This window comes from Amblyraja radiata, chromosome 22, assembly GCF_010909765.2.
Source record: "Amblyraja radiata isolate CabotCenter1 chromosome 22, sAmbRad1.1.pri, whole genome shotgun sequence".
Taxonomy (NCBI): Eukaryota; Metazoa; Chordata; class Chondrichthyes; order Rajiformes; family Rajidae; genus Amblyraja; species Amblyraja radiata.
In genome coordinates, this window is record NC_045977.1 from 24,719,485 (window position 1) to 24,863,663 (window position 144,179).

General features: G+C 44.8%; 3 protein-coding genes across 4 annotated transcripts in view; all 3 read right to left on the bottom strand.

The window, feature by feature from the left end:
• Window positions 1-18,911: 18,911 nt before the first annotated feature.
• Window positions 18,912-78,396, bottom strand: LOC116985769 (sodium/myo-inositol cotransporter 2-like). The gene is made up of 15 exons (XM_033040749.1): window positions 78,231-78,396; window positions 74,740-74,811; window positions 74,555-74,659; window positions 70,881-70,940; window positions 69,788-69,892; window positions 61,916-62,021; window positions 51,861-51,941; window positions 47,538-47,743; window positions 44,461-44,596; window positions 38,495-38,602; window positions 34,729-34,879; window positions 34,379-34,547; window positions 31,032-31,247; window positions 25,999-26,146; window positions 18,912-19,151 (listed from the first exon to the last, which is right to left on the bottom strand). Exons 1-15 carry the CDS (start codon window positions 78,387-78,389, stop codon window positions 18,955-18,957), a joined length of 2,019 nt encoding a protein of 672 aa, XP_032896640.1. The 5' UTR covers window positions 78,390-78,396; the 3' UTR covers window positions 18,912-18,954.
• An 8,800-nt stretch (window positions 78,397-87,196) lies between these two features.
• On the bottom strand, window positions 87,197-117,980 carry LOC116985770 (sodium/myo-inositol cotransporter 2-like). 2 transcript variants are annotated; one of them, XM_033040750.1, is made up of 18 exons: window positions 117,870-117,980; window positions 117,544-117,727; window positions 115,129-115,200; window positions 114,941-115,045; window positions 112,762-112,821; window positions 112,472-112,576; window positions 107,665-107,770; window positions 106,311-106,391; window positions 104,619-104,824; window positions 104,224-104,359; window positions 104,030-104,137; window positions 102,903-103,053; window positions 97,820-97,988; window positions 96,828-97,043; window positions 95,050-95,116; window positions 90,619-90,702; window positions 89,094-89,162; window positions 87,197-87,469 (listed from the first exon to the last, which is right to left on the bottom strand). In XM_033040750.1, exons 2-18 carry the CDS (start codon window positions 117,706-117,708, stop codon window positions 87,258-87,260), a joined length of 2,112 nt encoding a protein of 703 aa, XP_032896641.1. In that variant the 5' UTR covers window positions 117,709-117,727; window positions 117,870-117,980; the 3' UTR covers window positions 87,197-87,257. The 2 variants fall into 2 exon arrangements, with proteins under 2 accessions (XP_032896641.1, XP_032896642.1); XM_033040751.1 differs by lacking the exon at window positions 89,094-89,162.
• Window positions 117,981-128,200: 10,220 nt separating this feature from the next.
• LOC116985771 (Grid2 interacting protein) overlaps window positions 128,201-144,179 on the bottom strand; it is a 107,065-nt gene continuing 91,086 nt past the window's right edge. Inside the window, exons 21-23 of the mRNA XM_033040753.1 lie at window positions 139,613-139,731; window positions 138,498-138,662; window positions 128,201-131,498 (exon numbers count right to left, since the gene is read on the bottom strand). Coding sequence (XP_032896644.1) covers window positions 131,427-131,498; window positions 138,498-138,662; window positions 139,613-139,731 — 356 coding nt within the window. The 3' untranslated portion in view covers window positions 128,201-131,426. The remainder of the gene's footprint in view (window positions 131,499-138,497; window positions 138,663-139,612; window positions 139,732-144,179) is intronic.

The following is a 144,179-nucleotide window of genomic DNA, read 5'->3' on the forward strand; positions in this document are numbered from 1 at the left end:
AATCTTTCAGTCATGCCTTATTCAGACTTGGTAGGAGTGTTTTACTGATATGAAAAATGTATAATTGCGCTAACTTTCCTTTGTTCTGTGAGTGGAGCCGGAGATGCACTGAGCAACGTTTGTGCTCATTGTAGATGTTGGCACTCCCGTCTGACCAGTCGATTAAAGATTGCCTTGGTTTACCTTTAACCAGTTTGTTGCTTGCGGCTTTTTAAAAGATGAACTTTGACACCATAGTGTGGTGACTAGAACTGTACACAGTATGAGTACTTCAAGTGTTTGGGTGTTTTATATAGTTGTACCATGTCATCGCCCCCCCCACTCTCCTTCTACTATCCCCTGCCTTGCTAATGAGGACCATGATCCCTTAATGGTTTTAAGGGTGGCACAACTGCTGCCTCACAACACCAGAGACCCAGGTTCGATCCTGACTACGAGTGCTCTCTGTGTGGAGTTTGCAAGTTCCCCTTGTGACCGCATAGATTTTCTCTGGGTGTTTCGGCTTCTTCCCATATTCCAAAGACATGCAAGTTTGTAGGTTAATTGTCTTCTCTAAATTGTCCTTAATGTTTAGGATGCAAAACTGGGATAACATAGTGCATGAAAACTGATGTCTGAAGAAGGGTCTCGACCCGAAACGTCACCCATTCCTTCTCTCTCGAGATGATGCCTGTCCCGCTGAGTCACTCCAGCATTTTGTGTCTATCTCGGATAACATAGAACTAGTTGAAAGGGTGATCAATGGTCGGCGTTGTTTCGGTGGGCAGAAGGCTTGTTTTCACACCGTATCTCAAAACTAAACACCACCTTATCTGCCTGTGCCGCTCCCTTCAGGGATCCTTGGACTTGTACAATTGGGTTCCTCTATTTCTCAATATGCTCTACAACCCTGCCATTCACTGTGTGGACCCTACCCTTCTAATCCTCACAAAATGTAATTTATTGCATTTATTACAATTAAGTTCCAGCTCTGCCCAATTTACCAGCCAATCAAGTAGTGGAGGGCTCTCTCCGCAACAATTTGTATGTCATCTTCAAATTTACTAATCCTTCAAATTACTTTAATTTACAAATTGATATTGCATATATGATAGTCAATAGAGTCCCAGCTCTGATCCTTGTGGTACATACATCACTGGTGACAAATGTCTATTTGCTAAAGAAACCTTCCACCATCAACCTGTGCTTCTTTTTCTCAAGCCACTTTTGGATCCAATTTGGCAACTTGCCTTGGATCCCATAGGACCTAACCATTTGAACCGGTGTTCCCATATGGGACCCTGCCAAAGTCATGTAAACTACGTTGATTACATGAACCTCATTTACACACGTAGCTCCTTTTAAAAATAAATTTAGTCCAATAAGTCAGTCAGGACCTCCCCTTTTAACTATTCATTCTTTGATTAATCCTCACTGATTTTAGACTCATCAGAATATAAATAGCTGTTCTTGTTATAACAAGTGTAGGTAATTCTATGGTGACACACAGCAAAATGCATCAGTGACATCCTTTCACCTTTCACCATAACAAAAGGTTACTGGAATTCGGGAAATGCAGAGTTGCTGCAAACAGATCTGGTGCAATCTTATCAAATGATGGAACTGGCACAGCATATAATACCGCTAATGTGTATGTCGTTGTCTTTTTAAATACTTTCTGCACCTGTCCTGATATCTGTAAGAGTCTATGAATCCTCATTGTCAAGGTCTCTCAGTTCCTTCACATCACCTACATCTTCCCAGTCATTGTCTATTCCCTTGTCTCACTACACCTCCCCACATACAATGCTGCACACTTCTCCAGCTTAAACTTCAGTTGACACATTTCAGCCTAACTGACCAGCTGGCCAATATACTCCCCCAGTCAGAAGCTCTCCTTCTCGCTCTCAATTACATGGCCATTTTTGTGTCATCTGGAATCTTCTTTATCACACCTCTTACATTTCAGTGGTACACAAAAATGCTGGAGAAACTCAGCGGGTGCAGCAGCATCTATGGAGCGAAGGAGATAGGCAACGTTTCGGGCCGAAACCCTTCTTCAGGGTTTCGGCCAGAAACGTTGCCTATCTCCTTCGCTCCATAGATGCTGCTGCACCCGCTGAGTTTCTCCAGCATTTTTGTGTACCTTTGATTTTCCAGCACCTGCAGTTTCTTCTTAAACTCTTACATTTCAGTTTTTGATATTACTACTGTAAGTCCGTAACCATTACTTAAACTTGGCCCTTGGTAGAACATTCTGTGATAGCTCCCTCAATGTCACCCAAATAACTCATTAGTCATCTGTCTAGAAACCTCTGTTGCTACCTCTTCCAGGGATGGTTTCTCACCAGTGACAGAATAACAGGTACTTTAACATAACTTGCCAGACCTGCAATTTGTTTCCGAGTTGTTCTCTCTGGGTCAAATGCACTGATGTAGACTAATCTATGCAGAAGAAATTTCTGTTAAAATGGAAAACTACAAATTAAAATCACATCAAAGCACCTGGAGAGGATCAGCAGCAGATATAGCACACTAGAGAACGCCACAAACATAAATATGTTTTTATGTCAAAATTCTCAGCCTGAAATGGATGTGGCAGAATTTTATCGCAAGGATGTTCGTGATTTATCTGGAGTTCCTTTCTGCCTAATATTTTAGCTCCGACTTTAAGCCAAGTCGTCTTAAACTGCGCAGACACCAATTTCAGGCCAACATATTGAGGGATTAAAGCAGAAAATGTTGAAAAGGCTCAGCAGGTCAGGCAGTGTCAGTAAAGAGAGAAGTAAGAGTTAACCTTACTGGCTAATGACTCTTCATAGGAACTGACAAGTGAGAAAAGAACCATGCTTTAAGCTACAGCGAGGGTGATGGGAAGAGGGAGCAGGGAGGATGCCTGCAGCAAGGTGGGTACCAGGTGAATGAACCCAGGTGACACAAATGCTGTTGCATGAAGTGGCATCATTACCAGCACAAATGTAGCAGCCATGCCTTCACAATACAATACAACAATACAATACCTTTTATTTGTCATTTGAACCTCACACGAGGTTCAAACGAAATTTGGTTTCTGCAGCCATACAAAAAAAGAACCAAGACACACACCAACACAATTCAATTCACATAAACATCCATCACAGTGAGTCCTCCTCACTGTGATGGAAGGCAAAACTTGTCTCTCCCCTGCTCTCCATTCCTCTCCCGAAGTCGAGGTCAAAGCCCCCGGCGGGCGCTAGCAAGTCCGCGGCCACTCAAAGCCACGCCGGGCGATGTAGGGTCCTGCCCCGGGTCTTGGTGTTGGAGCCCCCGGCGGGCGCTAGCAAGCCCGCGGCAATTTACAGCCGCGCCGGGCGTTGTAAGGCCCCCCCTCCAGGTCACTCTCAACCCCGTAATTCGGGCGGGAGAAGTCGCCGTTGCCGGTGCCCCGCAAAGCAGTCTCCCACCGGGGACCCGCGATCTCCCAGTGTCACCATCCACCGGAGTCGGGTCGCAGCAGCTCGCCGCCGCAGCTCTCCACGCTCCGAAGCTGGCTAGCTACACGGAGGTAGGTCCGTAGTTCCACAGCTCCACAGCTCCATAGCTCCACAGCGGTAGGTCCGCAGCTCCACAGCTCCACAGCTCCACAGCTCCACAGGTCCGCAGCTCCACAGCTCCACAGGCTCCGTGACTTCAGCCCCCAGGTCGCTCCGGTTCGAGGCCGCTCCACGGCGCTAGGCCCCAACGGCAACGGAGACCCGACAGGGAAAAGGTCGGGTCTCCATGCAGGGAAGAGATTTAAAAGTTTCCCCCACCCACCCCCCACCCCCCACACATACACATTTAAAAACCCACTACAAACTAAACCCTCAACAGAGCACCCCATCTCAGGGAACTGTTTTTGTCTCTCCCACTGTCCAGTGGTCCAAACATTCTTCCCAGATGAAGCCCCTTTGTGGACACTTGACAGGAGACACCACAGGTGATTCTTTTGCAGACCTCCACTGTTCAGTAAATCAGGGTGATCCTAAGTTGCTCACTCTCATTCTCCATCCCATTATCATTCTCAGTTCCGTACTTTTACTCCAAACTGTTCTGACAGAGTCCAACAAGGAACATCTGCTGTCAGTACATTGCTTCCATGGAATTCCATATTGACCAACAGCTTTAGATAGCCAGTCTTTCCTGATCCAAGCAGAACTGGCTGGTTCTGATGTAAGGTCATGCACTGATACCAGGAGCTTTTCTTTCTCCGTTGATTCTCCCGGCATTCCAGGTAATTTCAGATTTCCAGAAATAGCAGTGATCGGCATCTCACAGTTCCAGAGCTGTTTAAAAATAAAATTAAACAAAAGCTGCAAATGCTGGAAATCTAAAATAAAAGCTAAATATGCTGGAAATGCTCAGCAAATCAAACAGCATCTGTGGAAAGAGAATACCCTTCATCGGCTCGCAAATAATCTGTACACATATTGATCTGCCAACAAAATTTGTGGGGTAATTTTGTTATAGGTCATAGTTATAGAATTATCGAGAGGTACAGCATGAAAACAGGCCCTTTGGATCACAAATGTTCACACCAACCATAAAGCACCACAATTCTTACAAATCCTATCCATATCCTCCCCACATTCCCATCAATACCCCCAGATTATTCTACTCACCTACACACTGGAGGCAATTTACAGTGGCCAGTTAACCCACCAGCCTGCATGTTGGAGGAAAAGGGAGCAGGGAGGAAACGCACAGAGTTGTAGAGAGAGCATGCAAACTCCAGACCAACAGCAACCAAGGTCAGGATTGAATCCAGATCTCTGCAGCTGGGTGATAGTAACTCCACCAGTTGTGCCACTGTGCTGTCCTTGTTAACTTATTAGCAACATTAAATGTATAAGTTGGAGGCCTCCCTCCTAAAATTATTCCTTAAATGGTATGTGTGGCCAGTCTGGGGTAGGAATTACAATCTGCACTCTGTCTTCTGCAAGCTCCTGCAATATGCAACCTGAGGGCCTCTGCTGAGAAGTCAAGAAGCGCATTACCGATCTCTGCCAGCAGGTGACCTGCCTATGAAGAGCAGCCAGAACTGCTGGCTTGCCCTTTGTGTAAGTAAATCCATGGAAGCATTTCCTTCTGTGATCCAGCCTTCTGCAGGATGCATTTGCTTGTGCACCAACATCAAAAGTCATCTCCCCCATAGAGGTTTAAGAAACAGACATTTGAAGCACTCCTATTTGCAATGTCAGGGTCGTGTAACCCAGAGGCGTCACACAGTGTTCTGTGACATAATTCAGTTGACCTTCTCCCTGTGGCCCGACTCATGTTCCCTGATATTATTCTACAGCTTTTCTCTGCTTTGTTCTGAAGCAAAGAACAAAACAAAAGCAAATGAGTGTTCTGAAAGGTGAAGGTGCCTTTCTGGCAGCTTCTCCACACCCATGACTGTGCATCATTCACATTGAACAGAAACATCAAGTCTTACTGTAAAATAAGTGATGGACTGGGCATCACTTCCCATTGGAGTTCCCCTAAACCCTTGTCTTGTCCCAGGTAGGAACCTTCTTTTCTGACTGCTGGGACCATAACAGAAGGAGCTGACAGGGTGCTGGCCATGTCTACCTTGTTGAGGAAGCACTGCAAGTCATGCAGGGTCAGATACAGCGAGTTCCTCTCCATAGTTGCCAACTTCTCAGTCTGCCCCAGGATGGTGGATAGATGGCTGACAGTAAACACCATTGAAGCCATTCTGCTGCCCAATGGATTTCCAATATTCAATCTCAGAGAGACGTATTTGTTACTAGTAACCTGCTAATCTTTAGACGGTGCAGAGAGAGAAAGAGACACTGCAGTAAGGGGCACTGAACCACACTTCAGAATTCTATAACTGCTACATTCAAAAGTGAACTGCAGCAATTCATCACAATGAAAAGTCCCAGTGTGCACTCTGCCCAACGTTTGAAGCAAAGATACTCTTTGGTTTGAAGTTTCTGTTGAGTTTTAGTCACTCAATTTATCAACATCATTTACTGCATTAATTCATTTTCATTCTTCTAGGAATAGTTTCTCCCGCTCTCTATAATAACACATTTTAAGATTCCACTATTAATTTAGCACATCATTTGTTACCTGTTTTGCTCTGTTCTGTTGCCTGGCTGAAATATATATATATAAGGTCTGCATGAACAAGTCAGGGAATTGGTGAACCTAACATGAGTAGTGGGTAAGTAACGGGAGGGGATTCTGAGAGACAAAATCTGTTTGCAGGGCCAATTAAGGACAGTCAGCATGGACTCATGCTTGGGAAATCATGTCAAGAATGTAATTGATTTTTTGATAAAATGACCAAAAGGATGGATTAATTAATTAATTAATTAATTAACACACACACACACACACACACACACACACACACACACACACACACACACACACACACACACACACACACACACACACACACACACACACATACACACACACACACATATATATATATATACTAGACCAAGTGCAGACCCGTTGGATCTGTTTCCCCAACGGCGTTTGTGTGGGGGGGGGGGGGGGGGTGAGAAGAGGGGAGGGAGGGGAGAGGAGGAGGAGGAAACGTGATAGATTTGGGAGGGAAAGGAGAGCGGGGTAGGGGGTGAGAGATGGGGAGAGAGATGTGGGGGAGGGGGGGATGGGGAGGGAGGGGAGGAGGGAGGGATGGGGAGAGGGGTGGGGGGAGAGAGGGGAAAGAGTGGGGAGGGAGAATGGAGGGGAAGGAGGTGAGAAGTGGAAGAGTGGGGAGGGAGGAGTAGAGGGGTAGCGGGAGTGATGGAAGAGGGACAGAGGGATAGGGGAAGGGGGTGGGGGGAGAGAGGGAAGGGGGTGGGGTAGAGAGGGAAGGGGGGTGGGGGGAGAGGGATGGGAGAGGGGTGAGGAGAGGGGGAGGAGAGAGTGGGAGAGAAGTGGAAGAGTGGGGAGGGAGGGAGGGGTAGAGGGGTAGCGGGAGTGGTAGAAGAGAGACGGGGGAGTGGTGGAAGAGGGACAGACGGGTAGGGGAAGGGGTGAGGGAGAGAGGGGAAGGGAGCGGAAGAGAGAGGGGTGGGGGAGGGAGAGGCGTCGGGTAAGGGGATAGAAGTGGAAGAGTGGGGAGGGAGGGGTAGGGGGAGTGGTGAAAGAGGGACAGAGGGGTAGGGGTAAGGGGGTGGTGGTAGAGAGGGAAGGGGGGTGGGGGAGAGAGGGATGGGTGGGAGAGGGAGAGGGGTGAAGAGAGGGAAACATAGAAGCATGGAAATTAAGTGCAAGAGTAGGCCATTCGGCCCTTCGAGCCTGCACCACCATTCAATATGATCATGGCTGATCATCCAACTCAGTATCCTGTACCTGCCTTCTCTCCGTACCCCCTGATCCCTTTAGCCACAAGGGCCACACCTAACTCCCTCTTAAATATAGCCAATGAACTGACCTCAACTACCTTCTGTGGCAGAGAGTTCCAGAGACTCACCACTATCTGTGTGAAAAATGTTTTCCTCATCTCAGTACTAAAGGATTTCCCCTTTATCCTTAAACTGTGACCCGCTTGTCCTGGACTTCTCCAACACCGGGAACAATCTTCCTGCATCAGACAAATGCAATTCAGGACTTTTCACTTCACAAGCAAAGTCAGAATGACGGTTAGTGAAGAATTCGAATATTCGCTGAGCGTTCAGATGCTGCGCGCGCCTCCTGCACCAAAGGGGGTGGGGGAGCGTGTGTCATCACACACAAAGATCTTGTAGCGGAGAGCTCCGCTATAAGATCTTTGGTCACTTACTAAGCACGCGCCTCCACAAACAGATGAGCGTCTTCTTGAATGGAGAGCGCGTGGCCGCCTCCACAAACAGTCACACACACTGAGGTCCCGCCCCACAAAAAATATTTTGTGAGGAAGGGGAGGAGGAGGGTGGAGAGGGAGAGGGGGAGGGGGGGGGGGGAGAAGAGGATGGGGGAGAGAGGTGAAGGGGGGGGAGGGGTTGGAGCGGGCGTGCATGAGTCGAGAGAAGAGAAAAGGGCAGAGAGAGAGAGGCTGGTACAACAACAAAAAAGCTGGATAAACTCAGCGGGTGCAGCAGCATCTATGGACCGAAGGAAAAGGGCAACGTTTTTGGCCGAAACCCTTCTTCCGGGTTTCGGCCAAAAACGTTGACCATTCAATTCGCTCCATAGATGCTGCCGCACCCGCTGAGTTTATCCAGTTTTTTTTATGTCTACCTTCGATTTTCCAGCATCTGTAGTTCCTTCTTAAAGACAGAGACTGTGCACGGTAAGGGAATGAGGAGGGAGAGGGGGAAGAGTTTGGAGGGAGGGGGAGAGTGGAATTGGAGGGGGAGAGGGGTGGGGGGAGAGAGAAGTGGAAGAGAGGGGAGGGAGGGAGGGAGGGGGAGAGGGGTAGCAGGAGTGGTGGAAGAGGGACAGGGGGAGTGGTGGAAGAGGGACAGAGGGGAAGGGGGCGGGGGAGAGAAGGAAGGGGGTGGGGTAGAGAGGGAAGGGGTGGGGGAGAGAGGGATGGAAGAGGGGTGAGGAGAGGGAGAGGGGGAGGAGAGAAGGGGGAGAGAAGTGGATGAGTGGGGAGGGAGGGAGGGGTAGCGGGAGTGGTGGAAGAGGGTCGGGGGAGTGGTGGAAGAGGGACAGAGGGGTAGGGGAAGGGGTGGGACAGGGAGGTGAAGAGAGAGGGGTGAGGGAGGGAGAGGGGTGGGGTAAGGGGAGAGAAGTGGAAGAGTGGGGAGGGAGGGGTAGAGGGACTGGTGGAAGAGGGACAGAGGGGTAGGGGAAGGGGGCGGGGGGAGAGAGGGAAGGGGGTGGTGTAGAGAGGGAAGGGGGTGGGGGAGAGAGTGATGGGTGAGAGAGGGAGAGGGTTGAGGAGAGGGAAACATAGAAATTAAGTGCAGGAGTAGGCCATTCGGCCCTTCTAGCCTGCACCACCATTCAATATGATCATGGCTGATCATCCAACTCAGTATCCTGTACCTGCCTTCTCTCCATACACAAGGGCCACATCTAACTCCCTCTTAAATATAGCCAATGAACTGACCTCAACTACCTTCTGTGGCAGAGAATTCCAGAGATTCACCACTCTCTGTGTGAAAAATGTTTTTCTCATCTCTGTCTTAAAGGATTTCCCCCTTATCCTTAAAGTGTGACCCCTTGTTCTGGTCTTCCCCAACATCCGGAACAATCTTCCTGCATCTAGCCTGTCCAACCCCTTAAGAATGTTATACGTTTCTATAAGATACCCCCTCAATCTTCTAAAATCTAGCGAGTACAAGGCGAGTCTATCCAGTTTTTCTTCATATGAAAGTTCTGACATCCCAGGAATCAGTCTGGTGAACCTTCTCTGTACTCCCTCTATGGCAACGATGTCTTTGAGCATTGGGCATTGTGACATCACACGATGGAACGTTCACCATTGGCTGGGGCTCCTGCATAGGCATATGTAAATGAATCCATTCCGATTGGACATATGTGAACATTGGGCATTGTGACATCACACGATGGAACGTTCACCAGGGGCTGGGGCTGTTGAAGCTTCTGTGGGTGCGAAGCCAGTTTAGTTTTGAAATATTGGGGGGGGGGGGGGGGGGGGGGGTAAGGATTTGATTAAAAACGTGTACTTAAACACGACGAAATGTAATGAGGAGCAGATACTTAGAAAGAATAGTGAAATCTCTACCGAAATGGAAAAGACGTCGGCGATTCTGCGTCCGATTTCGGAGGTGCAGGGAATCAAAGGAAGAAATGCGGCCGGAAGCCATACATGTAAATTGATCCATTCCGATTAGACGTCTGCGAGCGTCGGGCATTGCGATTGGACGTCTGCGAGCATCAGGCATTGTGACATTGCACGGCGGGAACGAATCGAAAGGCAGGAAGGGATTCGGACGCCAGCCGGACGGATGGGGCGAGAGTTTTATATAATAACTAGACCAAGTGCAGACCCGTTGGGTCTGTTTCCCTCACGGCGTTTGCGGGGGGGGGGGGGGGTGGGTGTGAGAAGAGGGGAGGGAGGGGAGAGGAGGAGGAGGAAACGGGATAGATTTGGGAGGGAAAGGAGAGCGGGGTAGGGGTGAGAGATGGGGAGAGAGATGTGGGGGAGGGGGGATGGGGAAGATGAGGAGGAGGGAGGGAGAGGGAGAGGGGTGGGGGAGAGAGGGGAAGGAGTGGGTAGGGGAAGGGGGAGAGAAGTGGAAGAGTGGGGAGGGAGGAGGAGAGGGGTAGGGGGAGTGATGTACCTGCCTTCTCTCCATACCCCCTGATCCCTTTAGCCAACGCAGCCGTTCCCTACCCGTAGCCCCCACTGGGGGGGGGGGGGCAGCATCACACACACTAACCACCCCGACACACAGAGTTGGAAAAGTGTATAAAGACCGTTCCCTACCTGTAGCCCCCAGGGGAGACGTGGTCGTCGAAGTCGGGTCCCGGCCGTCTTAAAATAGCGTATCTTGAAGTCGTCAAAGTCGGGTCCGTCTCGGCAACGCGGGTGGCGGGGCGGCATCACACACACGAAACATCCCCACACACAGAGCCTTAAAAGTGTAATGCCCCAACGCAGCCGTTGCCTACCCGTAGCCCCCACGGGAGACGTGGTCCTCGAAGTAGAGCCGTTCCCGAAAGGCCGTTTTTAAATGGCGTCGCTTGAAGTTGTGCTGCGGGCGCCAGCAGCCGTTATGGTCGCTGGCCAGCAGGAGGCGACAAAATGAGTGAGTGGGGGGGGGGGGGGAGAAGGTTTTAATGAAAAAAATGGACATAAACATAACGAAATGTAATGAGGAGTGGATAGCTGGAAGGGAAAGTGAAATGTCTACCGAAATGGCTGCTTGTATGGGTGAGAAGCCAGTTTATTTTTGAAAAACGGGGGGGAGAAGGATTTGATTAAAAACGTGTACTTAAACACGACGAAATGTAATGAGGAGCGGATACTTTGAAAGAAAAGTGAAATCTCTACCGAAATGGAAAAGATGTCGGCGATTCTGCTTTCTCACTTATCCTTAAACTTTGACCCCTTGTTCTGGTCTTCCCCAACATCCGGAACAATCTTTCTGCATCTAGCCCGTCCAACCCCTTAAGAATTTTATACGTTTATATAAGATTATATAAGATACCCCCTTAATCTTCTAAAATCTAGCGAGTACAAGGCGAGTCTATCCAGTTTTTCTTCATATGAAAGTTCTGACACCCCAGGAATCAGTCCGGTGAACCTTCTCTGTACTCCCTCTATGGCAACGATGTCTTTGAGCATTGGGCATTGTGACATCACACGATGGAACGTTCACCATTGGCTGGGGCTCCTGCATAGGCATATGTAAATGAATCCATTCCGATTGGACATATGTGAACATTGGGCATTGTGACATCACACGATGGAACGTTCACCATGGGCTGGGGCTGGTGCTGGTGCTGCTTCTGTGGGTGCGAAGCCAGTTTAGTTTTGAAATATTGGGGGGGGGGGGGGGGTAAGGATTTGATTAAAAACGTGTACTTAAACACGACGAAATGTAATGAGGAGCGGATACCTAGAAAGAAAAGTGAAATCTCTACCGAAATGGAAAAGACGTCGGCGATTCTGCGTCTGGTTTCGGAGTTGCAGGGAATCAAAGGAAGAAATGCGGCCGGAAGCCGTACATGTAAATGGAACCATTCCGATTGGACGTCTGCGAGCGTCGGGCATCGCGATTGGACGTCTGCGAGCATCGGGCATTGTGACATCGCACGGCGGGAACGAATCGAAAGGCAGGAAGGGATCCGGACGCCAGCCGGGCGGATGGGGCGAGAGATAGACAGATAGATAGACAGATAGATAGACAGACAGACAGACAGACAGACAGACAGACAGACAGACAGACAGACAGACAGACAGACAGACAGACAGACAGACAGACAGACAGACAGACTCAGATCTCCCGTGGATTTTGAAGAAACAGCAACAAAGGGAAGCAGGAAAAAGCACTGTTTGGCTCTGGCCCGAGTGGGAGGAGAGTTAGAAGTGAGTCAGAGGGGGAAAACAGTTTAAAACTGAGGAATTTGGTTTGTAAATTGGTAAATTAAGCAATTTATCAGTCAATATAAGCAGGACGGCTCTTAGGGAGCGGCAGTGAGGGAGCGGCCTTGTGAGGGAAGTGCGAGTCTTTGGCGAGGAGGCTGAGGAGAGGAGGCTACGCAAAATGCTGGAGAGGGAGAGACGAAAGAAGGAGATGTCAAGCAAGCTGATTCAGTGTGTTGTTTGCAATATGTGGGAGGTCATCCGAGAAACTGAGTCGTTCCTCGACAAGTCCTACAGTAAGATTGTTACACCTAAGATACTGGAAGAGAGAAGGTGGATGACGGTGAGAAAGGGAGGGAAACATGGAATGCAAGCGTCCCCGGGTGTTGTACGTCTTGTGAACAGGTTCACCCACTTAGAAGCTGTCGGGACAGAAAACGTTATCACACTGAGCGGCGGACTGGCTTGCGAAGCAGAAAGGGCTGTTGAACCAAAACCAAAGAGGCCAATGTCAGGCAACGCCATTGTAGTTGGAGACTCCATTGTGAGAGGTACGGACAGGGGTTTCTGCAGGAACAAATGGGATTCGAGGATGGTGTGCTGCCTTCCTGGTGCCAGGATCCAGGATGTCACGGACAGAGTGCAGAAAATCCTCAAGGGCGAAGGTGAACAGCCGGAAGTGGTAGTGCATGTTGGCACAAACGATATCGGAAAGAAGGGGATGAATATTCTGCAGCGTGACTTTAGATAGCTCGGAAAAATGCTGAAAAGCAGGACCTCCAGGGTGGTTATTTCCGGTTTGCTTCCAGTTCCTCGAGCTGGCGAGAGCAGGAACAAGGAGATACGGGATCTGAATGTGTGGCTGATGAACTGGTGCAGGGGGCAGGGATTTAGATTCTTAGATCACTGGGATCTGTTTTGGAGTAAGGGGGAACTGTACAAAAGGGACGGATTGCATCTTAACCAGTGTGGGACCAGCATTCTGGCAGGCAGGTTTGCCACTGCTACACAGGTGGTTTTAAACTGAATAAGGGCGGTGGGGTGCCAAATGGGATAGTCGAGGATGGAGTTAAAGGGAAAGAGAATAAAGGGATAGTTAATGACCCCAGAATTAACAGAAAAGGAAGCTCACAAAGGGATAGGAGAGTATGGCCAAGTGTAATAGGGATCGATGTGAAAGGTGAGATGCGTAAGGAATTAAAAGTATTGTATATGAATGCACGTAGTATAAGAAGTAAAGTAGATGAGCTTGAGACTCAGTTAGAGGTTGGTAGATATGACATTGTGGGGATTACAGAGAAGTGGCTGCAGGAGGATCTGGGAACTTAATATTCAGGGTTATACATCCTATAGAAAGGACAGGCAGGTGGGCAGAGGAGGGGGGGTAGCTCTCCTGGTGAGGGATGGAATTCAGTCCCTTGCGAGGGAAGACATAGGGACTGACGAGGTAGAGTCACTGTGGATTGAGTTGAGGAATTGTAAAGGCAAGAAGACACTAATTGGTGTTATCTCCAGACCCCCAAATAGTAGCCCGGATGTAGGGTGTAAGTTGCAGCAGGAGTTAAAACTGGCATGTAACAAAGGCAATGCCACTGTGGTGATGGGGGATTTCAATATGCAGGTAGACTGAGAAAATCAGGTTGGTTCAGGACCCCAAGAAAGAGAGTTTGTAGAATGCCTCCAAGATGCATTCTTAGAGCAACTTGTAATGGAGCTGACCAGAGAAAAGGCAATTCTGGATTTAGTGTTGTCCAATGAACCAGATATGATAAGAGAACTCAAGGTAAAGGATCCACTTGGAGGTAGTGATCATAATATGATTAGTTTTAATCTGCAATTTGAGAAGGAGAACGTTAAATCGGAAGTGTCAGTGATGCAGTTGAACAAAGGGGACTATGAAAGCATGAGAGGGGAGCTGGCCAAGGAAGACTGGAAAGGGATCCTGGCAGGAATGACGGTGGAACAGCAATGGCAGGAATTTCTGGGCATAATCCGGAAGACGCAGGAACATTTCATTCCAAAAAGGAAGAAAGATTCTAAGGGGAGTAGGAGGCAACCGTGGCTGACAAGAGAAGTTAGGGATAGAATAAAACTAAAAGAAAAGGTGTATAACACAGCAAAGAGTAGCCAGAAGCCAGAGGATTGGGAAACTTTCATAGGACAACTAATTTTTTGAAGGAAACGAAACGGGCAATACGGGCTGAAAAGATGACGTACGAAGGGAAGCTGGCCAGGAATATAAAGATGGACAGTAAAAGCTTCTTTAGATATGTTAAGGGAAAAAGAGTAGCAAATCAAATGTGGGTCCCTTGAAGCAGACACGGGTGAAATTATTATGGGCAACAAGGAAATGGCAGAAGAGTTGAATAGGTACTTCGGATCTGCCTTCACTAAGGAAGACACAAACAATCTCCCAGATGTACTGGAGGACAGAGGAGCTAAGGAGGTAGAGAAACTGAAAGAAATTTGCATTAGGCGAGAAATAGTATTGGGTAGGCTAATGGGACTGAAGGATGATAAATCCCCTGGATCGGATGGTCTGCATCCCAGGGTCCTCAGGGAGCTGGCTCTAGAAATAGTTGACATATTGGTGATCATTTTCCAATGTTCAATAGATTCAGGATCTGTTCCTGTGGATTGGAGGATAGCTAATGTTATCCCACTTTTCAAGAAAGGAGCGAGAGAGAAAACGGGGAATTAAAGACCAGTTAGCCTGACTTCGGTGATGGGAAAGATGCTGGAGTCAATTATTAAAGTGGTAATAATGAGGCATTTGGATAGCAGTAAAAGGATTAGTCCAAGTCAACATGGATTTATGAAAGGGATATCATGCTTGGCTAATCTTCTGGAATTTTTTGAGGATGTGACAAGTAAAATGGATGAAGGGGTGCCAATGGATGTAGTGTATCTAGAATTTCAGAAAGCCTTTGATAAGGTCCCGCACGGGAGACTGGTGACTAAAATTAGAGCACATGGTATTGGAGGTAGGGTGTTGACATGGATAGAAAATTGGTTGGCAGACCGGAAGCAAAGAGTAGGAGTGAACGGGTCCTTTTCAGAATGGCAGGCAGTCGGCGAGTGGAGTGCCGCAAGGCTCGGTGTTGGGGCCGCAACTGTTTACCATGTATATTAATGATTTGGAAGAGGGAATTAGGAGCAACACCAGCAAGTTTGCGGATGACACAAAGCTGGGTGGCAGTGTGAACTGTGAAGAGGATGTTAGGAGGTTGCAGGGTGACCTGGATAGGTTGAGTGAGTGGGCAGATGCGTGGCAGATGCAGTATAATATAGATAAATGTAAGGTTATCCACTTTGGCGGCAAAAACAAGGGGGCAGATTATTATCTCAATGGGGTTAGATTAGGTAAGGGGGAGGTGCAGCGAGACCTGGGCGTCCTTGTACACCGGTCACTGAAAGTTGGCTTACAGGTACAGCAGGCAGTGAAGAAAGCTAATGGAATGTTGGCCTTCATAACAAGAGTATAGGAGTTTCAGTATAGGAGTAAATAGGTTCTTCTGCAGTTGTATAGGGCTCTGGTGAGACCACATCTGGAGTATTGTGTACAGTTTTGGTCTCCTAATTTGAGGAAGGACATCCTTGTGATTGAGGCAGTGCAGCGTAGGTTCAGGAGATTGATCCCAGGGATGGCCGGACTGTCATATGAGGAAAGATTGAAAAGACTAGGCTTGTATTCACTGGAGTTTAGAAGGATGAGGGGCTATCTTATAGAAACATATAAAATTATAAAAGGATTGGACAAGATAGATGCAGGAAAAATGTTCCCAATGTTGGGCGAGCCCAGAACCAGGGGCCACAGTCTTAACATAAAGGGGAGGCCATTTAAGACTGAGGTGAGAAAAAACTTTTTCACCCAGAGAGTTGTGAATTTATGGAATTCCCTGCCACAGAGGGCAGTGGAGGCCAAGTCACTGGGTGGATTTAAGAGAGAGTTAGATGGAGCTCTAGAGGCTAGTGGAGTCAAGGGATTTGGGGAGAAGGCAGGCACGGTTTATTGATAGGGGACGATCAGCAAATAAGAAAAACTCCAGATGCATGACTGACACTTCCGATTTAACGTTCTCCTTCTCAAATTGCAGGTTAAAACTAATCATATTATGATCTCTACCTCCAAGCGGTTCCTTTACCTAGAGTTCTCTATCATATCTGGTTCATTGGACAACACTAAATCCAGAATTGCCTTTTCTCTGGTCGGCTCCATTACAAGCTGCTCTAAGAATCCATCTATTTTGGCAGCATTTTGGAGGCAGCATTTTGGAAGAGAAAAACAGTCTCATCAAAAGTGAAGGGTGTTTGACCTGAAATGTTAAATCTATTTCTCCCTCCAAAGACATGCTGAGTGTTTCCAGCAATTTCAGTTTTTAAGTCATCTGAATGGTCTGCTGTATATTTCCCTTGTGGGCTTGTCCCACTTAGGCAAATTTTTAAGCGACTGCAGGATACTATGCAGTCGCCACATGGTCGCCTCATGTTCGTGGGTGGTAGCCGGGGAGTCGCCTTCATGGTCGTGAGGAGCTCCCGCATTCTGGGAACTAGCCGCGACCTCATTATGGTCGCCGCAAATTTTTCAACATCTTGAAAAATTAGTGGCGACTAGAATGAAGCCGCCATGGAGAGTAGCGAGAATTCTCGTGCTGGAGATGGTTGCCAAGAGGTCCCAGTGGGTTGCCAGGAGGTCGAAGGTTCTCGTAGGTTGTAGATGGCACTGACTGGTGAATTTCATTGGCTCATTGGGAAAAAAAACGTAAGCAGTAGTTTTCAGAACCAAGGATAACCGACCGGTAATGTTAATGTCCGCCGAGCTTCACAGCCGTGTATCTCTAGCTTCTTAAAAGTTGTCTCCACTCCTTCTCCTTCTTTCTCCCCCCCCCCTTTTAAAGGACTTACCGTACACTGTGCTTTAGCCGTCTTAATTACAGCACTAACCTTCCTATTCATCGTGGTATCACCTTGGAGGAGGAGGCGCTGTCCTGAACGGCTGCCTGTCCTGCAGCTGTCCGTTTTTTTTCCCTTCTTTTTTATTATTTTTAGTATGTTGAGTGTGTAGTCAGGGGGCCTAATCTTTTTATGTGTGGGGGGTGGTGGGGGGGGAAGGGGGAAACTGCTTTTCAAGTCCCTATCTGGTCGGAGGGGTTGCTTTCCTCCGAGCAGCGACTTCGACCTGTCCTTGCGGCCTACCAGCGGGTCCTGGAGCGACGTTTCCCTGAGGGGACCTGGCCAGAACATCGGCTTTGGCGGCGGCGCAGAACATCGGCTTTGGCGGCGGCGCAGCGCTGGAGCGCTATTGCGGAGCGGGCGATGCCTTTCCTGGGTCGCCGCGCCGGGACTCCAGTATGCTGGGACCGCCGATAAGAACATTGTGGAGCCGCGGTTCTGTGGAGCGGCCAGCTGCGACGCTGAACGTTACATCCCGGAGCCTGGGATCTCTTGCTGAGATCGCCAGTGTGTGGAGCTCCGTCCGGCGCGGTCTGTTGGCTTGGAAGCCGCGGTCTCCGGTGGGAAGGCGGCCGTTCCTAGCACCCCAAGCCGCTGGGGGTTCTCCCGACGCCGAAGCACCATCACCCGGCGAGAACATCAGGCGCCGTGGCGGCGACTGTGGAGGCCTCAATAGGCCCGACTTTGGGTGGACAAGAGGATGGGGACTGGACTTTGTGCCTTCCCCCACAGTGGGAATCACTGTGGGGGGATGTTTTTGTGTTGAACTTCTTTTTGAATCTATGTTGTATTTTTATTAGTGTGCTGCAAGGACATCAGAATTTACCGTGAATAAGGGGATTAATAAAGTTTAATCTAATCTAACCTTGGCTTTGCACCGTGTGAATTTCACTCAGACAGTGCTCCCCCCGCTTGCGTGTGTGTGTGTGTGTGTGTGCGTGTGTGTGTGTGTGTGTGTGTGTGTTTGTTCCTCTCTAACAGTCGCCGTTCCAGTTGCCGGCCTAAGTGGGACAGGCCCATTAGGATTTTAAATGACAGAGGCATCTTCAGAGTTAAATATTCCAAACTAAGGGACGCATTGGAGATTTCTACATTGATTTCTCATGGATGCAGGGTGATGTTTCTGCTCCAGTTTTCTGGGTTCTGAGATGGGCGCCCAGGCTGATGTTGTAACTGGAGACTATTCTAGAGATGGGTGGGAGAGTGGGTTGTTTATGAGGTGGTGCACTGCTTATGCAGGGATTCTGTGTGCTCCCCAGTCACAGCTTCAAGGTTGCATTATTCATGATAGGAAGTTTGTGGAGGCTTTAGAGAGGGTGCAGAAGAGGTTTGCCAGAATGTTGCCTGGTTTAGGGAGTATTAGCTACAAGGAAAGGTTAGACAAACTTGGATTGTTTTTTCCAGAATGCCGGAGGTTGAGGGGAGACCTGATAGGCATATATAAAACTAGGAAATGCAAATATAGGAGAGGCAGTCAGAAGTTTTATCCCTGGGTGAAAATGTCATAGGCTAGAGGGCATAGCTTTAAGGCGAGAGGGACAAAGTTTAAACTAGATGTGTGGGCCGTTTTTAACACAGAGGGTGGTCGGTGCCTGGAACCAGAGGTTGGGTAGAGGCAGATATGATAATGGCATTTAAGAGGCTTTTAGATAGGCACATAGATATGCAGGGAATGGAAGGGTATGGATCAAGTGTAGGTAATTTAATTGGTTTATCTTGGCATTATGTTCGGCACAAGCATTGTGGGCCAAAGGGCCTGTTCCTGTGCTGTACTTTTCTATGTTCTACAGTAAATATTCTAAATTCATGAAGGCTCTTTGTTAAATCTTTATTTAACTTTGGCTGACAAGAGAAAAAAATTACACCCATTTGGAAGAAACTATTAAACTTTACTAAACACTGTATTATAATTCATCCTTCATTCATAACCTCAAGATAAGATAATATTTTTGGTATTACCTTTCTCCCTATAATACCCAACATGAGATCAGTTGTATTGAGAGTTTCAAGGATATATTACTTTGTAAACATACATTTATTTTATTGTCTCAAGCAAAATAAACATAAAGGAAGATTGTCGAACACATACAAATTACCAAATTAATATTTACAACGTAGCGCATGCGGCGACTCTCGTACAGTGTGAGAGTATTTTTTTCTTCATCCATAATAAAAGCAGCGTCCACACGTTTCGTGTTCATCCCACAGAACCACATGGGAAAGCGTATTAGCTTTGACGTCACACCTAATAGAGAGAAAAATATTATTGCATTTCTTGTGAAATTCTATCATTAGTGTGCTATTCTGCCTATCAACATTCATTCCCTTCTCCACACCCCTCAGTTGGGTCGCTGAGAATATGCCAAGGCATTGGTGACAGGAACGTTTGTGTCGCCTTCCCCAGCTCTTGGCTGGAACAGATTTGCGTATCCAAGTGAACCACCACCACCTTCCCCTCACATTGTCATTAGATTACAGTGCCTACAGATCTTGAATTCCACTTGCTCAGCACAACATAGCCACTTCAGCCATGTTCATGTAATCCTATCAGCCCCAATCACCCCCTCCTTATTTCCTTGTACCTCTGCAGTTTACTCTCATCCACACACACCCACCCACTTCCCTTTGATTCTTTCTGACACTTACCTAAAGAGGAATTAACAACTGGTAATTTACAGTGGCTAACTAACCTATCTGCACATCTTTAGGATGTGGGAGAAAACCAGCATGTAAATTCTATATAGACAGCCACTCAGAGCCTCTCAGGCTTGCCCCACCATTCAAAATTATAGTATCCAATCTGCCCCAGGCCTTATTTTCTCTTTAATTTAATTTATTTTAGAAATACAACGCGGAAACAGGCCCTTCGTCCCATCGGGTCCGCGCCAACCAGCGATCCCTGCACACTAACACTGTCCTACATACACTGGGATAATTTACAATTTTACCAAGCCAATTAACATACAAACCTGAGATAGACACAAAATGCTGGAGTAACTCAGCGGGAACAGGCAGCATCTCTGGAGAGCATGGGAGATCTCTGGAAAGGAATGAGAGAAGGAATAAACCCATTCCTTCTCTCCATAGATGCTGCCTGTCCCGCTGAGTTACTCTAGCATTTTGTGTCTATCCTCGGTTTAAACCAGCATCTGCAGTTCCTTCATACAGCATACAAACCTGTAAGTGTTTGGAGTGTGGGAGGAAACCGGAGCACCGGGAGAAAACCTTTGCAGGTCACATGGAGAATGTACAAACTCCGTACAGACAGCATAATAGTCAGGATTGAACCTGGGTCTCTCATGCTGTAAGGCAGCAGTTCTACCGCAGCACCACCATTCCATCCATTCTACCATTTTATTCATTCTTCATCTCAATTCCCCAGTCTTTCAAAAATGTAACTACACCTTCCTTAAAAGTAATGGATGATGTATATAACAGTGATGTAATCCTGAGGCTTTATAAGGCACTGGTCAGAGAGACTGCATTGGGAGTACTGTGAGCAGTTTTGGGCCTCATTTGGGCTTCATTTATCTGGGCTCCAAACCCTAGGGCAGAAAATTCCAAAGATTCACACCCTCTACAACAAGAAATTCCTGTGCACTTCATTCTGAAATGACCACACTCCCCATTATCCTGTAACTGACTCCTCATTCCAGATTAATCCATTGATAGAAACTGGTCAACCCCACCCCTCCGAATCTTCTACGTTTCAATAAGATCAACCCTTATTCTTCCAAAGAATATAAAACTAAGTTCTTAAACTTTCATAAGATAATTTGACTTTACTTTAGACTTCAGACATACAGCATGGAAACAGGCCCTTTGGACCACCGCTTTGGAGCACATGCCGACCAGCGATCACCCTATACACTAACATTAACTGTGGACAGTTTTACAATTTTACCAAAGTCAATCAACCTACAAACCTGTACATCTTTGGAGTGCGGGAGAAAACCGGAGCACCCAGAGAAAACCTATGCGGTCACAGGGAGAATGCGCAAACTCTATGCGGACAGCTCCCATAGTCAGGAAAGAACCCAGGTCTCTGGCGCTGTAAGGCAGCAGCTCTACGGCTGCACCACTGTGCTGGACTGAATGATGGAGTTGTTGCCAATGTTGGGAGAAGTCTCAGGCTACAGGGTGATACTTGCAGAATCTCTTGGAATTCTCTGTTCATGACCCCTTTTCGAATCATAAAGTCATATAGCATCGAAACAGGCTCTTCAGCCCAAATTGTCCATGCCAACCAAAAGGCCACATCTAAGATAGACCTATTTGTCTGCATTTGTCAATACTTCCCTCCAAAACTTCTCACACATGTATCTTTCCAATTGCTTTTTAAATGTTATTGTACCTGCCTCAACTTGGTCGGAGGAGGCGCTGTCCTAAACGGCTGCCTGTCCTGCAGCTGTCCGTTTTTTTCCCCTTCTTTTTTATTATTTTTAGTACGTTGAGTGTGTAGTCAGGGGGCCTAATCTTTTTATGTGTGGGGGGTGGTGGGGGGGAAGGGGGAAACTGCTTTTCGAGTCCCTACCTGGTCGGAGGGGTTGCCTTCCTCCGAGCAGCGACTTCGACCTGTCCTTGCGGCCTACCAGCGGGTCCTGGAGCGACGTTTCCCTGAGGGGACCTGGCCAGAACATCGGCTTTGGCGGCGGCGCAGAACATCGGCTTTGGCGGCGGCGCAGCGCTGGAGCGCTATTGCGGAGCGGGCGATGCCTTTCCTGGGTCGCCGCGCTGGAACTCCAGTATGCTGGGACCGCCGATAAGAACATTGTGGAGCCGCGGTTCTGTGGAGCGGCCAGCTGCGACGCTGAACGTTACATCCCGGAGCCTGGGATCTCTTGCTGAGATCGCCAGTGTGCGGAGCTCCGTCCGGCGCGGTCTGTTGGCTTGGAAGCCGCGGTCTCCGGTGGGAAGGCGGCCGTTCCTGGCACCCCAAGCCGCTGGGGGTTCTCCCGACGCCGGAGCACCATCACCCGGCGAGAACATCGGGCGCCGTGGCGGCGACTGTGGAGGCCTCAATAGGCCCGACTTTGGGTGGACAAGAGGATGGGGACTGGACTTTATGCCTTCCCCCACAGTGGGAATCACTGTGGGGGGATGTTTTTGTGTTGAACTTCTTTTTGAATGCTATGTTGTATTTTTATTAGTGTGCTGCAAGGACATCAGAATTTCCCCTGAATAAGGGGATTAATAAAGTTTAATCTAATCTAATCTAAGTTTAATCTAACTACATCCTTCGGCAGCACGTTCCATATACAACATTCCCAAGGCCCTTATTAAAGGTTCAAAGGTACAAAGGTTCTTTATTAGTCACATACACTAAATGGTGTAGTGAAATACTTATTGCCAATGCAGCACATAAAAAAAGAATACAGACATGACCATAATAAAGAAATTTAAACATAAAAAATATCCCCCCACCAATGGTTTCCATTATGAGGGAAGGCACAAAGTCCAGTTTCCATCCCCATGTCCACCCATAGTCAGACATATTTTGGCCTCCGCTGTCGCCTTTACGGAGGCCCGATGTTCCAGGCCGTTCTCGCCGGATGATGGTGCTCCGGCGTCAAGAGAAACCTCACAGCGGCTTGGGAAACCTGGAACGGCCGCCTCCTTACTCGAGACCGCGGCTTCTGAAGCTGACAGGTCGCGCTGGATGGAGCTCCACTACTGGCGATCTCGGCGAGAGATCCCAGGCTCCCGATGTAAAGTTCAGCGCCGCCGCCCGCGGCTGGCCGTTCCACAGACCGTAGCTCCGCGATGTTTTTCTCGGCAGTCTCAGCTCACCGGAGTTCCAGCGAGGCGACCCGACCCGAGGTGACCCGGGCCCCCTCCGCGATAACGCTCCAGTGCTGTGCCGCCGCCGAAGCTGAGGATCTATCCGGTCCCGACAGGAGACGCCGCTCCAGGCCCGCTGGTAGGCCGCGAGGACGGGTCGGAGGTGCTGCCCGGAGAAAAGCAGCCTCCCCGACCAGGTGGGGACCCTGAAAAGCAGTTTCCCCCTACCCCTCCCCCCCCACCCCCACATTAAAAAAGACTAGAGCTCCAGAACAAAACACTTTAACTAACAAAAATTTAAAAAAGAGGTGAAAAAACGGACAGCTGCAGGCTGGGCAGCCATACCCGTACAGGACGGCGCCCCCTACTCTGAAGGTCCTGCTGACCTTCCCCTTACATTTGACCTCCCAAAGTACAATACCTCACAGTTTAATGCTCGGATTAAACTCCATCTCCCATTTCTCTGCCCATTTCTGTAACTAACCCATATCACGCTGTATACTCTTGCCCTTCCCAACTTCCTAAGCGTAGATCAAGTTTTGCCTTCTCTCATGTAGGAGCCTCTACATATTGCCTGATGAAACTTTCCTGAACACATTTGACAAATTCCACCGCATTTAAACCCTGTCTACATTGGGAAAGTACACTCCCTAACAAAGTAACTTTCAGCTTTTTATTTCTCAGCTCCACCCATATAGCTTCACTGGACAAACCATCAGTAATGTCATCTCTGACTACTGCCATGACATTCTCCTTAATCAATAAAGCCCCCTCTTCTTTTTCCTGCTCTTCTATCTCTTTTTATAGCACCTGTACCCTGGAGGAGTGAGCTGCCAGCCCCATCCATCTCTTAAGTCAGACTTCTGTAATGTCTACAACATCTAGTCGCAAGTACCTATCCCTGAGTTCAACCATCTTACCAATCAGGCATCTCACATGAAAATAAATGCAATTCAATCCAACAGGCTTCCCTCACTGCATATCACACCCCTGCCTATCCTGTCCACCAAACGTTTTTTCATCGTCATCCATACCGCCTTCCAGTCTCTCACCTGCCTCAGTCCTGTAGTGGATACCAAACAAAACCATGCTGACTGGTCAAATTATCCCATTCTCTTCCAAATATGAGTAAATTTTATCCCAAAGAATCCTCTCCAATAATTTCCCTACCACTGATGCGAGATATCACCTATGAATCCCTGTATTCTCAATATCTCCCCATAAATAAAAGAACATTAGCTACTTTCCAGTTTTCCGCACCTGTGACTAGAGGTCACATGCAAACATCCAGAAATAAAAGCAGAAAATGCCGGAAAATACTGAGATACGTAAAGTTTGATTGAAAAGTTGGTATTCCTGGAAGATATCTCTCCATTTATTTCTGTTTGTGACAGAACTGGCCATTTCTACCTGTCATCATACTGGCTCAGTATTTCTGTAATTATTGCCTTCCATGCTGGTAATATCCTACAGCTACGGCATTCACTTGCATTGTCATAGAGTCATAGAAGGCCCTATGGCATAACTTGCCCACGCCGATCAACATGCCCATCTACACTAGAACCACCTGCCTGCATTTGGCTCATATCCCTCTAAACCTATCCTATCCATGTACCTGTCTAAATTATGCGATAGTATCTGCCTCAACTACCTGCTCCATCAACTCATTCCGTACACCCACCACCTTTATATTAAAAAGTTACCCCTTAGGTTCCTATTAACTCTTTCCCTCCACACCTTTAACCTATGTCCTCTGGTTTTCGATTCTCCTACCCTGGGTGGGCAAAAGTCTCTGTGCATTTACCTAATTTATTCCTCTCATGATTTTGTACATCTCTATAAGATTACCCCTCATCCTCCTGCGCTCCAATGAATAAAGTCCTACCTGCTCAACCTCTCCCTATAGCTCAGGACCTCAAGTCCTGGCAACATGCTCGTAAAACCTCTCTGCACCCTTTCTAACTTGACAACATCTTTCCTATAACATGGTGAGTAAAACTGAACACAATACTCTAAGTGTGGCCTTATCAACGTCTTATATAACTGCAGCATGACCTCCCAATTTCTATTCTCAATACTCAACTATTGAAGGCCAACGTGCCTAAAACCTTTTGACACCCTTTCTACCCGTGACCCCACTTTCAAGGGACTATGCACCTGCACTCCTGGATCCCCCAGCTCTACAACACTCCCCAGAGCCCCACCATTAATTGTGTAGCTCCAGTCCATGTTAGACGTTCCAAAAAGCAACACCTCACAATCTCTGTATTCCTTTAACCATTTGTCAGCCCTCCAGCCCAACCAATCAAGATCCAGCTGCTATGTATGACAACCATCTTCATTATCTACAACACCACCCACTTTTGTGTTATCTGCAAACTTGCTAATCATGCCATGTATGTTCTCATCCATATCATTGATATAGATGATAAACAGCAATGGGTCCAGTACCGAACCCCGAGGCACACCACTTATCACAGGCCTCCAGTTCAAAAAGCAACCTTCCACTATCACCCTGTTTCCTTTCATTGTTCCATGAAATAGCATAATAATCTTATATTAACAATTTATTCTCACCCTATCTTATCAACTACCGAAAACTAATTTGTTTTCTCTCTCTTTTCATATTCCGACTAAGGTTCCTGAACATGAAAAATAACCGTTTTTCTCTCTCCTCAGATGCTGCCTGACCTCCTAGGTGTTCTCAGTATTTTTGTTCCATCAGTGTTTTAATGTGAAGGTTTCCTGTTGCTATGTGGGAAGCCTTGGATATTCCAACAAGTGTCTGTGTGAAATTTATTTCGTTACTCAGAAGCCATTTTGCTTCTTATAATTCTGCAACTTGATGAAATATAGTTACCCCATTCACTCTCACAAAACCTTGCAAAATGTTCTAGCCTTGTCCAAGAGCTTTTAGGTGATATTGTTATGGGATGTGTTTACTATTGGGTTTACTTTCAGATGTACTATCAATACCAGTCAGCTCATGGATTGCCATTCTTTATTCTTCTGAAGATTAGTTATTTGTAGATATGTACGTTGTGTATGTAGATATTTGTACGATGGAGTCAATGAGTCAATTAGTTATTTGTAGATATGTACGATGGAGTCAATGAGATTATTGGTCCTGCTCGCTCGCCGCGGGCCAAGAACTCGCTCACCGTGGACTGAGGACAGAGAACCCACCCGGTACTCAAGGCTCACCCACCGAGGACCGAGAATGGAGGGCCTGCCTGGACTGAGGCTGTGTGGCCACATGACAAAATACCATAGTTATGTGAGTAAGGTGGTGAATTCAGTATGCGGATTACCTTGCACAATGTCGCCTTCTTCTTTGGTGATCTGATGTGTTGTGTGTTCATCTGGTCGTTGATGTGTGTCTTCAGTCATCGCAACATTTACTTCTGAATCTTTCTCTGGTGATTTGTCAAAGCGTGTGTACCAGGTCAACTGACTGATCTGGGAAAGAAGAAGAAACATAGAAACATAGAAATTAGGTGCAGGAGTAGGCCATTCGGCCCTTCGAGCCTGCAGCGCCATTCAATATGATCATGGCTGATCATCCAACTCAGTATCCTGTACCTGCCTTCTCTCCATACCCCCTGATCCCTTTAGCCACAAGGGCCACATCTAACTCCCTCTTAAATATAGCCAAAGAACTGGCCTCAACTACCTTCTGTGGCAGAGAATTCCAGAGATTCACCACTCTCTGTGTGAAAAAAGTTTTTCTCATCTCGGTCCTAAAAGATTTCCCCCTTATAAACTGTGACCCCTTGCTCTGGACTTCCCCAACATTGGGAACAATCTTCCTGCATCTAGCCTGTCCAACCCCTTAAGAATTTTGTAAGTTTCTATAAGATCCCCCCTCAGTCTTCTAAATTCTAGCGAGTACAAGCCGAGTCTATCCAGTCTTTCTTCATATGAAAGTCCTGACATCCCAGGAATCAGTCTGGTGAACCTTCTCTGTACTCCCTCTATGGCAAGAATGTATTTTCTTAGATTAGGAGACCAAAACTGTACACAATACTCCAGGTGTGGTCTCACCAAGACCCTGTACCACTGCAGTAGAACCTCCCTGCTCCTATACTCAAATCCTTTTGCTATGAGTGCTAACATACCATTCGCATTCTTCACTGCCTGCTGCACCTGCATGCCTACTTTCAATGACTGGTGTACCATGACACCCAGGTCTCGTTGCATCTCCCCTTATCCTAATCGGACACCATTCAGATAAAGTCTGCTTTCCTGTTTTTGCCACCAAAATGGATAACCTCACATTTATCCACATTATACTGCATCTGCCATGCATTTTCCCACTCACCCAGCCTATCCAAGTCACCTTGCAGCCTCCTAGCATCCTCCTCACAGCTAATGCTGCCCCCCAGCTTCGTGTCATCCGCAAACTTGGAGATGTTGCATTCAATTCCCTCGTCCAAATCATTAATATATATTGTAAATAGCTGGGGTCCCAGCACTGAGCCTTGTGGTACCCCACTAGTCACTGCCTGCCATTGTGAAAAGGACCCATTTACTCCTACTCTTTGCTTCCTGTCTGCCAGCCAGTTTTCTATCCACATCAATACTGAACCCCCAATACCGTGTGCTTTAAGTTTGTATACTAATCTCTTATGTGGGACCTTGTCGAAAGCCTTCTGGAAGTCCAGATATAACACATCCACTGGTTCTCCCTCATCCACTCTATTAGTTACATCCTCGAAAAATTCTATAAGATTCGTCAGACATGATTTACCTTTCATAAATCCATGCTGACTTTGCCCTATGATTTCACCACTTTCCAAATGTGCTGCTATCCCATCTTTAATAACTGACTCTAGCAGTTTCCCCACTACCGATGTTAGACTAACTGGTCTGTAAGTCCCCGTTTTCTCTCTCCCTCCCTTTTTAAAAAGTGGGGTTACATGAGCTACCCTCCAGTCCTCAGGAACTACTCCAGAATCGAAAGAATTTTGAAAAATTATCACTAATGCATCCACTATTTCTGCGGCTACTTCCTTAAGTACTCTGGGATGCAGCCTATCTGGCCCTGGGGATTTATCGGCCTTTAATCCATTCAATTTACCTAACATAACTTCCCGGCTAACCTGGATTTCACTCAGTTCCTCCATCTCATTTGACCCCCGGTCCCCTGCTATTTCCGGCAGATTATTTATGTCTTCCTTAGTGAAGGCAGAACCAAAGTAGTTATTCAATTGGTCTGCCATGTCTTTGTTCCCCATGATCAATTCACCTGCGTCTGACTGCAAGGGACCTACATTTGTTTTAACTAATTTTTTTCTCTTCACATATCTATAAAAACTTTTGCAGTCAGTTTTTATGTTCCCTGCCAGTTTTCTTTCATAATCTATTTTCCCTTTCCTAATTAAGCCCTTTGTCCTCCTCTGCTGGACTCTGAATTTCTCCCAGTCCTTTGGTAGGCTGCTTTTTCTGGCTAATTTGTATGCTTCATCTTTTGCTTTGATACTATCCCTGATTTCCCTTGTTATCCATGGATGCACTACCTTCCCTGATTTATTCTTTTGCCAACTGGGATGAACAATTGTTATAGTTCATCCATGCAGTCTTTAAATGCCTTCCATTGCATATCCACCGTCAACCCTTTAAGAATCAATTGCCAGTCTATCTTGGCCAATTCACGTCTCATACCTTTCTTTAAATTCAAGACCCTTGTTTCTGAATTAACAATGTCACTCTCCATCCTAATGAAGAACTCAACCATATTATGGTCACTCTTGCCCAAGGGGCCACGCACAACAAGACTGCTAACTAACCCTTCCTCATTACTCAATACCAATCTAGAATAGCCTGCTCTCTCGTTGGTTCCTCTACATGTTGGTTTAGAAAACTATCCCACATACATTCCAAGAAATCTTCCTCAGCACCCCTTGCCAATTTGATTCACCCAATCTATATGTAGATTGAAGTCACCCATTATAACTGTTTTACCTTTGTTGCACGCATTTCTAATTTCCTGTTTGATGCCATCCCCAACTCCACTACTACTGTTAGGTGGCCTGTACACAACTCCCACTAGCGCTTTCTGCCCCTTAGTGTTTCGCAGCTCTACCCATATCGATTCCACATCCTCCAAGCTAATGTCCTTCCTTTCTATTGCGTTAATCTCCTAACCAGCAACGCTACCCCACCTCCTTTTCCTTTCTGTCTATCCCTCTTGAATATTGAATATCCCTGGATGTTCAGCTCCCAGCCTTGGTCACCCTGGAGCCATGTCTCCGTGATCCCAACTATATCATAGTCATTAATAGCTATCTGCACATTCAACTCATCCACCTTATTACGAATGCTCCTTGCATTGAGACACAGAGCCTTCAGGCTTGTTTTTACAACACCCTTACCCCTTATACAATTATGTTGAAAAGTGGCCCTTTTTGATTTTTGCCCTGGATGTGTCTGCCTGCCACTTTTACTTTTCACCTTGCTACCTAATGCTTCTACCCTCATTTTACACCCCTCTGTCTCTCTGCTCACATATTTAAGAAACCCTTTCCCTTTAACTCCATCCTCGACTATCCCATTTGACACCCCACCCCCCTTATTCAGTTTAAAACCACCCGTGCAGCAGTGGTAAACCTGCCTGCCAGAATGCTGGTCCCCAACCTGTTAAGATGCAATCCGTCCCTTTTGTACAGTTCCCCCTTACTCCAAAACAGATCCCAGTGATCTAAGAATCTAAATCCCTGCCCCGTGCACCAGTTCCTCAGCCACACATTCAGGTCCCGTATCTCCATGTTCCTGCTCTCGTCAGCACGAGGAACTGGAAGCAAACCGGAGATAACAACCCTGGAGGTCCTGCTTTTCAAGATTTTTCTGAGCTCTCTAAAATCACGCTGCAAAATATTCATCCCCTTCTTTCGGACATTGTTTGTGCCAACATGCACTACCACTTCCGGCTGTTCACCTTCGCCCTTGAGGATTTTCTGCACTCTGTCCGTGACATCCTGGATCCTGGCACCAGGAAGGCAGCACACCATCCTCGAATCCCGTCTGTTGCTGCAGAAACCCCTGTCCGTACCTCTCACAATGGAGTCTCCCACTACAATGGCTTTGCCTGACGTTGGCCTCTTTGGTTTTGGCTCAACAGCCCTATTTGCTTCGCAAGCCAGTCCGCCGCTCAGTGTAATAACGTCTTCTGTCCCGACAGCTTCTAAGTGGGTGAACCTGTTCACAAGAGGTACAACACCCGGGGACTTTTGCATTCCATGCTTCCCTCCCTTTCTCACCATCACCCACCTTCTCTCTTCCAGTACCTTAGGTGTAACAATCTTACTGTAGGACTTGTCGAGGAACGACTCAGTTTCTCGGACGAAACTGAGGTCATCCACTTGCTTCTCCAGTTCCCCAACACGGTCCTTCAGGAGCTGTACCTGGATGCACTTCTCACATTTGTAGCAGTCAGAGGCACCAGCAGTGTCCTTGACCTCCCACATACTGCAAGCATCACACTGAATCAGCTTGCCTGACATCTCCTGCTTTCGTCTCTCCCTCTCCAGCGTTTTGCGTAGCCTCCTCTCTGAAGTCTCTCGAGCCAAAGACTCACAGGGCACTTCACTCACAAGGCCGCTCACTCACTGCCGCTCCCTAAGAGCAGTCTTGCTTATATTGACTGATAAATTGCCTAATTTACCAATTTACAAACCAAATTCCTCAGTTTTCAACTGTTTTCCCCCTCAGACTCACTTCAAACTCTCCTCCCACTTGGGCTAGAGCCAAACAGTGTTTTCTCGTGCTTATCTTTCTTGCTGTTGCTTCCAAATCAACAGGAGCTCTGAGTAAAGTCTGCCTGTGCTTTGCCTCTCCTTTTCAACTGCTTTCCCCCTCTGACTCACTTCTAACTCCCCTCCCACTTGGGCTAGAGCCAATCAGTGTTTTATCTTGCTTATCTTTCTTGCTGTTGCTTCCAAATCAATAGGAGCTCTGAGTAAAACAAGGAGGAGTAGAAGAAAGCAGAGCTGCTTGCGTGGAGCAGTGAGTGCTGGGCCGAAAGCCCCAAGGACCTTCTCAGCAGGCTGCCCATGAAACCAGCCAGGGCAAACATTCTGCTTCCACAATGTGTAATTCTGGACTTGCACTCCCTGTTACACGCAATTTCCTCTCTCATGATCTTGCATATTCACAAATTCTGATTGTTATTAATGATTGAAATTTTCCAAAAATGTTTATCAAGGACTCAAATCAAGATCCTTCTCCTCAATGCTTCAGATTTTGCAAAAGGGATGCATGTTTGTAATGCTTGAATGTAAATACTGTGTGTAATAACTGGAACTCTTCAAATTGGGAGACTCAGCAATCTGCACTGTTCCCTCACCTGTTCTGGTTGCGGGGCTGGACTGCAGAAAGTCATGACCACCATCACAATCAGAGAGACGAGAGTGAGGAGGAGCGCAAAATGCAAGAAATGAACTTTGCTAGTAACTAATGGCCGTGTGTCTGCTGCTCCACATGGCGGTGCACTGTAGACAAAATCCAAAATCAGTCGAGTAAACCCAACGATAAATCCGGCAGCAAGGCTCCAAAATGCACCCTGTACACACAAACAGTCATGTTACATAGTCAATGTTACATTGAATTCATAATCACATGTAAACTAGTTCAGGTGATTGAAATGTGTTGAACAAGCAACCTCGTCAGACCTCTTGCTCAAGCCAGGAGTGTGCAGCTGTGATCCTTCCTGAATAAGCATCGTTCTCCATCATCAAGAATATATTTCCATTGGCAGGGACAAAATTGGCCCATTGCACTAATTTAACAGGAAAATTGCTTACTTTGTACTTGTTGTTAGGGATAAGAGATGAAAAGTAGTCAAAAGGGTGTCATGCGTATAAGGAGAGAAAGCACTACTCTTCTCTCCTTATCTGACACCCTTTTGACTTTACGTTTCACTCCTTACTTCTCTTAATCTGACACCCATTGCCTCCTTTTAAACTCTAACATTTGTCCATCCATCTGCCAATTAACATCCCCATTCACCTGTATCCATCTATCACTTGCTTGGCTTTGTCCCACCTGCACCTCATTTCTAGTTTACTCCCCCTATTACTACAATCAGTCTGAGGAACAGTCCCAACCCGAAACATAAATTATCCATTTCCTCCAGAGATGCTGCCTGATCCGTTGAGTTACTCCAGCACCATGTTTTACTGAAAATATTCCAGATTGTGCAGATTGTCAATAGACAATGGGTGCAGGAGTAGGCCATTTGGCCCTTCGAGCCAGCACCGCCATTCAATGTGATCATGGCTGATCATCCACAATCAGTACCCCGTTCCTGCCTTCTCCCCATATCCCCTGACTCTGCTAACTTTAAGAGCCCTATCTAGCTCTCTCTTGAAAGTATCCAGAGAACCTCCCTCCATCACCCTCTGGGGCAGAGAATTCCACAGACTCACAACTCTCTGTGTGAAAAAGTGTTTCCTCTTCTCCGTTCTAATGGCTTACGTCTTATTCTTAAACTGTGGCCTCTGGTTCTGAACTCCCCCAACATCGGGAACATGTTTCCCTGCTTCTAGCGCGTCCAAATCCTTAATAATCGTTTCAATAAGATACCCTCTCATCCTTCTAAATTCCAGAGTATACAAGCCCAACCGCTCCATTCTCTCAGCATATGACAGTCCCGTCATCCCAGGAATTAACCTTGTGAACCTATGCAGCACTTCCTCAATAGCAAGAATGTGCTTCCTCAAATTTGGAGACCAAAACTGCACACAATACTCCACGTGTGGTCTCACTTGGGCCCTGTACAACTGCAGGAGGACCTCTTTGCTCATATACTCAACTCCTCTTGTTATAAAGGCCAACATGCCATTCACTTTCTTCACTGCCTGCTGTACCTGCATGCTTACTTTCATTGACTGATGAACAAGGACCCCCGGATCCCGTTGTTCTTCCCTTTTCCCAACTTGGCGCCATTTAGATAATAATCTGCATTCCTGTTTTTGCTACCAAAGTGGATTACCTCACATTTATCCACATTAAACTGCATCTGCCATGCATCTGCCCACTCATGCAACCTGTCCAAGTCACCCTGCATTCTCATAGCATCCTCCTCATAGTTCACACTGCCACCCAGTTTTGGGTCATCTGCAAATTTGCTAATGTTACTTTGATTCTCTTCATCTAAATAATTGATGTATATTGAAAATAGCTGCGGTCCCAGCACCTTGCGGTACCCCACTAGTCACTGCCTACCATTCTGAAAGAGAAACGTTAATCCCTACTCTTTGGTTCCTGTCTGCCAACCAATTTTCTATCCATTTCAGCACTCTACCCCCAATACCATGTGCCCTAATTTTGCCCACTAATCTCCAATGTGGGACCTTATCAAATGCTTTCTGAAAGTCCAGGTACACTACATCTACTGGCTCCCCCTTGGCCATTTTCCTAGTTACATCCTCAAAAAATTCCAGAAGATTAGTCAAGCATGATTTCTCATTAGTAAATCCATGCTGACTCGGACCGATCCTGTTACTGCTATCCAAATGTGCCGCTATTTCATCTTTTATAATTGACACCAGCATCTTCCCCATCACTAATGTCAGGCTAACTGGTCTATACACTTTGTGTAAATGCCTTGTGTAAATGCCTTGATCTCATCATTGGAACTCTAAGGGGTGCCCACTTAGGCGATTTTTTCGGCGACTGTCACAGTCGTAGCAGGTCACCAGAAAAGTGGCGGCTGGACCCCCCCTATAACAATGTCTACAACAAGCTACTACAACCTACCATCTAGTCGACGTCAAGCTACTGACAACAGGCGACCCATTAGGACATCCACCTACGACCACACCTACGACAACCTACAACCACACAGACGACAACCTTCAACAAACAAAATCAAGCTACCGACAACCGGCGACCCATTAGGACATCCACCCGTGACAAACTACGACAAGCAACAACCCTGTCGGTGACAACTGAAGACAATTCAGTCGCCGATACCTGTCGCCGATACTTGTCGCCGGTTGAGTTAGGTTGACATAGGTAGTTGACAACGGAATTCACCAAAGTCAGCACCCAGCGACAACCAACCTGGTGATAACCTGCGTCATCCTGGCGACAACCTACGACTGCACCTATGACAGGAGAAGACAAGCTACGTCAAGCCCACAGTCGCCAAAAAGTTTTGAACATTTCAAAATCCAGCGGTGACCAGAAAAACGTTATGACTCTCTAGGAGACTTGAGACTACTCACGACCATACAGGCATCATCCCGCGACCATGTGGCAACAGCCTAGTCGCCGAAAAAATTGCCTAAGTGGGACAGGGGCTAAAGTGAGGAACAAATCCAGTGGACCTTAATCCAAAGATGTATAAATGCCAATCTAAGTATTGATTTAAAATAAGGTAAATTTAAATCCAGCTGCAGAACTGAAAGTTATAACCCAGAATATAATGTAAAATGAAACATAATTAAAATTCAACGAGCAGTTAACAGTGGAATTTATCAATCCTCTTACTTAGTTCCAATGCAAAGATAACAGGGTTATAGTACTTGAATTGGCATCTCCACCAATCCACTTTTATTGGGCTCAGCTAACTCACAATACACTAGACTAGAGTTACTGAGGCAACATACTAGGCACTCTAATTCATCTCCATGTTGAATTTAGCAATATAAAATAAAATGTAGAAGTAATCTTAAGGAAATCACTCACACTCTCATTAGCTCGTTTCCAAAAGCAGCCAGACACAAAGACCACTGCGATTGGTGGGGTTATGTAGGAGGTAATGGATTGGATGTATATAAAGAGTTGGCCACCTTGGCTTGCTTGCACCAGAGGAATCCACAAAACAGATACCACCACTAGGATCAACACAAATATCCTGAAACAAAGAGAGATCGTGTTTAACAGCATCAGTGTTCATTTTGAGTCTTATCATTCTGCTGATTCCTCCCATGAGCACGGGGAACCCTGTTTTACATGAATAATTGACTGTTCTCATAATTGCAGTTTTCAATAGAAAGGCACCATTGAGCAAAATAGCCAATGCCGCATTTTCTTACCTGCCAACAATCATGAGCTCCCACTCAGAGCAGCGGGGCCGGACGTGATGCCAGATGTCCATCGTAAATAATGTACTTGCACTATTGAAGATTGAAGTGAGGGAGGACATGAGAGCAGCAATCATGACTGCAACTATTAGGCCCCGTGCTCCTGCAGTGGGAGAATGAGAACAGGAATGGGTTCAAGCATTGTACTAAAGCCAGCATCCTGTGCAATCCTTACGTGTGATTAATGGGATACATTTAAATCCTCTAAACTAAATGAATCAGGGACAAATACTTCCTGTCCCTTCCTCCATATTATTACAAACTTCCATCCTCTAAAATATAAAAATAGAACCAGAGGTAGATAATTTAGCCCTTTGCATCTGCTTCACCATTTAACACGATTGTTGTTGATTATTTATTAAAACACTACTTTCCTGCATGAACAGCCACATCCCTAAATTATCTTAACATCTAAAAATCTATCAATTTCTGTGTTGAATATTCTTAGTTACTGACACCCCACATCTCTTGGGTAGAGGTTTCCAAAGATCAGTGAAGAAAGCTAATGGAATATTGGCCTTCATAACAAGAGGATTTCAGTTTAGGAGTAAAGATGTTCTTCTGTAGTTGTATAGGGCTCTGTTGAGACCACATCCGGAGTATTGTGTCCAGTTTTGTTCTCCTAATTTGAGGAAGGACATCCTTGTGATTGAGGCAGTGCAGCGTAGATTCACGAGATTGGTCCCTGGGATGGCGGGACTGTCTTATGAGGAAAGATTGAAAAGACTAGGCTTATACTCACTGGAGTTTAGAAGGATGAGGAGGATCTTATAGAAACATATAAAATTATAAAAGGACTGGACAAGCTAGATGCAGGAAAAATGTTCCCAATGTTGGGCGAGTTCAGAACCAGGGGGCCACAGTCTTAGAATAAAGGGGAAGCCATTTAAGACTGAGGTGAGAAAAAACTTTTTCACCCAGAGAGTTGTAAATTTGTGGAATTCCCTGCCACAGAGGGCAGTGGAGGCCAAGTCACTGGATGGATTTAAGAAAGAGTTAGATTGAGCTCAAGGGGCTAGTGGAACCAAGGGATATGGGGAGAAGGCAGGTACAGGTTATTCATTGCGGACGATCAGCCATGATCGCAATGAATTGCTGTGCTGGCTCGAAGGGCCGAATGGCCTCCTCCTGCACCCATTTTCTATGTTTCTAACCACCTCTGGTTGAAGGATGTGTCTTATATGGCTGTCTCTTTATTTGGACACCTGATTCTACACACTTCAGCCAGGGAAAACATCCTCTCATAGCAAAGGTAAGCAAGTGAGTGTGCAAAATATGATAAATGGTATATTAATTGGGGAAATAGTCAAAAAGCATATTATCTAAATAATGAGAGATGACAAAACTCTGAGATATTGAGAGATATGACTTTCCTGATGAATGATTTGCAAGCAGGTGGTCTCAGATTACAACAGGATCAACTGGGAAACTGAGAAAAGGAATGGTACATGGAATGTGAAATGCTTTATTTTGGAAAGATAAACAAGGGCAGGGCATACACAGCAAATGACAGGCTTTTGGGGATGTTGTAGAACAGAGAGACTAAGGGGTACAAGTACAGAGTTTCTTAAAAGTGACAAGGTGATGAAGGAAATGTATGGCTCACTTGTCTTCATTGCTCAGGGTCTTGAGGACAATTGTTGGGACAATATGTTATATCTGTAAAATACATTGGATGTTGAGATGATGTTTTAACTTGTGAGTGAATCTTGAACCAGGGGTCCCCATTTAACAATAAGTCACTCATCTGATAAATCAAGTGACTTTTTTTTAATCTCAGGGAACCTTTGGAATGCTCTTCTTCAGAGGACAATTGTGGCAGAAATGGTGAAAATCAAAATATTTTATGGCAAATGTAGATGAATAGTTAATATGCAAAAGTTACTGCTGGTACCTGTAAGTAGGAACGCCAAGACAATGTTATAAATATATCAGTCAGAATTCAATCAAAGAATGGAGTTGGCTTAAAAAGCCAAGTAGCCTCCTTCTCCATGTTGGTAAACCTATATATAACTACTTACCCAGTTAAGCGCCATTGAAATTTTGCATGCCTCAATAAAATAATATCCCATTCATCTGAACTCTACAGAGTTATCTTCAATAATTTCTCATATGATAAAGTGCCATCCCAGCAATCAAACCTGCACTCCCTCTGCTGCAAATACACCCATGTTGGAGGTTTGCTGCTCCCAGAACCAGTAAAATGACAGTAACCTGAAGATGCCTAACCAGTAACCTGAAGAAGGGTTTCGGCCCGAAACGTCGCCTATTTCCTTCGCTCCATAGATGCTGCTGCACCCGCTGAGTTTCCCCAGCAATTTTGTGTACCTCCAGTAAAATGACAGGTCTTTCCCAATTACAGAATCATTTTGGTAAATAAGAAGATCAAATATCATTAAAGGAAACACACCATAACCATGGGTTTCAAGTGTTTCTGGAAAATTTCTGTCTCGTTAACTGATACACAGGACTTCCAGGTTTGTGACCTTTGAATAGATCTGTGATTTCTCCCCCAGTTCTGCCCCGGGACATTCTAAACAAGATCTCGATGCAAGAGGCATTTGATGTCTATTGCTGTGGAGAACATCACAAGCTGAGAAAAGAAACTTATGAACTTATGAAGCGCATTTAGGTCACTTTTTATATTCTATTTTATATGGATTAATGTTAGCCGAGGTTTGATCTGATATACAGTAATCCCTTGTTATTACAGACCTTTTTATAATGGATTTTGGTTATAGTGAATAAAGTGGCAGCTTTTTAAAGCATCCCAAAGTTCGTTAAGCCACTAATATGTCGGAGACCATTAGTAAAGTAATCTCACGCATGTCATGACACTATTAAGATAGCAATGATGAATCTTCCAGACGTAGTTCGTTGATTAATTGCTTCTTTATTGTAGAAATACAGAACAATGAAATAAGTCTTAGCTTCCGTTCTTAATCGTCGTCCCAATCATGCTTGTGGTCATGATGATAATGTGTCGTAGACATGGTAGAAAACTGTATCATCTCATGGCTCCGACATCAAACTGAAAGTAATCTATCTGAGCGTCTGTGCTAGACTCTTCTGGCTAAAAACAACTGGCCCACACAGGTTTTTCAGCCATTTCCAGACTGCGCCTGCCAATGCTGCCATCACCACTGCCACTGCACTCCAGCCACCTGCAGGCTGTGAGCAAAGACTCCATCGAACCTCGCCTCTCCTACAGCCGTCCAGTTGCAGTACGAGGGTCTGAAGAAGGGTCTTGACCTGATGCATCACCTATCCACGTTCTCCAGTGATGCTACCTGACCTGCTGAATTACTCCAGCACTTTATGTCCTTTTGTGTATTAAGCAGCACCTGCAGTTTTTTGTTTCTACTACTGAAACAATGATACTTTATTACTCAGTAATCCCTTACTTGGTTTTAGTGGGCTATTGGCAACACAGACACCATTCCCCCTCTTTACTTATAACCTACTATTTTGTAACAAATACGGAAATAGCTGCCGGAGAGTGGGGAAAACATATCTGACACATTGACTGAAGTTATGGAGGCACACAGCACAGTGGCAGGCATTTTGACAAGTCACTTCTCTCCACAGTTGGATCCAGCCAATCAGAAAGTTGAAGCAGTGGATGGCAGTGTCATTCCAACTCATTTCCAGCAGCAACTTAGCATGGGCAGTAATTTTTTATGCCTAATTTTATTCTTTTCCTACTTTAACAATGTACCTCCAGGGAGCAGCTGCATTACAAGCAGTGGATAAGCGATATCAGTGCACCCAATTGGATTGCCACAAACTCTACGACAGGTATGTTCATCTGCACAAGCCACAAGATCTAAGAACAAGAATCATAACCTTTATGAATATCATAAATTGAATTTCTCAAAATTACCCACATGTCATTCAAATGCTCAAAAATATTTTCAATATCACCTTATTTCACTACTTCCACAGTTAATACAATGTAGAGACATTTACTGACTTTTACTGATTAATATCGAAGAACTCTCCCACTCTCCCTACCCCTCTCTCCTTCTCTCTCCCCTTATGCCCCTCCCTCCCCTCCCCACTCTTCTTCCTCTTCCTTTCTTCCTCTCACTTTCCCTTTCCCGCTCCTTTCCAATCTCAGTCCTCCTGTCCTTCCCCTCCCTTCCCCTTTCTCTCTATTTTTTCCTCTCCTTTTCCCTCTCCCTTTTCCTCTCACTTTCTCTTAGCTTCTCCCAATCCCTCTTTCTCTTGCTCACTCCTCCCCCTTCCACGGTATCTTTATTTTTACTTTTCATTTTCTAACGGCCAGTTGTTAGGTGTTAAGGTGAAAACATCATTTCCACCCTATCCTAGACTTTCTCTCTACACTTGCCACGATACACCAGTTCTGAAGCACAAAATGTGCTTGTTTTCTCACATTCCCAGTTCTGGAAAAGGCTCCTTGACCTGAAACATGAATTTTGTTTCTCTCCCCATGGATGCTGTTTTGCCGGTTGAATGATTCTGACATTTGCGATGGTTTACTTCTGACAGATATGTCTGGGTTGAACCATAGTTTGCAAAATTCCTTCTTCATGAAAGGAGTTGTCCTTTTACACAGGCATTCTTCACACCTCACTGTTCATTTGTTCACTTGGAACAAATGCTGTCCATAGACATAATTCTGAACTGCTTCTTTTTCACTTAAAACTGTGCTTCATTCCCACTCTGACCTCACTATTCCAGGCTTTCGACAACATTCTACCTACAGATCCATGGAAGCTTGAAAGACGAGGCCTCATTTGGTCACAAGGGCCTTTCCACCTGACAGTACTAAGTTCAGCAATTTCAATGATGATTCTGTTCTTCCCAATTAAACCTTGAGTAGCCCCATTTTTCGTTTCTTCACTTGTTCTCCTACCACATTTTTCTGCATTGCACAAGCAAACCATTTCTCAATATTGGAAGCAAAATATTGCAAATGCTGGAAGTAATGTTGAGCCCGGTAGTCTATCTTGTGACTGTGGAAAGAGTCATTTTATTTGTATTTTACCGTAACAATGCAGGAGCCTGAAGGTGAAAGGTCAGTGTGCAAAAGAAGTGGGGAGCCTGTAAACTTGAATGAAGGAGATCCACAAAACTAGGCTAATCCATGGGATTAGACGGGTTGTGCTATCATCAGTGGTGTGTCCTTTAGAGTTCAAAAGAATGTGGGGCGATCTTAGTGAAATATATAAAATCCTAAGGGAGCATAGCAGAGTCAATGTTGAGATATTGTCAGTATGGGAATTGTCAAATGAGGGAATACATATAATATTAGGGAGCAGATATTTAAAACTAGAAATAGCTATCAGGTGTGTGGGAACGTCCTCTCAGTAGCTAATCCGTAATTCTCTATCCTGAAGGTTTGGGAGGCAGGATCATTGGAGATAGTTAAAGAAGTGGATCCATTTTTTAAATGTTAGAGAATTGAGGGCCAAGGGTAACTGGGAACAGAAAAGTTGTTGAGGTCTGGTGCATGTCAGCCTTGGTCATATTGAATGGCAAGACAGGCTAGAGAGGCCGAGTGGCCTATCGGAAGGGAGAGTGTACGCTGGCGCGGTTTAGCTGCCGCTGCTCTCTCTTCACATTGTGTTTTTGATTTTTTGTCTTTGGATCGAATTCTGTCTTTAATTTGTGTATTGGTGATGCCTTTATTATTTATTTTACTCCGATTATATGTTTTTTTTAGGTAAGGTGTCCTTGAGACTTTGAAAGGCGCCCACAAATAAAATGTATTATTATTATTATTATTATTATTATTATTATTCGTATACCTGTGTCAGAGGGCACTTTCAAACAGATGTACAGTGCTTTCAGAAAGTATTCAGACCCCTTCACTTTTTCCACATTTTGTTACGTTACAGTCTTATTCTAATTGGAATAAATTCTTTTTTTTAATGATCAATCTATACACAATACCCCATAATAAAAAAGCAAAAACAGGTGTTTAGAAATATTTTCAATGTAATTAAAAATAAATAACTGAAATATCACATTTACATAAGTATTTAGACCCTTTGCTCAGTACTTTATTGAGGCACCATTGGCAGCGATTACAGCCTCAAGTCTTCTTGGGTATGATGCTACAAGCTTGGCACACCTGTATTTGAGTAATTTCTTCCATTCTTCTCTGCAGATCCTCTCAAGCTCTGTTAGGTTGGATGGGGAGTGTCGATGCACAGCTATTTTCAGGTCCCTCCAGAGATATTCGATCGGGTTCAAGTCCGGGCTCTGGCTGGGCCACTCAAGGACATTCATATACTTGTCACAAAGCCTGCGTTGTCTTGACTGTGTGCTTAGGGTTGTTGACCTGTTGGAAGGTGAACCTCCACCTCATGCTTCACCGTAGGTATGGCATTGGCCAGATGATGAGCGGTCCCTGGTTACTTCCTACGTGACACTTGGCATTCAGGCAAAAGAGTTCAATCTTGGTTTCATCAGACCAAAGAATCTTGTTTAAGTGCCCTTTGGCAAACTCCAAGCGGGCTGTCATGTGCCTTTTACTGAAGAATGGCTTCCGTCTGGCCACTCTACCATAAAGGCCTGATTTGTGGAGTGCTGCAGATACAGTTGTCCTTCTGGAAGTTTCTCCCATCTCCACAGAGGAACTCTGGAGCTCAGTCAGAGTGATCAACGGGTTCAACACCTCCCTGACCAAGGCCCTTCTCCCCCGATTACTCAGTTTGGCCGGGCAGCCATCTCTATGAAGAGTCCTGGTGGTTTCAAAGTTCTTCCATTTAAGAATGATGAAGGCCCCTGTGCTCTTTGGAACCTGCAATGCTGCAGAAATTGTTTTATACCGTTCCCCAGATCTGTGCCTCGACAGAATCCTGTCTAGGAGGTCTACGGACAATTCTTTTGTCTTCATGGCTTGGTTTTTGGTCTGACCTGCACTGTCAACTGCGGGACCTTATATAGACAGGTGTGTGCCTTTCCAAATCACGTACAATCAATTTAATTTACCACTGGTGGAATCCAATCAAGTCGTAGAAACATCTCAAGGATAATCAATGGAAACAGGATGCACCAAAGCTCAATTTTGAGTTTCATAGCAAAGGGTCTGAATACTTATGTAAATGTGCTGTTTCAGTTATTCCTTTTTAATTACTTTGCAAAAATTTCTAAATACCTGTTTTCCCTTTTTTATTATGAGGTATTTTGTGTAGAATGTTGATAAAAAAATAAATGTAATCAATTTTAGAGTAAGGCTGTAACGTAACAAAATGTGGAAAAAGTGAAGGGGTCTGAATACTTTCTGTATATTTATACTTTGCTTGAGAAACTTTCATGTACACACATAACAAATTCTGCTTCACCTAATCCCTTCACACTACAGCAATCCCAGTCAATATCAGGAAAGATAAAATCACCTACTATTGCAACCCTATTATTCCTACACCAGCCTGCGATTTCATTACATAATTGCGCCGCTAATTCCTGCTACTATTGTTGCATGCAGATGACTTTGCTGAATAGACATGAGAAGTATTAATTTAAGATTAAAAAGTTTGTCACGGCTACAGTCCGAGATGTCATTTCTGATGGTTCGTTTAGTGAGGCTATATAGGTGGAGCTGAGAAATAAAAAGGAGATGATCACATTGTTGGGAGTGTACTACCTGCCCCCAAATAGTCCACGGGAATTAGAAGACCAAATATACCAGGAGATTGCAGGCAGATGCAAGACTAATAGGGTTGTAGTAGTAGGGATTTTTAACTTTCCCAATATAGTCATAGTGTCAAAGGCTTAGCCAGGGTGGAATTTGTTCAGAAAGTTTCCTCAGATAATATGTAATGCGCACTAAACAGGAGAAGGCAAAGCTTGATGTACTCTTAGGAAATTGGGAAGGGCAGTGACTGCAGTGTCTGTGGGTGAGCTTTTTAGGACCACCTACCACAGTTCTATTAGCTTTAAGATAGTTATGAATAAAGACAGGCCGGGCGCTCAAGTTAAAATTCTGAATAGGGGCAGAATTTATTACTTCTACCTTGGTACAAGTAATAATAAAGAAACTATTGAACCTTTCAACCTGCATTTGGCCCATATCCCTCTAAACCTATCCTATCCATGTAATTGTCCAAATGCTTTTTGAACATTGCGATAGTACCTGCCTCAACTATCTCCTCTGGTGGCTCGTTCCATATACCTACGACCCTTTGTGTTAAAAAAGTTGACCCTCGGGTTCCTAATACATTTCCCCCCCCCCTCACTTTAAAACTATGTCCTCTGGTTTTTAATTCCCCTACTCTGGGTAAAAGACTCTATGCATTTACTCTATCTATTCCAGTGAGAGACAGTGCCCCCATGTGGTCCTGGACTTTCTTCCCACTGTATATAAAATATATCATGTGAGTTCACCCTTCTGCGAGTGTCAGTGTGGTCATTGCTGAACACAACATCACCCCTGACGCCACAGTACTTATAAAATCACTTGGGATTAATCTTAATATTATCTGCCAGAGCTATCCACTGTCCCATTTTTTCCCTCCTGATTTCCTCTTTAGTGTGCTCCTTGGTCCCTGAAACTCCTCCAGTGATACACTTGATTCCAGCTGCCTATGCATGCCCCATGCCTCCTGTTTATTATTGTACAGAGCCTCGATTTCTCTCATCATCCAAGTTTCCTACCTTTTGTTGGTGGTGTTTGTACTAGCCATGGAATGGGAGGAAGCGTTTTCCGCCGTATTAGAGAAGCCTATATTACTGGAGTATAATCTTATTATATTACTAAATCTCTGATCTTGACCGCTTTTGGCCGACTGTGCTGCGATTTCCGAGAGAACGCCGCCACCTACAGCCGTCATTTTTGGCCACCTCGCTCAGAGCCCCCCTCCGCCGTATGAGTACGGAGGATTTTTTCCGTCGATTAAAAATTAGAGAGATATTAATGTTTTTACAAAATTCCCCATTCTCTCTGCTGCCCCTGCTGGCGGAAGGGGGAGGGACTATAAAACCAGGAAGTGTCGTGCCTCACTCTGTCTCTGCCAGACCAGGAAGTGAGAGGGTCATGGCTCTCTGAGCTGCGAATAACTCTGAACGCACGTCTAATCCATGGTGAGTCCCCTCCATGCGGCTGTAAAGTGGCTGCAGCCCTTTTTTAAAAGTTTGTGTTCACAAAATGAATTTTGTTTGTCGGGTGGCTGCAGCCCAATTGTTTGCCTCGCCTTTTTGACAAGTTTGTGTTCACAAAATGAATTTTGGTTGTCGGGTGGCTGCAGCCCAATTGTTTGCCTTGGCTTGGCTTTTAAAATTGTTGCAACAGTTGGATGCCTGCCCAAGCATCCATACGGCCCACAATGTCTATACTAGCCCTCTGGAAACCAGTAGTTTCAGCCCGCAACACCCATACTAGCGCAACAGACAGCCCCCCCCCACTGGTTAGCAGTATTGGAATTTGTGGAGAAGTGGAATATTGCGTTGGGGACCAGCCCTCCCGTGTGATGCTGGGACCCAACGGGTCCCACTTAGTCTAGTATACTATTAGATGTTAAACTCCTGCCTGAAGTCAGTCTTGTTTCTACAAGTTTTATGATTGACAATGGGAGTTGATAATGGCACATACAAAAGGTGAAGCCATCAAGCTAATTATCCTGCCCAGATTTATGAAAGGTAGTTCGAAGGAAGTGTATATTGCTTATCATCCTAGATTTAATTGATAACAATTGTTATGTAAAATAGGCTTACCGGGATAAAGCACTCGACTGATCATGCCTGGAAACACCATTATGAAAATTGGGAAGATCTTCAAATAGGCTGCAAACAAGCTTCCACCTTTGGCATGGAGAATTGATTTAGCAGAAAGCGATCGCTGGACAATGACCTGAAATCAATACAAGGCACCAGATAATTACATTAGATTCAATAAATCCTTGTTCAGCACATTTTCAGAGAATTGCACAGAATTTTCAACACAAAACATTTCACAAAGCATTCAATGTGCAGCAGGATGTGTGCTCCACATGCCTACCTCTGCACACCTTTATTTCCCCTTATAACATTTCCTGCCATCCCTCTCACATGCACATATCTAGTTGCCTTTTAAATACAATCTATTCCACTTGCCACAGCTACTCTATAGTTATAATTATCTGCTGCTACACAAATACTTCTTCCAAATTACTTGTCGGATTGAAGTTTGGGTTAGTAGTATGCATTCTCTGGATGCCAGGAACGTCCTTGATGTCCAAAATGGTAGCTGGAGTTCATGGTCAGGTGAAGTGCCAACTTGTAGTGGACCCCTGAATGTTGTGTCAGTGGCTTGCATTAACAATCCACATGTGCTGATTTCACAACTGCCTTGCTATTTTGGAGTTTGCAGCTGAGTCAATACTCTGTCTTAACTTTGTATTTCTGATGACACATTACGCAACAGGAAGGATCCCTCCAGTGCAAGACTTAATCCATCTATGGAACTTAAAAGGATCGTTAGTTAATTACAGGGCTGTTGATATTTTTTTCCAACGGTGTGCATACAATAGGCGGTATATTGGGAAAGTTAAAATTCCCTACTACTACAACCCTATTAGTCTTGCATCTGCCTGCAATCTCCTGGTATATTTGGTCTTCTAATTCCTGTGGACTATTTGGGGGCAGGTAGTACACTCCCAACAATGTGATCATCTCCTTTTTATTTCTCAGCTCCACCTATATAGCCTCACTAGACGAACCATCAGAAATGACATCTCGGACTGTAGCCGTGACAAACTTTTAAATCTTAAATTAATACTTCTCATGTCTATTCAGCAAAGTCATCTGCATGCAACAATAGTAGCACGAATTAGTGGCACAATTATGTAATGAAATCGCAGGCTGGTGTAGGAATAATAGGGTTGCAATAGTAGGTGATTTTATCTTTCCTGATATTGGCTGGGATTGCTGTGGTGTGAAGGGATTAGATGAAGCAGAATTCGTTACGTGTGTACATGAAAGTTTCTCAAGCAAAGTATAAATATACAGAAAGTATTCAGACCCCTTCACTTTTTCCACATTTTGTTACATTACAGCCTTACTCTAAAATTGATTACATTTATTTATTTTATCAACAATCTACACAAAACACTTCATAATAAAAAAGGGAAAACAGGTATTTAGAAATGTACAGCAAGCATTTAAGAAGGTAAATTGTCTGTGAGCTTTATTGCAAAAAGATTTGTGTATTAGAACATAAAGTATAGATGAAATCAAATGGGGCTCTGAGAAGGCAGCTTCTGGAATATTACATACAGGGTTGGTGCCCCTATCTAATATATCTTATCCATGATAGCGGGAGTACAATGAAAGTTCACCAGATTGATTCCCGGGGTGGATAGTTTGTCCTATGAGGAGCAATAAACCACATTAGGTCTGTTCACTCTAGAATTTAAAAGAACAGGATTTCAGTGAAACACACACCACCCCTACAGGGCCTGGCATGATAAATGCAAGAAGGGGGCTCCACGTGATGGGACTGGGAGACCAAAAATGTTTGGATAGTGCTGATTTTGTGGATGCTGGAGATATTGGAAGACTAACAATGGTTGCATAGTTGTAGACGCGTTGCAGCGGAGTTGGGTCGATTTAGTTGGGTCACTGTAAAACTGACAATGTTGAGAGAGCAGGCTGTGCCTATACTGGGAGATTGATAATACTTGTTGGATATTGTGGTTGGGGAATTGGGAGACCATCTTTGTTTGGAAGACGTGAAATTCCATGAAACAGCAACTTGTCGAACTGATGCTATTTACAATGGTGGATTGAAGGGATAGTAATGGAATTGATGACTGGCAATGTTTGGATGGTTTAGAGTTGGCTATTAGCAATCAACTATTTAGATGTTGGGGATCGGGTGGTAGTGGTGATTTGGGGGCTGCCTCACAGCTCCAGCAGCACAAGGTTCACCCTGACCTTGCATGTTGTCTGTGTGGACGTTCTCACTGTGACTACATAGATTTTTCTCATGTGCTCCAATTTCCTCCTACATCACTAATGTAGTTGAGGCTACCTGCTGTACCACCGTGTCACTGTCCACATTGCTGTTGGGTTTTCCATGCTTTAACTGGAAAGTTTATTAGTGAGGTCCTGTCACCAGTCACCACTTACAACACTGAAAGATACACTTTCTGTGAGCTTCAGTGCACTGAGCTTTGGAAGGTGTGTGAGCAGCAAGCTGTAAGTTCTGAAGCTACCCATTCAGCTCTCCCAATGTATGCAGAGTGTCCCTGTAAATAAACACAATGCATTCAAATGATCATTTGGTGCATGACCAATGTCCAAATTACATGGGAGAACCAAAGTGAAATATGTGCAGAAGTGCCCAGCCAATTCATCCAGAGTCAGGATTTCTGGATTTCCCCTCGGAACCATATACCCTGAATCAAATCACATCTGCATGTTATTCATACATAAAAAGCAGGTACAAATACAGTAGATCCAATTTTAGGCTTTTTTTAAACTTTAGTACGTTCCAACATGCCAGAATCTCATTTAAAGTAATGTTTAGGGTTGAACTTACTACATAAGCTACAATAAACTTCCCAATCTTATGCTACACGTGTTTACCATGTTAAACCTCAACATTATCAATTTATACAAGTTGTCAGCATTTGCGTAAGTAAAGGGGATCTATGGAAGAAGAGACCGTGTATTTGATTGGTTAAGTAGCATCATAATCTCCACGTAACTCTTGATAACAAATTGAAGTCTTCCAATTACAGTAATAATTGATCAGAAAAAAATATGCCAATGATTGATCTTTATGTTTACTGTCTATAGGATAGTGTTACCTGATCTGTACACCAATACCAAGTGTTAATTACAGTTGCTCCAAATATTACACCTGACCATGGATATTCAGAGTTAATTGGATCTTGGAAGACGTGAAAGGCATCATGCCTTGGCATGCCACAGGATGAATTTGTTACATGCAGTTTGGGGATGGCCTGGAAGTATTTCTTTTTGAGGCCTGAGTAACCATCAACTTCAATAAAAGCTATAAAACAAAAAAAAACTAAGTGTTTGTAATAAACAGTAAAATGGGTAGTAATCTGTACAATTTGTCATTAACTATTAGATACTTGATGGACGTTTTAAAATTTATATTTCTTTGAAATGATTTCCAAGATACAACGTTCTTCACCAAAGTACTAAAGGGCCTGTCCCACTTGCATGCGATTGCATGAGGCGTACGGGCACCGTATGGCCGCGCGGGGCCGGTCCCACTTAGAAGTGCGGAGTTGTGCGGGGCTGATCCCGACATCGCGTGGGGCTCCGAAAATCTGACAGTGTCTGAAATCTTCGTGCGCCAACGGCCTGTCAGCACGCAGGTGCATTGCGGTCGTACGCAGTGTCTTGACGGCGTACGCCTAGAGCGTGGCGTTGCGCGATGACGTCACTGCCCGGCGTGGCGTTGCGTGATGACGTCACCGTCCGTCGCCCAAATTCAGTCGGCCCGCCTCCTGCCCAGCTGATTGGTAGGTTTGACGCAAATGACGTCACGTGCGACCTTCGCGTGAACTCCGCTTCTATTTGGTCACGCCAAACGCATGCCTCATTTGATACCTCATTCTATGACTCTTTCTTTCACACATCACCATTTATGTTCCATTTCCAAACCCAAAAGTTGAGTGTATTCATTCTCATTGGTTCCAATTCTGCACTGGAATTCTGCACTGGTCAATGGGTAGTAGCATTCCTGTTGGTTTCCCTGGCCATTATGTGATCAAAACTTTCCTTTAAGGGCTTGTCCCATTTACACAACTTTTTTGGCGAGTGCAGGCGACTGTTACAGTCTTGCTGAATCGCCAAAAGGTGAATGGATCAAACGCATCCTACGACTATGTAGCAGACATCCCACGACTATGTAGAAGACAAGCTACGACTATCTACGACTTAATCACCTATACACTCATGACAATTGGCAACCCAATAGTGGGGACTGAAGACGACCACCTTCGACTTACAGTCAACTACACCCACGATCACAGAAAGCAAGTCGCCCAAAGAGTCGTAGCGTCTTTCTGGTCGTCGCTGGATTTTCAACATGTTGAACAATTTTCGGGGACAATCGGCAACAGTGGGTTTGACGCTAATGAGCGTAGCTTGACGCCAGGTGACGTAGGTTGTCGCCGGTGCTGACTTAGTTTTTCTTTTGTTGTTAACGTGATGATTCTTTATAGATTTATTATAGACAATTTCAAATTTTATGTGATTATAATATTTTTTTAAGCACTGTTGTACGTTCTTTATAATTTAATAATAAATCACTTTTCTGTTGTTAAAGTTATGATTCTTTATAGATTTATTACAGATAATGTCAAATTTTATGTGATTATCAACCTTTTTTTGTTGTTAAAACTTGTTTCAATATCAATAAAGGAAATACTTGACATTTTGATGGCAAATTGATGTATGAAGATATTATATTTCAGAGCAGTGTCTCATGGCATCATTTTCAAATATTTAAATTTCATATATTTTGTTCAATAAAACAAACACAAACACAAGCATTGTACTGTATTGAAAATTAAACTCTTTTGGGAGGATGTGGGTGGCCCTCAAAAGAGCCTTTTCTTGTTGTCTATTGTGGGCTCTCTTCTCGAGTGGTGGAATTCTGTTTGTGGTGTGGGATATTTGCTGCTGGTCTTCAGATCATGTCGTTCTGCCATGATACACTGCCTAGTTCGGAGTTGTAATAAGTGCAAAGATGGTCTCTCTGGTCCTTGGCTCTCTTGTTGTAGGTGTTTCCTGGCAATCTCTCCAGTGCCATCATCGGTGCAGCATGTCCTCCAGTTCTCCATGAGCCTGGTGTGATATTGCCTGTCTGTTTGTCCACTCGGTCACCCTCCACCATGGCTGGTGCTGCTGCACTTCTGGTATGGATCAGGTTGTGGAGGACACATGCTGCGTAGACAATGGTCTCCACATTCTTGGGCTCCTGCTCTATCGTAGTCAGCAAGCATCTGAATCTGCTGATGAGGATGCCGAAGGCATTTTCCATGATCCTCCTAGCCCTGGATAGCCTGTAGTTGAAGAGCCTCTGCTCCCTTGACATCTGCCTGTGAGGTTATGGCTTCATCATCCATGACATGAGTGGGAAGGCATCATCAGCAACCAGTGTGTGAGGGATGTCAGGGTTGTCTTCTCCTTGAAGAGGTTCTGGATCAGGAAAGCCTGCTCTTCCTTCTTCCAGTGCTTGCCCAAGGGAGGTCTCTCTCCAGATCCTACCATCTGCGACACTGCCAGGTGTGCCCACATCCACAAACAGGAAGTTGTAGTTTGCATCCACCACAGCTATGAGTATGATGGAATATAACTTCTTGTAATTGAAGTACATTGAACCTCCCTTGGGTGGACACCTGATAGCCAAATGCTTGCCGTCCACTGCCCCACATGTGTGCTGGAAGTTCCATCTGGTATCAAAGCCCTGCGCCACTCTCTTCCACTCATCTGGTGTACTAGGGCAGTCCATGACTTCATCTTCATAAGCATTGATGATGGTCTCACAGGTCTCTCGGACAACCTTGCTGATGGTGTTGTGGGCCACGAGAAAGCTGTAGGAGAGGTTCTTCTAGGAGTCTCCTGAAGCCAGGTAGCGGAGGGTGATGGCTAGGCACAGGCGTTGTTCCAGTGGCTTCCTCATGAAGGTCTTTTTCTCCAGGAGAGAGCCCACCCATGTCTTCAGCTCCTGAAACAGCTCAGGGGAGAGCCTAGTGAAGTTTCTGAAGGTAGTCTCATCTTCTTGCTGGAGCACAGTCATCAGGTTGTCATACTGGCCCAACCTGGGTCTCTTCAGGGACAAGGGCTTCAACCACACAAACCTCTTCATGGGCTTCTTCCCCGTTCTTCTTGTCTTGCTGATCTGCAAGCAGCAGGGCTTCTTCTTCTTGTGAAAGCAATGCCCTCTGATGTTGCTCCATGGTAGTCATGATGCAGAATGATTGGAAACCCCACCCTACAACCCCTTTTATAAGAAAACTGGGTGATTCCATTGTTTTGGAGGCCAAAATGACGTGATTTGTCTTCAGTTGTCACCGACAGAGTCGTTGCTTGTCGTAGGTGTAGGTTGTCATAGGTGTGGTCGTAGGTGGACGTCCTAAGTCGCGACGGTTGTCGGGAGCTTGTCGTAGCTTGACGTCGACTAGGTGGTAAGTTGTTGTAGCTTGTCATAGACATTGTCCTAGGGGGGTCCAGTCGCCGGCTTTTCGGCGACCTGCTACGACTATAACAGTCGCCATTAGTCGCCTAAATAATCGCCTAAGTGAGACAGGCCCATCAGTTACCCAAAAGCAACTTAAGAATGAAGATGGGAAGTGAAAACCATTCAATGAGTTGTGAAAATGTATAGGAAGGAAATGTCCAAGTATAAGTGCAAATACAGAACAATTAGGTACTGAATATTATTCTTTTCTTTGGTAATATTTTGGGGGTGAACAGTTGTGGGTAACGCAACAGAGAATTACAAAATGACAGTGACTTAAATATAACAAAGTAACTATGTTAGCAGCTTGATTGAATAGACATTTAGCCTTTTAAACCAAACGTAACGTGAATGGAGAGCAACTCCCAAGATACAAGGGAAAACTAAAAACTAGAGCAGTGGCAGAAAATTAAAGGCATGTAAAAACTGAGTTGCATATTGTCCTCAATGGTGCAGATGAGAACAAGACTCAAGTATTGTGGAAACAAATGGAAGAATTAGGGTTTAATGAATGAATGATGATTTAATTCAATCAAATGTGTTACTTAAAGAAAAAAAAGAAAATTCAGTGTGTCAGTTGAACAGAAATTGAGATTGCATACAACTGGATGTCACCCCCATGGCTTTAATGGAATACATTTGAACTTCGCCTTTTCAGGAGCTTTTCAGACAACTTTGAAGATACCTTCGAATATTTTTTACAAAAGCATTAAAGTGCTATTGTTATTGTTGGTTTTGAAGTTAAATGACAGCATTCAGCAGAACCAAAGCCCTGTCTGCCTTCTATGTAAACCTAGAAGTTGCCTTGGCACTAAACAGACTTCAAAGCACTCAAAGCAGAATACCAATTCAAGAATATTCCTCCTAAGTTACAATGTCAGAAATATAACAATAATTTAGGTACACATACCATATATCATAAGAACCAGAGCTCCTAGCAGCATGATCCCTGTTTGCAGTGTGTCCGTGTATATTACTGCAGCCAGCCCACCTATAAAAGACATAGCACAAATCAATCTTCAAACATAAATCAAAAGAATATATTAGAAAGCATGAGACAATCCAATCCAGCTTCATGCCTACAAGTCTTCATAACTGAGTCTGATTGCAGTTGTTTATCAGCATGACACATGAATATCAAGCACTCACAACTGTGTATATTTTTGTTTTAATAAATACTTGTGACATAGACAATAGACAATAGACAATAGGTGCAGGAGTAGGCCATTTGGCCCTTCGAGCCAGCACCGCCATTCAATGTGATTGTGGCTGATCATCCACAATCAGTACCCCGTTCCTGCCTTCTCCTCATATCCCCTGACTCCGCTCGTTAAGAGTCCTATCTAGCTCTCTCTTGAAAGTATCCAGAGAACCAGCCTCCGCCGCCCTCTGAGACAGAAAATTCCACAGACTCACAACTCTCTGTGAGAAAAGTGTTTCCTCGTCTCCGTTCTAAATGGCTTACGTCTTATTCTTAAACTGTGGCCTCGGGTTCTGGATTCCCCCAACATCGGGAACATGTTTCCTGCCTCTAGCGTGTCCAAACCCTTAATAATTTTTTCTGTTTCAAAAAGATCACCTCTCATCCTTCTAAACTCCAGGGTATACAAGCCCAGACGCTCCATTCTCTCAGCATATGACAGTCCCGCAATCCTGGAATTAACCTTGTAAACCTAAGCTGCACTCCCTCAATAGCAAGAATGTCCTTCCTCAAATTAGCGGATCAAAACTGCACACAATAATCCAGGTGTGGTCTCACTAGGGCCTTATACTACTGCAGAAGGATCTCTTTGCTCTGATACTTAACTTCTCTTGTTATAAAGGCCAACATGCCATTCGCTTTCTTCACGGTCTGCTGTACCTGCATGCTTACTTTCATTGTCTGATGAACAAGGACCCCCCAGATCCGGTTGTACTTCCCCTTTTCCCAATTTGACACCATTTAGATAGTAATCTGCCTTCCTGGTTTTGCTACCAAAGTGGATAACCTCTTATTTATCCACACTAAATTGCATCTGCCATGCATCTTCGCACTCACCCAACCTGTCCAAGTCACCTTGCATTCTCATAGCATCCTCCTCACTGTTCACACTGCCACCCAGCTTTGTGTCATCTGCAAATTTGCTAATGTTACTTTGAATCCCTTCATCTAAATCAAACGTGTTTTTACACCTGATTATTTAGGCGCTTGTTTATAAAGCTGTGCTTCTGACAATATGTTGTGTGTATGCTGGTGTGTGTTGAAGATATGTATTTAAATTGTGTGTTTGGGATTTAATTTAGGCGTATGTATATGTTATGTAACTATATTGTAATTTATAAATTAATCTATTTGATCAGAGAATTCCAAAGGCTTCCCGCCTTCTGGAGTGAAGTTTTCTTCAGTCCTCAGTAGCCTTGATTAGTGATTGCAATACATAGTTCCAGATACCCCTGCCAAGGAATCATCTCTCCACCTGTCCCATCAAGCTTTATTTAAGAAGAGAAGTTGAGATAATCCAGGAAATTAATAGGGAAATGAGCTTCTCATCAGTGGTTGGCAAGGTATTGGAGAGGATTCTATATGATAGGATATACTCCCATTTGGAAGAGAATGGGCCACTAATGGATAGTGAGCATGGTATTGTCAGCGACAGGACATGTCGTACAAATTTTTTTTTTTTGTGGTGACGAGGGTAGGGCAGATCTTTAATTTTGTTTAGTTTAGACATATAGTGCAGAAACAGGCCCTTCGGCCCATGGATTCCACGCCGACCAGCGATCCCCGCACACTTACGCTATCCTATACACACTAGGGACAACTGCTGCGGCCCGACCTCCGGAGGTTCGGTGGCTGCAACTGCGGGTCTGGCGGACGGCGGCACCGGGAGCCCGCGGGTCCCTGGAGGGAGACCCCTTTTCGGGGCTTCCGCAACGGCGACTTCTCCTGCCCGAGTTGCGGGGTTGAAGAGCTCCTGGAGCGGGGCCTTACACCATCGCCCCGCGCGGCTTGGAATGGCCGCGGGACTGCGAGCGCACGCCGGGGGCTCTAACAACAAGACCCGGTGTGCGACCTTGCATCACCCAGCGTGGCTTTAATGGCCACGGGACAATCGCCATCGCCCGCCGGGGGCTTTGACTTTGACTCTGACATCGGGGGGGGGGGGAGTGCAGTGGAGAGATAAGTTTTTTTGGCCTTCCATCACAGCAATGTGATGGATGTTTATGTAAATTATGTTGTGTCTTGGGTCTATTTGTTTGTAATGTATGGCTGCAGAAACGACATTTCGTTTGGACCTCAAGGGGTCCAAATGACAATAAATTGAATTGTATTGTATTGTATTGTATTGTATTGTATTGTATTGTATTTACAATTATACTAAGCCAATTAACCTACAAACCTGCGGTACACAAAATTGCTGGGGAAACTCAGCGGGTGCAGCAGCATCTATGGAGCGAAGGAAATAGGCGACGTTTCGGGCCGAAACCCTTCTTCAGACTCCCTTTCCTTCGCTCCATAGATGCTGCTGCACCCGCTGAGTTTCCCCAGCAATTTTGTGTACCTTCGATATTCCAGCATCTGCAGTTCCCTTTTGAACAACCTACAAACCTGTACGCCTTTGGAGTGTGGGAGGAAACTGGAGATCCCAGAGAAAACCCACACAGGTCATGGGGAGAATGTAGACAAGCACCCGTAAGCAGGATCAAACCGGAGTCTCTGGCGCTGTAAGGCAGCAACCTAATTGCTGCGCCACCGTGCCGCCCAATATTGTCCATATGAATTTTTATGAAGCAACTTGATAAAGTTCCGCATAATAGGCTGATCCAGAAGCTGAAGATGCAGAAGATCCATGGTGACTTAGTTATTTGGATTTGGGACAGTTTTTGGGCCAGGGATCTTACTCATAGAATACAGAACATTGAAGTGGAAGGGTGTTATTCTGGCTGGAGGTCTGTGCCCAGTAGAGTTTCACTGGGATTTCTGTTGTTTGTGATCTATATAAATGATTTGGATGTAAATGTATTTGGGATGGTTGGTAAATTTGCAGATCAGACCAAAATTGGTGGTGTTGCCGACAATGGGGAAGGTTGTAAAAATATATCGCGGGATACAGATCACGTGCAAAACTATGGGGCAGATGGAGTTTAATCTGAGCAAGTGTGAGATTGAATATAAGGGGAAAGTTTATAGTTAACAGCAAGACCCTTAACAGCATTGATGTACAGAGGGTTCTCAAAGTCCAAGTCCACAGCTCCCTGAAAGTGGCAGTGCAAGTAGATGAAGTAGTAAAGAAGACATGTGGTATATATGCCTTCACTGCTCAACATTGAATATAAGAGTTAGGAAGTCATGTTGCAGCTTTATAGAACTTGCGTTAGGTTGTATTTGGAGCGTTCCATGTGGTTCTGGTTGCTCCATTACAGAGATGATGTGGAAATTTTGCAGAAAGTACAGAAGAGGTACCTTCTGGAAGAAGCTGCCTGGATTAGTGGAAATTAACTATAAGGAGAGGTTGGACAAACCTGGATTATTTTGTTATGGAGCATCAAAGGTTGAGGGGAGGCCTGATAAAAGTATATAAAATTAAAGGACGCATAAATAAGGTAGACAGTTGGGACCTTTTTCTCAGGGTGGAAATATCAAAGGCAGAGGGATAACGTTTAAGGGAGATGTGAGGAGCAAGTTTATTATACAGTGAGTGCACTACTAGATGTGATAGTGGTGGCAAATTACTAATAGCATTTAAGAGGCTTTTGGATATGCACATCGATATGCAGGGAATGGAGGGATGTGGATCACATGCAGGCAGAGGAGATTAATTTAATTTAGCGTTCTATTCAGTACCATCATTGTGGGCCAAGAGACCTGTTCCGGAGCTATACTGTTTTATGTTCTATATTCTAAACTCTTTAAGTACATTGTATGCTTCAATTAGGTCACCTCTCACTCTGCTGAGCTCAAGAGAGTACCAGATCTAATTTTTCTTTATGGTGCATCCTAGGAACCACCTTTGAGATCCTTCAAAGAATTCACTCATTCTTTGGGTTGGGAGATCAGACCTGTGCGTGGCATTCCAGGATTTAGTATTTAAATTTTAATATGGATGGCAGGTTTTAATAGAGATGGCGGGGTGTGGAAGGTTTGCAGCTGCAACATGTGTAAGTTAATAAACTCAACATTGTCCAGTGTCCATGTCATGAGAAAATTTGGCTATGGGTTCTTTGGCCAATACTCTCAGAAAAGTGAGAGGTGATCTCTTTGGAACACATCAGATTCTAAGAGGATTTGACAGACCCGATGCTATGAAAACATTTTCCTTTGTAGGTGGGCATTAATTCATGAAGGTTGAGGTCGACAGGTTTTTGTACAACAAAGGAATGAAGGATTATGTGGAGGACAAAGGTTAAATCAGTCAATTCTAGTTTTTCATGTTTTTATAACAATCTCTGGGGATATACAATCCCTACTGCACAAGGGAAATATTTATAAATCCACCAACCATAGGAGATGTTCCAGTGGAGAAAACTGGTTATAGTTGCAGGTAAACAATGAGCCCTAATCCCTAAGGCTGGCATAGTTGTGCAGTTTGCTGAGAACTACTGCCTCTCAGCATCACTTTCATTCTGTTGATGCTGTTCCGGTGGAGTCCTCCCTAAAACGGCAAGATTTTCCTCTGAGCACTCCAGATTCCCTCCCACATCCTAAAAATGTTGGCAACTGGCCAGTGTAAACTGTCTCCACTGGATGGAGTTGATGGGAATGTGGGGAGAATTAAATTAGTTAATGTAAGATGGGTATAAATGGGTGGTTGATGGCTAATGTGGACTCGGTGAGTCACATAGCAGATTCTAGAGGCCCATCAGCTTCAGGGAGTGGTCGGGCTGAGGGTGGTGGGTGGCAGACTGTAGGTAAGGAAAAGGGGGGCTCTAAGAGAGAGGCATCGAGCGAAAGACCCGAAATGTCAGGAGACGAAGGAAGTAAAGTTAGGAGAACTAGAATTATTGAAGAATTCGTCGTGCTGTTTAAAGTTAAAGGAACAAATCAAGGAGATGCAGGATTTAGAGCAGTGAATCCATTAAAAATTACCACCACTTTGGAGAGCCAGATAGGCTGGGATTTTCAGGCCAAGATTCTGTATAATGGGATGTTAAGAGTTTGTTGCAAAGACAGAAAACAGTTTAATGATGCTAGGGGTGTGGGGAAATTGGTGGTCAAGGTGGAGAGTTTGGTCCCTAGAGGAAGACAGCAGGGAATAAAGCGAGTGGTGTATGGGATGTATGATGGCTTGTCTGAGAAGGAGATCTTAGAAAACGTTAAGGGGGCCCAGGTAATTGATGTTGTGAGATTTAAGAGTAGGAATGGAGTCAGGGACCCGCCGGTCCTGCTTATGTTCAAAGATGGAGTACTGCCACAGAGAGTGTTTCTTGGGAGTATGGCGTATCAAGTGAGGGAGTTCATTAAACCACCGTTGCGCTGTTATAACTGTCAGAGGTTTGGACATGTTGCTGGGTCTTGTCGGGGTAAAAGAAAGTGCGCAAAGTGCGGTGGAGATCATGCAATACAAAATTGCAAGGCAGAGGCTCCTAAGTGCCCTAACTGTGATGGGGATCATGCAGCAGGGTTTCATGGTTGTGAGCGCTTTGTTCAGGCGAAGCGAGTACAGGAAGTGAAGGATCAGAACAACGTGTCATATGCAGAGGCAGCTCAAAGGGTGGCTAGAGAACGCGGAGATGTGAGCGCTGGGACTAGAGTGGTGCTAGGAAGCCAGATCACTGTGCCAAACTTGCCGTCGGCTTTTCCATCTGACATGTTGATTTTTAATAAGGAGTCATTTCTGTCTTTTGTTTCTGATGTGCTGGTAGGAGCTAAGAAAGCAGCTAACCGGTCAGATATCATCAGGTTAGTGGTGGGGGCAGCTGAAAGGTTCCTCAGTGTAAAGCAGTTGCCAGAAAAGTTGCATCAATACATGACGGAGAGTCAGTGTATGGAGAGGTCACAGTTGTCGAGAGCTAGCAGTATGGAGTATGTCAGTGAGGTGGATGATGGTGATCCTCATTAACACCATAATGTTTTATATACTTCAATGGAACGCCCAGAGTCTGATTGGAAATGGTCAAGAGTTAAAGAGATTTGTTGATGAATTTAAAGAAGCACCAGAATTAATATGTATCCAAGAGACATGGTTAAAGCCCTGTTTAGATTTTGTAATCCCAGGTTATGAATGTGTGCGATTAGATAGGTCTGATAGATCAGGTGGGGGTTGTGCAACTTTTGTTAAGACTGGGTTGCAGTATAGGAAAGTTGACATTAATTCTAATCTTGAGGTTTTGGCTGCGGAGGTTTGGTGCAGCCAGAATTCTATCACTGTGATAAATTATTATAACCCCTGTCAACCCGTGATATTGTCAGATTTTGATGAGATAATGGAGAAGGTAAGGTGTCCTGTTATATGGATTGGAGATTTTAATGCGCATAATCCTTTATGGGGTAGTGATCACAGGGATAAAAATGGTGTTATTGTTGAAGAATTTCTAGACAAGTATGAGTTGGTATTGTTAAATGATGGAAGGCCGTCTAGGTATAATATTGTGAGAAACACCTGCAGCCACATAGATTTATCAATTGCTTCATCAAATTTAGCAAGAATTGGTGAATGGGATGTAATGGACAGATATACACTGGGTAGTGATCATTATCCAATTTTATGTAGGTTTGGTAGGGATTTGAGGAGAGGTGGAAAAGAAAGTCCCTAGATATAATTTTTCTCAGGCCAAATGGGATAAATTCCAAGAGAAGGCTCAAAGCTTAGTTGGAGAGGTTAATAGTGAGGGTTCTGTAGATAGTTGGAATACTTCATTAGTCTCATGATTATTGAGGCAGCTTGTTGTACTATTCCTGTGAAGCAGGAACCTAGTATGTCTGTTCCTTGGTGGAATAAAGAATGTGATGAAGCTGTAAGGAATAGGAATATAGCCTATCGAAAATTAAGAAAGTATCCAATTTTGGTCAATGCAATGGAGTACAAGCGGCTAAGGGCAGTAGCAAGACGAGTTGTAAAGGATGCAAAGAGGAATAGTTGGAGGAAGTTTTGTGGTACTCTAGGCCCAGAAACTCCAGTAAGGCATTTGTGGTCAGCTGTGCGTAGAATGTCAGGAGTATATAAAATAAGTTTGTTACCAGTGTTGCAGAAGGGTGAGGTGGTAGCAGTCTACAATAAGGAAAAAGCAGACATGTGTGTTGACAGTTTTCAAGCAGTGCATAGATCAGAGAGCATGGGAGTGGAGAGGTGTAGAAAGAGAACTGAGCTGATGGCAGTTAATCAGTGGAAGCTGGAGAGGAGTTTAGTAAATAATAATACCTTTAATCTGTTTTTTACCATAAAAGAGTTGAAGGATGCAATTATGTCTGGGGCAAATACCACCCCGGGGAGAGATAGGTTGTCGTATGAGTTATTTAAACATCTGGATGATACTGTACTTGATGAAATCTTAGCTTTGTTTAATACTGTGGGCAGAGGGTTATTTACCAAAGGAATGGAAACATGCAGTCGTGGTCCCTATTTTAAAACCGGGCAAAGAGGTATCTGACCCTAGTTCATATCGCCCTATAGCGCTCACAGCAGTGCTCTGTAAAATTATGGAGAGGATGGTAACCAACAGACTAGTTTCTTTTTTAGAAACCAGAGGGCTATTTGTTGATGTACAGAATGGCTTTAGGAATGGAAGGTCTACAATGGAGTCTGTATCAGTTTTGGATCAGGATATTAAAAGGGCATTTAGAAGCAAGGAAACAGTAGTGAGTGCATTCCTTGATATTGAGAAGGCATATGATTCTTTGTGGAAGGAGGGATTAATGATTAAAATTTTTGACTTGGGAGTCAGGGGACGAATGTTCAACTGGATTAATGATTTTTTATTGAATAGAACAATACAAGTAATGGTTGGTAGTGTCAGCTCAGAGACTGTAGAAATAGAGAATGGAACCCCGCAGGGAAGTGTTATCAGTCCAGTTTTATTTAATATCATGATAAACGACATATTTTGTAAATTAGAGAGAGGATTTGGTCTGTCTGTTTGCAGATGATGGGGCCATCTGGAAAAGAGGTCGTAATGTAGAGTTTGTTTTAAAACAGATTCAAAGAGTGTTAGTGTCTGTAGAGGAATGGGGGAACACATGGGGCTTTAAAATCTCTGCCTCTAAGACTAAATATATGGTAAAATATGGTAAAATATATTTTTTAAGAAAGTTACCTAAGTTAGGGCTGTATATGTATGGGTCTCTATTGGATAAGGTAAAGGTTTTTAAGTTTTTGGGTGTTTGGTTTGAAGAGCGTATGACTTGGGCTGTGCATGTAGGTAAAATTGTGTTGAAGTGTGAAAAAGTTCTGAATGTTATGAGAAGTCTGGTTGGGTGTGAGTGGGGGGCCAACAGGGAGACAATGCTGCTAATTTATCAGGCCATGATCAGATCTTCTCTTGACTATGGGTGTTTTGTGTATGGGTCTGCGTCTAAAACTGTTCTGGCTAGGCTAGATGTGTTGCAGGCAAAGGCTTTGAGGCTTTGCTGTGGAGCCTTCAGGACTTCTCCAGTCCCTGCCCTGATTGTTGAAATGGGAGAAATGCCCTTATGGTTAAGGCGCATTAAGCTAGGGTTACATTACTGGGCTAAACTTTGTGGGTGTAATGATACCTTCCCAGCAAGGTGTTTGTTGCAAGAGGTTGATGATGGTAACAAATATAACACATTTTTTGTCATTATAAATCAGTGGGCTAGGAAGCTGGGTTTGGAACAAGGGGGTATTATAGAGCATACAATAAGGCTACCTGTGCCCTATTGGGTTCTTCCTGAACTGTTTATTGAGCTTGCTTTTCTTCAGGAAAAAGATAAGCGCGAGGTGACTCCAAGAATAGTGGAATATCTTAATTCAATCAGTGAGAGCACTTTGATTGTTTTTACAGATGGATCTAAAGATCCAGTTAGTGGGAGAGCTGGGTTTGGAGTGTATGTGGAGCAGCTTGGGTTGAAGATTGGCCGGCGCATTTCTGATGGAAGCTCTGTTCTCACGATTGAATTAATGGCAATTCAATGGGCTCTATGGTGGATTGAGGAAGCCAGTTTTAGAGAAGTCATTATCTGTTCTGATTCTGCAGCTGCTCTTGAAACTTTAAGAGTAGGGAAATCTAAAGCTCGTCCTGACATTCTAAATGAAATCTTGAGTGTGTTTTCTAGAAATGGGTTTGCGTGTAACATCACTTTTTGCTGGGTTCCCGGGCATGCTGGGGTGAGGGGGAATGAGCAGGTGGACCTCATAGCAAAGGAGAGTTTAAGAAGAGAAATAGATATCCATGTATCATTGGGGAGAGTGGAACTGAGAGAAATAATTAAAGAGGGCTTAACAAAAGAATGGCAGAGAGAATGGAAAATGGAAGTCAGGGGGAGACACTACTTTTCTATACAATCTGAAGTTAGGAAAATATGTTTCTGTACATCTCTGTCCCGTAAGGACTCAGTTAAACTGTGTAGATTGAGGTTGGGACACTGTGGGTTAAATTACTATTTGTGCATTGTAGGGAAACATGTTTCTGGCTTGTGTGAATGTGGGAGTAATGAGACAGTTAAGCATGTTTTCCTAGAATGTAAAAAGTATAGGGTAGAAAGAAAAGTATTGTTTGTTAGACTGACAGGACTTGGAGTTGAGGCTTTTTCTGTTTCATCTTTGTTTGGACACAGTGAGAAACATCAACTGATATCCAGGGCTGTTCTTCAATTCCTGCAAGTATGTAAGAATTTAGTTCAAACTTTGACCTGTGGAGGGCAGTAATACGCTTAGCAGCGTCTACACTGCCGGAATCCTACAAGAAGAAGAATGTGGACTCGGTGGACATGCTGAGTGATTATGACTACAGTACTAATATAAATAGTGGCACTAATAATGATCAATTTGTGTAAAGCTACTTAATGTCAGAAGACATGACAAGACCTACCTCCCACTGTGTAGATTGCAGTTAAGATGAGTAGGCCAATCACAGCAATATACAGGTCCCATTGTAAAGCAAGTTGAATAAAGATAGCTCCGGCATAGATATCAACCTGGGCGAAACACATCCATGCATAAAATATAGGACAGCAGCATTACCACATCACTACAAATCATCACAATCAGAATAAAAAGTATTTCATTCATTCCAATGGTCAATTTCTTTGAAGGACATGGTAGAGTCTTGGAGAGTGTTGCAGAAGAGAGAGACCTGGAAGCGCAAGTGCATGGTTCCTTGAAAATGGCAAGTCAGGTGGATAGTCTGGTGAAATATGAAACAGGGCCTTCTCTGATTGAGCAGATGTCACAAACAACAAGCCAAGCTGGTAGAAGAGGGAAAAGCAGAAACCAAATTAGATTTCTCAGTCTTCATGGTCGATAGGGAGAAAGTCTATTGGAAAATGTGTTGCTGTAATGCGAAATGTGTTCAGTCTGATAACAGCAATCTGCATCAGTTCAACGTTTGGTAAATAATGATTGTGCTGTAATGGGTTGCTAGAGTTTAGTTCTGGGACACTGCTTCATCGTAGCAAACAGAGGGAGAGAGCCAGCTCAACTTTAGATACACTGAGCCCAGGCACTCAGCAAAGCTTTAGAGATACTGTGCAGAAACAGGCGCTTCAGTCCACTGAGTCCGTGTCGACCAGCGATTTACAACTTACCAAAGCCAATTAAGTTTGGAAAGTTAATTGGTTTTGGTAAGCCAATTAACCTCCACTTCTTTTGGAGTGTGGGAGGAAACTCGAGCACCCGGAGAAAACCCATGTGATCACAGGAAGAACGTACAAACTCCGTACAGACAGCACCGGTGGTCAGGATTGAACCCAGGTCTCTGGCGCTGTAAGGCAGCAACTCTGCAGCTGTGTCACTGTGTACCGCCCATATCAAGTTGGTATTCGACTTCTTTATGCTCCTTCACCTTGAGCAGAGGCTTTTGCAGCCTGGCACGATCTTCATGTAAGGCTTCAGCAGAAAAATAAGTATGCAATGTGAGCTGGTACTGCTTGTGCATGGATCTCACCTCCCTCCTCAATTAATTAATGTCCATATCTAAACTGGTGATGTCAACTGTTGATTCCACTTCCTGCACTGCTTGGCAAGGTGGCAGTTTGTGAGGAACTAAAATGGGAAAAGGCTAGAGGCAGTAAAGATAGAGTTGGATGGGAGAAGTAGGTTGTACCATTGGGGGGGGGGGTGGGGGTGGGTGGGTGGGTGGGCGGGGGGAGGGGTTGTGGGGGGGATAGTTGTATGGGGGGCTTGTGGGAGGGGGTTGTGGGGGGAGGGGCAGTTGTAGGGGGAGGAGGGATGTGGGCGGGGGAGGGTTGTGGGGGTTGGGAGTTGTGTGGGCGGAGGGAACAGGAAACGGTGAGTGAGCTGGCGAAAAATCGTAGCGATACCGCATATTGTTTTTGCGTAAATAAAAAGACCGCGCACACCAGAAGATAACAAGTTTAGAGTTTTAGTTATGTATAGATACTGCCTGCGATCCACTGAGTGGGCAAGTGTTAACTGAGTGTCATAATCTTTACGCCATCTTGGATCCACCAATTTAACAAATGATCATCGAATCTTTGCGTTGCAATGTAGCATTGGAATGTGGTTGATTGAGGCTACGATAAAGTGGGGGTAAAATGCATTGAGTACTTGTATAGTTATGATAGATTGCATTTAGACTGTAGTCAATGAACTGTAGACGCCATATATGTTCCAGATGCAGCATATATGTGATGTCCAGGTGGTCCAAAGCAGAGTGGAGAGCCAGTGAGATATCATCTGCTGTTAACCTGTTGTGGTGAAAAGCAAATTGAAGTGGATCCACATCATTTCTGAAGTAGGAAATAATGTATGCCATTACCAACTCTGGGAACACTTCATTATGATGGATATAAGTCCTACCGATGGTAGTCATTGAGCCAGGCTATCATGCTGTTATTGGGCACTGATATTATAGATGCCCTAATCCTGGACGTTAACACCTCAGATGACCTGCACTCGGCACATCACATAGATGTAATGACGAAGAAGGTGCACTTGCCCCTCTACTTTCTTAGAAGTTTAAGCAATTTCAACAAATTACCTGCTATGGCAATTTCAATGCAAAGGAACACTTCGAGTGGGAGTCAAAGTGTGGTCTTTATTAAGCACTGCTCCCCTTGCCATCAAAAGCATCGAAATGAGACAATGCCTCAAGAATGCAGTATAGGTCATCCAAGGATCAAGGAACTTGGATTAACCGTCGTATGTTAAGGAGTACAAGCTGTCCTGGGTTACAGTTTCCATTTTTACAGATAAGTACACACAGAATCACACAATACCATAACCATACCTCCCGAATATTGTAATCAATGGTCTTGATGAGGGCCAATTAAAAAGAATATTTATTTATTGTCTTTGCCTGCTTGGTTATAATAGGACAGAATCAGGACATCCCATGTGCAATGTTTAGGTTCAATGGCTTTGAAGTTTAATGCTAAATGTTTTAATAGGACTTCTAAAGAGCTTCTCTTAAGTGGTCTCCTGTGGTGAAAGTGGAAGCCTGTTCTTAAGAGACAATGTCATGATCACAGTGGGAAGTTACATGGAAACAGAAAAAGACACAAAGTGCTGGAGTAACTCTACTGTTCAGGCAACATCTTTGGAGAAACAAGGAACTACAGATGCTGGTTTATTTAAAAAAACACAAATCTTTGTAGGTCATGGATAGGTGACGTTTATCGTCGGGATCCTACTTTCGACTGATCGTGTTCGGGATGAAAACGTTGGAAAAGTGGTACGAGCAGGTGATAGGTGGATACAGGTGAGGTGAGTTTTTGATAGTCAGATAGTTGGACAAACAGAGATGAATAGACATAAAGTGTAAGATAAGGATAGAACAGGTAAAATTGTCAGGCTAGAGGAAGGTGGAACCTTCCACATAGGTGGAAAAGGACAAGGAGATGAGAAAGGGGAGAAATTAGTCAAATCCAGCTGGGGCCCAGGAAAGAGAGGGGATGGGGTGGAAGGGATGGCAAGTTAATATCACAAGCTTACATGGTAGCAGTTTTTTTCGGAAAGCCATTTAAACAGGCTTAACCAATAAGAATGAACAATTACTAAAAATGAAGAGAGACAGCCAAACCTGTCCTGTCATTTGTAGAAATAAATGTATGTACATACTTTGGACTTTTGAATTTAATTAAGTGTTCATATGTGATAGAAGCAGAATTAGGCCATTTGGCCCATCGTCTACTCCGCCATTCAATCATGGCTGATCTATCTTTCCTTCTTAACCCCATTCTCCTGCCTTCTCCCCATAACCCCTGAGACCCTTACTAATCAAGAATATATCTATCTCTGCCTTAAAAATATCCATTGACGGCCTCCACAGCCTTCTGGGGCAACGAATTCCACAGATTCGCCACACTCTGACTAAAGAAATTCCTCATCTCCTTCCTAAAGGAATATCCTTTAATTCTGAGGCTATGACCTCTGGTCCTTGACTCTCCCACCAGTGGAAACATTCTCTCCGCATCCACTCTATCTAAGCCTTTCACTATTCGGTAATTTTCAATGAGGTCTCCCCTTATCTTTCTATACTCCAGTTAATAGAGGCCCGGTGCCGTCAAACGCTCATCATATGTTAACCCATTAATTCATGGGATCATTCTCGTAAACCTCCTCTGGACCCTCTCCACGCCAGCACACCCTTCCTCAGATATAGGACCCAAAACTGCTCGCAATACTCCAAATGCCATCTGACCAGTGCCTTATAAAGCCTTAGCATTACATATCTGTGTTATATTCTAGTCACCTCGAAATAAATGCTGGCATTGCACTTGCCTTCCTTACTACCAATTCAACTTGCAAATTAAAACTTTTTGGGATCCTGCAACAACATTCCCATGTCCCTTTGCACAGATTTCTGAATTCTCTCCCCATTTAAAAAATAGTCTTTACCTTTATTCATACTACCAAAATGCATGACTTCACACTTTGCTATGCTGTATTCCATCTGCCACTTCTTTGACCACTCTCCCAACCTGTTCAGAGTCCCTGCTATCATTTGCAAGGTGTCTTATTTTGTAAGCCAGCATCTGCAATTCCTTGTTTCTTCATGGACACATATGGTCACTGTTGATGCCTGATTGACATATTGAGTGACTGAGTAGAAAATCAATGAAGCAAAACTTAATCAACCTTGGAAACAAGATCCAATTGTACTTAGATAATGCCTTTAACTGGTAAAATGTCTCAACCACCAAAGCATGAGAGCTAATTTCTGGAGACAGTTGGCCTGCTGAATAGCTGCAAAGGCACGAGGAGAAGTTAACTTCCTTGATGGATTTCACAAAGCGAAGCATTACACATACATGCGTATGCATTGATGGCGCTGAAGTAGAGATGATTGAAAGCTTCAAGTTCCTAGGAGTAAATATCGGCAGCAACTTGGCCTTGACCATCAATATTGAAGTAATTGCCAAGAAAGCACACAAATTTCTCTACTTTCTTCGAAGTAATAGGAAGTTTGGCATACCCAACAAATCTCACCAACTTCTACAGATGCGCCATAGAAAGACTTTTATAGGGATGCCAAACACTTTCATTCAGTCCACCAAGGCTTGTTGAATCTCCCAGTTGTAACCATTTTAACTCCTCTTTCCATTCCCATTCTGTCCTTTCTGTCCTAGGCCTTCTCCATGAGGCCACACACAAACTGGAGGAACAACACATCATATTGCTTGGGTAGCTTACAACCCAACAGACTTGGGCAGTGGTCACTGCAAACAAGGACGAGCCCAGGACTGAAGTGAGCATCGATAACAAGAGACATGGACAGGCCTGGTGGCTGAGCGAGGAGTGACATCAGTGAGTGAGGAGGGACGTGGTGAGCAAGGCAGTACTCAGTTAAGTTTATGGTCACGTGTACCATGGTACAATGAAAAGCTTATGTTGCGTGATAACCAGGCAGCAGAAAGACAATATATGAATTAAATTGATCCATTTACAGTGTATAGATACATAATAAGAGAATAATGTTTAGTCCAATCAAGGATAGTCCGAGGGTCACCAAAAAGGTAATTAGTAGTTCAGCTCTCTGGTTGGGGTAGGATGATTCAGTTGCCCGATAACATCTGGGAAGAAACTGTCCTTGAATCTGGTGGTATGTGTTTTTACACTACTTTCCCATTTGCCTGAAGGTAGAGGGGAGTAGAGGGAGTGGCCAGGGTGCGACCTGTCCTTGATTATGCTGCTGGCCTTGCCAAGGCAGCGCAAGGTATAAATGGAGTCCATAGAAGGGAGATTGGTTTGTGTGCTGGTCTGGGTGAACACCTGGGTATTTCTTACCCAGGTGTTCTGATGAGTGTAGGACCAGAGCGATGGCATCGGCTGTGGACCTGTTGTGGCAGTAGGTGAACTGCAGTCAAGACCATTAGGTAGACTGTATTTAATGCTTTCCATAACTAGCCTCTCAAAACAATTACTGATGGTGGATGTTAAGATCACTGGATCGTGGTTGTTCAGGCATGAGGTCTTGCTTTTCTTCGGCACTGGGATGGTTGGTTTTCTTGAAGCAGGAGGTTCCCTCAGAACAGAGTAGGCAGAGATTAAAGATGTCCGCGAATATTTCCACCAGCTGGTCCGCACAGCTACCAAGGACACAGCCAGGAACTCCATCTGGGCCAATTGCTTTTCATGGGTTTACCCTCATGAAGGCCGATCTAACCTCTGCTACAGTCACCCTGTGGAGAATCTGAAGGACCAGGTGTCACCGCCCTGATGGCCTTCTGCACGAAGCGAGCAAAGAAAGCATTCAGTTTATCAGGTAGGGTTACACTATCACCAATGATGTTGCCTGACATTGCCTTGCAGCCAGTTATTCAAACCTTGCCACATTCTCTGTGTACATGAGTGATTATACTGGGACTCAAGTTTGTTTCTTGGCATCCTTGATGGCTTTACGGAGATCATTTAACTTGCATGCAGAAAACCTGGCCTTAACATGTGAATGTACCTCGCGGTTTAACCATGGATTTTGGTTGGGGAACAGTCGGATTGACTTTGTTGGCACAGTCTTCCATGCACTTGCAGATCAAGTTAGCTGTTGAATCCCTGAATTATGGACTAGTGAACTGACTCAAGGCAATTGTAAAAAGTGTCCTTTGACCAGCATTTCACAACTCTCTGTACCGGATCTTCCTGCGCCAATATTTGTTTGTAGGCAGGGCCAGTGTAGAGCAAGGAGGGGAGTTGGTGAGAGTGGGGAGCTGTTAGAGAACTGTCGCCCGTGTGAGTGCCGGTGGTCAGTCGAGGACAGGCCGCGTGAGTCCCGGCGGTTGGACGAGGATGGTCCGCTGAGAACAAAGAGGGATCCAGCCTGAACAAGGGTCCCGATCTGAAACATTACCTCTCCATGTTCTCCAGAGATGCGACCTGATGTGCTAAGTTACTCTAGCAATTTGTGTCTTCCATCTGTCACTATACTCATAGTACTCATGAATGAAACCTTTCTGCCATTGTTCCTATTGGACTAGGCAGTAAATATATTTTTTAACAGTTCCAATTCTCCTATAAGAGGAAAAGCCTTCACTGTATCTTCCCATTCAAGCCTCCTCAGGGCCTTATACATTTAATCAAGATCCCTCTCATTCTAAACTCCAGTGGACTCAAGCCCATGCTGTTCATTCTTTCACCATAAGATATCCCACCCATTCATGTAAACCTCTGAACTGCATCCAATGCATTGACATTCTTCCTTATATAAAGAATACTAGCTCAGTATTTCTTGCATACTTGTACACTAGCTTTTTAGCCAAACATGCACCCGGACACCCAGATCTCCCTGCTTCTCAAATCTTTCACCATTTAGATAATATGCTCCAGACCGCAGCCTTGGCCTCTCCTTCCCCCTCCTACAGCTCCGGACCTCTCGGCCCGTCCCCCCCGCCCCCCCCAACAGCCCCCACCTCAACTACAACTTAATCGCCGACGTGGTTGAGAAAACGGGGCTGGCGATGGTTTACATTGAAATCCTGGGGAGGTGAGGAAGGGGATGGGAGGATTGAGGGAGAGGATGGTTTAGGGAGAGAGAGGAGGGGGGGGGGGGGGGGGGGTGAGGGGGGGGGGTGGAATAGGTGGGAGGTGAGCAGTGGGGAGAATGAGGATAGAGAGGAGGGGGGTAGGGAGGGGATAGGGGTTATGGAGGGAGGGAGGGAGTGATAGAGTAGGGAAAAGGAGAGGGAGGGAGAGGTGAGGGAGGGAGTGGGGGAGGAGAGGAGAAGGGAAAGAAGGAGGGTGGAGAGGGGAAGGGAGTGCTGGTGGATGAGGGGGAATGGAGGAGGATAGGGGTAGGAAGAGGGATGGCAAGGTAATGGAGGAGGGGAGGGGGACTGAAGAGGGAGAGTGATATGCATTCACATTTATCTTATTTTTTACAATTTATTGCCACGTCAGCACACTTGGGGGCTATGGGTGAGTGCTGGAATATTGCATTCGGGGACCAGGCGTCCCCTGTAACAGGGACCCAACGGGTTCCACTTGGTCGAGTTTCATTTAAAACTCTCAGATGAAGTCCATCAAAACCGATTGCTGCCTCACCATTGCACTTTGTTCATTAAGCAAGGACTAGTTTTATTATCAGTGTACTGAATAGTTATGAAGAGGGAAATATTATATTGGGATTAGATGCTGAGCATTTCAGTCCATCTATATTCTCGTTATTACAGTGTGGCATACACTAGAAACCTGTATTTTCTAAGTCGTTCAATTCATATTTCAATGGAAATTATTTTAAATACAGACAATAAGCTTCTCTGTATATGGAAATGAAACAGAAACCTACCGATATTTTTGTAAATATATATGCAAATAATGAAAGCATAGCGATGATGAAATGAATTCTTTGGCCCCCAAATCGTTTTAGTAAATATTCTGGCATAGTGGTGACCTGCGGGAAGAGAATATTAGAGAAAGACAAAGAAAGGTAGTAACTCATTAATCACAATCTTCAAGAGAAATACATTGATTCTCCCAGCAATTAAGAGAAGGTCCTTTTCGGATGCTAAGGCATGGGCCCATGACTTTTGGATTGGACTAGGGAGTCGGGGGGAGACCGTATTGGTGGCTCGTTTGAAGCTGGCCCATTTGGACCTGAGCAGGCCAGTCCAGGTGGCCCAGCCTTGCCGTTGAGGGCGTCCGCCATCTCGGGTCCCACCTAGTTCATCCTTAACAGAAAATAAACCTTTGCGTGTGGATGTACGTACGAGGTCCGGCCGCCTCCTTCGGCTGTCCGTCCGTTTTTGTGCCTCCGGTTCTAGGGGGGGGGGGGGGAGGGGGTAATGTGGAGGCACCGGGTGGTGGGCCACGCACTGTACATAACCTTCGGCTCTTGGGGGGGATCACGTGCACCGGTGACGAGAGGTAGGAGTCACGGTGTGGTCACAGGTGCCCCTGGGGAGTATTTAAGGGTTAATCGTGCGTGCACGGGGTTGGTGAATGAGGAGAATTAGTGTAACAATAAAGAACAAGAATTTTGGACAAACTTCATGTCTACCTCGTTGTTTAACAGACAACTCCGCGTCCGCTACAGTTTTGTAATTTTCTATGTCCTGTGGAGATTTTCTATGAGGAGTGAAACCGTCCTCTGGTAAAAGCAAGAAGCAGTTAATAACAAGCAGAGCTGCTGTTTTGAAAGTGCAATTTTGAGTTTAACCAAAGGCCTTCACACTTCTCACCATTATCACACCCACCAAATAAACCAAACAGATTTAGTGAAGATTACATTGAGTCTAATTCTCTACAATGGGCCTGATCAAGAAATCTGCATGGATGTTGCTAATTCGCTCCCACATTCAACTTAAAGAAACGTTTAATTCCAGAAAACACATCAGTGATCACTATGAAAATATAAACTGTAAAAAGAACAAATGTCTTACTCCAGCTGCAATGTATATGGGAAGAAAGAGCCAGGCGAGCATCATCAAGGCATACATTCCCTGGAGAGTAAATGATAGAAAGATATATCAGAAATCTGGTCGTTGTGCTATCGTCTTAACCGCTGGAAAAAGAGCTGCCCTTCACTAGATACAAAATTTCCACCAAATTGAAGCGGATCTGCACCCTTCCCTTAGATTCTTCTGCTGCATACTTATGCTAAGGGTCATTTACAGTAGCCAATCAACCACAGTAGCCTCTTGCATTCCCCATTGTACTTTGTGTCCCAAAGAATTGTTCCCTTTCGACTCCAGAGACACTCCCCTCTCCAGTCCTCCTGACACATCAGCCCCACCAGAGTTTCCACTGCACCTGAAAATCACCCTCCTCTTGCCTTCCCCATTGTACTTTGTGGCCTTTAAGTTCAGTGGGTGCCATGTAAATGCAAGTTTTTTTTTGTTGTTGTTTTCTTCATTGGACTGAGAAGCTCAAAAGCACTTTGGCATGGTATTTGGGCAAATACCACGATTTAGTTGCACAGGATTGTTCCCTTCACACAGATCACTATAAAAATCACAGCACATAGGAATTATTAAATATAATGGGGTTAAATAAGCCCAAGAATTTATGGTAAATTATCTGTGTCAAAGTCATAGAGTCGTAGAGCTATATTGCTGTTCACCCCACCTTATCCATGCCAACGCATAGAATTGTTAAAAGGATTGATCACAGCAGTCCAGAGACTCGGGATAATATGTTGAAATAATGCAAAGTCATATTGGTAAGAAGGCAAAATTACAGGGATGGTGAATGAAAAATTTGAAAGGTTGATTTTAATCTTTGTAAATCTTTCCTGCACCTTTTCCAGCTTAATATCTTTCCTACAAGAGGGTGACCAAAACTGAACACAATTTTCTAAGTGTGGCCTCGCCAATGTCTTATACAACTGTAACATGAACTCCCAATTATTGCAGCACTTTGTGTCTATCTATGGTATAAACCAGCATCTGCAGTTCTTTGTTTCTATGTTAAGGGAGAGGTTGTTGTCTTGACACCATGTTGCTAAGTTCTCTATCTCCTTCCTGTATTCCATCAAGTCATGGTTTGTGATCCGGCCCACTGTGGTGGTGTCTTCTGCAAACTTGTAAATGGAGTTAGAGCAGAAAGTGGTTGCACAATTGTGAGTGTATAGGGAGTAGAATAGGGGTTGGAAAACGCAACACCACCAGGAGTGGAATAACCCCGGCCATAGCGGAGGGTCAGGCCTTAACACTGAGCACTCAGGAGGTACAGTGTGCTCTGTGTAGAATCAATCCACGCAAGGCTGCAGGCCCGGGTGGAGTCCAGGGAAGGGTACTAAAGGACTGTGCTGTACAGCTGGCGGAGGTATTCACGAGAATCTTCAATCTGTCTCTATCTCTGGCAATGGTCCCCAAGTGCCTGAAAACGGCCACCATAGTGCCGGTGCCGAAAAAGTCTAAAGTGACCAACCTGAACGACTACCGCCCGGTTGCCCTAACTCCAATCCCAATGAAGTGCTTCGAAAGGCTGGTCCTCTCCCACATCAAATCCAGCATCCCTGCCTCACTGGACTCTCATCAATTTGCATACAGGGCAAATAAATCAACAGAGGATGCCATCTCTCTGGCTCTTCACACTGTCCTGACTCACCTGGACAGACAGGGCACGTACACGAGGATGCTCTTCATTGACTATAGCTCTGCATTCAATACGGTCATCCCCACCAAGCTCACCACCAAACTCCACCAGCTAGGCCTCAGCTCGCCGATATGCGATTGGATCCCGAACTTTCTGACGGAGTGACCGCAGGCAGTGAGACTGGGCCCGCACCTGTCCTCCACTATCACCCTGAGCACCGGCACACCACAGGGCTGTGTACTAAGCCCCATGCTCTACTCCCTCTGCACTCACGACTGTGTTCCTGCATTCGACACCAACACCATCGTGAAGTTTGCAGACGACACAACAGTGATTGGGCTGATCACCAACGGTGATGAAACAAAATACAGAGCGGAGGTGCAGAACCTGGCGGACTGGTGTACACGCAACAACTTGTCACTAAACACCTCCAAGACCAAGGAGCTGATTATTGACTTCAGGAGGTCCCATAATGGAGAATACGCCCCAATCTCCATTTACGGGGAAAGTGTAGAGAGAGTGTCCAGTTTTAGGTTTCTAGGCACTCACATTTCTGAGGACCTCACATGGTCCACCAACACCGCTGCACTGGTCAAGAAGGCATAGCAACGACTGTTCTTCCTGAGGACATTAAAAAAGACTGGTCTGCCCCAACAGCTGCTGACAATGTTCTACCGCTGCACCACAGAGAGCATACTAACGTATGGCATCTCTGTGTGGTATCTCAGCTGCATGGAGGCGGAGAGGAGAGCTCTTCAGTGCGTCGTCCATAGAGCGCAGAGGATCATTGGGACACAGCTACCAGCCTTGGAGGGCATCTACCACACACGGTGCCTCAGGAAGGCCGTCAGCATCCATAAAGACTCCTCACACCCTTGTAACGGACTGTTCGAACTACTTCCCTCCGGCAGACATTACAAGGCCTTCTACGCCCGAACCTCCAGACTCAGAAACAGCTTTATTCCCAGAGCTATAGCAGCTCTGAACCGGCCCAGCTGAGTGCCCCCCATCCCCCCTGGACTGTCTCCCTTGGATGGTCACGTCACACAGCTTATTTATTTATTTTACTCTTCTTTTACATCGGTTGGAAGTTGCATACTAAATCTCGTTGCACTGACGTGCTATGACAATAAAATATATTATTATTATTATTATTATTATTATTATTGAGCCTGTCAGGGAGAGATGTATTGATGCCATTGCTACTGCCTAACTTCACTTTATAGCCCATTGTAGCATGTGAGCTGTTCCGAACTAGTCCAGAATGTTAGAGCCCATGGGATGCACAGTAAGTTGGCATATTGAATCCAGAATTGGCTTGGTAATAGGAGGCAGAGGATGATGGTGGAGGATATTTTTTATGATGGGAAGCTTGTGAGTGATGTACCACAGGGATCGGTGCTGGAACATTTATTATCACATGTAATACCAATTTAGATTAAAAAGTGATTAATATGTTTCCAGACCACACAACAAAATTGATGCTGTTGACTGTGAAGAGTGCAATGGTAAGCTACAGTATGATATCAATCATTAGATGGGCAAAGCAATGGGCGATGGAATTTAATTCTGATAAAATTGAGGTGATGCACTTTGTTAAGCCTAATAAGGGATAATGCACACAATAAATATTAAGTACTTCAGTGTACACATCTAAGGATCCCTAAAGATGGCTACAAACGTAGATAAGATGGTGAAGAAGGCATATGGGATACATACTGGGCAGTAGAATATAAGGCCAAGAAGCTTTTTGTGCAACATTGATAATGACACAGCTGGAGTACTTCGTATAGTTCTGAAGGCCATACTCTACTAAAGACATGATTGGACAGGAGAGGGTGTCGGTGAGATTTGCCAGGATGTTACCTGGGATGGTGTATCTCAGTGATAAGGTGATCGGCTCAGTTTTAATTTGAGTGAATGGCAAAACAGGTTTAAGTGACTAATGCCTATTCCAGTACATCTGCATCCGTGGCTGAATTCTATGGTTTGATTTTTTGACGAATAAATAACTTACACACCACTCGTAGGCGCTGACAGCAATGCCCGATGAAGCAGCACTCCCAGCCAGACCAATGAAATGGCCACTTCCAACATTGCTGGCAAACAGCGATGCTCCAATCTAAAACAAAAGGGAAGGGACTATGATCAAAAAGTGTCAAATCCTGGGAACCCAACAAAGTCATAAGCCAAAATACTCACGGGGCACCAAGTCATGTTCCTGCCAGCCAGGAAGTAACCTTTGACAGTGTTCCTCTTCGTCTTATACATAGCCTAACAGAGAAAATGTAAAAAAATGGTCATTGGTATCTGAGTCTGAGACCTTATTCTGGACAGTGGAGTGCTGCAGACTTGCACTATTTGAAGGGAAGGGAAGATATGAAAAAAACTAAAAATATTTGATGTGGAATAGCTATGTCACTCATGAATGCCAAGTTCTTATTCCCACTAAATGATAAGATCAGATCCAATGTGATATTCAACCAGGCCCACATCTGGTCTCCAGGTATGTAAAAAATTGCATAGCTCTTTTCAAAGAACAATAATATTTATCTCTCAATCAGGGCTCCCACAAACAATCTGCCTATTTCTTGCAATCTTTTTGTGGGATGCCATATTTTTAGAGTTTAAAGAGATACGTCATGTACACAGGCCCTTCAGCCCACTGAGTACACGCCAACCATCAACCACCCCATACACACTAGTTCTTTGTTACCCCACTTTCTCATCCACTCCCTACACACTAGGGGCAATATTGAGAGGCCAATTAACCTAAAAACCTGTATGTCTTTGGGATGTGGGAGGAAACTTGAGGAAACACATGCGATCACATGGAGAACATTGAAACCCCACACAGACAACATCTGAGGTCAGAATCGAACCTGCATCCTTGGCGCAGTAAGGCAGCTCTACCACTTGCACCACTTCCTCTTACTGTATCAATGACTATTTGTCAAAATATTTAATTAGCTACAGTCTGTCTACATATCTGTTCATCTAATTCTCGTTGAATATTGGGAGGCCTAGAGTACTGTATAACCCATCAAAGTGATCATCCCTTTCTTATTCCTAGATTCTAACTATAAAGCCTCATTGGCTGATCCCCCAGAATATCCTTCCTCAGTCTTGAAAGACACAATATAAATGAAAAATCTTTCTTTTCCTTTTCCAACCCATTGAAAAGTTATCATTGACAGGGAATCTCAGCCAATTGGTTTTGGTGGTGATTGCTCAAGCATTTAATTTATGTACCTTGCAAAAGAGAAATTGAACCTAGAGCTGAGACGAGGCCGAAGGGGAACCCAGCGGCTAGGCTGGGCTGCTGCACCATCAGGCAGTAGATAGGAATTTTTGGTGAACTTTTGTGACCTTGTTGGCGCCAGACACGTGACAACACTTGTGTACTGCCTAGCTGAAGTCTGCTGTATGATTTTACCGGGTGGTATGTAAAACAAAGCATTTCAATGTTGCTAGGTACATGTGACAATAGGTATCATTCAATCATTGAATTGAATCAATTGTTATTATATGTGTTCAGCTCTGAATCCTTCTAGCCAAGAATCACAGAAGAACATTATTCAGATTATTTTTAAGTTCATTAAAAACAAGTAACTCTGCTACTAGTATAATTAATATTACTACAAATAATATCTCACAAAAACCTAAAATAAGGAATTATATAATAGAGGATTATCAGATTAAAAAATGCTCAAACTATCATAAAGCCACATGCACTGCTGCAGCTTTGGTATTCTAAAGAGTTTACACAGCTTTTTAACTCTTCACTAACAGCCAATTTAACTCCCATGTGATTAGTCCTAACACCATTTTACTTTAGTTTAGGGATACAGCATGGATATAGGCCCTTCAGCCCATTGAGTTCATGCCGAGCAATGATCATCCATACACTAGTTCTATCCTGCGCACAAGGGACAATTTTTGCAGAAACCAATTAACCTAACAACCTGTACATCTTTGGAATTCACAGTTTACCCCAGTGACGGTTGCCACTCTTACACACTCCCCCCATCCCTTACTCCCTTGAATGAGATCCATGCTCAATGCCTAACATTGGCATATGCAGGCTTTAGGATACTGTCTCTGCAACATCACTGAATAAAAAATGGACAAAAATCCATAGACTCCCACAGCTATGTCAACTGCTCTTCCTTGCACCTAGCTTCCTGTAAGGATGCCATTTAATTATCCTTGTTTCTCCATCTGCTTTAATGACAAAACTATCCACATACATGCTTCCAAGATGTCTTCATTCCTCCTGAACCATGGTTTCCCTCTACCTCATATGCCTGAGAGCATTCCTGGCCCTGTCTATTTCCTGCTCTCATCTCCTTTCCTCCAGGAGTGAGTAAGAAGAAGAGTTCCCTTGTCTTCGCCTTCCATCCCACCAGCTTTCACATTTAACAGACCATCCATTTTAATTTTTGCCATCAATTATGAAATTCTATCCTCAGGCACATCTTCCCCTTTGCTTTCAGCATTCCAGAGAAACCCATTCCCTGTATAAATTCCTGGTCCACTCTTCCATCTTTATAAATCACTCTCTTTTTTATGCATTTTCTCATACAACTGCAGGAGACACAACACGTATCCTTTACCACCATCTAGGGACACAAATATACAAACATAGGAAATAGATGCAGGAGTAGGCCATTCGGCCCTTCGAGCCTGCACCGCCATTCAATATGATCATGGCTGATCATCCAACTCAGTATCCTGTACCTGCCTTCTCTCCATACCCCCTGATCCCTTTAGCCACAAGGGCCACATCTAACTCCCTCTTAAATATAGCCAATGAACTGGCCTCAACTACCTTCTGTGGCAGAGAATTCCAGAGATTCACCACTCTCTGTGTGAGAAATGTTTTCCTCATCTCGGTCCTAAATGATTTCCCCCTTATCCTTAAACTGTGACCCCTTGTTCTGGACTTCCCCAACATCGGGAACAATCTTCCTGCATCTAACCTGTCCAACCCCTTAAGTCTTGGATAAAGCAGTGATTCACTTGCACTTCTTTCAATCTAGTGTAGTGCACTCAGTGTTCATAATTTCGACCCCTCTGCATCAGAGAAATCAAACGCAGACTGTCCCTTATTTGTGTGCTAACTCTAACCACCACCATTAATCTATGATTCATGTGATGTCTGCAACAGCTAATCATCACCTCTATGATCCTGGCCTCACCCCGTCAGAGTTATATACGTCGTCTTTGCAGATATCTGGGATACGAGTCCTTCTTTGTTACCCTGCCCTGAGGTCCACAGGTATATCTGGAGGACAATTATGACACAACCACGTAGATACAAAGGCTTTTTATAAGAGCCTTACAAATAATCTGCATTTGTTAAGTTTTAAATGGGTAGAAATAGGGTTAGTCTATTTAATCATGATATTTTCACCAACCCTCTCCCTGCATTGGTCGGGTACAGAAAAGGGTGATAATAATCAAGACCGCAACTGCTATAAATTGTATGAAAGCAGCTGGCACTGTTGTGCCCCATGGTGATAAGGTTGACTGCCAACACTTGCTTTCTACCTTGTTGTAGATTATGGAGTTGAAGTCCATGGAGAAATATAATTCACTTTGAATTTCACCTGTCTGCAATTTATGAGATATTTTAATTTAAGAAGGCGTTTTGAATAAACAGTTTAAAGAGAAGACAAACAAGAACGTACCCAGAGTGCTACAAACAGGACAAAAATGAAGTACACGACTAGGACACCAATATCAGTCCCATTCAACTTCTGGCGCATGATAACTTGTTCTTCAGGGTTCAACGTGCTGGCGGGAGTCCCAGCTGTCCGAAACAAAGCATTCTCCGCGATCGTCTTCATGCTTCCAGACTTCTCCCGACAACACCAATATAACTATAATAGAAGGACAAAATGAATGTTGGTCCTGGCTTTTGATGAAAAAGTAATAATTCATTGCGGGGCTATCGAATCCTAAATCATCCCTTCTCTTTCTGTGTGCTGCTGTTGCTGACTATTTGGCTCTTAACCTAAAACACCCAAGATTGACCTAGCCTTTACCTGGCCTTTCTCATGCACCTCCTCCAACCTCATCTACTGTATCTGTTTTTCCAGGTGTGGATTCCTGTATATCAGCGAGACCAAGCGCAGGCTCGGCGATCGTTTCGCCGAACACCTCTGCTCAGTCCGCCTAAACCTACATGATCTCCCGGTTGCTCAACACTTTAACCCCCCCTCCTATTCCCACACTGACTTTTCTGTCCTGGGCCTCCTCCATTGTCAGAATGAGGCCTAGCATAAATTGGAGGTGAGTATTGCTTGGGTAGTTTACACCCAAGCTTCTCTAACTTCAAGTAGCCCTTGCATACCCTCTCTCTCCATCCCCTCCCCCTTCCCAGTTCTCAGACTAGTCTTACTGTTTCCAACTACATTTTATCTCTGTACCGCCCACTCCCATGACATCTGTCTGAAGAAGGGTCTCGACCCAAAACGTCACCCATTACTTCTCTCAAGAGATGCTGCCTGTCCCGCTGAGTTACTCCAGCATTTTGTGTCTATCCAGAATTTAAACCAGCATCTGTAGTTCTTTCCCTCACCTTTGGTTCCTTGTTTCTACACCACGGGGGAGATTAATTTGCAGCCACAGAATCTTCACAATCTCCTGTCTGACCCCTAATTAATGAGTCTCTGATTACTCCATTTTTGTTAGAGCCAGACCTGCACCACAGACTTGAGTGCTGTTGTTGCGCTCCTCTGAACTGTCACCCCACCCAAGAGGTAGGGCTCTTAAAAATAGCGGTCAGGGGATATGGGGAGAAGGCAGGAACGTGGTACTGATTGGGGATGATCAGCCATGATCACATTGAATGGCGATGCTGCCTCGAAGGGCCACACGGCCTGCTCCTGCACCTATTGTCTATTGATCCAAAATGTGACCCATTCCTTCTCTCCAGAGATGCTCCAGCGTTTTGTGTCTATCTTCAGTTTAAACCAGCATCTGCAGTTCCTTCCTACACACACTGAACAACATATCTTTATATTTTTGCACTATTATTGATTGTTTGTTTTTATGTGTATGGGGTGATTCTTCAGTAAGCGTCTACTTTGAAATTTCTGGAAGCCCGATTATGAAATTTAAATGTTAACAACTTTGAATGTTGTTTCACATAGATGAACATCTCTACTATGAGAAAAATGTTTGTCGCAATTTTTAGAGAATTGAATTCATTTTTTCCTCTACTTTTTCCAGGTTGCCCTCTGCATTCAGTCATATCTGTCGCATTTTTATGATGAACAAAACTATAAAATATAACTGATTTAAGAATATAAAATAACATTTTTGTCGTACTTTCAAATTATAGTGTCTTCCTCAAATAAACCACCAACAAAACAAATCAGAAAAATATCTAACACATTGATTTTAAACCTTCGTAACAGTTTAATGACGAAAAAAGTGGTGATTTTCAGCAAGAATGGTAACCGTCACATAACTTTTCACCGACTTCCTTGAAAACAATATTAACTTCAGATGAATACTGTTCATTTATCAATTACAATTGATAATTATGGTAATTGTTGTATTATTTTACATATTATGAGCATAAAATGCTCATGTGACAGATATGACGCAGCGTGATGGCGACAATCAATCAAGGCATCTCCATCACGCTGAGTCATATCCGTCACGTGACGGAGATGCCTAAAACTATCTTAAGGCTCCAACAGTTGCTAAAGGTTATGAACAGGATCTGGATCTGGGGCTGGGACTCCAGATCTGGGGCTGGGGCTCTGGATCTGGGGCTGGGGATCTGAGGCTGGGGATCTGGGGCTGGGGCTCTGGGGCTGGGGATCTGGGGCTGGGGATCTGGGGCTCTGGATCTGGGGCTGGGGATCTGAGGCTGGGGATCTGGGGCTGGGGCTGGGGATCTGGGGCTGGGGATCTGGGGCTGGGGATCTGGGGCTGGGGATCTGGGGCTGGGGATCTGGGGCTGGGGCTGGGGATCTGGGGCTGGGGATCTGGGGCTGGGGATCTGGGGCTGGGGATCTGGGGCTGGGGATTCTGATCTGGGGCTGGGGATCTGGATCTGGGGCTCTGGGGCTGGGGATCTGGATCTGGATCTGGGGCTGGGGCTCTGGATCTGGGGCTGGGGATCTGGATCTGGGGCAGGGGCTCTGGGGCTGGGGCTGGGGATCTGGATCAGCGGATCTGGAGCTGGGGATCTAGATCTAGGGCTGGGGATCTGGGGCGGGGGAATGTGGAGCTGGGTCTGAGGCTGGGGATCTGGATCTGGGGCTGGGGATCTGGGGGTCTGGGGATCTGGATCTGGGGATCTGGGGCTCTGGATCAGGAGCTGGGGGTCTGGACCTGGGGCTCTGGATCGGGATCTGGATCAGGAGCTGGGGATCTGAGGCTGGGGATCTGGGAATGGGGATCGGGAGCTGGGGATCTGGGGCTGGGGATCTGGGATCTAATTTTTTTTCTCCACGACTTCAACTGTTCGGAGATGATGGTGATTAAAGGTACTTACCTCGCAATGCAACAAAAAGCAGAGTTTTCACACGCTTCTCGTGCCACAAATCAGGGAAATTTCACAAGGTAGGTAACTATCGAAGTCCGTGATCTTTTGAGATCGGAAGTTCACGTCTATTCTATTTATAGTCATGTGGGATTGCTCAACAAAGGTGCGTGACGGTAAATGACTCCAATTGAAGGGACAGGGAATTTTTGAAAAAATGGGTAAGACTTTTAATTTTATCAAAAATACAAGAATATGCCAGCTGTGCCACTATTGAGGCACCCGTTGCATATAGTCAAAGAGAGACACTGCACAGATATCCACACAACTCTCAACCATCCATTTACACAGCAGCCAACCCACTCACGGTCACAGGGAGAACATGCAAACTCAACACAGACAGCACCCAATCTCAGAGTTGAACCTGGAGCTGTCAGCCAACAGCTCTTCTAGCTGCAGCACTGCACTGCTCCTCACAAACTAAATTATAATGAAGGCACTTTCGTGGTTCATTTCATTTAACCACATCAGGTGGTGTCGGAAGGTGTTCGAGCATACAGCAGTGAATTCTGAAGCTGACAGGATGTTGCTTTAAACAGATAAATCCACCTAGTTGTACTGTGACCGTCCAGTGACAGGCCAGAGTTGGGTTTAGACAGGCAAGTGTATGACTAATAATGTCTGTGAGCACTGTCAGTCTGTAGCTTTTGCAAAATAATTGAATGTGTTCAGCCTAGAAACATTTGTTAGCCCAATGAGCTTGGGTAGGTGGGGGTGGGTGAGTTTCTAAGTGCAGTTTCTGGGCCCCAGTGTTTGAACTCTTTCCTTTCTATTTACTGCAACATCTTTAGCCTCAGAGAAGCCACCATTTCGTCCACCTCTGGCCCTGTCTCACCGCTGTGGGTTTAGCTGCAGGGGGAAAAGAAAACATCTCCCACCCTGTTCAAGCATCCGGCGATCTCACCAGATGGTAGAGGTCTTTGGATGGGGGCCGCTTTCTGCCCTGGGCGGTCGGTGGTTGAAAGGCCTGGTGACAACTGCCAGGTGTGGTGGGGGGAAGGTGGGCAGAATGCGGTTAGCTTCGGAGCTGCTAGCAGGCCGGTTGATGGTCACTACACCTTGTTTCTTGCCTCCCTCGTTCTCTTCGGTCTGCTGCCAGATATTGTAGCTGTGGCTTCAGCTGTCGTGGGTGCGTGCGGGCGGGCGGGCAGTGGTATCTGTGCGAGAGTGTGGCGTGCCGCCTTGCCACAGGTTGCCGCAGCATCCGGTCCCCAGGGTGGCAGTTGGTGGCAGTTGGCCAGAACATTCCAACCGCTTGAAGCTGATTGGCTGCCCATTTAAGATCTGCCTCCTCTGATTGGCTGACGTCCCCCTGGCCCCAGGGAGAGCGAGCAGTGAGGTGAGGATGTGGCCAGGGATGGTGCGGCGGCTCGTTGATGACACACAAGCAGCTGCCTTTCGAGAGCATCCTTACCGACTGCATCACAGTATGGTATGGCAACTGCTGCAGGTAGTGTGGTATGGACACAGTATGGTATGGACACATTTATCTGTTTTGTAGTAAATGCCTACTATTTTCTGTGTGCTTAAGCAAAGCAAGAATTTCATTGTCCTGTACAGGGACACATGACAATAAACTAACTTGAACTTGAACTTGAACTTGCTCTGTCTCCGACCGGAAGGCATTGCAGAGGGTGGTGAAAATTGCCCAACGCATCGCCGGTTCCTCGCTCCCCTCCATTGAGTCTGTCCAAAGCAAGCGTTGTCTGCGGAGGGCGCTCAGCATCGCCAAGGACTGCTCTCACCCCAACCACGGACTGTTTACCCTCCTACCATCCGGGAGGCGCTACAGGTCTCTCCGTTGCCGAACCAGCAGGTCCAGGAACAGCTTCTTCCCGGCGGCTGTCACTCTACTCAACAACGTACCTCGGTGACTGCCAATCACCCCCCCACCCCCCGGACACTTATTATCACTTATTATTATTTATTCAAATCATTTGCTATGTCGCTCTTCCAGGGAGATGCTAAATGCATTTCGTTGTCTCTGTACTGTACACTGACAATGACAATTAAAATTGAATCTGAATCTGAATCTGAATCTGAATCTGAATCTTTCTCCCCTCTGATAACTCTTGCCTTTCTTAGCCCCTGTCCCACTTAGGAAACCTGAACGGAAACCTCTGGAGACTTTCAGCCCCACCCTAGGTATCCGTGCGGTTCCCGGAGGCTTTTGTCAGTCTCCCTACCTGCTTCCACTACCTGCAGCCTCCGGCAACCACCTGCAACCTCCGGGAACCGCACGGAAACCTTGGGTGGGGCGCAAAGTCTCCAGAGGTTTCCGTTCAGGTTTCCTAAGTGGGACAGGGGCATAACTTTCCACCTCTACCTGTAGCTGTCACCAGTCTCTCCGTTCCTGACTGCAACTGCGCTGCTCTTTCTATTCCTGCCATAACTGTCACCGATTCCTCGATTCTTGTCTGTGACTTTCCTTGTCCCTACATTTCTATCACTTCATTATTCATTTCTTCGCCTCTGTCTATGGTTGTTATCACTCACAACCAATTTTGGTTACTTTGCATTAGTTATTCTGTTTCAGCAGAGCTGATGGCTGGAGTCCTGCTTTAGTTTTGTTTTGTCTTTATCTGTCTCTCTCTGCTGTTTTTTAGAGTGGTTGTTACCTTGTCAACCTTGGAGTAGACCTTGTACTATCCAAACCACCAACTCCTTCTGCAGTTGTACAGAGCCCTAGTGAGACCACACCTGGAGTAATGTGTGCAGTTTTGGTCCCCTAATTTGAGGAAGGACATTCTTGCTATTGAAGGAGTGCAGCGTAGGTTTACAAGGTTAATTCCTGGGATGGCAGGACTGTCATATGCTGAGATAATGGAGCAGCTGGGCCTGTACACTCTGGAATTTAGAAGGATGAGAGGATATCTCATTGAAACATATCAGATTGTTAAGGGTTTGGACACGTTAGATGCAGGAAACATGTTCCCGAGGTTGGGGGAGTCCAGAACCAGGGGCCACAGTTTAAGAATAAGGAGTAAGCCATTTAGAACGGAGACGAGGAAACAATTTTTCTCACAGAGAGTGGTGAGTCTGTGGATTCTCTGCCTCAGAGGGCGGTGGAGGCAGGTTCTCTGGATGCATTCAAGAGAGAGCTAGATAGGGCTCTTAAAAATAGCGGAGTCAGGGGATATGGGGAGAAGGCAGGAACGGGGTACTGATTGGGGATGATTAGCCATGATCACATTGAATGGCGGTGCTGGCTCGAAGGGCCAAATGGCCTGCTCCTGCACCTATTGTCTATTGTGAAACCTATTGCCTTGTTTTAGATGCTACCTGCAGAAAATTTGGTTTGAACCGGAGTGGATCATGCTTGCAATCATGTCCAAGTGAAGTTGTACTAATCACGATCTTGGACTCCTGTGAGCTATCAACATTAGCTCACCTTTCCCTGTCCAGAAAGAGGCCAATTATATCACCTGAAAGCATTAATAGCAATGCTCTGCATTTTTCCACCCAAACTGGGCACAGAGGCTTCCACTATGACCCTCCTGGAACCAGCAGCACCTTTTGCCAATTTATTGATTTTCTCACCATTAAAAAGAATGCCTGCGGACTGGATGGTTTCAGTTGTCAAGAGCTACACGTCCACCTTTGAGTGCACAGCATGTACATAAACTAACAAGGAATGCCTCTCATTCCTCCATTTCCTCAGTAGTGAGGCTACCATTGGCAATCTTTCAGTTTGACCCTTGTGGCTACTAAGAGTGAGCACCACAGGGCAGGATGCCCATCTCAGAATGAGCTTCCAAGACCTTCAGAGAGACCTCTGACTAGCTGGACTCGTCTGATGAACAATGTGTTCTGGGCTCCGACTGCCTTCACTGAGATGTGCTGCCTGAAATGGTGGGAAGATCTTCAGTTATACTCTCAAGACTTGATTGCTCTCTCCATGGAGAACAAGCACACCATGATGTCCTTGCCACAAGACTATTCCATGTGGGTGCCTTGTCAGATAGAGGTCACCCGCATACTATGTTCGTGACAATGCGATTTCACCTACTCTGATTTTGCTGAGGAACCGGTACCAACTCTGGCACCAGATTGCTGAGTGCTGCTTCTTCTGATCAGTGTAGGCAACCATTAACATCCACGATGCCTGCAAACTTGAATCTTCTCATCAGCATGAGCTGAGAGAAGCCATGCTGTTAGATATTTTCAGCGGCCAGTTCTGCCTGGGGATAAATCCTGGCAGTAGGGGCAAGGACTGCCTCTATTTCACTGGTTCCTCACATCAGGTCACTCTCCAACCATTGCAGCCGCATGCAGATACATTGGGGCATCTGGTAACCAGGATGGCGGTGGAGACAATGAGGCTTCAGTATTGCAATTTCCCAGCATATTTGTTCTTCTAATTCTCATTAACTATTTGGAGGCCTGTAGTACACTCCCAAAAAGGTGATCATCTGTCAACTACCCCTTCATCCACCATCAATAATAGACTGTAACTAGTCGAGGCTCAGCACCAATGGCTGTGCCATCCCATTCATGATTTCTGATAGTAAAATTGGAAAATTACCTCGTCAGCATTTCAAAGAAAATGTTCCATCCATGACTCAAAGTTTACTGTTCCATCTTCTGTTCTCATTGTAACTTCATATCAACAGGAAATGTTAATCTGTACTTTCACCTCTTCCCCTCCCATCAATAGTGACACAAACCAGTGAAGCATTAACTCAACAGTCCTTCCAATCTAATGCACTGGATATAGGGTTTGTGGCAACACTGGAGAAATCAAAGGCAGGTTGTATGATCAAATGAGAACACCTCTGTTCAGTTGATCTGAGCTTCCAGTTGCCTCTCTCCTCCACCACCCCCCCCCCCCTCTCTCTCTCTCTCTCTTATCGCAAATATTCTCCAACACAAGCTAATGAAACCTCCTATTTAGACACTCAACATTGAATTTGGCAACTTTGACTTTCTGTCAGAACAAGACAATTCTAACAAAAGGTCATTGATTATAATGTTAAGTCTGTCTATGACTCTCCATTGATAATGGATTGTGCTTTTTCCCTCATTCCCCTGCTCTCAAGCATCTCCTTCCCCTGGTCACACCTGCTACAGATGGATCACCTGCTTCACCATTCCTCATCTAATCAGTCTCTTTGAGTCTCCTGCTTCATGTCACATTAACAGATAATCAATTCTCTATCAGTAGCTGTTTGTGGGAGCTTGGCGTGTAGTCTTAGATCGACATGTCTCTTGCATTACGGCAATGATACTAGTTGATTGGCTAGAATGTGTAATGCTGTGCAAATAATTATATACAATGCATTCAGAAAGTATTCAGACCGCTTATTATTTTCCACGTTTTCTTCCGTTACAGCCTTATTCTAAAACTGGTTTTTTTTAAATCATCAATCTACACACAATACCCCATAATAAAAAAGCAAAAAAAGGTGTTTAGAAATTTTTGCAAAGTAATTAAAAAGAAATAACTGAATTATCACATTTACATAAGTATTCAGACCCTTTACTCAGTAATTTGTTGAGGCACCTTTGGCAGTGATTACAGCCTCAAGTCTTCTTGGGTATGACACTACAAGCTTGGTACACCTGTATTTGGGTAATTTCTCCCATTCTTCTCTGCAGATCCTCTCAAGCTCTGTCAGGTTGGATGGGGAGTGTTGATGCACAGCTACTCTCAGGTCCTTCCAGAGATGTTCGATCAGGTTCAAGTCCGGGCTCAGGCTGAGCCACTCAAGAACATTCACAGACTTGTCACAAAGCTATTCCTGCATTGTCTTGGTAGAAACATCTCAAGGATAATCAATGGAAATAGGATGAACCTAAGCTCAATTTTGAGTGTCATAGCAAAGGGTCTGAATACTTATGTAAATGTGATATTTCAATTATTTATTTTTAATTACTTTGGAAAAATTTCTAAACACGCTTCTTCATTCTGGGATATTGAGTGTAGATTGATGATTAAAAAAAAAGAATTTAATCCATTTTAAAATAAAGCTGTAACGTAACAAACAAAATGTGGAAAAAGTGAAGGAATCTGAATACTTTCTGAATGCACTGTAAATGCAAGTCATCCATTACCTTTCATGATTCAATGCAACAAAAAATGAAACAAATTAATTTTTTGACGTAAACCTTTCCTCTATTGTAAATGTAAGAAATATTGCATCATTCCATTTTTTTAAGCAAAGTAAGCAAAGAGAAAAACAGCAGCACTCAAGCACACAATTACATTAGCATTGATGAAATAGCGCAAATGAGGTTCCTCCTTGAACATGTTCACGTTGGCTGGTGCTTCGGGGAGTGCAGGACTCTCTGCTTCTTCATTCTTATCCATCCCACAGAACCACAAAATAAACGAAATCAGTTTCGGCCTTTGCTTGTCTGATCCACCTGCGAGGAAGAATGCAGCTTACTACAGAAAAACATTCAATAGTTCAAAGGCAGAAGCTGACAAAAAATAAAGATGTAGATGCTCGAATCTGAAACACAAAACAGAAATGCTGAAAGAGCTTAGCATCTGTGGAGAGAGAAATCAGTCGATGATTCAGGCCGAAGTCACTTCATCGGAACTGAGAAAGAGAGAAAACATGTTGGGCTGTAAAAGAGAAGGTGGGGAGGGCACTCAGAGGAACAAAGGGAACAAATACAATAGGGTGAAACGATGGAGAGGTCAACAACTTTATCTGTGTGGAAACACAGGAGACTGCAGACGCTGGAAACTGGAGCAACAATCGTCTGGAGGAATCAATTTGGGTCCAAAACCCTGAATCATAACTGAGCGAGGGGAGATAGCTAGTATAAAGAGGGAGGGTGAGACATGGCCCAGAGGTGATCGGTGAACTTAGGTGAGGGCTCTGGTTGAGGTGTTGAGAAAGGAGGCATGCATCAACGAATGCAATCAAGGCATAAAGACAATATGAAATTGATCAGGCAGGCAAGATAAATGAAAATCCTAAGAGATTCTACAGGTATCTCTTGGGAAAGGGCACAAAAAGATGGGTGGACCAAAAAAGGATCAGAATATTTTTGGTCCAGAATGAAAAGAAAAGGGAAAGGAATAGTACGTACAAATGGCCTGATACAAAGAAGTTGAACTGTATATTAAATAGCCATCTATCATTTCACCCATTCCTGGCATTCCCTGTGTCCCCCCCCCCCCCCCCCCCTTCTCTGTTAGACTAACTTATTTTCTTAGTTCTGAAACCTGAAACATTAACTGATTTCTTTGGCCACAGATCCTTTTCACCTGGCTGAGCTCTTCCAGCATTTCGGACTTTATTTAGACTAAGTTTTGAATGGTCAGTTGATTTCCACCGGGTGGCGCAAGCAATGGCTGCCTCGCCAACAGTCTGTCTGTCCTTTCCTTCTTTATGTTTAAATAGTATGTGTTAAATTATGTTTTTAGTGTTCTTTAGCTTGTTTTATGTAGGGGGCGGTGGGAGAAACTTTTTTTCTAATCTCTTACCTCGACGGAGATGCGATTTTTTCCGTATCATATCTCCGTCCGCACTGCGGCCTAACATCGAGGAGTTGGTGGGCTTTGCTGGAGACCAACGTTTGAGAGCTCCACCACGGGTGCCTACAGACTTACCATCGCAAGCTCCAACCGTACAATGTTCTATTGTATCATCTTCTGTTGTATGTGAACTCGGTTTGCGGCAGTATCTGAGCGGTTGAATTAAACTCCCTGGTTTAACTAACGTTCTAGGTTGGCTGATGTTACCATGTAGGATACATTGCCGAGTGGCCACATTTATGACATTAACTGGTCGGGAAGGAAATCCTGTTGTAACTTGGGGATGACATGTATCCCACAATCCAGGAGAGCTGGGGGAATTGCAACCCAAAGTACAATACCCTGAAATTCACCCACACTAATCCTACCCTTAAACCAGGCTAAAAGTGAGCTAGAATTTTAGGAGCACGTTTCACACTACAAAAACGTAGAAATTGATTAGACATTATTAGTGCCTTATCTTTTAATATGAAAATGTCATCACAAACTATTCCTTACCTACTGAAATATGGATATGGCTCAAGTTGATGATTTCCACTGAATTAGCCTTATCTTCTTCAAGTTGTTCTGGATAAGTGTGAAATATGTTACACTTGGAACAGTACAGCACAAAAACAGGCCTTTCAGCCAACAATGCCCACGCCACGCCAAACATGATGCCAAGTTAAACTAATCTTCTCTGCCTGCACATGATCCATATCACTCTGTTCCCTGCATATCCATGTACTGTATACAATACAATTTATTTATTGTCATTTGAACCTCAAATGAAGTTCAAACAAAATTTGGTTACTGCAGTCATACAACAAGAAAAGAACCAAGACACACAACCAACACATTGTACAAAATCCCCACCATAGCATCTGCCTCCACCACCACCCCTGGCAGTATGTTCCAGGCACCCAACATTCTCTGTAAAAAACATACCACACATCTCCTTTCAACATTGCCCCTGTCAATTTAAAGTTACATCCTCTGTCAGGGTGGAAATGCCATTGAATGTCAATGGCATTTCCACCCTGGAAAAAAGGTTCTGACCGTGTACCTTACCTATGTCTCTCATTTGGAGAACTAGAGGACATAGGTTTACGGTGAGAGGGGAAAGGTTTCATGGGAATCTAAGGGGCAACTTTTTCACACAGGGTGGTGGATATATGGAATGAGCTGCCAGAGAAGGTAATTGAGGCAGATATTATAACCACTTTTAAAAGGCATTTGGATAGGTACATGGATAGGAAAGGTTTAAAGGAATATGGGCCAAACACGGGTAGGTGCGACTAGTTTAGATGGGGCAGCTTGGCCAGCATGGGCAAGTTGGGCCAAAGGGCCAGTTTCTGTGCTGTATGACTCTATGACTCTATAATTTTATATACTTCTGTCAAGCCTCCCCTCAGCCTCCGATGTTCCAGGGAAAACAATCCAAGTTGGTCCAACCTCCCCTTATAGCTGATATCCACTAACTCAGGCAGCATTTGGGTGAACCTCTAAAGCACTCTCTCCAAATCCTCCCTGTAATGGGACGATCAGAACTGCACACAATACTGCAAATATTTCCTAACCAAAGTCCTGTAAAGCTGTCACATGACTTCCTGACTCAAGCCCTGACTAATGAAGGCACGTATACCATAAGCCTTATTTACCACTCTATCTACTTGTGTTGGCAGGGAGCTTTGGATTTGGACTCCAAGATCCCTCTGTACATCCTTGCCATTAATTATATACATTCCCCTTACATTCGACCTCTCAAAGTCCAACATCTCACACTTGCCAGATTAAACTCCATTTGCCATTTCTATGCTCATTTCCATAGCAGATCTATATCCCTTGTACACATTGACAACCTTCCACCAATTTTGCTGTAAACTGCAAAACATGCTAACCAGCCCATTTACATTTGCATAGTGGTCGTTTACATATATCACAACAAACAGAGACCCCAGCACAGATCCCTGCAGATCCTGTCGCATTAGGTGTCAATCCCGTTGCATTACAAGCTAAAGCAATTTGAGGGGAAGATTCCTACCTGTCACGACAGTGATGTCATTTGTATTGCTGATTTCCTCTTGGTTTTTTTGATCAGATTGTCTCACACCAGGTATTGGTAAATCTGGTGTAGGAAATATTCTGTTAATTATTATGAAAATGTTCTAGTAACATGCAATGCCTGCAACCCAATCTGGCTAAATAAACCATCTCTTTTCAAGAACATCCAAGACAATAGACGACAAACAATAGGACAATAGACAATAGAGTGTTTAGTTGTCAGATGCATTGGATATGAATTGCAACAATAAAATCTCACTTGTTGCAGCTTTACAGGAACATTAGATGCAAAACATTACGTATATAAACAATAAATTATCAGTTATTCTAAGTAAACTAGTTTAGTTTATTATTGTCGCATGTACCGTGGTACGGTTATAAGCTTTTTGTTGCATTCTATCCGGTCAGCGAAAAGACCTTGCATGAATACAATCAAGACATCCAGTGTACAGATACAAGTTAAAGGATATAACTTTTAGTGTAAGATAGTGTTCAATAAAGTCCATTTAAAGATAGTTCAAAGAGCAACAATGAGGTAAATGGGAGGTTAGGATTGCACTCTAGCTAGTGAGAGGGTGGTTCAGTTGCCTGATAACAGCTGGAAAGAAACTGTCCCTGAATCTGGAAGTATGCATTTTCAAACTTCTGTACCACTTGCCCAATGTGAGAGGGGAGAAGAGGGAGTGACCAGGGTGAGACAGGTCTTTGATTATGCTGGTGGCCTTGCCGAGCTGCGTGAATTGTAGATGGACCATGAAAGTGCAAAAGTCAAAGGCCTTTTGGTCCTTTTAAAAAAAAAAGCAGGACAAAGTACTGCACAATCAATCTGGCCAACACCGTGGCACAGCGGTAGAGCTGCTCCCACTCAGCGCCAGATACCTAGGTCCAATCCTGACTATGTGTGCTATCCTGCGGAGTTTGTATGTTCTCCCTTGGACGGTGTGGGATTTTTCCAGGTATTCTGATTTCCTCCCACATCCCAAAGAGATGCATATTTGCAGGTTAATTGACTGCTGTAAAATGCCCTTAGTATGTTGGACATAGAACTAGTTTGTGGGTGCTCGATGGTCAGCATGGACTTGTGGGCTGAAGGACCTGTTTTCCACGCTGTATCTCTAACTAAACTAAACTAAGCTAAATTAAACTAATGTCAATAATCAACAATGTGATAAAAGCAATCGTTACCAGTGTTATGAAGTGGCATTTATCATCAGTGACTGACTCCCCGATGCCCAGTTTGGGTTTTACCAGGACTACTGAACTCTAGACCTGATCAGAACATTGGTCATGAATCAAAATGCTGAACTCCATGGGTGAGTGAGGACGATTTCTGGACACCCAGGGCAGATGTTTGGCTTACTTTGGCATGAAGGAACCCTGGGAAAACCGAAGCCAGAGGGCATTGATGGGTCAACACTCCCAGGGATGGAGTCAGACACAAATGATGTTAATTGTGTTTGTCCAACATCAATCTTCCCAGCCCAAGGACATCACTGCACGGGTTCTAAGGCAATATCCCTGGTCCAACATCAGCTACTTCATCGATGACCTTTCTTTCATCGTCAGAACCGGGAATATTTGCTAATTATTGCTCAATGGTCAATTTCATTTACCACATAGCAAACGAACCAGTTCATGCCTGTACTAGCACTAGCTATAAAGTGGCAAGTTATACTCACAGCACATCAGTGCCAGAAGATGAACACCTCCAACAGGAGAGAGGTTAGTTATCTACCTGGACCTTGCTCTTTCTCCCACCATCAATATCCAATATCATTGATCAGAGACTCAACTGAACGAGCACATAAAAGAGTTCAAGAAGGAACTGCAGATGCTGGAAGATCGAAGGTACACAAAAATGCTGGAGAAACTCAACGGGTGCAGCAGCATCTATGGAGCGAAGGAAATAGGCGACGTTTCGGGCCGAAACCCTTCTTCAGACTGATGGGGGGTGGGGGGGAGAAGGAAGGAAAAAGGGAGGAGGAGGAGCCCGAGGGCAGGGGATGGGAGGAGACAGCTCGAGGGTTAAGGAAGGGGAGGAGACAGCAAGGGCTCGCAAAACTGGGAGAATTCAACGTTCATGCCATCCGGACGCAAGCAACCCAGGCGGAATATGAGGTGCTGTTCCTCCAATTTCCGGTGTTGCTCACTCTGGCAATGGACAGAGAGGTCGGATTGGGAATGGGAGGGGGAGTTGAAGTGCTGAGCCACCGGGAGTTCAGGTAGGTTATTGCGGACTGAGCGGTGGTGTTCGGCGAAACGATCGCCCAACCTCCGCTTAGTCTCCCTGATGTAAATCAGGTGACATCTAGAGCAGCGGATGCAGTAGATGAGGTTGGAGGAGATACAGGTGAACCTTTGTCGCACCTGGAACGACTGCTTGGGTCCTTGAATGGAGTCGAGGGGGGAGGTGAAGGCACAGGTGTTGCATTTCTTGCGGTTGCAACGGAAAGTGCCCGGGGAGGGGGTGGTACGGGAGGGAAGGGAAGAATTGACAAGGGAGTTGCGGAGGGAGCGGTCTTTGCGGAAGGCAGACATAGGGGGAGATGGGAAGATGTGGCGAGTGGTGGGGTCACGTTGGAGGTGGTGGAAATGACGGAGGATTATTTGTTGTATTTGCCGGCTGGTGGGTGAAAGGTGAGGACTAGGGGGACTCTGCCCTTGTTGCGAGTGCGGGGATATGGGGAGAGAGAGCAGTGTTGCGGGGTATGGATGAGACCCTGGTGCGAGCCTCATCTATGGTGGCGGAGGGGAATCCCCGTTCCCTGAAGAACGAGGACATTTCCGATGCCCTGATGTGGAACGTCTCATCCTGGGAGCAGATGCGGCGTAGGCGGAAGAATTGGGAGTAGGGGATGGAGTCTTTACAGGGGGCAGGGTGGGAGGACGTGTAGTCCAGATAGCCATGTGAGTCAGTTGGTTTGTAGTGTATGTCGGTCAGAAGTCTGTCCCCTGCGATGGAGATGGTGAGGTCAAGGAATGGTAGGGAAGTGTCGGAAATGGTCCAGGTGTATTGGAGTGCCGGATGGAAGTTGGTGGTGAAGTGGATGAAGTCGGACGGAGGTAGAGGTCGGGGATGGGGCCCTGGTACGTATTGAACAAGGATTGTTCAACGTGCCCGACAAAGAGGCAGGCGTAGCTGGGGCCCATGCGTGTGCCCATAGCTACGCCTTGTGTTTGGAGGAAATGGGAGGAGTCAAACGTAAAGTTGTTGAGGGTGAGGACCAACTCCGCTAGGCGGAGGAGGGTGTCAGTGGCTGGGTATAGGTTGCTCCTCTGGTCGAGGAAGAACCGGAGGGCTTTGAGGCCAGACTGATGGGGGGTGGGGGGGAGAAGGAAGGAAAAAGGGAGGAGGAGGAGCCCGAGGGCGGGGGATGGGAGGAGACAGCTCGAGGGTTAAGGAAGGGGAGGAGACAGCAAGGGCTAGCAAAACTGGGAGAATTCAACATTCATGCCATCCGGACGCAAGCAACCCAGGCGGAATATGAGCACATAAAAGATGTGGCTTCAAGAGCAGGTCAGAGGCTTCGTATTCTGGAATGGGTAACTCACCTCCTGACATCCGAGGCATTGTCACCATTTGCAATGTATAAGCCAAGAGCTACTTTATGAGGGTGGCCTCAGAAATCTCCAAGAAGCTTGACACCATCCAGGATAAAACAGCCCATTTGATTGGCACCCATTAACCACTATAAAGATTCATCCTCCTACCTCTTTTACACAGGTGCACCATCTCCAAATACACTACAGTTACTCACCCAGGCTATTCCAGCCGCATTTTCCAAACCCACAATCACTACCACCAAGAAGGGCAAGGGTTGCTGGGGCATGGAAACACCACCACATTCAGGTTCCCCTTCAAGTCACAAAATGGGAATTATATCGCCAGTGCTTCACCATAGCTATTTCCAATTCCTTGAACTCCGTTCCCAACAGCACTATGGGAGTACCTTTACCAGAAGATCTGCAGGGATTCACATTGGTAACTCTCCCACCTTCTCAATGGCAATTACTGATGGAAAATTAAAGAAATTGACCATTGAGCAATAAACATTGGCCTCACCAGTGATTCAGTGATACTGAAATATAGATGAGAGGAACAAAATCATTTTCTTCCTTCATCTCCCAGGGGAGTGGAAAAGCTTGGAAGCGTTGTTCAATGAAGAGGCTTCAAGAATTTTTCCAAAGGACAGTAGTGTGACCTCCTTTCCTCCATCTACAACCTACCTGTTCACAACTGCATAAGTGAGAACTTTCAGTGTGACATGAAACTGGTCTTCAGCTGCCTCATGGGTCAGCTCAGTTGCAGTTGTAAGGCCTTTGTGCATACCAGTTCAACTGTCATGGTGGACTGTTGACCATTATCAAGGTGCTTAGTTCAGACCTGTGTATCCCTCAACCTCTGGCTTACCTGCTTCGGCCTGGCTTGCCACAGAGTTGACTTTGTCGGAATGGGTGAACCAGGTCAAGCGTTTAATCTGTAAAATTAAGGAGGAGCAGTTATGACACAATAGACAATATTAAACATGGTGTGGGAGGCGGCGCGACCGATATTTGCAGCGGCCCCTGCAGTCCGTCTGTCTTTTTTTATATTTTTGTCCTGTTGAATGTATAGTTTGTTGTGGTTTTTATATTGTTTTTAGCTGTGTAGATGTGGGGGGCGGGGGGGACTTTTAAATCTCTTCCCTGTACGGGGGGGACCCGACATTTTCCCTGTCGGTTCTCTGTTGTCATTGGGGCCTAGCACCGTGGAGCGGCCTCCAACCGGAATGATCTGGGGGCTCCAGTCGCGGAGCCTGCGGACTTACCATCGTGGGGCTGGCTGGCTTCTGAGCGTGGAGAGCTGTGGTGGCGCGCGGCTGCGACCCGACTCCGGAGCTCGGAGGCTCCAGCCGCAGGTCCGGTGGACGATGACATCGGGAGCTCGCGGGTCCCTGGTGGGAGACCGTTTATCGGAGCTCCCGCAACGGCAACTTCTCCCGCCCGAGTTGCGGGGTTGAAAATGACCCAGAGTGGGGACTTACATCGCCTGGCGCGGGACTTGCCATCGCCTGCCAGGGGCTCCACATCAAGACCTGGAGCGGGGCCTTACATCGCCCGGTGCGGCCTTAAGGGCCGCGGGACTTGCTGGGGGCTTTAACATCTGGAGAAGAATGAAACAAAGGGGAGAGACAAGACTTTGCCTTTCATCACAGTGAGGAGGAGATTCACTGTGATGGCTGTTTGTGTAAATTGTGTTGGTTGTGTGTCTTCGTTCTTTTCTTGTTGTATGACTGTGGAAACCAAATTTTGTTTGAACTTAATTTGAGGTTCAAATGACAATAAATAAATTGTATAATTGTATAATGATTCGAGCTCACCATAGCATATCAATGTTAAAGGAATGCATTAGTGGTCAGATGCAATATGTGCATGATTGCAATCTGTGCGAGTCATTCCCACTCACCTCCTCACCCCATTCCCCAGGGTGGACAGCTGGGCATAACCCCCCCTGTAGCACTCTTTGATTTCAGAATCAGAAAGGATGTACATGGAGCTCCAGAAACTCACATACAGATGTGCGGTTTAAAGTGGCATTGTGGTAGGCATTAACATTGTGCATTGAATGGCCTGTTCCTATGTTGCTGTATCCTATGTTCAATGAAAAATGAACTGGAACTTACCTGTGTTAGACTCTAAACTATCCACACATTTACCTCCCACTCTCCCATTCTCATTTTTTCCCTTTAGTACAGTTCAGTTTAGTTTATTTGTCATGTGCGCTGAGGTATAGTTAAAAGCTTTTTGTTGCATGCTAACCAGTCAGCAGAAAGACAATACATGATTGAACATACCTTTAAGATGTTTCCATGCTGCATGTCTATAATAAACTAAACTCACCAACACTCCTTCGACAGCACCTTCCAAACCCATGACCTCTACTAATCAGATGGTGGTGCACAGCAAAAACATGGCACACCACCATCTCGAAGTTGACCTCCAAGCTGCATACCATCTTGACTTGAAAACGTATCACCATTTCTTCAACATCACTGTGTCAAAATCCTGGAACTCCTTTCCTAACACCATTCTGGGTATATCCCCAACTCAATAATGGCAGCAGTTCAAAAAGACATCTCACTACCACCTTCTCAAAGGAAATTAGGGCTCAGCCTGCAAAGCCCACAACTGTAAATATGAATTCCTTACCTGCTCAGGGTGCGGAGGCTTGGTGCTGAGACTGATGGCCACCACCATGATCAGTGTGAAGACAGAGAGAAGGATGGAGAAGTGGAGGTAGTGAACGTGTTTGGTGATCAGTGGCCGGTTGTCCAGCTGACCACACAGAGGCTCAGGGTAAATAAAATCCAGAACCATTCGACAGCAGCCGACCAGGACCCCCAGAAGGAGGCCCCAGAATGCACCCTGTGCACAGAAAAGGGAGACAAACGAGTGGATATTGAGTGAAATACTCACATGCTCCTCCTCTGCAGGATCATTTGCAAACATCACAAACACAAAATTAAATTGGCCGAATAATGCAGAAGTCTGAGATGCACTTGGTGTGTGCTGCTCACATCAATGGGCTGCAGCTTCCAGCCACACTCCAGTGCCTGGAACACAACTCTTCAGCCCAGTGTGTTCCAGTACAGACCAGCAGGTGTGCTCCACTGTCACAGGAGAGAGCAGAGGAGGTTTCCATTGTTCACTGAAATAGATTATCTCGTTACTTTGTGTGGGGGTCGCAGTGAGAGATCAGGACTCACACTCCTTATATTACAACCTTACAGTAACAATAAGCTGAGTGGAAGTTTAATGCTCTGGTATTTTATTTCATTCTTCACATGTTTAAATTATAATGTTTTATTTTTAATTGTCTACTCTGTCGTGTTATTACTTGCGAGCAGAGCCCCAAGGCAAATTCCTTATATGTATACATATTTGACTAATAAAATGTATTCAATTCAAATTCAAGTTTGAGCACCAAGGAGATGACAGAACTAACGTTAACTTTTGCCTACTAGTTCTCACTTGCGCTTGGCATGGGTCATGTTCACTCACATGTTTCTCAATCTCAGCACTTCCTTCACCTGATCCTCATTACAAGATCAATGGTCAGTTTCTCTCATTTGCATTGTCAACACTGGTATATGTCCTGCCCAAATTCTTGATTGCACAGTCCTGATAAAATAAACACACACCATCTCATTTGTCCGTCTCCAGAAGCATCCTGCAATGAAGATCACTGCCACTGGAGGCTGCAGGTAGGAACTGATGGACTGGATGTACATGAAGAGCTGGCCACCTCGGCTCATTTGCACTAGAGGAATCCAGAGGACAGACAGCACCACCAGAGCCAGCACAAACACCCTACAGTGCAGACAAAAGCAATGTGAACATTAGTACACTGGAGCCTGGCTTATATTCATGACAGTCCTGAAACCTTTCTGTAGCCCGTTTCTCTGAATCCAACAACCTGGTTTCCTCGTAACCACTTCAAAGGAAAAGTTTATTAATAAGAAGATAGGATGAATCGATTACCTCATATAAATTCAGTGGGTTTTCCAAAATGAATCAAAACCCATCGGTGATCTCCTGATTGCATGTAATTTCAACTCCTGTTAGAGAGTCATCGATTTACATAGTGATATAGTGAAACAGGCTCTTTGGCCCAACTCGCCCATGCCGGCCAACAATGTCCCAGCTACACTAACATAGAAACATAGAAATTAGGTGCAGGAGTAGGCCATTCGGCCCTTCGAGCCTGCACCGCCATTCAATATGATCATGGCTGATCATCCAACTCAGTATCCTGTACCTGCCTTCTCTCCATACCCCCCTGATCCCTTTAGCCACAAGGGCCACATCTAACTCCCTCTTAAATATAGCCAATGAACTGGCCTCAACTACCTTCTGTGGCAGAGAATTCCAGAGATTCACCACTCTCTGTGTGAAAAATGTTTTTCTCATCTCGGTCCTAAAAGATTTCCCCCTTATCCTTAAACTGTGACCCCTTGTTCTGGACTTCCCCAACATCGGGAACAATCTTCCTGCATCTAGCCTGTCCAACCCCTTAAGAATTTTGTAAGTTTCTATAAGATCACCCCTCAATCTTCTAAATTCTAGTGAGTACAAGCTGAGTCTATCCAGTCTTTCTTCATATGAAAGTCCTGACATCCCAGGAATCAGTCTGGTGAACCTTCTCTGTACTCCCTCTATGGCAAGAATGTATTTTCTTAGATTAGGAGACCAAAACTGTACGCAATACTCCAGGTGTGGTCTCACCAAGACCCTGTACAACTGCAGTAGAACCTCCCTGCTCCTATACTCAAATCCTTTTGCTATGAATGCTAACATACCATTCGCTTTCTGCACTGCCTGCTGCACCTGCATGCCTACTTTCAATGACTGGTGTACCATGACACCCAGGTCTCGTTGCATCTCCCCTTTTCCTAATCGGCCACCATTCAGATAATAGTCTACTTTCTTGTTTTTGCCACCATAGTGGATAACCTCACATTTATCCACTTTATACTGCATCTGCCATGCATTTGCCCACTCACCCAGCCTATCCAAGTCACCTTGCAGCCTCCTAGCATCCTCCTCACAGCTAACGCTGCCCCCCAGCTTCGTGTCATCCGCAAACTTGGAGATGTTGCATTCAATTCCCTCGTCCAAATCATTAATATATATTGAAAATAGCTGGGGTCCCAGCACTGAGCCTTGCGGTATCCCACTAGTCACTGCCTGCCATTGTGAAAAGGACCCATTTACTCCTACTCTTTGCTTCCTGTCTGCCAGCCAGTTTTCTATCCACATCAATACTGAACCCCCAATACCGTGTGCTTTAAGTTTGTATACTAATCTCTTATGTGGGACCTTGTCGAAAGCCTTCTGAAAGTCCAGATATAACACATCCACTGGTTCTCTCTTATCCACTCTACTAGTTACATCCTCGAAAACTTCTATAAGATTCGTCAGACATGATTTACCTTTCATAAATCCATGCTGACTTTGTCGCACTTGCCTGCACTTGGTCCATATCCCTCCAAACCTGTCCTATCCATGTACCTGTTTAACTGTTTCTTAAACGATGGGATAGTCCCAGCCTCAACTACCTCCTCTGGCAGCTTGTTCCATACACCCACCACACTTTGTGTGAAAAAGTTATCCCTCGGTTTCCTATTAAATCTTTTTCCCTTCAACTTGAACCTATGTCCTCTGGTCCTCGATTCTCATACTCTGGGCAAATGACTCCGTGCATCTACCCGATCTATTCCTCTCATGATCGTATACACTTCTATAAGATCACCCCTTCTCCTCCTGCGCTCCTTGGAATAGAGACCCAGCCTACTCAACTTCTCCCTATAGCTCACACACTCTAGTCCTGGCAACATCCTCGTAAATCTTTTCTCAACCCTTTCAAGCTTGACATTATCTTTCCTATAACATTGGGCCAGAACTGAAACAATATTCTAAATGCTGTCTCAAGTCAAGTCAAGTTTATTTGTCACATACACATACGAGATGTGCAGTGAAATGAAAGTGGCAATGCTCGCGAACTTTTGTGCAAAAGACAAACAACCAAACAAACTATAAACACATCCATAACACACATATTCTTTTACATAATAAATAATGGAAGGAAAAACGTTCAGTAGAGTTAGTCCCTGGTGAGATAGGCGTTTACAGTCCGAATGGCCTCTGAGAAGAAACTCCTTCTCAACCTCTCCGTTCTCACCGCATGGCAACGGAGGCGTTTGCCTGACCGTAGCAGCTGGAACAGTCCGTTGCAGGGGTGGAAGGGGTCTCTCATGATATTGTTGGCTCTGGAGTTGCACCTCCTGATGTATAGTTCCTGTAGGAGGGCAAGTGAAGTTCCCATAGTGCGTTCGGCCGAACGCACTACTCTCTGCAGAGCCTTCTTGTCCTTGGCAGAGCAATTCCCAACCCAGATGGTAATGTTCCCGGACAAGATGCTTTCCACCGCCGCTGCGTAGAAGCACTGGAGGATCCTCGGAGACACTCTGAATTTCCTCAATTGCCTGAGGTGGTAAAGGCGCTGCCTTGCCTTACTCACGAGTGCTGAGGCGTGTGATGCCCATGTCATATCCTCGGAGATGTGGACTCTCAGATATTTAAAACAGTTCACCCTATCCACAGGATCCTCATTTATCCTCAATGGAGTGTACGTCCTCGGATGATGTGCCCTCCTAAAGTCCATGATCAGCTCCTTCGTTTTTTTGATGTTCAAGAGGAGGCTGTTATCCTGGCACCAGAGTGCTAGACCAGCCACCTCCTCCCGGTAGGCCTTATCGTCGTTGTCTGAGATCAGGCCCACCACCACAGTGTCATCAGCAAACTTAATTAATGAGTTGGAGCTGAACCTAGCCACACAGTCATGTGTGTACAGGGAGTACAATAGGGGGCTGAGGACGCAACCCTGGGGCAATCCTGTGCTCAGGGTGAGGGACTTTGATGTATTCCCTCCCATCTTGACTACCTGGGGCCTGGCGGTGAGAAAGTCCAGGATCCAGGCACACAGGGAGGTGTTGAGCCCCAATTCCATTAGCTTCCCAGCCAGTCTGGTGGGGACTATCGTGTTGAAAGCTGAACTGTAGTCTATGAACAGCATCCTCACGTAGCCCCCCTTCTGTCTGTCCAGATGGGAGAGAACGGTGTGCAAGACCTGGGAGACCGCATTTTCCGTGGATCTGTTCGGACGGTATGCGAACTGCAACGGGTCCATGTTCCGAGGGAGGAAGCCGCAGATGTGTTTCTTCACCAGCCTCTCAAAGCATTTCATGACTACCGAGGTAAGGGCCACCGGACGGTAGTCATTCAGACAGGCTGGGGAGACATTTTTTGGTACCGGTACAATGATGGATTTTTTTAAGCAGGCAGGGACCACGGACTTGTCCAGGGAGAGGTTGAATAATGTTGTGAGCACTGGAGCTAGCTGCGTAGCACAGGACTTGAGTTCTCGCCCCGAGATGCCATCGGGGCCTGCAGCTTTTCTCGTGTTCACCCGTGTCAGAGCCCTCCTCACGTCGTGCTCGGACAGCGAGAATGTGTGCACATTCCTCCCTTCAGCTTCGGTAGCCAGCCCGCTGGCGGTATTGTCGATAGTCGGCAGACCTGGAGTGGTGTTGCCCCTCTCGAAACGAGCGTAAAAGGAGTTCAGGTCATCAGCTAGGGAGGTGCCGGCACTTGCGGATGAGGGCGGGGTGCTCCGGTAGTTGGTTACAATCCGTAGCCCCTGCCACAGGCTTCTGGTGTCCTGCTGCTCCATCTGTAACTCCATCTTGTCTCTGTACCTTCTCTTTGCGTCCTTCACCGCCCTTCGCAGTCGGTAGGACTCCGCCTTGTAGACGTCCATGTTTCCTGATGCCAGGCCCGAGTTGTAGGCAGCGGTGTGAGCATTCAGGGCCACACGAACAGACCTGTCTACCCAGGGTTTTTGGTTCGGAAAGGTGCTTACCCTTACCGTGGGGACGATGTTGTCGGTTACTGTTGCGATGAAGTCCGTGACTGCTTCCGCGAACTCACTGACGTCACTGGAACTTGCTTCGTCTTCACCAACATCTCATGCAATTGCAACATGACCTCCCAACTTCTATACTCAATACACTGACTGATGAAGGCCAAAGTGCCAAAAGCCTTTTTGACCACCTTATTACCTGTGACTCGATCTTCAAAGAACCATGCACCTGTACTCCTAGATCCCTCTGCTCTACAACACTACCCAGAGGCCTACCATTTACTGTGTAGGACCTGCCCTTGTTCGACATCCCAAAATGCAACACCTCACACTTCACTGTATTAAACTCCATCAACCATTCCTCTGCCCACCTGGCCAAACGATCCAGATCCTGCTGCTTGAACAGTTGGGCATGTGGGCTGAGCAACCGTTAATGGAGTTTAATGCAGATAAATGGGAGTCTAACCAGGGCACGACCTCCTGGCAGAGCTCTGGGGAATGTTGTAGAGCAGATGGATCTAGATGCCTTGAAAGTGGCATCACAAGTAGGTAACTTAGTCAAGAAGGCTTTGACACATTAGCTTTCACCAGACAGGGGATTGAGTAGAGAAGATTGACTAACTCAACGGGTCAGAAAACATCTCTGAAGAAAAGGAATACGTGAGGTTTCAGGTCAAGACCCTTCATCAGACTGAGCCTCTTAGTATTTCTGTGTATTGATTAGAATCACAGAAGAGGTTCAGGGTTATGCCCTTTGTTCATGGACTAAATATCTGTCTCCCAGCAACTCTTCATTTTCCTACCTGCCAACAACCATGAGCTCCCACTCGGAGCAGAGGGGCCGGAGGTGATGCCAGATATCCATCGTAAATAAAGTGCTCGCGCTGTTGAAGATTGAAGTGAGTGAGGACATGAGAGCAGCAATCATGACTGACATCATCAGGCCACGTAGTCCTGCAGTGGAAGAGTGCAAATCAGAAAAGGTTAAACCAGGTTCCTGAGTTGTAGCAAGACTGATAGCACGTTCTCATGTCGAACTAACCCAGTGAGCACTGCCCACCCACCACCTCCACCTCTGGCTTATTCCCTGGGAATCAGTCAATCTTACTTCACTATCTCCACATCCCCCTGTGCACAGCACAGTATTGGCTGCTCCTCGGAGGCTGTTTGATGGTTACACATGGCCATGGGCTTGTGTGCCAATGCTTTGGCACCTTTGGTTGTGAAGAAACTGCTCAGACCTAGATGTTGCAATAAATCCCAACTCCTGGCAAATGGTATGATGATCATGGAAATGGTTTCAGGAAGAGAGGGACAGACAAATTAGAGGAATATCAGAACAAAGAGGGAGGGAAAGGATTAGAAAGACTGTTTGCTCGGCTATAGGAAGGATATGATTAAGCTCGAGAGGGTGCAGAAAAAATCCATAAGAATGTTACCAAGGCTGGAGTGCTTCATCTATGAGGAGATACTGGATAAGCTGTGACTTTTTCTGAGGAATGATGAAAGCTGAGGGGTGACCTGATAGAGGTATGTAAAATTACAAGGACCTAGATTGGGTGAATGGTCACAGTCATTTTCCAAAGGTAGGGGAGTCTAAAACTAGAGGGCATTGGTTAAGGTGAGAGGAGAAAGACTTGAAGGGGATCTGAGGGTAAGTTTTACTCACTTACAGTGGTGGGTATATTGAATGAGCAGTTGAAGGTGGTGCAAGAGGCAGGTACAATTACAATGTTTAAAAGTAATTTGGACAGATACATGGATAGGAAATGTTTAGATAGGTGTGGGTCATATACAGGCAAATGAGACTAGTTCAGCAAGCCAGTTGATCAGCATAGACTGAAGGAACTGTTTCTGTGCTCAATTACATTATGGTTCTGTGGATAGGTAGGATCGAATGACCTAGATCTCTGCTGCATGTTTTACGTACCTCCTGGCATTAACTCCATTACCAACTTCGGGTAGGCAATGTCCGAGCAACCAACTGGGTTACCGCAGATCCTACGGCAGGTTTCGGCATCAGCACAAGCCACCTGATCTAAAACAAGAATGAGAATGGGAGTGAAAGCTTGCTGAGCTGCAGGAGCATGGCGCGTGGGTAATCTCCAACGGTTCCCCGCTTACCTGGAAAGAGCACTCTGCTGACCATGCCTGGGAGGACCATTAAGAAGACAGGCAAGACTTTCAAATAGGCAGCAAACAAGGAACCACCCTTGGCATGGAGGAGTGTCCTGGCAGACAGGGACCTCTGGACAATTACCTAATGTTTGAGACAATGGAAAAAAATCAACAAGTGTCAGCATGCTGGGAACACGAGCCTGCCGATTCTGACTGCCGTGGGGGAGGGGCTCAGGAAGCTCATCTAGATCTTCATCCCTTGTTGAACTGATGATACACAGCAGGTATGGAGGAACCAATGTAATGTCAGGAATAGCAACAGAGTTTGGAAACCCCAGGAAGGAACAAAGTTAAGGGGAAAAAGTTAACCAGGACTAATATAAGAAAGCAGAAGGTGATACCTGGTCTGTGCACCAATACCAGATGGAAGGGATTGTCATTCCAATCAGTACACCCGGCCAAGGGAAGTCCGAGGTCACAGGATCCCGGAAAATGTGGAAAGCGTCTTTTCTTGGATAGCCACAGGAGGTGTTGAGGTCACGAACACTTGGAATGGCATAGAAGTATGTCTCCTGAAGTGCTGAGTAACCTCCAATTTCATTGAAAGCTGTGGAACAGAGAACTGTGTCACTGGGATTGAAGAAACTTAGTTGCATATCCAACACTGCTTCATGAAATAATCAACTTCTCTTCGATGTTTTATTTTACAGCTTTTCCTGCAAAGAGTGTGCTTTAGTTCCACAACCAATTAGACCTCATTCTCTGAACCGAGGCCTCAGGTCTACCACCGCTCTCTGCTCTAATCCTGGAGAACACACAACGAGGAGATGATTGCCTGCGAGAAGGAGTGATGAAAGTTTATTTGACTGGTTCCTAGAAATAATGGATTTTCCAATGAGGAGAGATTGAGTAAGTTCCTTTGAGTTTAGATGAAGAGGATATCTCATGAAGGGCTTTGAAAGGGTGAATGTGGGAAACTACCTCTCCAGAGGAAGGGGCGTGGAGCCAAGAGAAATAGATGATGACAGATTTAGGTTGAAATATTGAGAAAGGTTGGGCCTTGTGAGTTGACGGAATTATCTGCCCAGGTAAGGGATGGATTCTGATTCACTCACATCTGGAATAACAGAGGGGAAGGGGATCGATGAATGTGCTGGAAGGACAGAAAGAGAAGGTTTACTATAAAACTAGATTACAGAGTGGACAGTTTGAACTGGTTCTGGGGTCCCATCTTCTTTATATTCGGACTGCATTTCCAAACTTGAGTTTGGAGCTAAACCAAGAAAAGTGAACATTGAATGCAGCAATACGAGGGTATACGACAGCATAACCAATTGTTGCTCTAAACAATGTGCTTGTAATATTCTGCATTAAATAGTTGAACCAAACTGCTCGCATTGGTGAGGAGCAGCCCTGTGAAAGTCCAGAACAATGCAGGGTAGGCAAGTTTCCAATAAGCTGAGGCTGAACACCTCCTCCTCCTGATCATCCCTGTAACAAACATCATTGGATGTGAGCATATGTTCACTGCACCCATGCTGAGTGGAATTGTGGGGCACACCAGATTAGAGAAAGGGTAAGCAATGGGCACCCCCACCCACCATGAGGGCACAATCAGTCAACATGGGACTAAAGTCCCATCACAATCATTGGTCCTGACCAATGCCCATTCTGGGGTTCTCAGGGAGACTCTAAATTCATTTGGTAAGGCTAGTATACTCTGTATGCAGAGTGCACCATCTACAAAATGCGCTACAGTCGGTCACTGTGATTACTCTGAAAGCATCTCCAAACACACTACTGCATGTTCCCCTCCAAGTCACAAACTATCCTGACACAGAAATATTTTGCTGATCCTTCACCATCACTGGGTGTAGATACTGAAACTCTCTCTTCCACAGTACTGTACTTTGGGAGCATCTACACCAGATGCACTACAGGTCCAGGAAGAGGATTCACCAACGGCTCCTCGAAGGGAATTAGGGATGGGCGATAATACTCTCCTGCAATGCCCATGTCCTGAAAAACCCTTCAAAGGATGTCTTAATTTGATTTGGAAACTAGCTTTGAATGTTCAGCTGAATTCCACTCACCGTATCCCATGAGAATCAGAGCCCCAATCAGCATGATGACGGTCTGGAGTGCATCAGTATATATCACTGCTGCTAGTCCACCTGCCCAAAGAAATACAGAAATAACCTCTGCCCAATGGTGTAAACATCACTCGCCATAGCCAAAGGGAACGTTAGTCATAGAGTGTTGGAGAGCAACATCACGGAAACAGGCCCTTCGACCCACTGGCCATCACACACTCATTATTATTCTAATTCTACCCTAACTCATTTTATTCTCCCCCCATTCTATCATCTCCCCCAATCCACCCCTAGATTCTACCACTCATCTACATGGCTGTACGATGGCAGCCTCGCCAACAGTCTGTCTCGTCCTTTTTCTTCTTTCGTTGTTTTTAGTCTGTTGTTAAATGTATGTTTTAGTGTATCTTTAGTTTTGTATTATTTGGGGGGGGGGGGGGGGTACTTTATAAAATCTCTTTCCTCTACGGAGATGCGACTTTTTGCGTATCGTATCTCCGTCCGTGCTGCGGCCTAACATCGTGGAGCTGGCGGCCTCTTGCTGGGGATCAACTTCGTGAGCTCCAACCGCGGGGGCCTGCAGACCTAACATCGTGGAGCTCGCGATCCCTTTGCCAGGGATCGACCTCGGGAGATCCAACCAGGGGAGCCTGTGGACTTAACATCGTGGAGCTCGCGGTCCCTTGGTTAGGGACCAACTTCGGAAGCTCCAAGCCGCAGGTGCTTCCACCGCCCCGATTGCGGGAGCTTCGATCACCCTGACACGGGAGCTTCGATCGCCGGCTACAGGAGCTTCGATCGCAGATGGTTCGACTGCCCCGTCCGCGGGAGAATAAAGATGACAGAAGATAAGACTTTATTGCCTTCCATCATAGTGAGGAAAGTGGGAGCCGCTGTAGTGGATGTTAATGTTAACTTTTATGTAGTTGTGTGTCTTGGTGGTTTTTTGGTACGACTGTTGGCAAATCAAATTCCTTGTATGTTTACATACTTGGCTAATAAATTAATTACAATACAATATATATTAAGAGCATTAGAACCAATGGCCAATTAAACTACCAACCCATACATCTCTGGGAAACCACAGGGAGAAGGTGTAAATTCCACACAGACAACACCCAAAGTCAAGATCTAACCTGGGTCGCAGGAGCTGTGAGGCAGCAGCTTCACCAATGTATCAGTGTGCTGCACATAGTGGCTGTTGACACAATACAAGTAGCCAACTGGGAGAGGTTGGAGTTGAACTATTGTGGTACTGGTCCTGAGTTATAGACCTGCAACAGGATGCTATGGTTTGACATGCAACATCATCACCCTCATTTAGGCAAATATATCCCCAGTTGCACAAACCTACCTCCAACAGTGTAGAGGGTGGTGATCACCAATAACCCAACCACGGCGATGTACAAATCCCACTTGAGAGCTTGTTGTATAAAGACAGCTCCTGCATAGATATCTACCTGGGATAACACATCAGCACAAGATTCATCACTCAGCAGTATATTATCCCACACCCAGCTCCAATCACACCCACGTTGTGAGTTATGGGTGTAATGTGGGTTAGACATCATTTTTATGAAAAGATGCTCAGTGAATCAAGCAGCATTTGAGAAGAGAGAAAGGTACATTAAACAGTACAGCACAGAAACAGGCCCTTCACCCCACAATGTTTGTACTGAACATTATGCCAAGTTAAAATAATCTTCTTTGCCGGTATGGGATCCATATCCCTCTATTCCCTGCATATCTGTGCCTATCCAAAAGCTTTAAACTGCACTATTGTGTCAGCCTCCACCACCCGTGACAGTGCGTTCCAGGTGTCCACCACTCTCTGTGTAAAAAAACTTGCTTCATACATTCTCTTTGAAACTTTGCCCATTTCACCTTAAACCTATGCCCTCTCATCTTTGACATTTCATCTCTGGAAAAGGGGTTTGACTTCCTATTCTATCTATGCCTCCCATTATTTTATATAGTTCTATCAGGTCTCCTCTCAGCCTTCGTTGATCCTAGTTTGTCCAATCTCTATAAACGTCTTATACACCATCTCCAAAGCCTCCACTTCCTTTCTTGTAGTGACTATAACTGCATACAATACATCTAAATGTGGCCCAACAAAAGTCCTATAAAACCTCAACATGAGCCTGTGACTCTGAAACTTAATGCCCTGTGAAGGCAAGCATACCATAAGCCTTTTTTAGCACACTACTTGCATTTCCACTTTCTGGGAGTTACGGACTTGGACCCCAAGATTCTTCTGTACATCAATGTTCTTAAAGGTCATGCCATTAACTGTATAATTTGCCCCTACATTTGACCTCCCAAAATCCAACACCTCACCCGTGGTCAGATTAAAGTCCCAAGTGCCATTTCCCCCCCTTTTGTGTGGCAGGTCTATATCCCGTTGTATACTCTAACCGCCTTCCTCACTGTCCTCAACTTCAGGTAAAGCCTGGCAAGTGGCAAATCTTTTGCATAGGTGAGGAGATGTGGGTGGAGATAGTATTGACCTTTTTCCACTGATGCTTTTCTCCCACCATCTGTCACCCTGTTCCTTTCCCCTAATCCTCAACTCATCTAGAGTAGACCGCCAGAATCTTTTTCCCAGGATGGAAACATCAAACACAAGAGGGCACAGCTTTAGGGTGAGAGGGAAAAGTTTAAAGGAGATGTGCAGGACAATTGTCTACATATGCCTGGAATGTGGTGCCCGGGATGGTGGTTGAAGCAGATACATTAGTGCCATTTAAAACAATTTTGGATAGGCACATGCAGGTAATGAAGGGGTATGGGTTATGTGCACTGTCCTCTTCCACTCATATTCCTCCCTCTAAATTTCACTCCTCCTCTTCCTTTGCTATCTGACACTCTTTTGTCTCCATTTCACTTCTAGCCTTACTATATAACTTACTATATCTATTTACTGATCACCTCTCCTTGCTTTTTTACATCTATCACTTCTCAGACTTTTCTTCACCCCTAACTCTCATCACCACCTTTTTCTCCTCTACTCCACCAGCCTATGGAAGGCTCCTGACCCAAAATGTCATCCCTCCATTTCCGTCCACAGATGCTGCCTGACCTACTGAGTTCCTCCACCTCTTTGTTTTTTTGCTCAAGATTTCAGCATCTGCAGTCTCTTCCATCTCCACACTCCAACAAAGGTTCTCCGACTTGAAATGGTACTTTTGGTTCTCTTGTTACAGACATTGCCCAATTTCATGAGTGTTTCCATTTTCTAGGGAGTTAGATAGAGCTCTAGGGGCTAGTGGGGTCAAGGGATATGGGGAGAAGGCAGGCACGGGTTATTGATAGGGGACGATCAGCCATTATCACAATGAATGGCGGTGCTGGCTCGAAGGGCCGAATGGCCTCCTCCTGCACCTATTTTCTATGTTTCTATGTTTCTAGTTTGAAATATTTCACTCATTTCCATTGGATACCCAGTTATAGAGTCATAGAGTGATACAGTGTGGAAACAGGCCCTTCAGCCCAACTTGCTCTCACTGGCCAACAATGTCCCAGCTATACTAGTCCCACTTGCCTGCGCTTGGCCCATATCCCTCCAAACCTTCAGGAGTTAGCAATGCATTCCTCCTGAAGAGCTGTCCCTTATATCCCTTATAATCAGTTATTGAATGACTGCTTAGTTTAGTTTAGTTTAGTTTATTGTCATGTCCACCAAGGTACAGTGAAAAGCTTTCACTAGACAGCTGGTTATGTTTGTTCTGTCTCTGCTTGACAACATCAGGTTGTGCCCTACTGGTTCAGTGGCTTTGCCGCTGGGCTACACTGCACAGCCGGAGCTCCGTTGCCAGTGGTCTTGCTTCTGGGTTAGGTTTAGGTATAACTTTATTATTGTCACGTGTATAGAAGTACAGTGAAAAGCTTTGTTTTTGCATGTACTACAGTCAAATCAGTTAATACTTTAACTAAATATAATCAAGCCAAACTCAAGTGCAATAGGTAGAGGAAAAGAAAAGGTACACAGTGCAGAATATAGTTTTCAGCATTACAGCACGACAGTTCCAGAGACAAAGTCCAATGTTGACAATGGCTTAGAGGTGAATTGCCTTGTACCCTAGCTTATGGAAGGAACATTCGTAAGCTTGCAAACAGAGGGAAGAGCTATTCCTGAGTCTGGTGGTGCGCGCTTTCATGCTTCTGTATCATCTGCCTGATTGTATTGTATTGTATTGTATTGTATTGTATTGTATTGTATTGTATTTTAATGACCACACAGCCAGGCTGGTGGAATTTGTTATCAGTACAGCTCGGTACAGGTTCCAACATTTCATCAAACATTAAACTTGTGACATAGATATACATACAAACAGACACATTTCATAATACATAAAGGCCATGCTTATTCGTATTTCCTCACCGTACAGAGTTTAAAAAGTTAATTGCAGTGGGAATGAAACAGTTTTTGAAGCGGTTTGTTTTGGAGGCAATTGACCTGTAACGCCTCCCAGAGGGCATTAGCTGAAAGGCATAGTGTGCAGGGTGAGTGGGGTCAGAGATGATCTTGCGGGCTTTGTGAAGTGTCCGTTTGTGGTAAAGTGATTCAAGGGATGGTAAGGGTAAGCCAATAATTTTGGATGCTCTGTTTATGATGCGCTGTAATTTCTTCCGGGAGAGTGAGTCGAGACTGCCGAACCAGACTGTGATGGATGAAGTGAGGATGCTTTCGATGATGGCTGTATAGAAGCGGAGCATGAGATGAGACCTTACTCTGAACTTCCTTAGCTATCGGAGATGGAAAAGTCTTTGCTGGGCTTTTCCATAGATGTGGTCTGCGTTTGTCCTCCATTTGAGGTTGTTGCTGATGTGGGTTCCAAGGAGTTTGAAAGTGTCAGTGATGAAGATGGATTCACCTTTAATGAGCACAGGAGTTTTGGGGGATGGCTGGCGTCTTAGGTCGATGATGGGAGCAGGGAGAAGAAGGAATGACCAGGGTGGGACGTCTTTGATTATGTTGGCTGCTTTTCTAAGGCAGCATGAAGTGTAGATGAGGTAAATGGTGTCTGGTCCTGGGCTACATCCACAACTCTCTGCAATTACTTGCAGTCCTGGGCAGAACAGTTTCCAAACCAGGTTGGAATGCAACCCGACAATATGCTTTCTGTAGTGTATCTGTAGAGGTCTGTAAGAGTCATTGGAGCCATGCCAAAAACCTCAGCCTCCTGAGGAAGTAGAGGCTTGGTGTGTCTTCCTGGCTCTCGCATCAATGTGGTTGGTCCATGACAGATCATTGGTAATACTTGAAGCTCTCAACCATTTCCACTTCAGCACCATTGATGCTGATTGGGGCAGGCACTCAACCGAGCTTCCTTAAGTCGATAACTAGCTCCTTCATTGAGGGGGAGGTTGTTGTCCTGACATCATGTTTCTAGGTTCTCTACTTCCTGTACTTCATCTCATCATTGTTCATGATACAGCCAACTACACTGCTATCATCTGCAAACCTGTAGATTGTGAGTATATAGGGAGTATAGTAGGAGACAGAGAATGTATCCTTGCGGTACTGGTGTTGAAAATTATAGTGGAGAATGTGTTGTCACATCTTCACTGATTGCAGTCTGCAGGTCAGGACATCAAGGATCCAGTGACGGGGTGGGGGGTTGGAGGGTTGACTCTTGATCTGAGAGTTTAGAGATTAATTTTGGATGGGATTATGATGTTAAAGGCAGAGCTATAGACAATAAATAGGAGTCTAACATTGAAGATATGTTCTTCCGAGTCAGCAGCTGGAACTTCAGTTCCAGACCAATTACTTAAATGCAAACAAATTTGAAGATTTTCATGTGTTAGTGAACAAAAGCCATTTTACAGATGAAAGGCTAAGCCAAGGCCTTAGATAATACAAATGAGCCCATGACATTGTGTTGAACAAAATTAGTGCAATTACCATGGAATCCTGTTCAGTGTTGGCTACATACTTAATGCTGCTGGAACAAGCCATGTGGTCATTGTCACAGTTCTGTTTCTGGGATCCCTGTACACACAAGGCAGCTGCCAAGTTTCACTCATTTCCACTGGGACATCATGTCACAGTGACCTGCTTTGGGGCACTGTGGCTTTTAACAGCTTTGCCCCCAATCAATGAGCCCCCTTCCCACAGGGCCTTCAAATTAGTCATTTCAAAATACTTTACTCACTGATATCTTTGTAAATATATAGATGAACAAATAGAGAATTGTAATAAAGAGTCGGATCCTTTGACCTCCAAATCGCTTTAGTAGATATTCAGGCATTGTGGTGACCTGCAGAGAGAAGATATGTTCATCATATTGTTGCACAGTTGAACTATCGTACTGGCTCAGAGATTGGAGGATGAGGGCTGGTGGGCGGTGTTATGGGATTGAGAGGGACGTGACGGCAGGTGTAAACAGGAAATTTCCTGGTGACGGTAAGGATTAACTTGTTGACGAAACATGGGAAACATTACCTCGGCTGCAATGTAGATGGGAAGGAAAAACCAAGCCAGCAGGATCAGAATGACCATTCCCTGGAGAGAGAAGTACAGAGAGGTAACGGCAGCAGAACCAGCGCAAGGTGCCAGCAGTGAGAGTCAGCGTGCAATCAACCAGCCCCCTCCACCTCCATTCCCTTCACAGTAACCGAACACCCCCAAACACGGCACCACCCAATAACCATCCGTCCCTTCCAGGGACCACCTCTGCTACATCACTGTCCTCCCCAAAAACCCCCCCCCCCCCCCCCCACCCCTTCCTGCCCCTGACAATGGGGTAAAATCCCAAGACATCAGTCCATGGACTCATTATTTACCCCTTGAGGCTGGAGAGACATCAGCATTCTTCGGCTGGCTAGACAGAAGCAGGTGCAAGGACCTGGTGATTCAAGTGGGATCTACCCCAGCACATACTGATTTCATTCCTAGGTCATCCATTGACGAGCAAGGTTTGAGGACCGGTTTAGCACCCAAAATATGAAGGCCAATATCACATCCGCGGCTGGTTATTATCGAGACAACTAATCACATATACCAAAAACATAAATGAACACTGCATTTATGCTTGGAATCAGAGGATACAGGCAAGGGATGAAATGTGCACTTTACATCTGTATTCAGGAGAAGGACAAGGAGGACAGTGAGATCAGTGTAGGGAATGCTAATATGCAAGGGCAGTTTAAAATCAAGAAGAGGGTGGTGTTGGGGTTCTTGACCAGCATTAAGGTGGATAAAATCTCCAGGCCTGCTGGTATCTACCCCTGGTTATTGAGAGAGCAAAACAGAGAACTTTGCAGGTGCCTTGAAGAAGATCTTTGTATCTTCTCCAGCCACCAGGTGAGGTTTATAGAGTATCCAATGTTGTTCCTTTATTTAAAAAGGGAAGTGGAGATATTATAGACTGCTGAGCTTCACGTCAGTGGTTGGGATTCTTCAGTGTAGGATTTACTCTCATTTGGAAGAGAATGAACTAATGAGGGACAGTCGGTATGGCTTTATTTGTGGCAGGTCATGTTTTACAAATTTGATTGAGTTTTTTGAGGAGGTGACGAAGGGGATCGATGATCTGCCTTTACAGGGGGCTGTGTTGATTTGGCCTTGCATAAGAAGTGAAGAAGCATCAAATAGTTCTAATTTTCCAATCCTGCATTTTTAATAGCTCAGTTCTAGGAGAGAGCAAATCCCTTGCAGCGTTAGAACTTCCTCACAAAGATCTCCTGAAAGAAAAACTGAAGCATTAAATTGGTTACATAAACCTCATTGCTCTATCTGCAATCAAAAGAGAAAACACTGGAAAATACTCAGAAAGTCAGTGAGCATCTATGTAGAGAGAAGCAGGAAATTTTGAGTCAATGAAGCTTCACGTACATTGGAAAAGTGAGAAAGCAAGCGTTTTAAGGTGCAGAGAGGAGAGGAGAGACTATAGCGAGTGTCTGCGATAAAGTGGAGACCAAAAGAGTCAAAGTAACAATTATTCATCTCAGCGGGAAGGACATGTAAATATGGTGGCCTTTGAGAGCAAGGGTAGAGCAGCTGCTTCATGTCTCCAGAGTTCCAGGTTCGATCCCAATCTCAGACGGTGTCTATGTGGAAGTCGCTTGTTCTCCCTATGACATGTGGTTTTCCACAGGAGCTCCTATTTCCTCCCCCATTTTGTAGACATGCTATGAGTAGGAAGGAGACTCCGTGAGGAGTTGAGCATGTGAGAGAGAGTGAGTTAACAGGAAATAGGTGGGAGATTAGGATTGATGAGGAACGCTGCTGGAAAATGGCATATACTAATGGATCTAATGACCTGCTTCTGTGTCATCAAAAGTAAGTGCAAACTGGCAGTCAAGATAGAAATGTGGAGAGGAAAGAGTGTTACCTTGACAGGTTTAGTGCGCACTTTATCCCACAACACTCTGGATTTCTCTGTCCCACTCCCCTTCTCTGCAACTTAAAACGCACTTATTTTCTCAACTTTCCATTTCTGATTAACAGCCATTGACCTGAAAGCTTAAACTCTCTGTCTTTCTCCTGGTATGCTTGGTTTTTCCAGCATTTTCTGTTTTTGTCTCCAATGACAAGAACCTGGAGAGAGGCGGAAGAATCGCAGTGAGCTGATCCACCATCACGGACGCACATCGAGAGAAAATGTGAGAGTGGAACTCACGTTTAACTCGTACGCGCTGACGGCAATCCCAGAGGCAGCACCTGTGCCAGCTAATCCAATGAAATGTCCACTTCCCACATTACTGGCAAAGAGCGAGGCTCCAATCTAAATGGAGGAGACGTCAGTATTAGAGCCCGCAGCATCATAACCTATGGTCATTCAATTAAGCCACAGATCACCATACTCACCGGCCACCACACCATGTCCTTCCCAGCTAGAAAGTAGCCCTTCACTGTGTTTCTCTTTGTCCTGTACATAGACTGATATAGACATAGGATAGAAAGATTACAGTCACAAATTGATCCACATATTCCCCTTCACTTTAGACTGACTCTCAAAACTTGCCAGTGATTTGTGTAGGTTCCTTGTCACATCAAAGCTCGAAGGAAAGTTCAAAGACATTCTGGCCCAGACATGTTCATCCAAAGGATCATCCCTGGCATGTTTGTAATACACTTCTGACTATTCACACTCCCCTGGTTTGTCCTTGGTGCCTAAAGCCCTTTACCTTCAGGTGCAGCTGCTTTCAACTTCCTTTGAAACGTGTGGCCAAATCCACTCCATCCAGCGTTGCCTCAGACTGTTTCACAAGCACTTGCTAATGCCCTTGCCTTTTGGTCATTAACCTACCCTTCATTAGAAACCACTGCCTAGAGAATAGGCCCATTTGCCTGTGAGTTTCATAGCACATGTTGTTGAGTGTAGGATTCAGGGACCACGCACATTTACTTTGGCCTGGGTACCTGTGTGCTCACAGTCAAGGTTCCCCCGGCAGCTGTGGCCAGCCATTGAAATTATCTATATGCCCAATGTCCATGCCTCTCTTTAATGGAACCAATTTGTATGCAGCTTACTACTTTAGTTGTCTCTCTCAGTTCCACCTTTCTTGGTGAATCATAGTGCTCCTGCTCTCAATACACTTGACTGCCCACTTCTCAGGGCTGCTCAAAATCATCTATGGCTGTAGAGGCTGCTGCAGCTCAGTGGCTCTGTTCAGCGCAACCATGCTCTGCACCTCATTCTAGAGACCACCATCCATCACTGGAGGGATCAAGGTGACAATGTTAGGGACTAGGAGCAGGAGTTACAGACACTCCCATCTACAAAGACCTTCTCCCAATCCCACACGGACACCACCTCCCACCTGGATCTCTCCATTGGACAACACATCCCAGGCTCAGGCAGCCCAAGCTGGCATTACTGAGATGTGTGGGACCCTGAGGTGGGGCATCAGCCACCTGTTCATGCCTGGGCTCCTGTCTCAGGGAGTCAACATCACCTTGAGTTCCAGTCTCCTCATCACGAGATTATTCCAAATACTGCAACAACTCTCCATGTGGTCTCCCAGCATCCTGATCACCGCTGCTTCAGACATGCCACCAAAGCACCATGCCCAAGAGCATGAATTCAGAGGGATTTTCCATAAACATTGGGGTCCCACGAATCTGGGCAGCCGTCTATAGAACACTCAGTGCCCACAACTTGACTTGGCTCATTCCTTGCCTGAGGAGGGGGGGGGGGGGGGGGGGGGGGGGGGGGGGGGGGGGGGGGTTGGGAGGTGGAGTGGCTCATCAGAAATTGTTCTCAAGGGTGATTCTGGGTCTGATGGCCTGCTGGGAAGCGGCTACCCTCGAGATCCTGCTTCCTCATCCAAATGTTATCTCAAACAGTTGTCAGCACTTATACCCTATCGGGAGAACAAGAGCTCTGGTGCCTCTGTCAGTTTCGGGTTTGCATGGTAGCTAAACCTCACCAGTGTACAATCCAGGGAATTGTGGCCAGTGTAGTCCAGAGGGAGGTACGAAGGAAAGGCTTCTTAGGGGGGAGCTCCAGAGAGAGGAGGCCCAGTGCTGGGAGGTCTAAAGAGCAGAGAGACAAAGACAGGAGCTCCAGAGGGAGAAGCCACTGAGGGAGGGACACTAGTAGTGGGAGGAGACTCAGTAAGAGGAGTACTAGAGTCCAAAGGGTGGCAGAGAGAGGAAGTATCTGGATGGGGATTTCCCAGATGATCACTGGCAGCAGCACCTCCCACAGTGCTGAAGAGGGAGGTGGTCACTCTGGGGGGTGTGAGAGTGTTTCTTCTACCTGCAGGGTGAGCACCCACCCAGAGAACAGCAGGTGAAGTCAGCAGTGGGGTACCTCGAGCCTTTCACTAACAAATCACAGCCAATGGTGCAGTGCCCACTGTGTGTCTACACTTGACCTGCTTCCTTCCACTTTCAGTCCATGGCCCATGAGAACCACTTGCCCTGGATGCGCTGGGCCGACTGAAGCTTTCATCTGGGACAGCCACCTGTTGCGCCCGGGTGAGCCTGCTGCTGGAGAGTCTGTGGTGGGAGGGGACAGAGTGACCGCTTGAGGTTGAGGAAGCTGCACCCAAGCGGCCTCTTAGGGGACTGGGTGAAACACTCTGCTGTCATACAGATCCCTCCCCCATCTCTTCACCCTGCTGAGCTGGGGACAGAGGGCAGGTGTCCATGCCAGCAACCTCCTCAGCTTGCCACATCACCGCTTATGCTCCTCCTTACCCTACTCAATGCACCTGTCATCCATGCCCCCATTCCTGCTCCCAGTGAAAGCTGGCTTCAGTGATGAGCACTTACCCAGAGTCCGACAGCCAAGACAAATAACAAATACACAACCAGAACCACAATGTCAGCCACTTCCAGCAGCTGGTCTTCCGGCACAGCTTGCCCAGGGTCCACCGTGCTGGTCGGGCTGCTCATTGCAGTTACCACGGTTCCATCCCTCCACAGATTTGCCGCCATGCCTTCCCTTCGATCAGAGCTGAAAAGCGAATCAAATGAGTTTTCTTATTGAGCGAAATGATCACAATTCTCTGTCAATCAATCAAAGAAAACACATAACTTGTGCAAGGTGTAAGTTTTGTCAGAGACAGTGTCACTGCTTGCTGAACCTTGCTTTTTACCTGAGGTAAAGTTATTTTTAGGAGGGAATCATGCAAGGGAGCCTTGCTATTAGTATACGTTGAGTTACTGCGTGAAGTGGTGGACAAATCTTCCTGTCCCCCATGAGATCAAATTCCAAGCTTTGCTGTTATTAAGTAAAGAAAGAAATTAACTCGCAGTTAAAGTTTGTTTACATTATACATAGTTAGCTAGTGCATCAATACGTGTAAAAGATAATTGAACTTTGGAGCTCTTTTACAGTTTCTCCTTATCTTCCAGCCAAACAGTAAAGGCCCTGTCCCACTTTCCCGAGTTACTCACAAACTCTCCCGAGTTTTCCCCTTGATTCGAACTCGGAGAATTACGATAATAGCCATTCGTAGGTACCCGGGGCTATTTATTTTTACTCGTGGACATTTTTCAACATGTTGAAAAAACGTCCCGACTTACCTGATGCCCCGAGTTCCTACGGCTGGCATTACGAGCCGCCACGAAACATCTACGGACTCCTATGGACTCCTACGAGCTCGCTATCGACATTCCCCGACATTCTCCGAGTTCGAATCAAGGGGAAAACTCGGGAGAGTTTGTGAGTAACTCGGGAAAGTGGGACAGGGCCTTAACTTGCAGAATTTTCCTGCCTGCTGCAATTCATGTTAGCCTCTAGTTCCACAGTGTGTCAACACCGGCTTCCTGTCTCTCAAGCTCACATTATGGGGTCTATGGTAACACACAGTTAACAACCCATGAAGGATGGATGGAGTTCTCAGAGTCTCAGCAACCAATTGGACTTGGCCGGCAGCTAGAACCTTATCTGAACATTGCGCATAGGCTTCTCTTGAAACTTCCCCTCTGCTAGTGGCAGTAAATGGAAAGTAACCAAAAGGTTGCTTAATGTGATTCAGCAACCTCTGGCCTGTATGTGTCCTCATGGACTTAGACTCAATGATGCTTGATCATGAATTGAAAAAAGAACATGCTGATACTAGAAACTTGAAATAAAAACATAAAACACTGGAAACATCGAGGCTTCAAGGACCCTGGTAACACCGAACTGAATGGCATCACAGAGAAATAGCATCACAGGATGGTTGGAGTCATACTTTGTACACAGGGAGATGATCCATCCGAAGTGACCCAGCCATTGTGTTTGAAACTGCCCCATCTGTCATCTGTCAAATAATTGCACTAAGCTTTGCCAGGAAGAGCCAAGTTTTGCTTTAACTTGCTTGTCTTTCCTTACTTCCAGATATTAATTACCTAATCCCACTGTCTAGGGGTCCCACAGTTACCCTAGAACCGTCTTGTATACATCTGCTTGACCAATTTGTGGTTGAAATGCTTGTCATCAATTGTAGTATGTTGGGCAGGATGGAGGTCAGAGAGAGTGGAAGGGCGAGCAGGAGAAGGGTGACGAGCTGGATGTTGTGGAGCACACCCAGAGAATAATCCTGCTGACAGACTACATTGCCAAGGAAGTGCCTATAGGTGAGAAGACAAGGTTAAATCATTGCCAGAGCAAGTGATTTATAGCCTCTGACCACTGCAGATCCACAAAGTGACTGATGGTGGAGAAGGCTGGATGGAGGAGGCTAGTGCACTTCACTGTGTCGAGGATAGTGGGGCAGCTCAAGGAACTCAAGGCATTACAATCACATGGGGTGTTACTGAAGACATTGTTTCTATGGTGAAACGTGGTTTGAGAGATGCAGGTCCAATGGTGTACTTTGGAGAGGGGTGGTAATGGCAGATTAGAATGCTGATGAAAGAGAACAATGAATAAAAATTAGCATAGTTGGGAAGCTGGGTAGAGAATCTGAGTGGCTGGTAGTTTAGTGAGTTTAGGAGAATGGGAGCAGGACGTGGGTTCCCAGACAAGATTGTCTCAAATAATAAGGGGTAACAGGGGAAAGCCGGGAGGGAGGGGAGGAGGGGGCTGGGCCTACGGGTGACTCCTCCGTCCTCAGCGAGCGAGTCCTCGGTCCACGGTGTGGCTGGCTGGGATACTCCCAGCGTGTGGCTTGCCAGGATACTCCAGGAGCATGGCTCGCCGAGTGACCCTTTAGTTAGCGATGCTGCAATATGAGAATAGCAAGTTGAGTAAAAGGCTAAAGAGCAGGACTTCAAGCGTAGTGATTTCTGGCTTATTTCCTGTACCACGTGTTAGTGAGGGTAGGAACAAGAAGTCGGGCACATGAAAATGCAGATGCAGGGGACAGGAATTCAGATTTCTGGACCTTTGGGAATCTCTTCTGGGGCAAAGATGCCTTGTACAAGAGGGGTGGGTTGGACCTGAACTGGAGGGGAACCAATATCCTCTGAAGAAGGATCTTGACCCAAAATGTCACCCATTCCTTCTCTCAAGAGATGCTACCTGACTCGCTGTGTTATTCCAACTTTTTGTGTCTATCTTCAATATCCTGGCAGGCAGGATTGCTAGTGCTACACAGGTGGATTTAAACTAAATTGACTGGAGGGTTTTATCCTATGTAGGACAGAAGCAGGTGAGGCTGGGAGTCAAAAGGTGATGAAAGAAAGTTCAGTGGGCAGACTAGGCAAGAGAATGACAGGGAGTGCGGAAGCACTGTTAGTTTGAACTGCCCTTAGTTTAATGCAAGAGGCTTGATGGATAAGGCAGATGAACTCAGGGCGTGGATATGCATGCATTACCAGGACTTCGTAGCCTTTTCAGAAACCTGGTTAAGAGAGAGACAGGATGACAGCTTAATGTGGCTGTGATAGCGGTCTGAAAAAGGGTCTTAACCCAAAACGCACCCATTCCTTCTCTCCAGAGATGCTGCCTGTCCCGTTGAGTTACTCCAGTACCTTGTGTCTATCTTTGACAGCTTAATGTTGCTACAGGAGGTGGGGGTAAAAGAGGAGGGGGGTATTGCTTTCTTGATGAAGAAGAAATTACATAACTAATGGTTTGTCCCTGTATCCTGGACTCGACTGCCTGAGCTGTAGGGAGAAGTTGAGCAGGCTAGGACTTCATGCCTCGGAGTGCAGGAGGATGAGAGGTGGTCTTATAGAGGTGTAAAAGATCATGAGAAAATAGATAGGGTAAATGAGTATTTTAGCCAGACTAAGTAAATCATGAACCAGAGGACCCGAGGGCCACCTTTTATATACATAGGGTGGTAGATATCTGGAACAAGCTGCCAGAAGAAATATTTGAGGAAGGTTTTATCAAAACAATAAAAAATATTTGGACAGGTGCATGGATAGGAGAGATTTAGAAGGATATGGACCAAATGCAGGCAGGTGGAACCAGTGTAGTCAAGTCAAGTCAAGTCAAGTCAAGTTTATTTGTCACATACACATACGAGATATGCAGTGAAATGAAAAGTGGCAATGCTCACGGACTTTGTGCAAAAAAACAAACAAACAACCAAACAAACTACAAACAGAATGGGGCAGGTTGGTCAGTGTGGGCAAGTTGGGTTGCAGGGCCTGTTTCCATGCTGCATAACTCTATGACACTCTACCACTCCAGCCCCACCCATCTAAACATTGTCCATCAGTCCACCCAACCCAGCCCCACCCACCCCAGTCCTGACCATCAGCCACCCATCCTAATGTTGCCCATCAGCCACACCCACAAACTGTAACTTCTTTTTGAAGTACAGCGTTGACAGCGCGACAGAAGACGAAAGGGTTTCCCTGGAGGTTTGAGGTCGAGCTGCCTGTGAGGACTGGAATGAGGGAGAAATAGCACAAAGATGCAACTGAGGTCAAAGAACAGAAGGTAGACAAAAATGCTGAGAAACTCAGCGGGTGAGGCAGCATCAATGGAGCGAAGGAATGGGTGACGTTTCGGGTCGAGACCATTCTTCAGAAAAGAAGAGTGGTGTGTGTGAGAGTTGACCAGCAACCAAAAGATACAGTACCAATAACCACAAAATGAATGCAGTATAAAGAAGGGAAGGTACAATGGGGTTCCATTTGAGGTTCTACTGAGATCCTAGATTGGGGAACGGTTGATAAAGGAACATGTATGGGTTAGCAGCACAAAGTCTGGAGCCTATCAGGTCCAGCACACAAAGTCCATGGGTGGATTTAGAGGGCCTCCAGTGGAGGTATTTCTGTGGAGCTTGAGGGTCGGCTAGTGAGGAGTGTCAGACGCAGGACTGAGTAAAGAATAGAATGGAGCAGATCGAAGATTTCCATAAAACTAAAAAGTAGTGGAGGAATTACCTCATCCGAAGTCATAAAACCAATGTCCAGCACCAAACCTCGAGCACAGTTGAAGAACTGGTTGAACTGGTCTTTTGGTCAGTAAAACAGAGCTGGCGGTCAGGAGCTGATTCAAAGTCAGGTCAGAGGCAGCACACAAAACAGCATAGGTTGGTCACCTAGCAACTGAACCAAAAACAAAGGCACGGCAGCTGATTTTTACTGTAGTTTAGGGTAGCCAATTTGATGTCCAGATTAGTCCTGGAATGGGGAACTGATAGAGGATGCATTCAGCATTTGGTTAGAACATATAAGAGAGCAACGCAGTGATGGCCTGCAATGTGCAGAGCTACAAAGGAGTGAAGGCAGAGAACGCTACAAACACCCAACAGGTCAGGAAGCATCTGTGGAGGAAGACACAGATAAAGTTTCAGCTCCAACAGCTCCTGACTCGTTCTGATGAAAACTGCAAAACAGTCATCAGTTTGTGCTTGGTTCCTCTAATGTAGAGAAGATTTTGTGGAAATACAGTTGTATTGTACGGTTGGAAATAATGGACTAATACCTATTCCGGGCCAAGAGATTCCCTCCTCTAAACCTTCTTCATGTAAGGGCTCAGTTCCATTCTCCCGGATTCTCCAATATCATCGTATTCTAATAACATCTGTATTTATCAGTCAGGAAATCCTTCAGAGGGGTAAACCCTCGAAAAGCGCCTGGACCTGATGGTATACCTGGTCGTGTTCTAAAAACCTGTGCGGATCAACTGGCTGGAGTTTTACGGACATTTTCAACCTTTCACTACTGAGGTCTGAGGTTCCCACCTGCTTCAAAAGGGCATCAATTATACCAGTGCCCAAGAAGAGTAAGGTGACGTGCCTCAATGACTATCGACCTGTGGCACTAATGCCTGTGGTGATGAAGTGCTTCGAGAGGTTGATCATGGCGCAAATCTACTCCTACCTCGACAAAAACTTGGACCCACTGCAGTTCGCTTACCGCCACAAGAGATCAACGGTGGATGCGATCTCGCTGGCCCTCCACTCCGCTCTGGACCTCTTGGACAACAAAAACTCATATGTCAGGCTGTTATTCATTGATTACAGCTCGGCATTTAACACTATCATCCCCTCCAAGCTGGTTACCGAACTCGCAGAACTGGGTCTCTGCACATCCCTCTGCAATTGGATCCTCGACTTCCTCATCCACAGACCACTGTCTGTTCGTATTGGTGGAAATGTGTCAGACTCAATAACAATCAGCACGGGAGCACCTCAAGGCTGCGTGCTCAGCCACCTGCTGTACTCACTCTATACTCATGACTGCGTAGACGGACATAGTGCGAACTCCATCATCAAGTTCGCTGACGACACCACTATTGTGGGACGTATCACTGATGCGGATGAGTCCGAGTATAGAAGAGAGATCGAGCAACTGTCCATATGGTGCCAGCACAATAACCTGGCCCCCAACACCAGCAAACTCAAGAAACTGATTGTGGACTTTGGAAGGAGTAGGATGGGGACCCACAGTCCCGTTTATATCAACGATGGTTGAAAGGGTCAAGAGCTTCAAATTCCTGGGCATGCACATCTCTGAAGATCTTTCCTGGTCCTGAGAACACTGATGCAATTATCAAGAAAGCACATCAGCGCCTCTACTTCCTGAGAAGATTACGGAGAGTCGGTTTGTCAAGGAGGACTCTAACGTCTACAGGTGCACAGTAGAGAGCATGCTGACCGGTTGCATCGTGGCTTGGTTCGGCAACTTGAGTGCCCTGGAGAGGAAGAGACTACAAAAAGTAGTAAACACTGCCCAGTCCATCATTGGCTCTGACATTCCTTCCATCGAGGGGATCTATCGCAGTCGCTGCCTCAAAAAGGCTGGCAGTATCATCAAAGACCCACACCATCCTGACCAAACACTCATCTCCCTGCTACCTTCAGGTAGAAGGTACAGGAGCCTGAAGACTGCAATGACCAGGTTCAGGAATAGCTACTTCCCCACAGCCATCAGGCTATTAAACCTGGCTCGATCAAAACTATGAACATTAATAATCCATTATCTGTTATTTGCACTTTATCAGTTTATTTATTCATGTGTTTTGTAGTCAATGCCTACTATGTTCTGTTGTGTTGAAGCAAAGCAAGAATTTCATTGTCCTATCAGAGACACATGACAATAAACTCACTTGAACTTGAACTTGAACTTCCAATCCTGGCCTATTAAACTCTCTGAGCTCAGCATGAATTCAGCAAGTAAAATTGTGCTTTTTCTGGGCACTATGCCCCATGGAAGGATATGCACACAGTTGGTGAGTACAATTTATTTTTAATCCTGCAATATAAAATTTACAACTGAGATATGCTGTATGTGCACAAGCTTTTCAGATAGTTTCAATGATTCAGCTGAACTAGAGTCTCTCTACCTTACAGCGCAAAGTACAGCACTCTTAGCATATTTCTCCTATTGACACAACTATATGTAATTATCTGTGAATGTTTATAGCATTGTATCCATGTGACAGCAGATAGTCATCTAGCTATGCATGATAAGGCATTTTATAAAGAACATCATGGAGTACTTTTGGACAATTCAAGTGCAAGGCATATTTTGAGTTACACTACACAACTTGGTTACCACAATAAAACTGAGTGCTTGCATGGCTGCACAGACATCGAGATTTCATGTTTTGAACTATTAAGAACAAACCTTGATGTGTGTAGAGGCAACTGAGAAAGTCCTTGTGATTTCAATGTATTTATTGTCTCGTGAGCTGGCTTAGAAGCTGGTACAAACTGGGTTCTTTGTAATTTACAATGGGATTCAGTCAAACAAAATCTTCACTGTTCAAAGTCCAATTGTGATATGGCTCAATGCACAGTTAGTGAAAGGTGTGCAGCACCAACTTCAGTCTTTGGAAAATAAGCATTTATTTTCCACACAACTGTGGGATTCACACTCACAACTACCAAAATTAGTCACACTTTTACTATTTTAAACCAAGAGCCACAAGCAACATTAACTGATGAGATGAGTGGGCAGTACCACATTGCTTGCAGGTTTGCCAGCTATTGTGTTTTGATGCTTTTTTGGAGCTTATTAAATGACCTTCTACTTTCAGAACCCCAGCCCGACCAAATATACTTCATTTCACCGTCAATAAACAATTTTTGTTTTTGTTTTTAAAGAGTAAAAGGTAAAACCTTACCTGCACTGAATGTCGGTTCAATTTTCCACCTTGCTGCTTGCATCAGGAATCTGCAGTTCCAAAGGTTACTGACTTAGACTCTTCAACCGTCAACCTTTTACACAATTTCCCGACCCTTTCTTTCTTTAGTTGGTCACTAGCTTCCAGGTTTTTGACTCAGTTAGGATAGATTCATACAATACTTCTCTAGCTTTTACACTAAACCAATTATTCAGTGTTGGGGCAGCATTTGATACTACAAAGCAGAATTTTTTGAGAATTTGATATGTTTGTCGAACAGGAGGAATCGAGTAGCCAGCAGTTGCTTCCTCAGGACAGACTTGCATATTAACACAGGAACAAGAGTGGGAAATGTATCCCCCTCATTGCCTTTCAGTGAGATTCCAGCTCACTCCATAGACTGAACCTGTATTTTTTAACCTACCCATTAACATCATTTGTTGACAAAATTTAATATACATATTTTTAAACCTTGCTGCTTTATTATTTTAACAATATGGGAAATACAATTTCTGTAGTTTTCAATGATGAGGAAAGCAAAATTCTGTGAAGAAACATACCAGTAGAACCGAGATAGAGAAAGTGGTTTTATCCATGATTTTTATATCACCAAAGGCACAATAATTAGAATTGTCATTTCTTTTTCAGTGATAATTTGCCCATTTTCTCTCCTATATTTGGGATTCCTCTTTGCATCACCCCCAATGCAGACCATTTGTACATTTTAGAGTTACAGCCCCACTTGACAAATACTTCCATTCTTGTTTTATCATTCCACTTTGCTTGTTTGCGTGCATCCCACCTCCAGGGCTGTAGCTTTTAAAATAAGTCAGCAGCTTGGACTCCTCACCTCCCGCATCTGCTCTAAATCCAACCCTGGCCCTCGGTCAGAACCATGAGGACACACGTTGCTGTGTTGAGGATGTCACCAGATCAGTGTTAATTTCAAAAACAGAGATTCCGACTAACTTTTATTGCCAGCTTTAATTACTAACACGTACAATACAAAGTGAAAAATTAGACTCGTTCTGCGCATCAATAAGCATGAACCCAGTCTCCAGCAGCAACAGTTTTATTAACAACGGAATAAACATATTTAATCAGAAGACACAGATCTGTTATCCAGCAGGAAATCATGGAGTGGTTAGATCAGTTCTAACCAGAACTTGACTGCCCAAGGGAATCAGATGTTTGGTCTCCTTCATCCTTCTGCCACTTTACCCAGGTCTCACATTCCCCAGTCAGACTGTATCCAGTTTCCAGGTGGGGTAATTTACTTAGTGTCCAGTGGATGCACTGGTTTATACAAAATTTTAGACATTGAGCTGTATATTAAGGTGAGGGAGGCAAGAATTAATAGGAACTTGATGGGCAACTTTTCATTCAAAGGGTGGAAGGTATATGGAATGAGCTGCCAGAGGATGTAGTTGAGGCAGGTACTATCATAACATTAAAAAAACATTTGGACAGGTACATGGATAGGTTAGGTGTAGAAAGGTATGGGCCAAACGCAGGTAGATGGAACTAGTGTAGGTAGGGCATGTTGTCCGGTGTGGACAAGTTTGGGTCGAAGGACCTGTTTCCATGCTGTATAACTCTATTTGCCACAGCAGAAGGAATGAAGCAGGAAGAGCAATATAATGCTGTGATTCTTAACTTGCCAAAACTCTGTCAGAGCTAAAGTGAAACAGCAAATGGTGCTCAGAGTTAGTGCCTTCAGAAGTTAAACAATGTAGGGTTTGAATCCTCATAAACACCTTGCTTATGCTTTGTGGATCTGCTTATTATGGTTCATCAATTTGTTGGCAGCACAATGCCTCCTTATAGAAAGGATGGTGCACTGCATAGGTAACAGATTCAAGCTCAGACCTGTACCGACATAGGTGAGAGCGTTAAGTCGCTATACTGCCTTATCATTGTCCAGTTGCACATGATCATGAATGAAACCATGTGGGCATCAGGCCTCCACAGATGAATTACGTGTGCACATCCACTTTAGAGGCCCATAAAGCATAGAACATAAAACAGTACAACACAGGAGCAGGCCCTTCAGCTCATAATGTTTGTGCTGAACATTATGCCAATTTAAACTGATGTCATTAGGTTGCACATGAACCATACCCTTGCACTTTCACCATTTTTTTGCACTTACATGTGCCTATCTAAAAGCCTCTTAAACACCGCTATCATAACTGCCACTACCCCTGGCAATGTGTTCCAGTCCCCAGCCACTCTTTCTTTAAAAATCCTGCCCTGCACATCTCAAGTAAACCTTCCCCCTCTCACTTTATACCTATGCCCTCTAATGATGGACATATCCACCCTGAGATAAGGGTTCTGACTGTCTACCCTATCTATGCCTCTCTTAATTTTATATATTTCTATCAAATCTACCCTCAACCTCTGACATTCGAGAGAAAATAATCCATTTATCCAACCTTGTAGCTGAAACTCTCTAATCCTGACAGCATTCTGGTAAACCTCCTCTGGGACGTATTTTAAACAGAGAATGATAGTGCCTGGAATGCGCTGCCAGAGAAGGAGTCAGGAAGGCTGTCTCCTTCCTGGGGGCAGAGTTGGAGGGATGGGAGGTGGTCTTGGAGGGAAGCATGATCTTCAAACTGCAGAGCATCTTGGATAATACAGCTCACCCCATCCATAACACACTAGTCAACCTGAGGAGTACCTTCAGCAACAGACTGGTCCCACCAAGATGCAGTACAGAACGCCACAGGAGACCCTTCATCCCTATGGATATCAAACTGTACAACTTGTTCCCCTTCTGTCGTGGGGTGGACAGACTCCCCTCCCCCCCACCCTCCCCAAATCTTTGCACATCCCCAATCCTTTCCACTCATCACTTTAATTTCATGTTTCATGCGTCTTGTGTTTTATGACTGTTGGCAGATCAATTTCCCTCCTGGGATAAATAATGTTCTATCATATCGTAGAGGTGATGGTGGAGGCAGATATGCTGTTTAAGAAGGTTTTAGATAGGCACATAGATTTGCAGAGAAGCAAGGGATTTGGAACATGTGCTGACAGGAGACTAGTTTAATTTGGCATCATGTTTTTCTGTGTTGTTTTTCTATGTTGACGCTGTTAGATTCAGTGTTAGGCAGAGATCATCCTCAGTACAATTCAGATGAGGGATCTCGATGCCTGTTTCACAACAGATCTGAATAAAGAATCACTCACGAATAGACAAGATGATGTGTATGGAAAAGTGGGTTGAGTTGAAATAAGATGTTGGTTCAATGAAAGGTTGTGTGCCATAATCTGAGGGACCATATCCAAAGAGCTGAATATATGCTGAGATGTTTGGTCTCCTCCAGATCCACAGCCATTTAGCACATTGATCCAATCAGTAAGGCACTATGTGCTGGACAAACAAGGGAGCTCCAGTATATTAAGAGAAGTAAATAAATAAGATTGGTACTTTTCCATTTTATAAATGTTACATTATTTAAATAAATAATATTTTCAGCCACAAAGCTAACAGGGAACAATTCAACCTTTCAAATAAAGTTTTATCTTTCTACTTCTACTTTCTACTTCTTCTGGAATCTTTGCAGATACTTAGCAAATCCTAAACAGAGCACCTTGAGAGAGCTCTGTATTACCAAGTAAAAAATACAACAGGGCTAAACACTTGCATAACAGCTAATTTTCAGTACCCTCTTTCCACTTCATTCATTCTTGTTCCTGCTCCAAGGTTATATGTGGATGTTCATCATGTTCAAATATGAGAAAAGAATAGAATGAGAGGGAGTTGAATTCATTGTGACTCAACTTTAATGAACCGAATGACTAGAGATTCTACAAGTAATAATAAAAATGTTTAGTCGTAACATTAATACAGACAGTGTTGATAATAGTACTGCAGTAGATATATGTAGGTTGGGTTTGAAAAGTCCTTCATGGCAGTACCTCCGAACAGATTAATGAATAAGGTCAGAGAATGCAGTCAGGGAACAAGCATTGCTTGAGAATGCAGTCAGGGGACAAGCATTGCAAGTCAGAAAGCAGAGAGTGGTGTAAAGGTAGCCATCTGGCATGGAAGAAGGCCATGGAAGTGGGACCTCAACTATTCACAACTTATATTAACACTTTATACCCTAGGATCAGCAACACAATTTCTCTATTTACAAGCAATGCAAACTAGAGGGGCAGTTAACACCCTGAGGACAGCTCTGAATTACAGGAGGACATTAATAGACTCGCAGAAGGAGCAAGTAATTGGCAAATGAAGTATGACACGGGTAAATGTAAGGTAATGCATTTTGGTTGGATGAAATATCCCTTATAACTTGAAAGATAATAGTTTCGCTTCAGTCATAGAACAAAGTGATATGCTGTCACTTGAGGTCAGATCACAGCCTAGCTAAGCATTAAATAAAGAAAACCAAGATATACCACATATAGTTCAATTTACCATATGATGATGCAGAGAGACTAGAGTGTGCAGAAGGATTTACAAGCATTATACATTTGGGGTACGGATGAACAGATTGGATTTCATTTTACTTGAAACATTAAGCTGGTGATAACCTAATAGGTGTCTTGAGAATGATGAAAGCATTGACAAAGAGAATGTTTGCACTTGTGAGGAAGAGAAGATTTAGAGGCCAATATATTGGTTGTCCAAGAACTTCAGAAAATCGTTTATCCAAAGCAAAGGAGTGAAACTCACTCCCATATAGATTGTTAAAGCAAACTGTGTAGATACATTGAAGAAGTGGCTGGGAAAGCTGTGTTGGAGAAAGGAATGGAGGGGTAAAGTGATGGAGGTGGAAGAGGTAAGGCAGGAGGCACAAGCAGATCTTGAATGTTTGGCTGAATGGCCTATTTCTATGCTGTATGTCCTAATTCCTCACTCAGCAAAGATGTAGTAATAAGGAGAATTTTCTCTTTTTAAAATACGAATATGTGGGAATAAATTCTAGTAGTGCTTGGTGCCATACTGCCTCATGTGTGTCAGGAAAAGCAGGCCCAGTGATCACAGCTCTGGCTGTCAGTAACTGATGGGCTCCCCAATCACCCAGGGTGTCCAGTTTTAAGTGTAGTTCCAGGTTCACTCCCCAGTTTCCCTTCATTCCATTGTGGAAGCATTATGGTGACAGGCTGTTTGATCAGAGGGAACATGAGCTTCTCACACAAAATCTGGACTTTCTTACAGGTGACGTTACTGACTGACAGCAGGACCTATAACTGAATATTTCCATCCTCTGCCCAGGGGCTGCAAACATATCCTTCAGCTCTGTGAACATCTGACCAACTAATCCAATATAGGGCGGAGGGCAGGTCCAACAGGCACCTGGGCACATGCCCAGAATAAAAGCACAAGTACTTCAGAGTTAAAAGCAGAATTCAATCGTCAACCATACAGCTATTAGCATGGTGGCATGCAGCTGTAACATGACATCTCATCTCTTATACTCAAAGACTCAGGCCGATGGAGGTAAGCAATGACTCGGTTCCTGTCTGCACACACCTTATCCTTAACTACTTTCCTTATCCACTGGTCAAGTGAACTTATTGACTTTTGCCTACCTGCTCCAGGTTCAACTATGCCATTATTATAACCTGGACCAGCTTGTCCTGAACTTCACTGAGATTCTGATGCTCTGGTGTTGATTCTGTAGTTTCTGTTCCATTAGTTGTTTAAGATGTGGGAATGTAAGAGTTACTAACAACGAAAGCAGTGAACAATGTGAGGCACTGGATAAAGTTTTCAGTTTTAGGACATTTGAAGAGTGAAGGGAGCACAAAGTAGGAGAGCAGGGAAGGAAAAGACAGCACTTGCACTGCTCCTCAGCAGCGGAATCAGGTTCATCAAAGGAAGGGGAACTGATAATTAACATTCTCCAGAAGGAAACAGTCTTGGCTACAAGTTCAGCAGTTGATTTTAGTTTCTGCTTTTACTTAAGTGCCAAACATATTTGCACTCTGCGAGTTGGGGACAGCCATGTGACAGGCAGCCATCATGTGTTGATTTCATCAAGCTCTGATGGTATGCTGTTATCTGGTTGATGTTGGTGATGCTGCTTCCAATTGGACATTCCTTAAACAAGCACTGTCATTACACAGGGAGATTCCATTGCTGGGATTGTCCATCATATTACTCTATCAAGTAACATTGCACTTTTTGGAACAAAACTGTGCTGGAAATGGAGAAGCATCATTCAGGTCACCAGGCAAGTGGGGAAACCACCTTCATGTTCTGCAGGTTCACAGAGGCCCGAGTCTCATTATATGCCCTCTGTAACAGACAAAACATCGGAAGATCATGAAAACATCATGATTATATCAACATCACATAAACCTTTTAATTGTATTTGGCTTACAACAGAAATAACTGTTCAACATGTTGCCTGAGTTAGCTGGTGTCATACTTGGGCTGTTTGTTCTATGTCACCCAGCTGTCTGAACTAGTGGATTGTGATTGATGGAATTAAGTTTTGCTGTAAAAAAGTGAGATGCAATGTTTAACACCAGCAAGGTAAACTGTACTGGGTGTTATCTTCAGATAGTCTCAGACCTTTGGATATGCTCAATCTACAGGGCCAAAGCCACACAATGGGACTCAAGACAATCCTTCATTTTATTAACCAAAAACTAACTAAGATTGAGGCCCAATGTGCGACTCTACAGGACAAGCAGAGGAGTGCTAGTGTGAACAAATCCCTCTATCAGCAAAGTATACGCACCCATCGGAAATTGAAATTTGAGGAAGCATTCATTCTCATGAAATAATCTCTATGTCCATCATCCTTTCTAATTGTCCATGGGGATCTCATTGCATTCATTTCATGCTTTCTGACCCAGTATCTAATCTATTTACCTTATAACCATATAACATATAACAATTATAGCACGGAAACAGGCCATCTCGGCCCTACAAGTCCGTGCCGAACAATTATTTTCCCTTAGTCCCACCTGCCTGCACTCGTACCATAACCCTCCATTCCCTTCTCATCCATATGCCTATCCAATTTATTTTTAAATGATACCAACGAACCTGCCTCCACCACTTCCACTGGAAGCTCATTCCACACCGCTACCACTCTCTGAGTAAAGAAGTTCCCCCTCATGTTACCCCTAAACTTCTGTCCCTTAATTCTGAAGTCATATCCTCTTGTTTGAATCTTCCCTATTCTCAAAGGGAAAAGCTTGTCCACATCAACTCTGTCTATCCCTCTCATCATTTCAAAGACCTCTATCAAGTCCCCCTTAACCTTCTGCGCTCCAGAGAATAAAGACCTAACTTACTCAACCTTTCTCTGTAACTTAGTTGTTGAAACCCAGGCAACATTCTAGTAAATCTCCTCTGTACTCTCTCTATTTTGTTGACATCCTTCCTATAATTGGGCGAATAAAATTGTACACCATACTACAGATTTGGTCTCACCAATGCCTTGTACAATTTTAACATTACATCCGAGCTTCTATACTCAATGCTCTGATTTATAAAGGCTAGCATACCAAAAGCTTTCTTTACCACCCTATCTATATGAGATTCCACCTTCAAGGAACTATGCACGGTTATTCCCAGATCCCTCTGTTCAACTGCATTCTTCAATTCCCTACCATTTACCATGTACGTCCTATTTTGATTTGTCCTGCCAAGGTGTAGCACCTCACATTTATCAGCATTAAACTCCATCTGCCATCTTTCAGCCCATTCTTCCAAATGGCCTAAATCACTCTGTAGACTTTGGAAATCCTCTTCATTATCCACAACACCCCCTATCTTGGTATCATCTGCATACTTACTAGTCCAATTTACCACACCTTCATCCAGATCATTGATGTACATGACAAACAACAAAGGACCCAACACAGATCCCTGAGGCACCCCACTAGTCACCTGCCTCCACCCGACAAACAGCCATCCACCATTACCCTCTGGCGTCTCCCATTCAGCCACTGTTGAATCCATCTTGCTACTCCTGCATTTATACCCAACAGTTGAACCTTCTTAACCAACCTTCCATGAGGAACCTTGTCAAAGGCCTTACTAAAGCCCATATAGACAACATCCACTGCTTTACCCTCGTCAATTTCCCTAGTAACCTCTTCAAAAAATTCAAGAAGATTAGTCAAACATGACCTTCCAGGCACAAATCCATGTTGACTGTTCCTAATCAGACCCTGTTTATCCAGATGCTTATATATATTATCTCTAAGTATCTTTTCCATTAATTTGCCCACCACTGAAGTCAAACTAACAGGTCCATAATTACTAGGTTTGCTCTTAGAACCCTTTTTAAACAATGGAACAACATGCGCAGTACGCCAATCCTCGGGGACTATTCCCGTTTCTAATGACATTTGAAATATTTCTGTCATAGCCCCGGCTATTTCTACACTAACTTCCCTCAATGTCCTAGGGAATATCCCGTCAGGACCTGGAGACTTATCCACTTTTATATTTTTCAAAAGTGTCAGTACTTCTTTTACTTTGAAACTCATAGTATCCATAGCTACTCTACTAGTTTCCCTTACCTCACATAATTTAATATCCTTCTCCTTGGTGAATACCGAAGAAAAGAAATTGTTCAATATCTCCCCCATCTCTTTTGGCTCTGCAGATAGCTGTCCACTCTGTCTCTCCAATGGACCAATTTTATCCCTCGTTATCCTTTTGCTATTAATATAGCTGTAGAAACCCTTTGGATTTACTTTCACCTTACTTGCCAAAGCAACCTCATGTCTTCTTTTAGCTTCTCTAATTTCTTTCTTAAGATTCTTTTTACATTCCTTATACTCCTCAAGCACCTCATTTACTTCATGCTGCCTATAATTATTGTAGATCTCCCTCTTTTTCCGAACAAGGTCCAATTTCCCTTGAAAAACAGGGCTTTTCCAATTTTTACTGTTTCCTTTCAACCGAACAGGAACATAAAGAGTCTGTACTCTTAAAATTTCCCCTTTAAATGTCCTCCATTTCTCTTCTACATCCTTCCCATAAAACAAAATGTCCCAGTTCACTCCTTTTAAATCATTTCGCATCTCATCAAAGTTAGCCTTTCTCCAATCAAAAATCTCAACCCTAGGTTCAGTTCTGACCCTCTCCATAATTATATTGAAACTAATGGTATTGTGATCACTGGACCCGAAGTGCTCCCCAACGCATACCTTCGCCACCTGTCCAGTCTCATTTCCTAACAGGAGGTCCAGCACTGCCCCATCTCTAGTAGGTACCTCTATGTATTGCTGCAAAAAACTATCCTGCACACATTTTACAAACTCCAAACCATCCAGCCCATTTACAGAATGTGTTTCCCAGTCTATGTGTGGAAAATTGAAATCTCCCACAATCACTACCTTGTGCTTACTACTAATATCTGCTATCTCCTTACATATTTGCTCTTCCAATTCTCGGTCCCCATTTGGCGGTCTATAATACACCCCTATAAGTGTTGCTACACCTTTCCCACTTCTCAGTTCCACCCAAATAGCCTCCCTAGATGAGCCCTCCAATCTATCCAGCCAAAGCACTGCTGTAATATCTTCCCTGACTAGCAATGCAACACCTCCACCTCTTGCCCCTCCAATTCTATCACACCTGAAGCTATGAAATCCTGGAATATTTAGTTTCCAATCACAGCCCTCCTGCAACCATGTTTCACTGATCGCCACAACATCATACTTCCAGGTGTCTATCCAGACTCTAAGCTCATACACCTTTCTTACAATGCTCCTAGCATTAAAATATGCACATTTAAGAAACCCCCCGCCTCTTATTCTCTGTTTATTTCCTTTTCCTTCTTTCTCCTCTTGTGTCCGAGTGCTTCCCTTTTCTGCTTCCTGCCTCCCATTCTGTCTACTAGCTTTCTCTATTTGAATCCCTCGCCCCAACCATTCTAGTTTAAAGTCTCCCCAGTAGCCTTTGCAAATTTCCCCGCCAGGATATTGGTCCCCCTCGGGCTCAAGTGCAACCCATCCTTTCTGTACAGGTCCCACCTTCCCCAAAAGAAGTCCCAATGATCCAGAAACTTGAATCCCTGCCCTCTGCACCAGTCTTTCAGCCACGCATTTATCCTCCACCTCGCTCCATTCCTACTCTCACTGTCGCGTGACACAGGCAGTAATCCTGAGATTGTTACCTTTTTGGTCCTTTTCCTTAACTCTCTTCCCAACTCCCTAAATCCTCCCTTCAGGACCTTTTTCGCTTTTTTTACCTATGTCATTGGTACCTATATGTACCACGACCTCAGGCTCCTCTCCCTCTGATTTCAGGATATCTTGGACGCGTTGAGACACGTCCGAGACCTTGGCACCAGGGAGGCAGACCACCATCCTGGTCTCCCGACTGCATCCACAGAATCGCCTATCCGACCCCCTAACAATAGAGTCCCCAATTACTATTGCCCTCTTCTTTTTGTCCCTACCTTTCGGAGCAACAGGACCGGTCTCTGTGCTGGAGGCCCGTCCGCTGTTGCTACCCCCGGGCAGGCAGTCACCCCCATCTGTACTCAAACAGGAGTACTTATTTGCAAGGTGTACCGACATTGGAGTATTCACTCGTCCCTGCCTCTGCCCCTTGCCCTTCCTTAGCGTGACCCACATGTCTCTCTCCCTTGAACAGAAGATCATCTGTATTGCTTTTTCTATTGCTAAATACCAAGATTTTAATGCTGTTATCTTATTATGAATCTCAACTCTCCTTTAAAACTAACAGAAAACTTTGGGAAATAATTCACATATTCCCACAACTATCCCATCTCCATCATCAATATACAAGAACTTGCACATGTAGCTCTCCACCACATTTCTTGAGTCCTCATGGCCTTCACATTGTTGGTTGACGATAGAAAAATAGAAGCAGCAGTACAATTTGGCCATTCAAGCCTTCTCTGTCATTCAATATATCATGGCTAATCATCCAAATTTTGTACCCCGTTCCAGATTTCTTCACATATCAGCCCTGGGAAAACTCATGTTTGAATATATTTAATGATTTGGCTTCAACTACTTTCAGTGGTAGAGAATTCCACAGGTACACCATTCTTTGGGAGAAAGAATTTCTCTTTCTTTCAATGTTAAATGGCCTACTTCATATACTTAGACTGTGACCCTTGGTCCTTCATTCCCTTATCATCAGGAACATCCTTCCTGCATTGAATCTCCCAGATCCTGTTAGAATTTTGCAGATGTGATTGAGCTTTCCTCTCATTCTTCTAAACTCTCGTAAATACGGGCCTAATTTTCCCAAATTATCTTCAAATATCAGTCCTGCTGCCGCAGGGTACAAATCTGCTGAACCTTCAATTAAATTTCTGTGCAGAAAAAACATTTCCTCAGATAAGGAGAACAAAACTGCACATTATGCTCAAGGTCACCAAGGCCCTGTACAATTGCAGCATGACAAAACCTGCTCCTGTACTCCAATCCTCTGATTGGGAGGGCCAACACGCCATTTTTCTTCTTAATCATTTGTTACACCTGAATCTTCAGTTCATTGAATTGGTGACCAAGAATACCAAAGTCTGGCTGCACCTCTACCTCTCCCAATCTATCACCATTCAGATGAGAATCTGCCATCCTGTGATTACCAAGGCGGATAACTTCATATTTATCCACATTACACTGCAACTATGATGTATCTACCCACTCCCTCAACCTGCAGCTTCTCTGCATTCTTCTCAAGGCACACCCTCCCATGCAGATTGGTATCAACTGCAAACTTGGAGATGCTACATTTAATTCTCTTGTCCAAAACATATCCCAGTTGTACTCATTAGTCACTGCCAGCCACTTAGAAAAAGATGAATTAATTCCTACTCTTTGCTTCCTCTCAACCAACCAGCTCTCTGTTCGTGTCAGCACTTTACCCCAATCTAAAGTAGTTTAATTCTGCACATGAATCATTTATGTTGGAAATTGTCAAAAGCTTTCTGGAAGTCCATGGTTCTGTTTCATCTTTTCCTCTCGTTACATTCTTTGGAGATTTCCAGTAGTGGGATCAGGTTTACAGAGTTGGAAAGTTATGTTTGTCAAACATATTTTCCCTTTCACAATCCATGTTGACTTTGTCTGATCCTGGCTCTAGCCATGCTCTCGTTTTGCAAATACCATCGGGATTACCAGGAGCCTAAAAACAGATTCAAGAACTAGCTTCTTCCCAACAACCAGCAGGCTCTTGAACACTGCACAACTGTATGCACAACAATAACCACTACCTCAGCAACTGTGATCTTCTATGGGCTGTGTCTTTGGTTGCACTATGGATTTCAGTTTTGCATTATTATATTATTCATTTATTGTATTATCGATTATTATACTGACAGGTTGAAAGATACAACATGGAAATAGGCCCTTCAGTAGCCCGAGTCCATGCCAACCATCGATCACCCATTCACACTGGTTGTTAGCCCAGTTTTGCATTGACCCCCTACATACTTGGGGCAATTTATAGAGGCCAATTAACATACAAATTCACAGGTCTTTGTGGTGTGACAGGAAACCGGAGCACCTGGAAGAAACCCACGTTGCCACAGGGAGAACATGCAAACTCCACGCAGCACCAGATGCCAGGATCAAACCCAGGTCTCTGATGCTGTGAGGCATCTGTACCAGCTGTGCCAACCTGTTTTTTTGTGTGCTGTTGTGTAAATGTACCTGTTAAGTGGCAACAAGTAAGAATTTCTTGCTCTTTTCCATTACATATGACAATTAAACACTCTTGTCTCCTGTCTCACTTCTCCAAGTGCTCAGCTTTTCCATCTTTTATCATGGACTCCAGCATATTCACCACCACTGATGATTACAATTCCAAATTCTCTCTCGACATACTTCTTTTTTAATGCCTCTGCCAGCCATAGCTTTTTGAATCTTATTGCCACCATATGTTTTACACCCTCTTCGCCAGCCAGGCACCTTTTCTGTGACTGAACCAGACAGTTGGATGTGGGGTGGACTGGGTCACTTAGTCTGAAGAAGGGTGCCAACCTGAAATGTTACCTATCCACTTTCTCCAGAGATGGTGCCTGGTCCACTGAGTTACTCCAGCATTTTGTGTCTATCCTTGGTATAAACCAGCATCTGCAGTTCTTTTTTTGTTGCATTAGGTTCAGAATTGTTTGACGCTGACCTGAGCTTCGAACCCCACATCCTCTTCAGAACAAGCACCACCTACTGCCATGTTCATAAAATTGTAAAGGATGAAAATTGTTGCCATTTTATAGGGATATAAAAGTACGATTATATTTGGTCAAGACATTTTGGAAATATTTGATGTAATGCCAAACCTCACCTCAAACTTTGTGATAAATTCTGCAAATATACCAAAGAAAGCTTCTGTTGTGGTCGCCTTTGAATCTTCCCCAAAGAATGTTGAGACATTATTGAACTCCTCGATGGCTCGATTCTGCAAGGAGTCGAGGGAGGCAATGAGGGGTTGGGCATCACCCAGGAATGACTGACATTCTGGTTAAGAAGGTAACAATGCGATAACATTGACCCAGTCCATCCCACAGCCAACTGCAAGGCAGCACATTCTTTAATGATTAGTAATAATAACCAAACAACTACCTGACTGTGGTAAAAACCCATCTGATTCACTAGTATCCTTCAGGATGAAGTCTGCTGTCCTTACTCAGTCTGGACTAAATATAAATATTTCAACCACTGGAATATTCCAGCAACCATCAATTCAAGTGCGATTAGAAATAACTGGCAAATAACTGTGGGAGTCTTACTCCCAATGAACACTGCCCTTTGCACAGCTGCCCTGTTCTTCACAGAGTGTGGATTTGTGAAGAGGGTCTGGAGAAGGATGCAAATGTTCTGATCATGGTTCATTCTGACCAACTGCATAACAGAGTACTCTTTGAATTATGGGCTGTTCCCTGAGACAGACTCGGAGACGGACATCAGCAGCTGCCGGTAAACCATCAATTCATGAAAGATGCTCTTTGGTCTGTCAGAAATCTGTTGGTCTCTGAGCAGAGTGAGATGTCCATAATGGAATGTTATCAGCTGGCCCATTCCAGACTACATGGGTATGTGCTGAGGTTTGGCTTAAAGTAAGTTTAGTGTAGCCAATACAAAAGCTCTGCGGTGGAGGACCACACTCCAGGGACTTTCCGCTGCCACTTGATTATGGATTAGTTATCAAGGGTAACCAAAGTTTGTATGGTGATGCTCATGAGCAAGAAATTGCACACCATCAATGCCCATCTAGTGCATCCTTTGCATTGTCTTAGAATTTCAATGCCACCATCTTCTAGAAGAGGCATAAAAAGACAATATTCCAGCAACAAATGAGAAAATATTTTAGCAAATTCTCCTCCTATCCCCTACAGGCAAAAGGATAAATAAGAAGAGTACAGAGATATTGGACAGTAGAGTCCCTGTCTGGAAGGATACAGTCATGACTGCAGCAAATCTGTCTTCATCAGTCACAGTTATGTTCTCACAGGCTGTCTCTATTTCCTTCCTGGTTGAGTGGATGTCAATAATTTCAGCAGTTATTGTTCTCTGATTAACTAGAAAAAAAGGAAGAGATTTATATTTTTCAGTTCTTTATCCTGTCCAAGACTGAGTCAATTCTCCCCTCTCTGAGAAAGGGTAAGTTGCTTTTTGTCATAACATGAAAAGCACGACAAGGCTGTGAACTGAACAATAAATGTTGTTTATAATTGTTTTTAGCTACTAGCTGCTACCGTCACAAAATGTCTGCAAACGGGGAATATCACTTTTTATTATGACTATATTGGAAATTAATTTTATAAATAGAACAAAAGCACAAATATCACATCTTACTCTTCGCATTATACAGGAGGAACCTAGTAAAGCTTCAAAATTCAGGTTAATTGCCAGGCAATTATTATCTCCAATTCAACTTCCCTTAGTATTCAGGAACACCATCACTACTGGCACACAAGGCTGTAGGAAGGACATTAGTTTGGAGGATGTGGAATCGGTATGGGTAGCTGCGAAACACTAAGGGGCAGAAAACGCTGGTGGGTGTTGTGTACAGGCCACCTAACAGTAGTAGTGAAGTTGGAGATGGTATCAAACAGGAAATTAGAAATGCGTGCGACAAAGGCAAAACCGTTATAATGGGTGACTTCAATCTACATATAGATTGGGTGAATCAAATTGGCAGGGGTGCTGAGGAAGAGGATTTCTTGGAATGTATGCGGGATAGTTATCTAAATCAACATGTAGAGTAACCAACGAGAGAGCAGGCTATTTTAGACTGGGTATTGAGTAATGAGGAAGGGTTAGTTAGCAGTCTTGTTGACAATAATATGGTTGAGTTCTTCATTAGGATAGAGAGTGACATTGTTAATTCAGAAACAATGGTTCTGAACTTAAAGAAAGGTAACTTTGAGGGTATGAGACGTGAATTGGCCAAGATTGACTGGCAATTAATTCTAAAAGGGTTGACGGTGGATATGCAATGGAAGACATTTAAAGACTGCATGGATGAACTACAAAAATTGTTCATCCCAGTTTGGCAAAAGAATAAATCAGGGAAGGTAGTACATCTGTGGATAACAAGGGAAATCAGGGATAGTATCAAAGCGAAGGATGATGCGTACAAATTAGCCAGAAAAAGCAGCATACCGGAGGACTGGGAGAAATTCAGAGACCAGCAGAGGAGGACAAAGGGCTTAATTAGGAAAGGAAAAATAGATTATGAAAGAAAACTGGCAGGGAACATAAAAACTGACTGCAAACGTTTTTATAGATATGTGAAAAGAAAGAGATTAGTTAAAACAAATGTAGGTCCCTTGCAGTCAGAAACAGGTGAGTTGATCATGGGGAACAAGGATATGGCGGACCAATTGAATAACTACTTTGGTTCCGTCTTCACTAAGGAAGACATAAATAATCTGCCGGAAATAGCAGGGGACAAAGGAGTTGGAGGAATTGAGTGAAATCCAGGTTAGCCGGGAAGTGGTGTTGGGTAAATTGAATGGATTAAAGGCCGATAAATCCCCAGGGCCAGATAGGCTGCATCCCAGAGTACTTAAGGAAGTAGCTCCAGAAATAGTGGATGCATTAGTAATAATCTTTCAAAACTCTTTAGATTCTGGAGTAGTTCCTGAGGATTGGCGGGTAGCAAACGTAACCCCACTTTTTAAGAAGGGAGGGAGAGAGAAAACGGGGATTTACAGACCAGTTAGTCTAACATCGGTAGTGGGGAAACTGCTAGAGTCAGTTATTAAAGATGGGATAGCAGCACATTTGGAAAGTGGTGAAATCATTGGACAAAGTCAGCATGGATTTACAAAAGGTAAATCATGTCTGACGAATCTTATAGAATTTTTCGAGGATGTAACTAGTAGCGTGGATAGGGGAGAACCAGTGGATGTGGTGTATCTGGACTTCCAGAAGGCTTTCGACAAGGTCCCACATAAGAGATTAGTATACAAACTTAAAGCACACGACATTGGGGGTTCAGTATTGATGTGGATAGAGAACTGGCTGGCAAACAGGAAGCAAAGAGTAGGAGTAAACGGGTCCTTTTCACAATGGCAGGCAGTGACTAGTGGGGTACCGCAAGGCTCAGTGCTAGGACCCCAGCTATTTACAATATATATTAATGATCTGGATGAGGGAATTGAAGGCAATATCTCCAAGTTTGCGGATGACACTAAGCTGGGGGGCAGTGTTAGCTGTGAGGAGGATGCTAGGAGACTACAAGGTGACTTGGATAGGCTGGGTGAGTGGGCAAATGTTTGGCAGATGCAGTATAATGTGGATAAATGTGAGGTTATCCATTTTGGTGGCAAAAACAAGAAAGCAGACTATTATCTAAATGGTGGCCGACTAGGAAAAGGGGAGATGCAGCGAGACCTGGGTGTCATGGTATACCAGTCATTGAAAGTAGGCATGCAGGTGCAGCAGGCAGTGAAGAAAGCGAATGGTATGTTAGCTTTCATAGCAAAAGGATTTGAGTATAGGAGCAGGGACGTTCTACTGCAGTTGTACAGGGTCTTGGTGAGACCACACCTGGAGTATTGCGTACAGTTTTGGTCTCCAAATCTGAGGAAGGACATTATTGCCATAGAGGGAGTGCAGAGAAGGTTCACCAGACTGATTCCTGGGATGTCAGGACTGTCTTATGAAGAAAGATTGGATAGACTTGGTTTATACTCTCTAGAATTTAGGAGATTGAGAGGGGATCTTATAGAAACTTATAAAATTCTTAAGGGGTTGGACAGGCTAGATGCAGGAAGATTGCTCCCGATGTTGGGGAAGTCCAGGACAAGGGGTCACAGCTTAAGGATAAGGGGGAAATCCTTTAAAACCGAGATGAGAAGAACTTTTTTCACACAGAGAGTGGTGAATCTCTGGAACTCTCTGCCACAGAGGGTAGTCGAGGCCAGTTCATTGGCTATATTTAAGAGGGAGTTAGATGTGGCCCTTGTGGCTAAGGGGATCAGAGGGTATGGAGAGAAGGCAGGTACGGGATACTGAGTTGGATGGTCAGCCATGATCATATTGAATGGCGGTGCAGGCTCAAAGGGCCGAATGGCCTACTACACCTAATTTCTATGTTTCTATGTTTCTACAACATACAGGATCTGGGGGGGGGGGGGGCATTATTAACAGGAGAATTCAAGAAGGGTGACCTAGGGGTTCTTTCACCAGCTGCATCCTCAAAGCCTTTGTCCATCCACAAAGTTCAAGGCACAGAAATCTGGATGGACTCAGGGCATGGATCGGCACATGGGACTGGAATATTATAGCCATTACAGAAATGTGGTAGAGAGAGCGGTAGAACTGGCCGCTCAATGCTCCAGGGAACAGATACTTCAGGCATGATAGCTGTGAAAGTAAGAGAAGTGGGGGAGTTATGTTTTTGATTAGTGAGAACATCATTGCTCTAGTAAGAGGAGATCTTCTTGGGCGTAGTAAATTGAGGTTACATGGGTAAAACCTAAAAGTAAAAAGGGGTCATCTCTTTGAAAGAACTGTACTATAAGCCCTGCCGATAGTCAGCAGGAATTACAAGAACAAATATGTAGGGAGAGTGCAGGTAGCTGAAGAAATAATAGGATTGCATTAGTAGGTGACTTTAACTTCCCTGATATTAACTTAAACTGTCATGGTGCTAAGAGATTAGATGTGTCAGAATTTGTCAGCTGTTAGAGTCACTGATCATACTTTGGTCCAACTTGCCCACTCCAACTAACATGTCCCATTAACACAAGTCCCACCTGCCTGCATTTGGCCCATAACCCTCCAAACATCGTATCCATGTACCTGTCTAAATATTTCTCAAAATTTGTGATAATACCTATATAATATAATAATTGTGATAAAATGTTAATCCATTCTTAAGAAATGGACAGATGTTTAGATCTAGTCATTGAATTTTGTAATTAGCTACAATTAGGTAACTAACTAATGATATGCTTTAATTTCAAGTCATCTAAGTAAAATTGTTTCATATTTGTTTCAGAATGCTTCAATCTATAATAACTGAAATTTTCTTTCAGTTCTCTATCACAGCTTTTGTGTTAAGTCAATGAAAAAGCAATAGGGAACAAGATGCCAATTTCCGAGTGTGAAAATGGCCATAACTTTTTTAATACTGAAGATATGAAAGTGAATTAGGTGTTCAATTAAACTTCATTTTATGCTTTATCTGATGGGATAAATTAAAGACTTGATTTTTTAAATCTCAAAATGTTGTAACATTGCTACTACCAGCAGCTCAATTCACATACAGTACTGGAAGGATGCGGGAGTGTCAGATTCCTCTATCATACCTCCTCTCGCTGTGCTTCTTGGAAAGACTTTGCTCTGCCATCCGAGTTGATGATGTCTTAAATCAATACTTCTCAGCTGTACTTATCATGGAGAAGATTATGAAGCTAGAGAGTTCAGGGAAGAGAACACTATGTCCTGCAACATATGATGAATGAGGCGGTATTGGCAGTTTTGAGGTGTATAAAAGTGGATGTCTTCAGAG

Coding starts and splice junctions, on each gene's coding strand:
- LOC116985770 (XM_033040750.1), bottom strand. CDS start 117,708: ATGGCGGCAAATCTGTGGAGGGATGGAACCGTGGTAACTGCAATGAGC. Junction 97,044..97,819: donor GGAGACGGACAAATGAGATG/GTGTGTGTTTAT, acceptor TTCTGTGCACAG/GGTGCATTCTGGGGCCTCCT. Junction 90,703..95,049: donor GGCAAGCCAGGCCGAAGCAG/GTAAGCCAGAGG, acceptor TTCCTACACCAG/ATTTACCAATACCTGGTGTG.
- LOC116985769 (XM_033040749.1), bottom strand. CDS start 78,389: ATGAAGACGATCGCGGAGAATGCTTTGTTTCGGACAGCTGGGACTCCC. Junction 70,941..74,554: donor TCAGCGCCTACGAGTGGTGT/GTAAGTTATTTA, acceptor TTTACTCTCCAG/GGAATGTATGCCTTGATGAT. Junction 38,603..44,460: donor CAGTCGAGTGCTTTATCCCG/GTAAGCCTATTT, acceptor TCTTGTTCTTAG/ATCTTGTGGCTTGTGCAGAT.